We start from the raw sequence: 144,179 nt of genomic DNA on the forward strand, positions 1-144,179 counted from the left end.
TTTTGATCAGATGCGTAGTTCTCGAGATATATCAAGATATTTAACAGTTCCAAAGCCGCAGCAACATAATAGAGATACAGAAACACCGTGGCCCCTCTCTTTGAGATAACTCTGCACTATTGCGAGCTGCAAATGCCACTTCCAGCTTAGCTGTGCAGAAGAAGAACAACAAGAAGAAGAAATATCTAGAAATATGTCCGTCAGGCCCCTTCCCTTGAGATAAATCTGCAAATATCTCGGAAACGAAGCGAGCTATGGCAAAGTGTTTAGAGACCTTTCTTGTAGAGAATTAAGTTTCCTACTTTTTATGTAGTATGATATTTTTTTATCAGATGCGTAGTTCTCGAGATATATCAAGATATTTAAAAGTTCCGAAGCCGCACCAACATAATAGAGATACAGAAACACCGTGGCCCCTCTCTTTGAGATAACTCTGCACTATTGCTAGCCGCAAATGCCACTTCCAGCTTAGCTGTGCAGAAGAAGAACAACAAGAAGAAGAAATATCTCGAAATATGTCCGTCAGGCCCCTTCCCTTGAGATAAATCTGCAAGTATCTCGGAAACGAAGCGAGCTATGGCAAAATGTTTAGAGACCTTTCTTGTAGAGAATTAAGTTTCCTACTTTTTATGTAGTATGATATTTTTTTATCAGATGCGTAGTTCTCGAGATATATCAAGATATTTAAAAGTTCCGAAGCCGCACCAACATAATAGAGATACAGAAACACCGTGGCCCCTCTCTTTGAGATAACTCTGCACTATTGCGAGCCGCAAATCCCACTTCCAGCTTAGCTGTGCAGAAGAAGAACAACAAGAAGAAGAAATATCTCGAAATATGTCCGTCAGGCCCCTTCCCTTGAGATAAATCTGCAAATATCTCGGAAACGAAGCGAGCTATGGCAAAATGTTTAGAGACCTTTCTTGTAGAGAATTAAGTTTCCTACTTTTTATGTTCTATGATATTTTTTGATCAGATCCGTAGTTCCCGAGATATATCAAGATATTTAAAAGTTCCGAAGCCGCACCAACATAATAGAGATACAGAAACACCGTGGCCCCTTTCTTTGAGATAACTCTGCACTATTGCGAGCTGCAAATGCCACTTCCAGCTTAGCTGTGCAGAAGAAGAACAACAAGAAGAAGAAATATCTCGAAATATGTCCGTCAGGCCCCTTCCCTTGAGATAAATCTGCAAATATCTCGGAAACGAAGCGAGCTATGGCAAAATGTTAAGAGACCTTTTTTGTAGAGAATTAAGTTTCCTACTTTTTATGTTCTATGATATTTTCTGATCAGATGCGTAGTTCTCGAGATATATCAAGATATTTAAAAGTTCCGAAGCCGCACCAACATAATAGAGATACAGAAACACCGTGGCCCCTTTCTTTGAGATAACTCTGCACTATTGCGAGCTGCGAATGCCACTTCCAGCTTAGCTGTGCAGAAGAAGAGCAACAAGAAGAAGAAATATCTCTAAATATGTCCGTCAGTCCCCTTCGCTTGAGATAAATCTGCAAATATCTCGGAAACGAAGCGAGCTATGGCAAAGTGTTAAGAGACCTTTTTTGTAGAGAATTAAGTTTCCTACTTTTTATGTTCTATGATATTTTTTGATCAGATGCGTAGTTCTCGAGATATATCAAGATATTTAAAAGTTCCGAACCCGCACCAACATAATAGAGGTACAGAAACACCGTGGCCCCTTTCTTTGAGATAACTCTGCACTATTGCGAGCTGCAAATGCCACTTCCAGCTTCGCTGTGCAGAAGAAGAACAACTAGAAGAAGAAATATCTCGAAATATGTCCGTCAGGCCCCTTCCCCTGAGATAAATCTGCAAATATCTCGGAAACGAAGCGAGCTATGGCAAAGTGTGAAGAGACCTTTTTTGTAGAGAATTAAGTTTCCTACTTTTTATGTTCTATGATATTTTTTGATCAGATGCGTAGTTCTCGAGATATGTCAAGATATTTAAAAGTTCCGAAGCCGCACCAACATAATAGAGATACAGAAAAACCGTGGCCCCTTTCTTTGAGATAACTCTGCACTATTGCGAGCTGCAAATGCCACTTCCAGCTTCGCTGTGCAGAAGAAGAACAACAAGAAGAAGGAATATCTCGAAATATGTCCGTCAGGCCCCTTCCCTTGAGATAAATCTGCAAATATCTCGGAAACGAAGCGAGCTATGGCAAAGTGTTAAGAGACCTTTTTTGTAGAGAATTAAGTTTCCTACTTTTTATGTTCTAGGATATTTTTTGATCAGATGCGTAGTTCTCGAGATATATCAAGATATTTAAAAGTTCCGAAGCCGCACCAACATAATAGAGATACAGAAACACCGTGGCCCCTTTCTTTGAGATAACTCTGCACTATTGCGAGCTGCAAATGCCACTTCCAGCATAGCTGTGCAGAAGAAGAACAACAAGAAGAAGAAATATCTCGAAATATGTCCGTCAGGCCCCTTCCCTTGAGATAAATCTGCAAATATCTCGGAAACGAAGCGAGCTATGGCAAAATGTTAAGAGACCTTTTTTGTAGAGAATTAAGTTTCCTACTTTTTATCTTCTATGGTATTTTTGGTCAGATGCGTAGTTCTCGAGATATATCAAGATATTTAAAAGTTCCGAAGCCGCACCAACATAATAGAGATACAGAAACACCGTGGCCCCTCTCTTTGAGATAACTCTGCACTATTGCGAGCTGGAAATGCCACTTCCAGTTTAGCTGTGCAGAAGAAGAACAACAAGAAGAAGAAATATCTCGAAATATGTCCGTTAGGCCCCTTCCCTTGAGATAAATCTGCAAATATCTCGGAAACGAAGCGAGCTATGGCAAAATGTTAAGAGACCTCTTTTGTAGAGAATTAAGTTTCCTACTTTTTATGTTCTATGATATTTTTTGATCAGATGCGTAGTTCTCGAGATATATCAAGATATTTAAAAGTTCCGAAGCCGCACCAACATTATAGAGATACAGAAACACTGTGGCCCCTTTCCTTGAGATAACTCTGCACTACTGCGAGCTGCAAATGCCACTTCCAGCTTAGCTGTGCAGAAGAAGAACAACAAGAAGAAGAAATATCTCGAAATATGTCCGTCAGGCCCCTTCCCTTGAGATAAATCTGCATATATCTCGGAAACGAAGCGAGCTATGGCAAAATGTTAAGAGACCTTTTTTGTAGAGAATTATGTTTCCTACAATTTATGTTCTATGATATTTTTTGATCAGAAGCGTAGTTTTCGAGATATATCGACATATTTAAAAGTTCCGAAGCCGCACCAACATAATAGAGATACAGAAACACCGTGGCCCCTTTCTTTGAGATAACTCTGCACTATTGCGAGCTGCAAATGCCACTTCCAGCTTAGCAGTGAAGAAGAAGAACAACAAGAAGAAGAAATATCTCGGAATATGTCCGTCAGGCCCCTTCCCTTGAGATAAATCTGCAAATATCTCGGAAACGAAGCGAGCTATGGCAAAATGATAAGAGACCTTTTTTGTAGAGAATTAAGTTTCCTACTTTTTATCTTCTATGAGATTTTTTGATCAGATGCGTAGTTCTCGAGATATATCAAGATATTTAACAGTTCCAAAGCCGCAGCAACATAATAGAGATACAGAAACACCGTGGCCCCTCTCTTTGAGATAACTCTGCACTATTGCGAGCTGCAAATGCCACTTCCAGCTTAGCTGTGCAGAAGAAGAACAACAAGAAGAAGAAATATCTAGAAATATGTCCGTCAGGCCCCTTCCCTTGAGATAAATCTGCAAATATCTCGGAAACGAAGCGAGCTATGGCAAAGTGTTTAGAGACCTTTCTTGTAGAGAATTAAGTTTCCTACTTTTTATGTAGTATGATATTTTTTTATCAGATGCGTAGTTCTCGAGATATATCAAGATATTTAAAAGTTCCGAAGCCGCACCAACATAATAGAGATACAGAAACACCGTGGCCCCTCTCTTTGAGATAACTCTGCACTATTGCTAGCCGCAAATGCCACTTCCAGCTTAGCTGTGCAGAAGAAGAACAACAAGAAGAAGAAATATCTCGAAATATGTCCGTCAGGCCCCTTCCCTTGAGATAAATCTGCAAGTATCTCGGAAACGAAGCGAGCTATGGCAAAATGTTTAGAGACCTTTCTTGTAGAGAATTAAGTTTCCTACTTTTTATGTTCTATGATATTTTTTGATCAGATCCGTAGTTCCCGAGATATATCAAGATATTTAAAAGTTCCGAAGCCGCACCAACATAATAGAGATACAGAAACACCGTGGCCCCTTTCTTTGAGATAACTCTGCACTATTGCGAGCTGCAAATGCCACTTCCAGCTTAGCTGTGCAGAAGAAGAACAACAAGAAGAAGAAATATCTCGAAATATGTCCGTCAGGCCCCTTCCCTTGAGATAAATCTGCAAATATCTCGGAAACGAAGCGAGCTATGGCAAAATGTTAAGAGACCTTTTTTGTAGAGAATTAAGTTTCCTACTTTTTATGTTCTATGATATTTTCTGATCAGATGCGTAGTTCTCGAGATATATCAAGATATTTAAAAGTTCCGAAGCCGCACCAACATAATAGAGATACAGAAACACCGTGGCCCCTTTCTTTGAGATAACTCTGCACTATTGCGAGCTGCGAATGCCACTTCCAGCTTAGCTGTGCAGAAGAAGAGCAACAAGAAGAAGAAATATCTCGAAATATGTCCGTCAGTCCCCTTCGCTTGAGATAAATCTGCAAATATCTCGGAAACGAAGCGAGCTATGGCAAAGTGTTAAGAGACCTTTTTTGTAGAGAATTAAGTTTCCTACTTTTTATGTTCTATGATATTTTTTGATCAGATGCGTAGTTCTCGAGATATATCAAGATATTTAAAAGTTCCGAACCCGCACCAACATAATAGAGGTACAGAAACACCGTGGCCCCTTTCTTTGAGATAACTCTGCACTATTGCGAGCTGCAAATGCCACTTCCAGCTTCGCTGTGCAGAAGAAGAACAACTAGAAGAAGAAATATCTCGAAATATGTCCGTCAGGCCCCTTCCCCTGAGATAAATCTGCAAATATCTCGGAAACGAAGCGAGCTATGGCAAAGTGTTAAGAGACCTTTTTTGTAGAGAATTAAGTTTCCTACTTTTTATGTTCTATGATATTTTTTGATCAGATGCGTAGTTCTCGAGATATGTCAAGATATTTAAAAGTTCCGAAGCCGCACCAACATAATAGAGATACAGAAAAACCGTGGCCCCTTTCTTTGAGATAACTCTGCACTATTGCGAGCTGCAAATGCCACTTCCAGCTTCGCTGTGCAGAAGAAGAACAACAAGAAGAAGGAATATCTCGAAATATGTCCGTCAGGCCCCTTCCCTTGAGATAAATCTGCAAATATCTCGGAAACGAAGCGAGCTATGGCAAAGTGTTAAGAGACCTTTTTTGTAGAGAATTAAGTTTCCTACTTTTTATGTTCTAGGATATTTTTTGATCAGATGCGTAGTTCTCGAGATATATCAAGATATTTAAAAGTTCCGAAGCCGCACCAACATAATAGAGATACAGAAACACCGTGGCCCCTTTCTTTGAGATAACTCTGCACTATTGCGAGCTGCAAATGCCACTTCCAGCATAGCTGTGCAGAAGAAGAACAACAAGAAGAAGAAATATCTCGAAATATGTCCGTCAGGCCCCTTCCCTTGAGATAAATCTGCAAATATCTCGGAAACGAAGCGAGCTATGGCAAAATGTTAAGAGACCTTTTTTGTAGAGAATTAAGTTTCCTACTTTTTATCTTCTATGGTATTTTTGGTCAGATGCGTAGTTCTCGAGATATATCAAGATATTTAAAAGTTCCGAAGCCGCACCAACATAATAGAGATACAGAAACACCGTGGCCCCTCTCTTTGAGATAACTCTGCACTATTGCGAGCTGGAAATGCCACTTCCAGTTTAGCTGTGCAGAAGAAGAACAACAAGAAGAAGAAATATCTCGAAATATGTCCGTTAGGCCCCTTCCCTTGAGATAAATCTGCAAATATCTCGGAAACGAAGCGAGCTATGGCAAAATGTTAAGAGACCTCTTTTGTAGAGAATTAAGTTTCCTACTTTTTATGTTCTATGATATTTTTTGATCAGATGCGTAGTTCTCGAGATATATCAAGATATTTAAAAGTTCCGAAGCCGCACCAACATAATACAGATACAGAAACACCGTGGCCCCTTTCTTTGAGATAACTCTGCACTAGTGCGAGCCGCAAATGCCACTTCCAGCTTAGCTGTGCAGAAGAAGAACAACAAGAAGAAGAAATATCTCGAAATATGTCCGTCAGGCCCCTTCCCTTGAGATAAATCTGCACATATCTCGGAAACGAAGCGAGCTATGGCAAAATGTTAAGAGACCTTTTTTGTAGAGAATTAAGTTTCCTACTTTTTATGTTCTATGATATTTTTTGATCAGATGCGTAGTTCTCGAAATATATCAAGATATTTAAAAGTTCCGAAGCCGCACCAACATAATAGAGATACAGAAACACCGTGGCCCCTTTCTTTGAGATAACTCTGCACTATTGCGAGCTGCAAATGCCACTTCCAGCTTAGCTGTGCAGCGGAAGAACAACAAGAAGAAGAAATATCTCGAAATATGTCCGTCAGGCCAGTTCCTTTGAGCTGAATCTGCAAATATCTCGGAAACGAAGCGAGCTATGGCAAAATGTTAAGAGACGTTTTTTATAGAGAACTATATTTCCTACAATTTATGTTCTACGATATTTTTTGATCAGAAGCGTAGTTTTCGAGATATATCGAGATATTTAAAAGTTCCGAAGCCGCACCAACATAATAGAAATACAGAAACACCGTGGCCCCTTTCTTTGAGATAACTCTGCACTAGTGCGAGCCGCAAATGCCACTTCCAGCTTAGCTGTGCAGAAGAAGAACAACAAGAAGAAGAAATATCTCGAAATATGTCCGTCAGGCCCCTTCCCTTGAGATAAATCTGCAAATATCTCGGAAACGATGCGAGCTATGGCAAAATGTTAACAGCCCTTTTTTGTAGAGAATTAAGTTTCCTACTTTTTATCTTCTATGATATTTTTTGATCAGATGCGTAGTTCTCGAGATATATCAAGATATTTAAAAGTTCCGAAGCCGCACCAACATAATAGAGATACAGAAACACCGTGGCCCCTCTCTTTGAGATAACTCTGCACTATTGCGAGCTGGAAATGCCACTTCCAGTTTAGCTGTGCAGAAGAAGAACAACAAGAAGAAGAAATATCTCGAAATATGTCCGTTAGGCCCCTTCCCTTGAGATAAATCTGCAAATATCTCGGAAACGAAGCGAGCTATGGCAAAATGTTAAGAGACCTTTTTTGTAGAGAATTAAGTTTCCTACTTTTTATGTTCTATGATATTTTTTGATCAGATGCGTAGTTCTCGAGATATATCAAGATATTTAAAAGTTCCGAAGCCGCAGCAACATAATAGAGATACAGAAACACCGTGGCCGCTTTCTTTGAGATAACTCTGCACTATTGCGAGCTGGAAATCCCACTTCCAGTTTAGCTGTGCAGAAGAAGAACAACAAGAAGAAGAAATATCTCGAAATATGTACGTCGGGCCCGTTCCTTTGAGCTGAATCTGCAAATATCTCGGAAACGAAGCGAGCTATGGCAAAATGTTAAGAGACGTTTTTTGTAGAGAATTATGTTTCCTACAATTTATGTTCTATGATATTTTTTGATCAGATGCGTAGTTCTCGAGATATATCAAGATATTTAAAAGTTCCGAAGCCGCACCAACATAATAGAGATACAGAAACACCGTGGCCCCTTTCTTTGAGATAACTCTGCACTATTGCGAGCTGGAAATGCCACTTCCAGTTTAGCTGTGCAGAAGAAGAACAACAAGAAGAAGAAATATCTCGAAATATGTCCGTCAGGCCCCTTCCCTTGAGATAAATCTGCAAATATCTCGGAAACGAAGCGAGCTATGGCAAAATGTTAAGAGACCTTTTTTGTAGAGAATTATGTTTCCTACAATTTATGTTCTATGACATTTTTTGATCAGAAGCGTAGTTTTCGAGATATATCGAGATATTTAAAAGTTCCGAAGCCGCACCAACATAATAGAAATACAGAAACACCGTGGCCCCTTTCTTTGAGATAACTCTGCACTATTGCGAGCTGCAAATGCCACTTCCAGCTTAACTGTGCAGAAGAAGAACAACAAGAAGAAGATATATCTCGAAATATGTCCGTCGGGCCCCTTCCCATGAGATAAATCTGCAAATATCTCGGAAACGAAGCGAGCTATGGCAAAATGTTAAGAGACTTTATTTGTAGGGAATTAAGTTTCCTACTTTTTATGTTGTATAATATTTTTTGATCAGATGCGTAGTTCTCGAGATATATCAAGATATTTAAAAGTTCCGAAGCCGCACCAACATAATAGAGATACAGAAACACCGTGGCCCCTTTCTTTGAGATAACTCTGCACTATTGCGAGCTGGAAATGCCACTTCCAGTTTAGCTGTGCAGAAGAAGAACAACAAGAAGAAGAAATATCTCGAAATATGTCCGTCAGGCCCCTTCCCTTGAGATAAATCTGCAAATATCTCGGAAACGAAGCGAGCTATGGCAAAATGTTAAGAGACCTTTTTTGTAGAGAATTATGTTTCCTACAATTTATGTTCTATGACATTTTTTGATCAGAAGCGTAGTTTTCGAGATATATCGAGATATTTAAAAGTTCCGAAGCCGCACCAACATAATAGAAATACAGAAACACCGTGGCCCCTTTCTTTGAGATAACTCTGCACTATTGCGAGCTGCAAATGCCACTTCCAGCTTAGCTGTGCAGAAGAAGAACAACAAGAAGAAGAAGTATCTCGAAATATGTCCGTCAGGCCCCTTCCCTTGAGATAAATCTGCAAATATCTCGGAAACGAAGCGAGCTATGGCAAAATGTTAAGAGACGTTTTTTGTAGAGAATCATGTTTCCTACAATTTATGCTCTATGATATTTTTTGATCAGAAGCGTAGTTTTCGAGATATATCGAGATATTTAAAAGTTCCGAAGCCGCACCAACATAATAGAGATTCAGAAACACCGTGGCCCCTTTCTTTGAGATAACTCTGCACTATTGCGAGCTGGAAATGCCACTTCCAGTTTAGCTGTGCAGAAGAAGAACAACAAGAAGAAGAAACATCTCGAAATATGTCCGTCAGGCCCCTTCCCTTGAGATAAATCTGCAAATATCTCGGAAAGGAAGCGAGCTATGGCAAAATGTTAAGAGACCTTTTTTGTAGAGAATTATGTTTCCTACAATTTATGTTCTATGATATTTTTTGATCAGAAGCGTAGTTTTCGAGATATATCGAGATATTTAAAAGTTCCGAAGCCGCACCAACATAATAGAGATACAGAAACACCGTGGCCCCTTTCTTTGAGATAACTCTGCACTATTGCGAGCTGGAAATGCCACTTCCAGTTTAGCTGTGCAGAAGAAGAACAACAAGAAGAATTATCTCGAAATATGTCCGTCAGGCCCCTTCCCTTGAGATAGATCTGCAAATATCTCGGAAACGAAGCGAGCTATGGCAAAACGTTAAGAGACCTTTTTTGTAGAGAATTAAGTTTCCTACTTTTGATGTTCTATGATATTTTTTGATCAGATGCGTAGTTCTCGAGATATATCAAGATATTTAAAAGTTCCGAAGCCGCACCAACATAACAGAGATACAGAAACACCGTGGCCCCTTTCTTTGAGATAACTCTGCACTATTGCGAGCTGGAAATGCCACTTCCAGTTTAGCTGTGCAGAAGAAGAACAACAAGAAGAAGAAATATCTCGAAATATGTCCGTCAGGCCCCTTCCCTTGAGATAAATCTGCAAATATCTCGGAAACGAAGCGAGCTATGGCAAAATGTTAAGAGACTTTATTTGTAGAGAATTAAGTTTCCTACTTTTTATGTTCTACGATATTTTTTGATGAGATGCGTAGTTCTCGAGATATATCAAGATATTTAAAAGTTCCGAAGCCGCACCAACATAATAGAGATACAGAAACACCGTGGCCCCTTTCTTTGAGATAACTCTGCACTATTGCGAGCTGGAAATGCCACTTCCAGTTTAGCTGTGCAGAAGAAGAACAACAAGAAGAAGAAATATCTCGAAATATGTCCGTCAGGCCCCTTCCCTTGAGATAAATCTGCAAATATCTCGGAAACGAAGCGAGCTATGGCAAAACGTTAAGAGACCTTTTTTGTAGAGAATTAAGTTTCCTACTTTTTATGTTCTATGATATTTTTTGATCAGATGCGTAGTTCTCGAGATATATCAAGATATTTAAAAGTTCCGAAGCCGCACCAACATAATAGAGATACAGAAACACCGTGGCCCCTTTCTTTGAGATAACTCTGCACTATTGCGAGCTGCAAATGCCACTTCCAGCTTAGCTGTGCAGAAGATGAAATATCTCGAAATATGTCCGTCGGGCCCCTTCCCATGAGATAAATCTGCAAATATCTCGGAAACGAAGCGAGCTATGGCAAAATGTTAAGAGACTTTATTTGTAGAGAATTAAGTTTCCTACTTTTTATGTTCTACGATATTTTTTGATCAGATGCGTAGTTCTCGAGATATATCAAGATATTTAAAAGTTCCGAAGCCACACCAACATAATAGAGATACAGAAACACCGTGGCCCCTTTCTTTGAGATAACTCTGCACTATTGCGAGCTGCAAATGCCACTTCCAGCTTAGCTGTGCAGAAGATGAAATATCTCGAAATATGTCCGTCGGGCACCTTCCCATGAGATAAATCGGCAAATATCTCGGAAACGAAGCGAGCTATGGCAAAATGTTAAGAGACTTTATTTGTAGAGAATTAAGTTTCCTACTTTTTATGTTCTACGATATTTTTTGATCAGATGCGTAGTTCTCGAGATATATCAAGATATTTAAAAGTTCCGAAGCCACACCAACATAATAGAGATACAGAAACACCGTGGCCCCTTTCTTTGAGATAACTCTGCACTATTGCGAGCTGCAAATGCCACTTCCAGCTTAGCTGTGCAGAAGAAGAACAACAAGAAGAAGAAATATCTCGAAATATGTCCGTCAGGCCCCTTCCCTTGAGATAAATCTGCAAATATCGCGGAAACGAAGCGAGCTATGGCAAAATGTTAAGAGACCTTTTTTGTAGAGAATTAAGTATTCTACTTTTTATGTTCCATGATATTTTTTGATCAGATGCGTAGTTCTCGGGATATATCAAGATATTTAAAAGTTCCGAAGCTGCACCAACATAATAGAGATACAGAAACACCGTGGCCCCTTTCTTTGAGATAACTCTGCACTAGTGCGAGCCGCAAATGCCACTTCCAGCTTAGCTGTGCAGAAGAAGAACAACAAGAAGAAGAAATATCTCGAAATATGTCCGTTAGGCCCCTTCCCTTGAGATATATCTGCAAATATCTCGGAAACGAAGCGAGCTATGGCAAAGTGTTAAGAGACCTTTTTTGTAGAGAATTAAGTTTCCTACTTTTTATGTTCTAGGATATTTTTTGATCAGATGCGTAGTTCTCGAGATATATCAAGATATTTAAAAGTTCCGAAGCCGCACCAACATAATAGAGATACAGAAACACCGTGGCCCCTTTCTTTGAGATAACTCTGCACTATTGCGAGCTGCAAATGCCACTTCCAGCATAGCTGTGCAGAAGAAGAACAACAAGAAGAAGAAATATCTCGAAATATGTCCGTCAGGCCCCTTCCCTTGAGATAAATCTGCAAATATCTCGGAAACGAAGCGAGCTATGGCAAAATGTTAAGAGACCTTTTTTGTAGAGAATTAAGTTTCCTACTTTTTATCTTCTATGGTATTTTTGGTCAGATGCGTAGTTCTCGAGATATATCAAGATATTTAAAAGTTCCGAAGCCGCACCAACATAATAGAGATACAGAAACACCGTGGCCCCTCTCTTTGAGATAACTCTGCACTATTGCGAGCTGGAAATGCCACTTCCAGTTTAGCTGTGCAGAAGAAGAACAACAAGAAGAAGAAATATCTCGAAATATGTCCGTTAGGCCCCTTCCCTTGAGATAAATCTGCAAATATCTCGGAAACGAAGCGAGCTATGGCAAAATGTTAAGAGACCTCTTTTGTAGAGAATTAAGTTTCCTACTTTTTATGTTCTATGATATTTTTTGATCAGATGCGTAGTTCTCGAGATATATCAAGATATTTAAAAGTTCCGAAGCCGCACCAACATAATACAGATACAGAAACACCGTGGCCCCTTTCTTTGAGATAACTCTGCACTAGTGCGAGCCGCAAATGCCACTTCCAGCTTAGCTGTGCAGAAGAAGAACAACAAGAAGAAGAAATATCTCGAAATATGTCCGTCAGGCCCCTTCCCTTGAGATAAATCTGCACATATCTCGGAAACGAAGCGAGCTATGGCAAAATGTTAAGAGACCTTTTTTGTAGAGAATTAAGTTTCCTACTTTTTATGTTCTATGATATTTTTTGATCAGATGCGTAGTTCTCGAAATATATCAAGATATTTAAAAGTTCCGAAGCCGCACCAACATAATAGAGATACAGAAACACCGTGGCCCCTTTCTTTGAGATAACTCTGCACTATTGCGAGCTGCAAATGCCACTTCCAGCTTAGCTGTGCAGCGGAAGAACAACAAGAAGAAGAAATATCTCGAAATATGTCCGTCAGGCCAGTTCCTTTGAGCTGAATCTGCAAATATCTCGGAAACGAAGCGAGCTATGGCAAAATGTTAAGAGACGTTTTTTATAGAGAACTATATTTCCTACAATTTATGTTCTACGATATTTTTTGATCAGAAGCGTAGTTTTCGAGATATATCGAGATATTTAAAAGTTCCGAAGCCGCACCAACATAATAGAAATACAGAAACACCGTGGCCCCTTTCTTTGAGATAACTCTGCACTAGTGCGAGCCGCAAATGCCACTTCCAGCTTAGCTGTGCAGAAGAAGAACAACAAGAAGAAGAAATATCTCGAAATATGTCCGTCAGGCCCCTTCCCTTGAGATAAATCTGCAAATATCTCGGAAACGATGCGAGCTATGGCAAAATGTTAACAGCCCTTTTTTGTAGAGAATTAAGTTTCCTACTTTTTATCTTCTATGATATTTTTTGATCAGATGCGTAGTTCTCGAGATATATCAAGATATTTAAAAGTTCCGAAGCCGCACCAACATAATAGAGATACAGAAACACCGTGGCCCCTCTCTTTGAGATAACTCTGCACTATTGCGAGCTGGAAATGCCACTTCCAGTTTAGCTGTGCAGAAGAAGAACAACAAGAAGAAGAAATATCTCGAAATATGTCCGTTAGGCCCCTTCCCTTGAGATAAATCTGCAAATATCTCGGAAACGAAGCGAGCTATGGCAAAATGTTAAGAGACCTTTTTTGTAGAGAATTAAGTTTCCTACTTTTTATGTTCTATGATATTTTTTGATCAGATGCGTAGTTCTCGAGATATATCAAGATATTTAAAAGTTCCGAAGCCGCAGCAACATAATAGAGATACAGAAACACCGTGGCCGCTTTCTTTGAGATAACTCTGCACTATTGCGAGCTGGAAATCCCACTTCCAGTTTAGCTGTGCAGAAGAAGAACAACAAGAAGAAGAAATATCTCGAAATATGTACGTCGGGCCCGTTCCTTTGAGCTGAATCTGCAAATATCTCGGAAACGAAGCGAGCTATGGCAAAATGTTAAGAGACGTTTTTTGTAGAGAATTATGTTTCCTACAATTTATGTTCTATGATATTTTTTGATCAGATGCGTAGTTCTCGAGATATATCAAGATATTTAAAAGTTCCGAAGCCGCACCAACATAATAGAGATACAGAAACACCGTGGCCCCTTTCTTTGAGATAACTCTGCACTATTGCGAGCTGGAAATGCCACTTCCAGTTTAGCTGTGCAGAAGAAGAACAACAAGAAGAAGAAATATCTCGAAATATGTCCGTCAGGCCCCTTCCCTTGAGATAAATCTGCAAATATCTCGGAAACGAAGCGAGCTATGGCAAAATGTTAAGAGACCTTTTTTGTAGAGAATTATGTTTCCTACAATTTATGTTCTATGACATTTTTTGATCAGAAGCGTAGTTTTCGAGATATATCGAGATATTTAAAAGTTCCGAAGCCGCACCAACATAATAGAAATACAGAAACACCGTGGCCCCTTTCTTTGAGATAACTCTGCACTATTGCGAGCTGCAAATGCCACTTCCAGCTTAACTGTGCAGAAGAAGAACAACAAGAAGAAGATATATCTCGAAATATGTCCGTCGGGCCCCTTCCCATGAGATAAATCTGCAAATATCTCGGAAACGAAGCGAGCTATGGCAAAATGTTAAGAGACTTTATTTGTAGGGAATTAAGTTTCCTACTTTTTATGTTGTATAATATTTTTTGATCAGATGCGTAGTTCTCGAGATATATCAAGATATTTAAAAGTTCCGAAGCCGCACCAACATAATAGAGATACAGAAACACCGTGGCCCCTTTCTTTGAGATAACTCTGCACTATTGCGAGCTGGAAATGCCACTTCCAGTTTAGCTGTGCAGAAGAAGAACAACAAGAAGAAGAAATATCTCGAAATATGTCCGTCAGGCCCCTTCCCTTGAGATAAATCTGCAAATATCTCGGAAACGAAGCGAGCTATGGCAAAATGTTAAGAGACCTTTTTTGTAGAGAATTATGTTTCCTACAATTTATGTTCTATGACATTTTTTGATCAGAAGCGTAGTTTTCGAGATATATCGAGATATTTAAAAGTTCCGAAGCCGCACCAACATAATAGAAATACAGAAACACCGTGGCCCCTTTCTTTGAGATAACTCTGCACTATTGCGAGCTGCAAATGCCACTTCCAGCTTAGCTGTGCAGAAGAAGAACAACAAGAAGAAGATATATCTCGAAATATGTCCGTCGGGCCCCTTCCCATGAGATAAATCTGCAAATATCTCGGAAACGAAGCGAGCTATGGCAAAATGTTAAGAGACCTTTTTTGTAGAGAATTATATTTCCTACAATTTATGTTCTACGATATTTTTTGATCAGAAGCGTAGTTTTCGAGATATATCGAGATATTTAAAAGTTCCGAAGCCGCACCAACATAATAGAAATACAGAAACACCGTGGCCCCTTTCTTTGAGATAACTCTGCACTAGTGCGAGCCGCAAATGCCACTTCCAGCTTAGCTGTGCAGAAGAAGAACAACAAGAAGAAGAAATATCTCGAAATATGTCCGTCAGGCCCCTTCCCTTGAGATAAATCTGCAAATATCTCGGAAACGATGCGAGCTATGGCAAAATGTTAACAGCCCTTTTTTGTAGAGAATTAAGTTTCCTACTTTTTATCTTCTATGATATTTTTTGATCAGATGCGTAGTTCTCGAGATATATCAAGATATTTAAAAGTTCCGAAGCCGCACCAACATAATAGAGATACAGAAACACCGTGGCCCCTCTCTTTGAGATAACTCTGCACTATTGCGAGCTGGAAATGCCACTTCCAGTTTAGCTGTGCAGAAGAAGAACAACAAGAAGAAGAAATATCTCGAAATATGTCCGTTAGGCCCCTTCCCTTGAGATAAATCTGCAAATATCTCGGAAACGAAGCGAGCTATGGCAAAATGTTAAGAGACCTTTTTTGTAGAGAATTAAGTTTCCTACTTTTTATGTTCTATGATATTTTTTGATCAGATGCGTAGTTCTCGAGATATATCAAGATATTTAAAAGTTCCGAAGCCGCAGCAACATAATAGAGATACAGAAACACCGTGGCCGCTTTCTTTGAGATAACTCTGCACTATTGCGAGCTGGAAATCCCACTTCCAGTTTAGCTGTGCAGAAGAAGAACAACAAGAAGAAGAAATATCTCGAAATATGTACGTCGGGCCCGTTCCTTTGAGCTGAATCTGCAAATATCTCGGAAACGAAGCGAGCTATGGCAAAATGTTAAGAGACGTTTTTTGTAGAGAATTATGTTTCCTACAATTTATGTTCTATGATATTTTTTGATCAGATGCGTAGTTCTCGAGATATATCAAGATATTTAAAAGTTCCGAAGCCGCACCAACATAATAGAGATACAGAAACACCGTGGCCCCTTTCTTTGAGATAACTCTGCACTATTGCGAGCTGGAAATGCCACTTCCAGTTTAGCTGTGCAGAAGAAGAACAACAAGAAGAAGAAATATCTCGAAATATGTCCGTCAGGCCCCTTCCCTTGAGATAAATCTGCAAATATCTCGGAAACGAAGCGAGCTATGGCAAAATGTTAAGAGACCTTTTTTGTAGAGAATTATGTTTCCTACAATTTATGTTCTATGACATTTTTTGATCAGAAGCGTAGTTTTCGAGATATATCGAGATATTTAAAAGTTCCGAAGCCGCACCAACATAATAGAAATACAGAAACACCGTGGCCCCTTTCTTTGAGATAACTCTGCACTATTGCGAGCTGCAAATGCCACTTCCAGCTTAACTGTGCAGAAGAAGAACAACAAGAAGAAGATATATCTCGAAATATGTCCGTCGGGCCCCTTCCCATGAGATAAATCTGCAAATATCTCGGAAACGAAGCGAGCTATGGCAAAATGTTAAGAGACTTTATTTGTAGGGAATTAAGTTTCCTACTTTTTATGTTGTATAATATTTTTTGATCAGATGCGTAGTTCTCGAGATATATCAAGATATTTAAAAGTTCCGAAGCCGCACCAACATAATAGAGATACAGAAACACCGTGGCCCCTTTCTTTGAGATAACTCTGCACTATTGCGAGCTGGAAATGCCACTTCCAGTTTAGCTGTGCAGAAGAAGAACAACAAGAAGAAGAAATATCTCGAAATATGTCCGTCAGGCCCCTTCCCTTGAGATAAATCTGCAAATATCTCGGAAACCAAGCGAGCTATGGCAAAATGTTAAGAGACCTTTTTTGTAGAGAATTATGTTTTCTACAATTTATGTTTTATGATATTTTTTGATCAGAAGCGTAGTTTTCGAGATATATCGAGATATTTAAAAGTTCCGAAGCCGCACCAACATAATAGAGATACAGAAACACCGTGGCCCCTTTCTTTGAGATAACTCTGCAATAGTGCGAGCCGCAAATGCCACTTCCAGCTTAGCTGTGCAGAAGAAGAACAACAAGAAGAAGAAGTATCTCGAAATATGTCCGTCAGGCCCCTTCCCTTGAGATAAATCTGCAAATATCTCGGAAACGAAGCGAGCTATGGCAAAATGTTAAGAGACGTTTTTTGTAGAGAATCATGTTTCCTACAATTTATGCTCTATGATATTTTTTGATCAGAAGCGTAGTTTTCGAGATATATCGAGATATTTAAAAGTTCCGAAGCCGCACCAACATAATAGAGATTCAGAAACACCGTGGCCCCTTTCTTTGAGATAACTCTGCACTATTGCGAGCTGGAAATGCCACTTCCAGTTTAGCTGTGCAGAAGAAGAACAACAAGAAGAAGAAACATCTCGAAATATGTCCGTCAGGCCCCTTCCCTTGAGATAAATCTGCAAATATCTCGGAAAGGAAGCGAGCTATGGCAAAATGTTAAGAGACCTTTTTTGTAGAGAATTATGTTTCCTACAATTTATGTTCTATGATATTTTTTGATCAGAAGCGTAGTTTTCGAGATATATCGAGATATTTAAAAGTTCCGAAGCCGCACCAACATAATAGAGATACAGAAACACCGTGGCCCCTTTCTTTGAGATAACTCTGCACTATTGCGAGCTGGAAATGCCACTTCCAGTTTAGCTGTGCAGAAGAAGAACAACAAGAAGAATTATCTCGAAATATGTCCGTCAGGCCCCTTCCCTTGAGATAGATCTGCAAATATCTCGGAAACGAAGCGAGCTATGGCAAAACGTTAAGAGACCTTTTTTGTAGAGAATTAAGTTTCCTACTTTTGATGTTCTATGATATTTTTTGATCAGATGCGTAGTTCTCGAGATATATCAAGATATTTAAAAGTTCCGAAGCCGCACCAACATAACAGAGATACAGAAACACCGTGGCCCCTTTCTTTGAGATAACTCTGCACTATTGCGAGCTGGAAATGCCACTTCCAGTTTAGCTGTGCAGAAGAAGAACAACAAGAAGAAGAAATATCTCGAAATATGTCCGTCAGGCCCCTTCCCTTGAGATAAATCTGCAAATATCTCGGAAACGAAGCGAGCTATGGCAAAATGTTAAGAGACTTTATTTGTAGAGAATTAAGTTTCCTACTTTTTATGTTCTACGATATTTTTTGATGAGATGCGTAGTTCTCGAGATATATCAAGATATTTAAAAGTTCCGAAGCCGCACCAACATAATAGAGATACAGAAACACCGTGGCCCCTTTCTTTGAGATAACTCTGCACTATTGCGAGCTGGAAATGCCACTTCCAGTTTAGCTGTGCAGAAGAAGAACAACAAGAAGAAGAAATATCTCGAAATATGTCCGTCAGGCCCCTTCCCTTGAGATAAATCTGCAAATATCTCGGAAACGAAGCGAGCTATGGCAAAACGTTAAGAGACCTTTTTTGTAGAGAATTAAGTTTCCTACTTTTTATGTTCTATGATATTTTTTGATCAGATGCGTAGTTCTCGAGATATATCAAGATATTTAAAAGTTCCGAAGCCGCACCAACATAATAGAGATACAGAAACACCGTGGCCCCTTTCTTTGAGATAACTCTGCACTATTGCGAGCTGCAAATGCCACTTCCAGCTTAGCTGTGCAGAAGATGAAATATCTCGAAATATGTCCGTCGGGCCCCTTCCCATGAGATAAATCTGCAAATATCTCGGAAACGAAGCGAGCTATGGCAAAATGTTAAGAGACTTTATTTGTAGAGAATTAAGTTTCCTACTTTTTATGTTCTACGATATTTTTTGATCAGATGCGTAGTTCTCGAGATATATCAAGATATTTAAAAGTTCCGAAGCCACACCAACATAATAGAGATACAGAAACACCGTGGCCCCTTTCTTTGAGATAACTCTGCACTATTGCGAGCTGCAAATGCCACTTCCAGCTTAGCTGTGCAGAAGATGAAATATCTCGAAATATGTCCGTCGGGCACCTTCCCATGAGATAAATCTGCAAATATCTCGGAAACGAAGCGAGCTATGGCAAAATGTTAAGAGACTTTATTTGTAGAGAATTAAGTTTCCTACTTTTTATGTTCTACGATATTTTTTGATCAGATGCGTAGTTCTCGAGATATATCAAGATATTTAAAAGTTCCGAAGCCACACCAACATAATAGAGATACAGAAACACCGTGGCCCCTTTCTTTGAGATAACTCTGCACTATTGCGAGCTGCAAATGCCACTTCCAGCTTAGCTGTGCAGAAGAAGAACAACAAGAAGAAGAAATATCTCGAAATATGTCCGTCAGGCCCCTTCCCTTGAGATAAATCTGCAAATATCGCGGAAACGAAGCGAGCTATGGCAAAATGTTAAGAGACCTTTTTTGTAGAGAATTAAGTATTCTACTTTTTATGTTCCATGATATTTTTTGATCAGATGCGTAGTTCTCGGGATATATCAAGATATTTAAAAGTTCCGAAGCTGCACCAACATAATAGAGATACAGAAACACCGTGGCCCCTTTCTTTGAGATAACTCTGCACTAGTGCGAGCCGCAAATGCCACTTCCAGCTTAGCTGTGCAGAAGAAGAACAACAAGAAGAAGAAATATCTCGAAATATGTCCGTTAGGCCCCTTCCCTTGAGATATATCTGCAAATATCTCGGAAACGAAGCGAGCTATGGCAAAATGTTAAGAGACGTTTTTTGTAGAGAATTATGTTTCCTACAATTTATGTTCTACGATATTTTTTGATCAGAAGCGTAGTTTTCGAGATATATCGAGATATTTAAAAGTTCCGAAGCCGCACCAACATAATAGAGATACAGAAACACCGTGGCCCCTTTCTTTGAGATAACTCTGCACTATTGCGAGCTGCAAATGCCACTTCCAGCTTAGCTGTGCAGAAGAAGAACAACAAGAAGAAGAAATATCTCGAAATATGTCCGTCAGGCCCCTTCCCTTGAGATAAATCTGCAAATATCTCGGAAACGAAGCGAGCTATGGCAAAATGTTGAGAGACCTTTTTTGTAGAGAATTAAGTTTTCTACTTTCTATGTTCCATGATATTTTTTGATCAGATGCGTAGTTCTCGAGATATATCAAGATATTTAAAAGTTCCGAAGCCGCACCAACATAGTAGAGATACAGAAACACCGTGGCCCCTTTCTTTGAGATAACTCTGCACTATTGCGAGCTGCAAATGCCACTTCCAGCTTAGCTGTGCAGAAGAAGAACAACAAGAAGAAGAAATGTCTCGAAATATGTCCGTCAGGCCCCTTCCCTTGAGATAAATCTGCAAATATCTCGGAAACGAAGCGAGCTATGGCAAAATGTTAAGAGACCTTTTTTGTAGAGAATTATGTTTTCTACAATTTATGTTTTATGATATTTTTTGATCAGAAGCGTAGTTTTCGAGATATATCGAGATATTTAAAAGTTCCGAAGCCGCACCAACATAATAGAAATACAGAAACACGGTGGCCCCTTTCTTTGAGATAACTCTGCACTAGTGCGAGCCGCAAATGCCACTTCCAGCTTAGCTGTGCAGAAGAAGAGCAACAAGAAGAAGAAATATCTCGAAATATGTCCGTCAGGCCCCTTGCCTTGAGATAAATCTGCAAATATCTCGGAAACGAAGCGAGCTATGGCAAAATGTTAAGAGACCTTTTTTGTAGAGAATTAAGTTTCCTACTTTTTATGTTCTATGATATTTTTTGATCAGATGCGTAGTTCTCGAGATATATCAAGATATTTAAAAGTTCCGAAGCCGCCCCAACATAATAGAGATACAGAAACACCGTGGCCCCTTTCTTTGAGATAACTCTGCACTATTGCGAGCTGCAAATGCCACTTCCAGCTTAGCTGTGCAGAAGAAGAACAACCAGGAGAAGAAATATCTCGAAATATGTCCGTCAGGCCCCTTCCCTTGAGATAAATCTGCAAATATCTCGGAAACGAAGCGAGCTATGGCAAAATGTTGAGAGACCTTTTTTGTAGAGAATTATGTTTCCTACAATTTATGTTCTATGATATTTTTTGATCAGAAGCGTAGTTTTCGAGATATATCGAGATATTTAAAAGTTCCGAAGCCGCACCAACATAATAGAGATACAGAAACACCGTGGCCCCTTTCTTTGAGATAACTCTGCACTATTGCGAGCTGCAAATGCCACTTCCAGCTTAGCTGTGCAGAAGAAGAACAACAAGAAGAAGAAATATCTCGAAATATGTCCGTCAGGCCCCTTCCCTTGAGATAAATCTGCAAATATCTCGGAAACGAAGCGAGCTATGGCAAAATGTTAAGAGACCTTTTTTGTAGAGAATTATGTTTTCTACAATTTATGTTTTATGATATTTTTTGATCTGAAGCGTAGTTTTCGAGATATATCGAGATATTTAAAAGTTCCGAAGCCGCACCAACATAATAGAAATACAGAAACACGGTGGCCCCTTTCTTTGAGATAACTCTGCACTAGTGCGAGCCGCAAATGCCACTTCCAGCTTAGCTGTGCAGAAGAAGAGCAACAAGAAGAAGAAATATCTCGAAATATGTCCGTCAGGCCCCTTGCCTTGAGATAAATCTGCAAATATCTCGGAAACGAAGCGAGCTATGGCAAAATGTTAAGAGACCTTTTTTGTAGAGAATTAAGTTTCCTACTTTTTATGTTCTATGATATTTTTTGATCAGATGCGTAGTTCTCGAGATATATCAAGATATTTAAAAGTTCCGAAGCCGCCCCAACATAATAGAGATACAGAAACACCGTGGCCCCTTTCTTTGAGATAACTCTGCACTATTGCGAGCTGCAAATGCCACTTCCAGCTTAGCTGTGCAGAAGAAGAACAACCAGGAGAAGAAATATCTCGAAATATGTCCGTCAGGCCCCTTCCCTTGAGATAAATCTGCAAATATCTCGGAAACGAAGCGAGCTATGGCAAAATGTTGAGAGACCTTTTTTGTAGAGAATTATGTTTCCTACAATTTATGTTCTATGATATTTTTTGATCAGAAGCGTAGTTTTCGAGATATATCGAGATATTTAAAAGTTCCGAAGCCGCACCAACATAATAGAGATACAGAAACACCGTGGCCCCTTTCTTTGAGATAACTCTGCACTATTGCGAGCTGCAAATGCCACTTCCAGCTTAGCTGTGCAGAAGAAGAACAACAAGAAGAAGAAATATCTCGAAATATGTCCGTCAGGCCCCTTCCCTTGAGATATATCTGCAAATATCTCGGAAACGAAGTGAGCTATGGCAAAATGTTAAGAGACCTTTTTTGTAGAGAATTATGTTTCCTACAATTTATGTTCTATGATATTTTTTGATCAGAAGCGTAGTTTTCGAGATATATCGAGATATTTAAAAGTTCCGAAGCCGCACCAACATAATAGAGATACAGAAACACCGTGGCCCCTTTCTTTGAGATAACTCTGCAATAGTGCGAGCCGCAAATGCCACTTCCAGCTTAGCTGTGCAGAAGAAGAACAACAAGAAGAAGAAGTATCTCGAAATATGTCCGTCAGGCCCCTTCCCTTGAGATAAATCTGCAAATATCTCGGAAACGAAGCGAGCTATGGCAAAATGTTAAGAGATGTTTTTTGTAGAGAATCATGTTTCCTACAATTTATGCTGTATGATATTTTTTGATCAGAAGCGTAGTTTTCGAGATATATCGAGATATTTAAAAGTTCCGAAGCCGCACCAACATAATAGAGATTCAGAAACACCGTGGCCCCTTTCTTTGAGATAACTCTGCACTATTGCGAGCTGAAAATGCCACTTCCAGTTTAGCTGTGCAGAAGAAGAACAACAAGAAGAAGAAACATCTCGAAATATGTCCGTCAGGCCCCTTCCCTTGAGATAAATCTGCAAATATCTCGGAAAGGAAGCGAGCTATGGCAAAATGTTAAGAGACCTTTTTTGTAGAGAATTATGTTTCCTACAATTTATGTTCTATGATATTTTTTGATCAGAAGCGTAGTTTTCGAGATATATCGAGATATTTAAAAGTTCCGAAGCCGCACCAACATAATAGAGATACAGAAACACCGTGGCCCCTTTCTTTGAGATAACTCTGCACTATTGCGAGCTGGAAATGCCACTTCCAGTTTAGCTGTGCAGAAGAAGAACAACAAGAAGAATTATCTCGAAATATGTCCGTCAGGCCCCTTCCCTTGAGATAGATCTGCAAATATCTCGGAAACGAAGCGAGCTATGGCAAAACGTTAAGAGACCTTTTTTGTAGAGAATTAAGTTTCCTACTTTTGATGTTCTATGATATTTTTTGATCAGATGCGTAGTTCTCGAGATATATCAAGATATTTAAAAGTTCCGAAGCCGCACCAACATAACAGAGATACAGAAACACCGTGGCCCCTTTCTTTGAGATAACTCTGCACTATTGCGAGCTGGAAATGCCACTTCCAGTTTAGCTGTGCAGAAGAAGAACAACAAGAAGAAGAAATATCTCGAAATATGTCCGTCAGGCCCCTTCCCTTGAGATAAATCTGCAAATATCTCGGAAACGAAGCGAGCTATGGCAAAATGTTAAGAGACTTTATTTGTAGAGAATTAAGTTTCCTACTTTTTATGTTCTACGATATTTTTTGATGAGATGCGTAGTTCTCGAGATATATCAAGATATTTAAAAGTTCCGAAGCCGCACCAACATAATAGAGATACAGAAACACCGTGGCCCCTTTCTTTGAGATAACTCTGCACTATTGCGAGCTGCAAATGCCACTTCCAGCTTAGCTGTGCAGAAGAAGAACAACAAGAAGAAGAAATATCTCGAAATATGTCCGTCAGGCCCCTTCCCTTGAGATAAATCTGCAAATATCGCGGAAACGAAGCGAGCTATGGCAAAATGTTAAGAGACCTTTTTTGTAGAGAATTAAGTATTCTACTTTTTATGTTCCATGATATTTTTTGATCAGATGCGTAGTTCTCGGGATATATCAAGATATTTAAAAGTTCCGAAGCTGCACCAACATAATAGAGATACAGAAACACCGTGGCCCCTTTCTTTGAGATAACTCTGCACTAGTGCGAGCCGCAAATGCCACTTCCAGCTTAGCTGTGCAGAAGAAGAACAACAAGAAGAAGAAATATCTCGAAATATGTCCGTTAGGCCCCTTCCCTTGAGATATATCTGCAAATATCTCGGAAACGAAGCGAGCTATGGCAAAATGTTAAGAGACGTTTTTTGTAGAGAATTATGTTTCCTACAATTTATGTTCTACGATATTTTTTGATCAGAAGCGTAGTTTTCGAGATATATCGAGATATTTAAAAGTTCCGAAGCCGCACCAACATAATAGAGATACAGAAACACCGTGGCCCCTTTCTTTGAGATAACTCTGCACTATTGCGAGCTGCAAATGCCACTTCCAGCTTAGCTGTGCAGAAGAAGAACAACAAGAAGAAGAAATATCTCGAAATATGTCCGTCAGGCCCCTTCCCTTGAGATAAATCTGCAAATATCTCGGAAACGAAGCGAGCTATGGCAAAATGTTGAGAGACCTTTTTTGTAGAGAATTAAGTTTTCTACTTTTTATGTTCCATGATATTTTTTGATCAGATGCGTAGTTCTCGAGATATATCAAGATATTTAAAAGTTCCGAAGCCGCACCAACATAGTAGAGATACAGAAACACCGTGGCCCCTTTCTTTGAGATAACTCTGCACTATTGCGAGCTGCAAATGCCACTTCCAGCTTAGCTGTGCAGAAGAAGAACAACAAGAAGAAGAAATATCTCGAAATATGTCCGTCAGGCCCCTTCCCTTGAGATATATCTGCAAATATCTCGGAAACGAAGCGAGCTATGGCAAAATGTTAAGAGACGTTTTTTGTAGAGAATTATGTTTCCTACAATTTATGTTCTACGATATTTTTTGATCAGAAGCGTAGTTTTCGAGATATATCGAGATATTTAAAAGTTCCGAAGCCGCACCAACATAATAGAGATACAGAAACACCGTGGCCCCTTTCTTTGAGATAACTCTGCACTAGTGCGAGCCGCAAATGCCACCTCCAGCTTAGCTGTGCAGAAGAAGAACAACAAGAAGAAGAAATATCTCGAAATATGTCCGTCAGGCCCCTTCCCTTGAGATATATCTGCAAATATCTCGGAAACGAAGTGAGCTATGGCAAAATGTTAAGAGACCTTTTTTGTAGAGAATTATGTTTCCTACAATTTATGTTCTATGATATTTTTTGATCAGAAGCGTAGTTTTCGAGATATATAGAGATATTTAAAAGTTCCGAAGCCGCACCAACATAATAGAGATACAGAAACACCGTGGCCCCTTTCTTTGAGATAACTCTGCACTATTGCGAGCTGGAAATGCCACTTCCAGTTTAGCTGTGCAGAAGAAGAACAACAAGAAGAAATATCTCGAAATATGTCCGTCAGGCCCCTTCCCATGAGATAAATCTGCAAATATCTCGGAAACGAAGCGAGCTATGGCAAAATGCTAAGAGACTTTATTTGTAGAGAATTAAGTTTCCTACTTTTTATGTTCTACGATATTTTTTGATCAGATGCGTAGTTCTCGAGATATATCAAGATATTTAAAAGTTCCGAAGCCGCACCAACATAATAGAGATACAGAAACACCGTGGCCCCTTTCTTTGAGATAACTCTGCACTATTGCGAGCTGCAAATGCCACTTCCAGCTTAGCTGTGCAGAAGAAGAACAACAAGAAGAATAAATATCTCGAAATATGTCCGTCAGGCCCCTTCCCTTGAGATAAATCTGCAAATATCGCGGAAACGAAGCGAGCTATGGCAAAATGTTAAGAGACCTTTTTTGTAGAGAATTCAGTTTTCTACTTTTTATGTTCCATGATATTTTTTGATCAGATGCGTAGTTTTCGGGATATATCAAGATATTTAAAAGTTCCGAAGCTGCACCAACATAATAGAGATACAGAAACACCGTGGCCCCTTTCTTTGAGATAACTCTGTACTATTGCGAGCTGCAAATGCCACTTCCAGCTTAGCTGTGCAGAAGAAGAACAACAAGAAGAAGAAATATCTCGAAATATGTCCGTCAGGCCCCTTCCCTTGAGATAAATCTGCACATATCTCGGAAACGAAGCGAGCTATGGCAAAATGTTAAGAGACCTTTTTTGTAGAGAATTATGTTTCCTACAATTTATGTTCTCTGATATTTTTTGATCACAAGCGTAGTTTTCGAGATATATCGAGATATTTAAAAGTTCCGAAGCCGCACCAACATAATAGAGATACAGAAACACCGTGGCCCCTTTCTTTGAGATAACTCTGCACTATTGCGAGCTGGAAATGCCACTTCCAGTTTAGCTGTGCAGAAGAAGAACAACAAGAAGACGAAATATCTCGAAATATGTCCGTCAGGCCCCTTCCCTTGAGATAAATCTGCAAATATCTCGGAAACCAAGCGAGCTATGGCAAAATGTTAAGAGACCTTTTTTGTAGAGAATTAAGTTTCCTACTTTTTATGTTCTACGATATTTTTTGATCAGACGCGTAGTTTTCGAGATATATCGAGATATTTAAAAGTTCCGAAGCCGCACTAACATAATAGAGATACAGAAACACCGTGGCCCCTTTCTTTGAGATAACTCTGCACTAGTGCGAGCCGCAAATGCCACTTCCAGCTTAGCTGTGCAGAAGAAGAACAACAAGAAGAAGAAACATCTCGAAATATGTCCGTCAGGCCCCTTCCCTTGAGATAAATCTGCAAATATCTCGGAAACGAAGCGAGTTACGGCAAAATGTTAAGAGACCTTTTTTGTAGAGAATTAAGTTTCCTACTTTTTATGTTGTATGATATTTTTTGATCAGACGCGTAGTTCTCGAGATATATCAAGATATTTAAAAGTTCCGAAGCCGCACCAACATAATAGAGATACAGAAACACCGTGGCCCCTTTCTTTGAGATAACTCTGTACTATTGCGAGCTGCAAATGCCACTTCCAGCTTAGCTGTGCAGAAGAAGAACAACAAGAAGAAGAAATATCTCGAAATATGTCCGTCAGGCCCCTTCCCTTGAGATATATCTGCAAATATCTCGGAAACGAAGCGAGCTATGGCAAAATGTTAAGAGACCTTTTTCGTAGAGAATTATGTTTGCTACAATTTATGTTATACGATATTTTTTGATCAGAAGCGTAGTTTTCGAGATATATCGAGATATTTAAAAGTTCCGAAGCCGCACCAACATAATAGAGACTCAGAAACACCGTGGCCCCTTTCTTTGAGATAACTCTGCACTAGTGCGAGCCGCAAATGCCACTTCCAGCTTAGCTGTGCAGAAGAAGAACAACAAGAAGAAGAAATATCTCGAAATATGTCCGTCAGGCCCCTTCCCTTGAGATAAATCTGCAAATATCTCGGAAACGAAGCGAGCTATGGCAAAATGGTAAGACATCTTTTTTGTAGAGAATTAAGTTTCCTACTTTTTATGTTCTATGATATTTTTTGATCACAAGCGTAGTTTTCGAGATATATCGAGATATTTAAAAGTTCCGAAGCCGCACCAACATAATAGAGATTCAGAAACACCGTGGCCCCTTTCTTTGAGATAACTCTGCACTATTGCGAGCTGCAAATGCCACTTCCAGCATAGCTGTGCAGAAGAAGAACAACAAGAAGAAGAAATATCTCGAAATATGTCCGTCAGGCCCCTTCCCTTGAGATAAATCCGCAAATATCTCGGAAACGAAGCGAGCTATGGCAAAATGTTAAGAGACGTTTTTTGTAGAGAATTATGTTTCCTACAATTTATGTTCTATGATATTTTTTGATCAGAACCGTAGTTTTCGAGATATATCAAGATATTTAAAAATTCCGAAGCGGCACCAACATAATAGAGATACAGAAACACCGTGGCCCCTTTCTTTGAGGTAACTCTGCACTATTGCGAGCTGCAAATGCCGCTTCCAGCTTAGCTGTGCAGAAGAAGAACAACAAGAAGAAGAAATATCTCGAAATATGTCCGTCAGGCCCCTTCCCTTGAGATAAATCTGCAAATATCTCGGAAACGAAGCGAGCTATGGCAAAATGTTAAAAGACCTTTTTTGTAGGGAATTAAGTTTCCCACTTTTTATGTTCTATGATATTTTTTGATCAGATGCGTAGTTCTCGAGATATATCAAGATATTTAAAAGTTCCGAAGCCGCACCAACATAATAGAGATACAGAAACACTGTGGCCCCTTTCCTTGAGATAACTCTGCACTACTGCGAGCTGCAAATGCCACTTCCAGCTTAGCTGTGCAGAAGAAGAACAACAAGAAGAAGAAATATCTCGAAATATGTCCGTCAGGCCCCTTCCCTTGAGATAAATCTGCATATATCTCGGAAACGAAGCGAGCTATGGCAAAATGTTAAGAGACCTTTTTTGTAGAGAATTATGTTTCCTACAATTTATGTTCTATGATATTTTTTGATCAGAAGCGTAGTTTTCGAGATATATCGAGATATTTAAAAGTTCCGAAGCCGCACCAACATAATAGAGATACAGAAACACCGTGGCCCCTTTCTTTGAGATAACTCTGCACTATTGCGAGCTGCAAATGCCACTTCCAGCTTAGCAGTGAAGAAGAAGAACAACAAGAAGAAGAAATATCTCGGAATATGTCCGTCAGGCCCCTTCCCTTGAGATAAATCTGCAAATATCTCGGAAACGAAGCGAGCTATGGCAAAATGATAAGAGACCTTTTTTGTAGAGAATTAAGTTTCCTACTTTTTATCTTCTATGAGATTTTTTGATCAGATGCGTAGTTCTCGAGATATATCAAGATATTTAACAGTTCCAAAGCCGCAGCAACATAATAGAGATACAGAAACACCGTGGCCCCTCTCTTTGAGATAACTCTGCACTATTGCGAGCTGCAAATGCCACTTCCAGCTTAGCTGTGCAGAAGAAGAACAACAAGAAGAAGAAATATCTAGAAATATGTCCGTCAGGCCCCTTCCCTTGAGATAAATCTGCAAATATCTCGGAAACGAAGCGAGCTATGGCAAAGTGTTTAGAGACCTTTCTTGTAGAGAATTAAGTTTCCTACTTTTTATGTAGTATGATATTTTTTTATCAGATGCGTAGTTCTCGAGATATATCAAGATATTTAAAAGTTCCGAAGCCGCACCAACATAATAGAGATACAGAAACACCGTGGCCCCTCTCTTTGAGATAACTCTGCACTATTGCTAGCCGCAAATGCCACTTCCAGCTTAGCTGTGCAGAAGAAGAACAACAAGAAGAAGAAATATCTCGAAATATGTCCGTCAGGCCCCTTCCCTTGAGATAAATCTGCAAGTATCTCGGAAACGAAGCGAGCTATGGCAAAATGTTTAGAGACCTTTCTTGTAGAGAATTAAGTTTCCTACTTTTTATGTAGTATGATATTTTTTTATCAGATGCGTAGTTCTCGAGATATATCAAGATATTTAAAAGTTCCGAAGCCGCACCAACATAATAGAGATACAGAAACACCGTGGCCCCTCTCTTTGAGATAACTCTGCACTATTGCGAGCCGCAAATCCCACTTCCAGCTTAGCTGTGCAGAAGAAGAACAACAAGAAGAAGAAATATCTCGAAATATGTCCGTCAGGCCCCTTCCCTTGAGATAAATCTGCAAATATCTCGGAAACGAAGCGAGCTATGGCAAAATGTTTAGAGACCTTTCTTGTAGAGAATTAAGTTTCCTACTTTTTATGTTCTATGATATTTTTTGATCAGATCCGTAGTTCCCGAGATATATCAAGATATTTAAAAGTTCCGAAGCCGCACCAACATAATAGAGATACAGAAACACCGTGGCCCCTTTCTTTGAGATAACTCTGCACTATTGCGAGCTGCAAATGCCACTTCCAGCTTAGCTGTGCAGAAGAAGAACAACAAGAAGAAGAAATATCTCGAAATATGTCCGTCAGGCCCCTTCCCTTGAGATAAATCTGCAAATATCTCGGAAACGAAGCGAGCTATGGCAAAATGTTAAGAGACCTTTTTTGTAGAGAATTAAGTTTCCTACTTTTTATGTTCTATGATATTTTCTGATCAGATGCGTAGTTCTCGAGATATATCAAGATATTTAAAAGTTCCGAAGCCGCACCAACATAATAGAGATACAGAAACACCGTGGCCCCTTTCTTTGAGATAACTCTGCACTATTGCGAGCTGCGAATGCCACTTCCAGCTTAGCTGTGCAGAAGAAGAGCAACAAGAAGAAGAAATATCTCGAAATATGTCCGTCAGTCCCCTTCGCTTGAGATAAATCTGCAAATATCTCGGAAACGAAGCGAGCTATGGCAAAGTGTTAAGAGACCTTTTTTGTAGAGAATTAAGTTTCCTACTTTTTATGTTCTATGATATTTTTTGATCAGATGCGTAGTTCTCGAGATATATCAAGATATTTAAAAGTTCCGAACCCGCACCAACATAATAGAGGTACAGAAACACCGTGGCCCCTTTCTTTGAGATAACTCTGCACTATTGCGAGCTGCAAATGCCACTTCCAGCTTCGCTGTGCAGAAGAAGAACAACCAGAAGAAGAAATATCTCGAAATATGTCCGTCAGGCCCCTTCCCCTGAGATAAATCTGCAAATATCTCGGAAACGAAGCGAGCTATGGCAAAGTGTTAAGAGACCTTTTTTGTAGAGAATTAAGTTTCCTACTTTTTATGTTCTATGATATTTTTTGATCAGATGCGTAGTTCTCGAGATATGTCAAGATATTTAAAAGTTCCGAAGCCGCACCAACATAATAGAGATACAGAAAAACCGTGGCCCCTTTCTTTGAGATAACTCTGCACTATTGCGAGCTGCAAATGCCACTTCCAGCTTCGCTGTGCAGAAGAAGAACAACAAGAAGAAGGAATATCTCGAAATATGTCCGTCAGGCCCCTTCCCTTGAGATAAATCTGCAAATATCTCGGAAACGAAGCGAGCTATGGCAAAGTGTTAAGAGACCTTTTTTGTAGAGAATTAAGTTTCCTACTTTTTATGTTCTAGGATATTTTTTGATCAGATGCGTAGTTCTCGAGATATATCAAGATATTTAAAAGTTCCGAAGCCGCACCAACATAATAGAGATACAGAAACACCGTGGCCCCTTTCTTTGAGATAACTCTGCACTATTGCGAGCTGCAAATGCCACTTCCAGCATAGCTGTGCAGAAGAAGAACAACAAGAAGAAGAAATATCTCGAAATATGTCCGTCAGGCCCCTTCCCTTGAGATAAATCCGCAAATATCTCGGAAACGAAGCGAGCTATGGCAAAATGTTAAGAGACGTTTTTTGTAGAGAATTATGTTTCCTACAATTTATGTTCTATGATATTTTTTGATCAGAACCGTAGTTTTCGAGATATATCAAGATATTTAAAAATTCCGAAGCGGCACCAACATAATAGAGATACAGAAACACCGTGGCCCCTTTCTTTGAGGTAACTCTGCACTATTGCGAGCTGCAAATGCCGCTTCCAGCTTAGCTGTGCAGAAGAAGAACAACAAGAAGAAGAAATATCTCGAAATATGTCCGTCAGGCCCCTTCCCTTGAGATAAATCTGCAAATATCTCGGAAACGAAGCGAGCTATGGCAAAATGTTAAAAGACCTTTTTTGTAGGGAATTAAGTTTCCCGCTTTTTATGTTCTATGATATTTTTTGATCAGATGCGTAGTTCTCGAGATATATCAAGATATTTAAAAGTTCCGAAGCCGCACCAACATAATAGAGATACAGAAACACTGTGGCCCCTTTCCTTGAGATAACTCTGCACTACTGCGAGCTGCAAATGCCACTTCCAGCTTAGCTGTGCAGAAGAAGAACAACAAGAAGAAGAAATATCTCGAAATATGTCCGTCAGGCCCCTTCCCTTGAGATAAATCTGCATATATCTCGGAAACGAAGCGAGCTATGGCAAAATGTTAAGAGACCTTTTTTGTAGAGAATTATGTTTCCTACAATTTATGTTCTATGATATTTTTTGATCAGAAGCGTAGTTTTCGAGATATATCGAGATATTTAAAGGTTCCGAAGCCGCACCAACATAATAGAGATACAGAAACACCGTGGCCCCTTTCTTTGAGATAACTCTGCACTATTGCGAGCTGCAAATGCCACTTCCAGCTTAGCTGTGCAGAAGAAGAACAACAAGAAGAAGAAATATCTCGGAATATGTCCGTCAGGCCCCTTCCCTTGAGATAAATCTGCAAATATCTCGGAAACGAAGCGAGCTATGGCAAAATGATAAGAGACCTTTTTTGTAGAGAATTAAGTTTCCTACTTTTTATCTTCTATGAGATTTTTTGATCAGATGCGTAGTTCTCGAGATATATCAAGATATTTAACAGTTCCAAAGCCGCAGCAACATAATAGAGATACAGAAACACCGTGGCCCCTCTCTTTGAGATAACTCTGCACTATTGCGAGCTGCAAATGCCACTTCCAGCTTAGCTGTGCAGAAGAAGAACAACAAGAAGAAGAAATATCTAGAAATATGTCCGTCAGGCCCCTTCCCTTGAGATAAATCTGCAAATATCTCGGAAACGAAGCGAGCTATGGCAAAGTGTTTAGAGACCTTTCTTGTAGAGAATTAAGTTTCCTACTTTTTATGTAGTATGATATTTTTTTATCAGATGCGTAGTTCTCGAGATATATCAAGATATTTAAAAGTTCCGAAGCCGCACCAACATAATAGAGATACAGAAACACCGTGGCCCCTCTCTTTGAGATAACTCTGCACTATTGCGAGCCGCAAATGCCACTTCCAGCTTAGCTGTGCAGAAGAAGAACAACAAGAAGAAGAAATATCTCGAAATATGTCCGTCAGGCCCCTTCCCTTGAGATAAATCTGCAAATATCTCGGAAACGAAGCGAGCTATGGCAAAATGTTTAGAGACCTTTCTTGTAGAGAATTAAGTTTCCTACTTTTTATGTTCTATGATATTTTTTGATCAGATCCGTAGTTCCCGAGATATATCAAGATATTTAAAAGTTCCGAAGCCGCACCAACATAATAGAGATACAGAAACACCGTGGCCCCTTTCTTTGAGATAACTCTGCACTATTGCGAGCTGCAAATGCCACTTCCAGCTTAGCTGTGCAGAAGAAGAACAACAAGAAGTAGAAATATCTCGAAATATGTCCGTCAGGCCCCTTCCCTTGAGATAAATCTGCAAATATCTCGGAAACGAAGCGAGCTATGGCAAAATGTTAAGAGACCTTTTTGTAGAGAATTAAGTTTCCTACTTTTTATGTTCTATGATATTTTCTGATCAGATGCGTAGTTCTCGAGATATATCAAGATATTTAAAAGTTCCGAAGCCGCACCAACATAATAGAGATACAGAAACACCGTGGCCCCTTTCTTTGAGATAACTCTGCACTATTGCGAGCTGCGAATGCCACTTCCAGCTTAGCTGTGCAGAAGAAGAGCAACAAGAAGAAGAAATATCTCGAAATATGTCCGTCAGTCCCCTTCGCTTGAGATAAATCTGCAAATATCTCGGAAACGAAGCGAGCTATGGCAAAGTGTTAAGAGACCTTTTTTGTAGAGAATTAAGTTTCCTACTTTTTATGTTCTATGATATTTTTTGATCAGATGCGTAGTTCTCGAGATATATCAAGATATTTAAAAGTTCCGAACCCGCACCAACATAATAGAGGTACAGAAACACCGTGGCCCCTTTCTTTGAGATAACTCTGCACTATTGCGAGCTGCAAATGCCACTTCCAGCTTCGCTGTGCAGAAGAAGAACAACTAGAAGAAGAAATATCTCGAAATATGTCCGTCAGGCCCCTTCCCCTGAGATAAATCTGCAAATATCTCGGAAACGAAGCGAGCTATGGCAAAGTGTTAAGAGACCTTTTTTGTAGAGAATTAAGTTTCCTACTTTTTATGTTCTATGACATTTTTTGATCAGATGCGTAGTTCTCGAGATATGTCAAGATATTTAAAAGTTCCGAAGCCGCACCAACATAATAGAGATACAGAAAAACCGTGGCCCCTTTCTTTGAGATAACTCTGCACTATTGCGAGCTGCAAATGCCACTTCCAGCTTCGCTGTGCAGAAGAAGAACAACAAGAAGAAGGAATATCTCGAAATATGTCCGTCAGGCCCCTTCCCTTGAGATAAATCTGCAAATATCTCGGAAACGAAGCGAGCTATGGCAAAGTGTTAAGAGACCTTTTTTGTAGAGAATTAAGTTTCCTACTTTTTATGTTCTAGGATATTTTTTGATCAGATGCGTAGTTCTCGAGATATATCGAGATATTTAAAAGTTCCGAAGCCGCACCAACATAATAGAGATACAGAAACACCGTGGCCCCTTTCTTTGAGATAACTCTGCACTATTGCGAGCTGCAAATGCCACTTCCAGCTTAGCTGTGCAGAAGAAGAACAACAAGAAGAAGAAATATCTCGAAATATGTCCGTCAGGCCCCTTCCCTTGAGATAAATCTGCAAATATCTCGGAAACGAAGGGAGCTATGGCAAAATGTTTAGAGACCTTTCTTGTAGAGAATTAAGTTTCCTACTTTTTATGTAGTATGATATTTTTTGATCAGTTGCGTAGATCTCGAGATATATCAAGATATTTAAAAGTTCCGAAGCCGCACCAACATAATAGAGATACAGAAACACCGTGGCCCCTTTCTTTGAGATAACTCTGCACTATTGCGAGCTGCAAATGCCACTTCGAGCTTAGCTGTGCAGAAGAAGAACAACAAGAAGTAGAAATATCTCGAAATATGTCCGTCAGACCCCTTCCCTTGAGATAAATCTGCAAATATCTCGGAAACGAAGCGAGCTATGGCAAAACATTAAGAGACCTTTTTTGTAGAGAATTATGTTTCCTACAATTTACCTTCTATGATATTTTTTGATCAGAAGCGTAGTTTTCGAGATATATCGAGATATTTAAAAGTTCCGAAGCCGCACCAACATAATAGAGATACAGAAACACCGTGGCCCCTTTCTTTGAGATAGCTCTGCACTATTGCGAGCTGCAAATGCCACTTCCAGCTTAGCTGTGCAGAAGAAGAACAACAAGAAGAAGAAATATCTCGAAATATGTCCGTCAGACCCCTTCCCTTGAGATAAATCTGCAAATATCTCGGAAACGAAGCGAGCTATGGCAAAATCTTAAGAGACCTTTTTTGTAGAGAATTAAGTTTCCTACTTTTTATGTTCTATAATATTTTTTGATCAGATGCGTAGTTCTCGAGATATATCAAGGTATTTAAAAGTTCCGAAGCCGCACCAACATAATAGAGATACAGAAACACCGTGGCCCCTTTCTTTGAGATAACTCTGCACTAGTGCGAGCCGCAAATGCCACTTCCAGCTTAGCTGTGCAGAAGAAGAACAACAAGAGGAAGAAATATCTCGAAATATGTCCGTTAGGCCCATTCCCTTGAGATAAATGTGCAAATATCTCGGAAACGAAGCGAGCTATGGCAAAATGTTGAGAGACCTTTTTTGTAGAGAATTAAGTTTCCTACTATTTACGTTCTATGATATTTTTTGATCAGATGCGTAGTTCTCGAGATATATCAAGATATCTAAAAGTTCCGAAGCCGCACCAACATAATAGAGATACAGAAACACCGTGGCCCCTTTCTTTGAGATAACTCTGCACTAGTGCGAGCCGCAAATGCCACTTCCAGCTTAGCTGTGCAGAAGAAGAACAACAAGAAGAAGAAATATCTCGAAATATGTCCGTCAGGCCCCTTCCCTTGAGATAAATCTGCAAATATCTCGGAAACGAAGAGAGCTATGGCAAAATGTTAACAGACCTTTTTTGTAGAGAATTAAGTGTCCTACTTTTTATGTTCTATGATATTTTTTGATCAGATCCGTAGTTCCCGAGATATATCAAGATATTTAAAAGTTCCGAAGCCGCACAAACATAATAGAGATACAGAAACACCGTGGCCCCTTTCTTTGAGATAACTCTGCACTATCGCGAGCTGCAAATGCCACTTCGAGCTTAGCTGTGCAGAAGAAGAACAACAAGAAGAAGAAATATCTCGAAATATGTCCGTTAGGCCCATTCCCTTGAGATAAATGTGCAAATATCTCGGAAACGAAGCGAGCTATGGCAAAATGTTGAGAGACCTTTTTTGTAGAGAATTAAGTTTCCTACTATTTACGTTCTATGATATTTTTTGATCAGATGCGTAGTTCTCGAGATATATCAAGATATTTAAAAGTTCCGAAGCCGCACCAACATAATAGAGATACAGAAACACCGTGGCCCCTTTCTTTGAGATAACTCTGCACTAGTGCGAGCCGCAAATGCCACTTCCAGCTTAGCTGTGCAGAAGAAGAACAACAAGAAGAAGAAATATCTCGAAATATGTCCGTCAGGCCCCTTCCCTTGAGATAAATCTGCAAATATCTCGGAAACGAAGAGAGCTATGGCAAAATGTTAACAGACCTTTTTTGTAGAGAATTAAGTTTCCTACTTTTTATGTTCTATGATATTTTTTGATCAGATCCGTAGTTCCCGAGATATATCAAGATATTTAAAAGTTCCGAAGCCGCACCAACATAATAGAGATACAGAAACACCGTGGCCCCTTTCTTTGAGATAACTCTGCACTATTGCGAGCTGCAAATGCCACTTCCAGCTTAGCTGTGCAGAAGAAGAACAACAAGAAGAAGAAATATCTCGAAATATGTCCGTCAGGCCCCGTCCCTTGAGATGTATCTGCAAATATCTCGGAAACGAAGCGAGCTATGGCAAAATGTTAAGAGACCTTTTTTGTAGAGAATTATGTTTCCTACAATTTATGTTCTATGATATTTTTTGATCAGAAGCGTAGTTTTCGAGATATATCGAGATATTTAAAAGTTCCGAAGCCGCACCAACATAATAGAGATACAGAAACACCGTGGCCCCTTTCTTTGAGATAACTCTGCACTAGTGCGAGCCGCAAATGCCACTTCCAGCTTAGCTGTGCAGAAGAAGAACAACAAGAAGAAGAAATATCTCGAAATATGTCCGTCAGGCCCCTTCCCTTGAGATAAATCTGCAAATATCTCGGAAACGAAGAGAGCTATGGCAAAATGTTAAGAGACCTTTTTTATAGAGAATTAAGTTTCCTACTTTTTACGTTCTATGATATTTTTTGATCAGATGCGTAGTTCCCGAGATATATCAAGATATTTAAAAGTTCCGAAGCCGCACCAACATAATAGAGATACAGAAACACCGTGGCCCCTTTCTTTGAGATAACTCTGCACTATTGCGAGCTGGAAATGCCACTTCCAGTTTAGCTGTGCAGAAGAAGAACAACAAGAAGAAGAAATATCTCGAAATATGTCCGTCAGGCCCCTTCCCTTGAGATAAATCTGCAAATATCTCGGAAACGAAGCGAGCTATGGCAAAATGTTAAGAGACCTTTTTTGTAGAGAATTATGTTTGCTACAATTTACCTTCTATAATATTTTTTGATCAGAAGCCTAGTTTTCGAGATATATCGAGATATTTAAAAGTTCCGAAGCCGCACCAACATAATAGAGATACAGAAACACCGTGGCCCCTTTCTTTGAGATAACTCTGCACTATTGCGCGCTGCAAATGCCACTTCCAGCTTAGCTGTGCAGAAGAAGAACAACAAGAAGAAGAAATATCTCGAAATATGTCCGTCAGGCCCCTTCCCTTGAGATAAATCTGCAAATATCTCGGAAACGAAGCGAGCTATGGCAAAATGTTAAGAAACCTTTTTTGTAGAGAATTAAGTTTCCTACTTTTTACGTTCTATGATATTTTTTGATCAGATGCGTAGTTCTCGAGATATATCAAGATATTTAAAAGTTCCGAAGCCGCACCAACATAATAGAGATACAGAAACACCGTGGCCCCTTTCTTTGAGATAGCTCTGCACTATTGCGAGCTGCAAATGCCACTTCCATCTTAGCTGTGCAGAAGAAGAACAACAAGAAGAAGAAATATCTCGAAATATGTCCGTTAGGCCCATTCCCTTGAGATAAATGTGCAAATATCTCGGAAACGAAGCGAGCTATGGCAAAATGTTGAGAGACCTTTTTTGTAGAGAATTAAGTTTCCTACTATTTACGTTCTATGATATTTTTTGATCAGATGCGTAGTTCTCGAGATATATCAAGATATTTAAAAGTTCCGAAGCCGCACCAACATAATAGAGATACAGAAACACCGTGGCCCCTTTCTTTGAGATAACTCTGCACTAGTGCGAGCCGCAAATGCCACTTCCAGCTTAGCTGTGCAGAAGAAGAACAACAAGAAGAAGAAATATCTCGAAATATGTCCGTCAGGCCCCGTCCCTTGAGATGTATCTGCAAATATCTCGGAAACGAAGCGAGCTATGGCAAAATGTTAAGAGACCTTTTTTGTAGAGAATTATGTTTCCTACAATTTATGTTCTATGATATTTTTTGATCAGAAGCGTAGTTTTCGAGATATATCGAGATATTTAAAAGTTCCGAAGCCGCACCAACATAATAGAGATACAGAAACACCGTGGCCCCTTTCTTTGAGATAACTCTGCACTAGTGCGAGCCGCAAATGCCACTTCCAGCTTAGCTATGCAGAAGAAGAACAACAAGAAGAAGAAATATCTCGAAATATGTCCGTCAGGCCCCTTCCCTTGAGATAAATCTGCAAATATCTCGGAAACGAAGAGAGCTATGGCAAAGTGTTAAGAGACCTTTTTTGTAGAGAATTAAGTTTCCTACTTTTTATGTTCTATGATATTTTTTGATCAGATGTTTAGTTCTCGAGATATGTCAAGATACTTAAAAGTTCCGAAGCCGCACCAACATAATAGAGATACAGAAAAACCGTGGCCCCTTTCTTTGAGATAACTCTGCACTATTGCGAGCTGCAAATGCCACATCCAGCTTCGCTGTGCAGAAGAAGAACAACAAGAAGAAGGAATATCTCGAAATATGTCCGTCAGGCCCCTTCCCTTGAGATAAATCTGCAAATATCTCGGAAACGAAGCGAGCTATGGCAAAGTGTTAAGAGACCTTTTTTGTAGAGAATTAAGTTTCCTACTTTTTATGTTCTATGATATTTTTTGATCAGATGCGTAGTTCTCGAGATATATCAAGATATTTAAAAGTTCCGAAGCCGCACCAACATAATAGAGATACAGAAACACCGTGGCCCCTTTCTTTGAGATAACTCTGCACTATTGCGAGCTGCAAATGCCACTTCCAGCATAGCTGTGCAGAAGAAGAACAACAAGAAGAAGAAATATCTCGAAATATGTCCGTCAGGCCCCTTCCCTTGAGATAAATCCGCAAATATCTCGGAAACGAAGCGAGCTATGGCAAAATGTTAAGAGACGTTTTTTGTAGAGAATTATGTTTCCTACAATTTATGCTCTATGATATTTTTTGATCAGAACCGTAGTTTTCGAGATATATCAAGATATTTAAAAGTTCCGAAGCGGCACCAACATAATAGAGATACAGAAACACCGTGGCCCCTTTCTTTGAGGTAACTCTGCACTATTGCGAGCTGCAAATGCCGCTTCCAGCTTAGCTGTGCAGAAGAAGAACAACAAGAAGAAGAAATATCTCGAAATATGTCCGTCAGGCCCCTTCCCTTGAGATAAATCTGCAAATATCTCGGAAACGAAGCGAGCTATGGCAAAATGTTAAAAGACCTTTTTTGTAGGGAATTAAGTTTCCCACTTTTTGTGTTCTATGATATTTTTTGATCAGATGCGTAGTTCTCGAGATATATCAAGATATTTAAAAGTTCCGAAGCCGCACCAACATAATAGAGATACAGAAACACTGTGGCCCCTTTCCTTGAGAATACTCTGCACTACTGCGAGCTGCAAATGCCACTTCCAGCTTAGCTGTGCAGAAGAAGAACAACAAGAAGAAGAAATATCTCGAAATATGTCCGTCAGGCCCCTTCCCTTGAGATAAATCTGCATATATCTCGGAAACGAAGCGAGCTATGGCAAAATGTTAAGAGACCTTTTTTGTAGAGAATTATGTTTCCTACAATTTATGTTCTATGATATTTTTTGATCAGAAGCGTAGTTTTCGAGATATATCGAGATATTTAAAAGCTCCGAAGCCGCACCAACATAATAGAGATACAGAAACACCGTGGCCCCTTTCTTTGAGATAACTCTGCACTACTGCGAGCTGCAAATGCCACTTCCAGCTTAGCTGTGCAGAAGAAGAACAACAAGAAGAAGAAATATCTCGAAATATGTCCGTCAGGCCCCTTCCCTTAAGATAAATCTGCAAATATCTCGGAAACGAAGAGAGCTATGGCAAAATGTTAAGAGACCTTTTTTGTAGAGAATTAAGTTTCCTACTTTTTATGTTCTATGATATTTTTTGATCAGATGCGTAGTTCCCGAGATATATCAAGATATTTAAAAGTTCCGAAGCCGCACCAACATAATAGAGATACAGAAACACCGTGGCCCCTTTCTTTGAGATAACTCTGCACTATTGCGAGCTGGAAATGCCACTTCCAGTTTAGCTGTGCAGAAGAAGAACAACAAGAAGAAGAAATATCTCGAAATATGTCCGTCAGGCCCCTTCCCTTGAGATAAATCTGCAAATATCTCGGAAACGAAGCGAGCTATGGCAAAATGTTAAGAGACCTTTTTTGTAGAGAATTAAGTTTCCTTCTTTTTATGTTCTATGATATTTTCTGATCAGATGCGTAGTTCTCGAGATATATCAAGATATTTAAAAGTTCCGAAGCCGCACCAACATAATAGAGGTACAGAAACACCGTGGCCCCTTTCTTTGAGATAACTCTGCACTATTGCGAGCTGCAAATGCCACTTCCAGCTTCGCTGTGCAGAAGAAGAACAACAAGAAGAAGAAATATCTCGAAATATGTCCGTCAGGCCCCTTCCCTTGAGATAAATCTGCATATATCTCGGAAACGAAGCGAGCTATGGCAAAATGTTAACAGACCTTTTTTGTAGAGAATTAAGTTTCCTACTTTTTATGTTCTATGATATTTTTTGATCAGATGCGTAGTTCTCGAGATATATCAAGATATTTAAAAGTTCCGAAGCCGCACCAACATAATAGAGATACAGAAACACCGTGGCCCCTTTCTTTGAGATAACTCTGCACTATTGCGAGCTGCAAATGCCACTTCCAGCATAGCTGTGCAGAAGAAGAACAACAAGAAGAAGAAATATCTCGAAATATGTCCGTCAGGCCCCTTCCCTTGAGATAAATCCGCAAATATCTCGGAAACGAAGCGAGCTATGGCAAAATGTTAAGAGACGTTTTTTGTAGAGAATTATGTTTCCTACAATTTATGCTCTATGATATTTTTTGATCAGAACCGTAGTTTTCGAGATATATCAAGATATTTAAAAGTTCCGAAGCGGCACCAACATAATAGAGATACAGAAACACCGTGGCCCCTTTCTTTGAGGTAACTCTGCACTATTGCGAGCTGCAAATGCCGCTTCCAGCTTAGCTGTGCAGAAGAAGAACAACAAGAAGAAGAAATATCTCGAAATATGTCCGTCAGGCCCCTTCCCTTGAGATAAATCTGCAAATATCTCGGAAACGAAGCGAGCTATGGCAAAATGTTAAAAGACCTTTTTTGTAGGGAATTAAGTTTCCCACTTTTTGTGTTCTATGATATTTTTTGATCAGATGCGTAGTTCTCGAGATATATCAAGATATTTAAAAGTTCCGAAGCCGCACCAACATAATAGAGATACAGAAACACTGTGGCCCCTTTCCTTGAGAATACTCTGCACTACTGCGAGCTGCAAATGCCACTTCCAGCTTAGCTGTGCAGAAGAAGAACAACAAGAAGAAGAAATATCTCGAAATATGTCCGTCAGGCCCCTTCCCTTGAGATAAATCTGCATATATCTCGGAAACGAAGCGAGCTATGGCAAAATGTTAAGAGACCTTTTTTGTAGAGAATTATGTTTCCTACAATTTATGTTCTATGATATTTTTTGATCAGAAGCGTAGTTTTCGAGATATATCGAGATATTTAAAAGCTCCGAAGCCGCACCAACATAATAGAGATACAGAAACACCGTGGCCCCTTTCTTTGAGATACCTCTGCACTACTGCGAGCTGCAAATGCCACTTCCAGCTTAGCTGTGCAGAAGAAGAACAACAAGAAGAAGAAATATCTCGAAATATGTCCGTCAGTCCCCTTCCCTTGAGATATATCTGCAAATATCTCGGAAACGAAGCGAGCTATGGCAAAATGTTAAGAGACCTTTTTTGTAGAGAATTAAGTTTCCCACTTTTTATGTTCTATGATATTTTTTGATCAGATGCGTAGTTCTCGAGATATATCAAGATATTTAAAAGTTCCGAAGCCGCACCAACATAATAGAGATACAGAAACACTGTGGCCCCTTCCTTTGAGATAACTCTGCACTATTGCGAGATAGAAATGCCACTTCCAGTTTAGCTGTGCAGAAGAAGAACAACAAGAAGAAGAAATATCCCGAAATATGTCCGTCAGGACCCTTCCCTTGAGATAAATCTGCAAATATCTCGGAAACGAAGCGAGCTATGGCAAAATGTTGAGAGACCTTTTTTGTAGAGAATTAAGTTTCCTACTATTTACGTTCTATGATATTTTTTGATCAGATGCGTAGTTCTCGAGATATATCAAGATATTTAAAAGTTCCGAAGCCGCACCAACATAATAGAGATACAGAAACACCGTGGCCCCTTTCTTTGAGATAACTCTGCACTATTGCGAGCTGCAAATGCCACTTCCAGCTTAGCTGTGCAGAAGAAGAACAACAAGAAGAAGAAATATCTCGAAATATGTCCGTCAGGCCCCGTCCCTTGAGATGTATCTGCAAATATCTCGGAAACGAAGCGAGCTATGGCAAAATGTTAAGAGACCTTTTTTGTAGAGAATTATGTTTCCTACAATTTATGTTCTATGATATTTTTTGATCAGAAGCGTAGTTTTCGAGATATATCGAGATATTTAAAAGTTCCGAAGCCGCACCAACATAATAGAGATACAGAAACACCGTGGCCCCTTTCTTTGAGATAACTCTGCACTAGTGCGAGCCGCAAATGCCACTTCCAGCTTAGCTGTGCAGAAGAAGAACAACAAGAAGAAGAAATATCTCGAAATATGTCCGTCAGGCCCCTTCCCTTAAGATAAATCTGCAAATATCTCGGAAACGAAGAGAGCTATGGCAAAATGTTAAGAGACCTTTTTTGTAGAGAATTAAGTTTCCTACTTTTTATGTTCTATGATATTTTTTGATCAGATGCGTAGTTCCCGAGATATATCAAGATATTTAAAAGTTCCGAAGCCGCACCAACATAATAGAGATACAGAAACACCGTGGCCCCTTTCTTTGAGATAACTCTGCACTATTGCGAGCTGGAAATGCCACTTCCAGTTTAGCTGTGCAGAAGAAGAACAACAAGAAGAAGAAATATCTCGAAATATGTCCGTCAGGCCCCTTCCCTTGAGATAAATCTGCAAATATCTCGGAAACGAAGCGAGCTATGGCAAAATGTTAAGAGACCTTTTTTGTAGAGAATTAAGTTTCCTTCTTTTTATGTTCTATGATATTTTCTGATCAGATGCGTAGTTCTCGAGATATATCAAGATATTTAAAAGTTCCGAAGCCGCACCAACATAATAGAGGTACAGAAACACCGTGGCCCCTTTCTTTGAGATAACTCTGCACTATTGCGAGCTGCAAATGCCACTTCCAGCTTCGCTGTGCAGAAGAAGAACAACAAGAAGAAGAAATATCTCGAAATATGTCCGTCAGGCCCCTTCCCTTGAGATAAATCTGCATATATCTCGGAAACGAAGCGAGCTATGGCAAAATGTTAACAGACCTTTTTTGTAGAGAATTAAGTTTCCTACTTTTTATGTTCTATGATATTTTTTGATCAGATGCGTAGTTCTCGAGATATATCAAGATATTTAAAAGTTCCGAAGCCGCACCAACATAATAGAGATACAGAAACACCGTGGCCCCTTTCTTTGAGATAACTCTGCACTATTGCGAGCTGCAAATGCCACTTCCAGCATAGCTGTGCAGAAGAAGAACAACAAGAAGAAGAAATATCTCGAAATATGTCCGTCAGGCCCCTTCCCTTGAGATAAATCCGCAAATATCTCGGAAACGAAGCGAGCTATGGCAAAATGTTAAGAGACGTTTTTTGTAGAGAATTATGTTTCCTACAATTTATGCTCTATGATATTTTTTGATCAGAACCGTAGTTTTCGAGATATATCAAGATATTTAAAAGTTCCGAAGCGGCACCAACATAATAGAGATACAGAAACACCGTGGCCCCTTTCTTTGAGGTAACTCTGCACTATTGCGAGCTGCAAATGCCGCTTCCAGCTTAGCTGTGCAGAAGAAGAACAACAAGAAGAAGAAATATCTCGAAATATGTCCGTCAGGCCCCTTCCCTTGAGATAAATCTGCAAATATCTCGGAAACGAAGCGAGCTATGGCAAAATGTTAAAAGACCTTTTTTGTAGGGAATTAAGTTTCCCACTTTTTGTGTTCTATGATATTTTTTGATCAGATGCGTAGTTCTCGAGATATATCAAGATATTTAAAAGTTCCGAAGCCGCACCAACATAATAGAGATACAGAAACACTGTGGCCCCTTTCCTTGAGAATACTCTGCACTACTGCGAGCTACAAATGCCACTTCCAGCTTAGCTGTGCAGAAGAAGAACAACAAGAAGAAGAAATATCTCGAAATATGTCCGTCAGGCCCCTTCCCTTGAGATAAATCTGCATATATCTCGGAAACGAAGCGAGCTATGGCAAAATGTTAAGAGACCTTTTTTGTAGAGAATTATGTTTCCTACAATTTATGTTCTATGATATTTTTTGATCAGAAGCGTAGTTTTCGAGATATATCGAGATATTTAAAAGCTCCGAAGCCGCACCAACATAATAGAGATACAGAAACACCGTGGCCCCTTTCTTTGAGATAACTCTGCACTACTGCGAGCTGCAAATGCCACTTCCAGCTTAGCTGTGCAGAAGAAGAACAACAAGAAGAAGAAATATCTCGAAATATGTCCGTCAGTCCCCTTCCCTTGAGATATATCTGCAAATATCTCGGAAACGAAGCGAGCTATGGCAAAATGTTAAGAGACCTTTTTTGTAGAGAATTAAGTTTCCCACTTTTTATGTTCTATGATATTTTTTGATCAGATGCGTAGTTCTCGAGATATATCAAGATATTTAAAAGTTCCGAAGCCGCACCAACATAATAGAGATACAGAAACACTGTGGCCCCTTCCTTTGAGATAACTCTGCACTATTGCGAGATAGAAATGCCACTTCCAGTTTAGCTGTGCAGAAGAAGAACAACAAGAAGAAGAAATATCCCGAAATATGTCCGTCAGGACCCTTCCCTTGAGATAAATCTGCAAATATCTCGGAAACGAAGCGAGCTATGGCAAAATGTTGAGAGACCTTTTTTGTAGAGAATTAAGTTTCCTACTATTTACGTTCTATGATATTTTTTGATCAGATGCGTAGTTCTCGAGATATATCAAGATATTTAAAAGTTCCGAAGCCGCACCAACATAATAGAGATACAGAAACACCGTGGCCCCTTTCTTTGAGATAACTCTGCACTATTGCGAGCTGCAAATGCCACTTCCAGCTTAGCTGTGCAGAAGAAGAACAACAAGAAGAAGAAATATCTCGAAATATGTCCGTCAGGCCCCGTCCCTTGAGATGTATCTGCAAATATCTCGGAAACGAAGCGAGCTATGGCAAAATGTTAAGAGACCTTTTTTGTAGAGAATTATGTTTCCTACAATTTATGTTCTATGATATTTTTTGATCAGAAGCGTAGTTTTCGAGATATATCGAGATATTTAAAAGTTCCGAAGCCGCACCAACATAATAGAGATACAGAAACACCGTGGCCCCTTTCTTTGAGATAACTCTGCACTAGTGCGAGCCGCAAATGCCACTTCCAGCTTAGCTGTGCAGAAGAAGAACAACAAGAAGAAGAAATATCTCGAAATATGTCCGTCAGGCCCCTTCCCTTAAGATAAATCTGCAAATATCTCGGAAACGAAGAGAGCTATGGCAAAATGTTAAGAGACCTTTTTTGTAGAGAATTAAGTTTCCTACTTTTTATGTTCTATGATATTTTTTGATCAGATGCGTAGTTCCCGAGATATATCAAGATATTTAAAAGTTCCGAAGCCGCACCAACATAATAGAGATACAGAAACACCGTGGCCCCTTTCTTTGAGATAACTCTGCACTATTGCGAGCTGGAAATGCCACTTCCAGTTTAGCTGTGCAGAAGAAGAACAACAAGAAGAAGAAATATCTCGAAATATGTCCGTCAGGCCCCTTCCCTTGAGATAAATCTGCAAATATCTCGGAAACGAAGCGAGCTATGGCAAAATGTTAAGAGACCTTTTTTGTAGAGAATTAAGTTTCCTTCTTTTTATGTTCTATGATATTTTCTGATCAGATGCGTAGTTCTCGAGATATATCAAGATATTTAAAAGTTCCGAAGCCGCACCAACATAATAGAGGTACAGAAACACCGTGGCCCCTTTCTTTGAGATAACTCTGCACTATTGCGAGCTGCAAATGCCACTTCCAGCTTCGCTGTGCAGAAGAAGAACAACAAGAAGAAGAAATATCTCGAAATATGTCCGTCAGGCCCCTTCCCTTGAGATAAATCTGCATATATCTCGGAAACCAAGCGAGCTATGGCAAAATGTTAACAGACCTTTTTTGTAGAGAATTATGTTTCCTACAATTTATGTTCTATGATATTTTTTGATCAGAAGCGTAGTTTTCGAGATATATCGAGATATTTAAAAGCTCCGAAGCCGCACCAACATAATAGAGATACAGAAACACCGTGGCCCCTTTCTTTGAGATAACTCTGCACTACTGCGAGCTGCAAATGCCACTTCCAGCTTAGCTGTGCAGAAGAAGAACAACAAGAAGAAGAAATATCTCGAAATATGTCCGTCAGTCCCCTTCCCTTGAGATAAATCTCCAAATATCTCGGAAACGAAGCGAGCTATGGCAAAGTGTTAAGAGACCTTTTTTGTAGAGAATTAAGTTTCCTACTTTTTATGTTCTATGATATTTTTTGATCAGATGCGTAGTTCTCGAGATATATCAAGATATTTAAAAGTTCCGAAGCCGCACCAACATAATAGAGATACAGAAACACCGTGGCCCCATTCTTTGAGATAACTCTGCACTATTGCGAGCTGCAAATGCCACTTCCAGCTTAGCTGTGCGGAAGAAGAACAACAAGAAGAAGAAATATCTCGAAATATGTCCGTCAGGCCCCTTCCCTTGAGATAAATCTGCAAATATCTCGGAAACGAAGCGAGCTATGGCAAAATGTTCAGAGACCTTTTTTGTAGAGAATTAAGTTTCCTACTATTTATGTTCCATGATATTTTTTGATCAGATGCGTAGTTCTCGAGATATATCAAGATATTTAAAAGTTCCGAAGCCGCACCAACATAATAGAGGTACAGAAACACCGTGGCCCCTTTCTTTGAGATAACTCTGCACTATTGCGAGCTGCGAATGCCACTTCCAGCTTAGCTGTGCAGAAGAAGAGCAACAAGAAGAAGAAATATCTCGAAATATGTCCGTCAGGCCCCTTCCCCTGAGATAAATTTGCAAATATCTCGGAAACGAAGCGAGCTATGGCAAAGTGTTAAGAGACCTTTTTTGTAGAGAATTAAGTTTCCTACTTTTTATGTTCTATGATATTTCTTGATCAGATGCGTAGTTCTCGAGATATGTCAAGATATTTAAAAGTTCCGAAGCCGCACCAACATAATAGAGATACAGAAACACCGTGGCCCCTTTCTTTGAGATAACTCTGCACTATTGCGAGCTGCAAATGCCACTTCCAGCTTAGCTGTGCAGAAGAAGAACAACAAGAAGAAGAAATATCTCGAAATATGTCCGTCAGGCCCCTTCCCTTGAGATAAATCTGCAAATATCTCGGAAACGAAGCGAGCTATGGCTAAATGTTAAGAGACCTTTTCTGTAGAGAATTAAGTTTCCCACTTTTTATGTTCTATGATATTTTTTGATCAGATGCGTAGTTCTCGAGATATATCAAGATATTTAAAAGTTCCGAAGCCGCACCAACATAATAGAGATACAGAAACACCGTGGCCCCTTTCTTTGAGATAACTATGCACTATTGCGAGCTGCAAATGCCACTTCCAGCATAGCTGTGCAGAAGAAGAACAACAAGAAGAAGAAATATCTCGAAATATGTCCGTCAGGCCCCTTCCCTTGAGATAAATCTGCAAATATCTCGGAAACGAAGCGAGCTATGGCAAAGTGTTAAGAGACCTTTTTTGTAGAGAATTAAGTTTCCTACTTTTTATGTTCTATGATATTTTTTGATCAGAAGCGTAGTTTTCGAGATATATCGAGATATTTAAAAGTTCCGAAGCCGCACCAACATCATAGAGATACAGAAACACCGTGGCCCCTTTCTTTGAGATAACTCTGCACTATTGCGAGCTGTAAATGCCACTTCCAGCTTAGCTGTGCAGAAGAAGAACAACAAGAAGAAGAAATATCTCGAAATATGTCCGTCAGGCCCGTTCCTTTGAGCTGAATCTGCAAATATCTCGGAAACGAAGCGAGCTATGGCAAAATGTTAAGAGACGTTTTTTGTAGACAATTATGTTTCCTACAATTTATGTTCTATGATATTTTTTGATCAGAAGCGTAGTTTTCGAGATATATCGAGATATTTAAAAGTTCCGAAGCCGCACCAACATAATAGAGACTCAGAAACACCGTGGCCCCTTTCTTTGAGATAACTCTGCACTAGTGCGAGCCGCAAATGCCACTTCCAGCTTAGCTGTGCAGAAGAAGAACAACAAGAAGAAGAAATATCTCGAAATATGTCCGTCAGTCCCCTTCCCTTGAGATAAATCTGCAAATATCTCGGAAACAAAGCGAGCTATGGCAAAATGTTAAGAGACCTTTTTTGTAGAGAATTAAGTTTCCTTCTTTTTATGTTCTATGATATTTTTCGATCAGATGCGTAGTTCTCGAGATATATCAAGATATTTAAAAGTACCGAAGCCGCACCAACATAATAGAGATACAGAAACACAGTTGCCCCTTTCTTTGAGATAACTCTGCACTGTTGCGAGCTAGAAATGCCACTTCCAGTTTAGCTGTGCAGAAGAAGAACAACAAGAAGAAGAAATATCCCGAAATATGTCCGTCAGGACCCTTCCCTTGAGATAAATCTGCAAATATCTCAGAAACGAAGCGAGCTATGGCAAAATGGTGAGAGACCTTTTTTGTAGAGAATTATGTTTCCTACAATTTATGTTCTATGATATTTTTTGATCAGAAGCGTAGTTTTCGAGATATATCGAGATATTTAAAAGTTCCGAAGCCGCACAAACATCATAGAGATACAGAAACACCGTGGCCCCTTTCTTTGAGATAACTCTGCACTATTGCGAGCTGCAAATGCCACTTCCAGCTTAGCTGTGCAGAAGAAGAACAACAAGAAGAAGAAATATCCCGAAATATGTCCGTCAGGACCCTTCCCTTGAGATAAATCTGCAAATATCTCAGAAACGAAGCGAGCTATGGCAAAATGGTAAGAGACCTTTTTTGTAGAGAATTATGTTTCCTACAATTTATGTTCTATGATATTTTTTGATCAGAGGCGTAGTTTTCGAGATATATCGAGATATTTAAAAGTTCCGAAGCCGCACCAACATAATAGAGATACAGAAACACCGTGGCCCCTTTCTTTGAGATAACTCTGCACTACTGCGAGCTGCAAATGCCACTTCCAGCTTAGCTGTGCAGAAGAAGAACAACAAGAAGAAGAAATATCTCGAAATATGTCCGTCAGTCCCCTTCCCTTGAGATATATCTGCAAATATCTCGGAAACGAAGCGAGCTATGGCAAAACGTTAAGAGACCTTTTTTGTAGAGAATTGTGTTTCCTACAATTTATGTTGTATGATATTTTTTGATCAGAAGCGTAGTTTTCGAGATATATCGAGATATTTAAAAGTTCCGAAGCCGCACCAACATAATAGAGATACAGAAACACCGTGGCCCCTTTCTTTGAGATAACTCTGCACTATTGCGAGCTGCAAATGCCACTTCCAGCTTAGCTGTGCAGAAGAAGAACAACAAGAAGAAGAAATATCTCGAAATATGTCCGTCAGGCCCCTTCCCTTGAGATAAATCTGCAAATATCTCGGAAACCAAGCGAGCTATGGCAAAATGATAAGAGACCTTTTTTGTAGGGAATTAAGTTTCCCACTTTTTATGTTCTATGATATTTTTTGATCAGATGCGTAGTTCTCGAGATATATCAAGATATTTAAAAGCTCCGAAGCCGCACCAACAAAATAGAGATACAGAGACACCGTGGCCCCTTTCTTTGAGATAACTCTGCACTATTGCGAGCTGCAAATGCCACTTCCAGCTTAGCTGTGCAGAAGAAGAACAACAAGAAGAAGAAGTATCTCGAAATATGTCCGTCAGGCCCCTTCCCTTGAGATAAATCTGCATATATCTCGGAAACGAAGCGAGCTATGGCAAAATGTTAAGAGACCTTGTTTGTAGAGAATTATGTTTCCTACAATTTATGTTCTATGATATTTTTTGATCAGAAGCGTAGTTTTCGAGATATATCGAGATATTTAAAAGCTCCGAAGCCGCACCAAAATAATAGAGATACAGAAACACTGTGGCCCCTTCCTTTGAGATAACTCTGCACTACTGCGAGCTGCGAATGCCACCTCCAGCTTAGCTGTGCAGAAGAAGAACAACAAGAAGAAGAAATATCTCGAAATATGTCCGTCAGGACCCTTCCCTTGAGATAAATCTGCAAATATCTCAGAAACGAAGCGAGCTATGGCAAAATCGTGAGAGACCTATTTTGTAGAGAATTATGTTTCCTACAATTTATGTTCTATGATATTTTTTGATCAGAAGCGTAGTTTTCGAGATATATCGAGATATTTAAAAGTTCCGAAGCCGCACCAACATAATAGAGATACAGAAACACCGTGGCCCCTTTCTTCGGGATAACTCTGCACTATTGCGAGCTGGAAATGCCACTTCCAGGTTAGCTGTGCAGAAGAAGAACAACAAGAAGAAGAAATATCTCGAAATATGTCCGTTAGGACCCTTCCCTTGAGATAAATCTGCAAATATCTCGGAAACGAAGCGAGCTATGGCAAAACGTTAAGAGACCTTTTTTGTAGAGAATTATGTTTCCTACAATTTATGTTCTATGATATTTTTTGATCAGATGCGTAGTTCTCGAGATATATCAAGATATTTAAAAGTTCCGAAGCCGCACCAACATAATAGAGATACAGAAACACAGTGGCCCCTTTCTTTGAGATAACTCTGCACTATTGCGAGCTAGAAATGCCACTTCCAGTTTAGCTGTGCAGAAGAAGAACAACAAGAAGAAGAAATATCCCGAAATATGTCCGTCAGGACCCTTCCCTTGAGATAAATCTGCAAATATCTCAGAAACGAAGCGAGCTATGGCAAAATGGTGAGAGACCTTTTTTGTAGAGAATTATGTTTCCTACAATTTATGTTCTATGATATTTTTTGATCAGAAGCGTAGTTTTCGAGATATATCGAGATATTTAAAAGATCCGAAGCCGCACCAACATAATAGGGATACAGAAACACCGTGGCCCCTTTCTTTGAGATAACTCTGCACTATTGCGAGCTGCAAATGCCACTTCCAGCTTAGCTGTGCAGAAGAAGACCAACAAGAAGAAGAAATATCTCGAAATATGTCCGTCAGTCCCCTTCCCTTGAGATAAATCTGCAAATATCTCGGAAACGAAGCGAGCTATGGCAAAACGTTAAGCGACCATTTTTGTAGAGAATTATGTTTCCTACAATTTATGTTCTATGATATTTTTTGATCAGAAGCGTAGTTTTCGAGATATATCGAGATACTTAAAAGTTCCGAAGCCGCACCAACATAATAGAGATACAGAAACACCGAGGCCCCTTTCTTTGAGATAACTCTGCACTAGTGCGAGCTGCAAATGCCACTTCCAGCTTAGCTGTGCAGAAGAAGAACAACAAGAAGAAGAAATATCTCGAAATATGTCCGTCAGACCCCTTCCCTTGAGATAAATCTGCAAATATCTCGGAAACGAAGCAAGCTATGGCAAAATGTTAAGAGACCTTTTTTGTAGAGAATTATGTTTCCCACAATTTACGTTCTATGATATTTTTTGATCAGATGCGTAGTTCTCGAGATATATCAAGATATTTAAAAGTTCCGAAGCCGCACCAACATAATAGAGATACAGAAACACCGTGGCCCCTTTCTTTGAGATAACTCTGCACTATTGCGAGCTGGAAATGCCACTTCCGGTTTAGCTGTGCAGAAGAAGACCAACAAGAAGAAGAAATATCTCGAAATATGTCCGTCAGGCCCCTTCCCTTGAGATATATCTGCAAATATCTCGGAAACGAAACGAGCTATGGCAAAATCTTAAGAGACCTTTTTTGTAGAGAATTATGTTTCCTACAATTTATGTTCTATGATATTTTTTGATCAGAAGCGTAGTTCTCGAGATATATCAAGATATTTAAAAGTTCCGAAGCCGCACCAACATAATAGAGATACAGAAACACCGTGGCCCCTTTCTTTCAGATAACTCTGCACTATTGCGAGCTGGAAATGCCACTTCCAGTTTAGCTGTGCAGAAGAAGACCAACAAGAAGAAGAAATATCTCGAAATATGTCCGTCAGGCCCCTTCCCTTGAGATATATCTGCAAATATCTCGGAAACGAAACGAGCTATGGCAAAATCTTAAGAGACCTTTTTTGTAGAGAATTATGTTTCCTACAATTTATGTTCTATGATATTTTTTGATCAGAAGCGTAGTTCTCGAGATATATCAAGATATTTAAAAGTTCCGAAGCCGCACCAACATAATAGAGATACAGAAACACCGTGGCCCCTTTCTTTCAGATAACTCTGCACTATTGCGAGCTGGAAATGCCACTTCCAGTTTAGCTGTGCAGAAGAAGAACAACAAGAAGAAGAAATATCTCGAAATATGTCCGTCAGGCCCCTTCCCTTGAGATAAATCTGCATATATCTCGGAAACGAAGCGAGCTATGGCAAAATGTTAAGAGACCTTTTTTGTAGAGAATTATGTTTCCTACAATTTATGTTCTATGATATTATTTGATCAGATGCGTAGTTCTCGAGATATATCAAGATATTTAAAAGTTCCGAAGCCGCACCAACATAATAGAGATACAGAAACACCGTGGCCCCTTTCTTTGAGATAACTCTGCACTATTGCGAGCTGCAAATGCCACTTCCAGCTTAGCTGTGCAGAAGAAGAACAACAAGAAGAAGAAATATCTCGAAATATGTCCGTCAGGCCCCTTCCCTTGAGATAAATCTGCATATATCTCGGAAACGAAGCGAGCTATGGCAAAATGTTAAGAGACCTTTTTTGTAGAGAATTATGTTTCCTACAATTTATGTTCTATGATATTATTTGATCAGATGCGTAGTTCTCGAGATATATCAAGATATTTAAAAGTTCCGAAGCCGCACCAACATAATAGAGATACAGAAACACCGTGGCCCCTTTCTTTGAGATAACTCTGCACTATTGCGAGCTGCAAATGCCACTTCCAGCTTAGCTGTGCAGAAGAAGAACAACAAGAAGAAGAAATATCTCGAAATATGTCCGTCAGGCCCCTTCCCTTGTGATAAATCTGCATATATCTCGGAAACGAAGCGAGCTATGGCAAAATGTTAAGAGACCTTTTTTGTAGAGAATTATGTTTCCTACAATTTATGTTCTATGATATTATTTGATCAGATGCGTAGTTCTTGAGATATATCAAGATATCTAAAAGTTCCGAAGCCGCACCAACATAATAGAGATACAGAAACACCGTGGCCCCTTTCTTTGAGATAACTCTGCACTATTGCGAGCTGCAAATGCCACTTCCAGCTTAGCTGTGCAGAAGAAGAACAACAAGAAGAAGAAATATCTCGAAATATGTCCGTCAGGCCCCTTCCCTTGAGATAAATCTGCATATATCTCGGAAACGAAGCGAGCTATGGCAAAATGTTAAGAGACCTTTTTTGTAGAGAATTATGTTTCCTACAATTTATGTTCTATGATATTTTTTGATCAGAAGCGTAGATTTCGAGATATATCGAGATATTTAAAAGCTCCGAAGCCGCACCAACATAATAGAGATACAGAAACACCGTGGCCCCTTTCTTTGAGATAACTCTGCACTATTGCGAGCTGCAAATGCCACTTCCAGTTTAGCTGTGCAGAAGAAGAACAACAAGAAGAAGAAATATCTCGAAATATGTCCGTCAGGCCCCTTCCCTTGAGATAAATCTGCATATATCTCGGAAACGAAGCGAGCTATGGCAAAATGTTAAGAGACCTTTTTTGTAGAGAATTATGTTTCCTACAATTTATGTTCTATGATATTATTTGATCAGATGCGTAGTTCTCGAGATATATCAAGATATTTAAAAGTTCCGAAGCCGCACCAACATAATAGAGATACAGAAACACCGTGGCCCCTTTCTTTGAGATAACTCTGCACTATTGCGAGCTGCAAATGCCACTTCCAGCTTAGCTGTGCACAAGAAGAACAACAAGAAGAAGAAATATCTCGAAATATGTCCGTCAGGCCCCTTCCCTTGAGATAAATCTGCATATATCTCGGAAACGAAGCGAGCTATGGCAAAATGTTAAGAGACCTTTTTTGTAGAGAATTATGTTTCCTACAATTTATGTTCTATGATATTATTTGATCAGATGCGTAGTTCTCGAGATATATCAAGATATTTAAAAGTTCCGAAGCCCCACCAACATAATAGAGATACAGAAACACCGTGGCCCCTTTCTTTGAGATAACTCTGCACTATTGCGAGCTGCAAATGCCACTTCCAGTTTAGCTGTGCAGAAGAAGAACAACAAGAAGAAGAAATATCTCGAAATATGTCCGTCAGGCCCCTTCCCTTGAGATAAATCTGCATATATCTCGGAAACGAAGCGAGCTATGGCAAAATCTTAAGAGATCTTTTTTGTAGAGAATTATGTTTTCTACAATTTATGTTCTATGATATTTTTTGATCAGAAGCGTAGTTTTCGAGATATATCGAGATATTTAAAAGTTCCGAAGCCGCACCAACATAATAGGGATACAGAAACACCGTGGCCCCTTTCTTTGAGATAACTCTGCACTATTGCGAGCTGCAAATGCCACTTCCAGCTTAGCTGTGCAGAAGAAGAACAACAAGAAGAAGAAATATCTCGAAATATGTCCGTCAGGCCCCTTCCCTTGAGATAAATCTGCATATATCTCGGAAACGAAGCGAGCTATGGCAAAATGTTAAGAGACCTTTTTTGTAGAGAATTATGTTTCCTACAATTTATGTTCTATGATATTATTTGATCAGATGCGCAGTTCTCGAGATATATCGAGATATTTAAAAGCTCCGAAGCCGCACCAACATAATAGAGATACAGAAACACCGTGGCCCCTTTCTTTGAGATAACTCTGCACTATTGCGAGCTGCAAATGCCACTTCCAGCTTAGCTGTGCAGAAGAAGAACAACAAGAAGAAGAAATATCTCGAAATATGTCCGTCAGACCCCTTCCCTTGAGATAAATCTGCAAATATCTCGGAAACGAAGCGAGCTATGGCAGAATGTTAAGAGACCTTTTTTGTAGAGAATTATGTTTCCTACAATTCACGTTCTATGATATTTTTTGATCAGAAGCGTAGTTTTCGAGATATATCGAGATATTTAAAAGTTCCGAAGCCGCACCAACATAATAGAGATACGGAAACACCGTGGCCCCTTTCTTTGAGATAACTCTGCACTATTGCGAGCTGTAAATGCCACGTCCAGCTTAGCTGTGCAGAAGAAGAACAACAAGAAGAAGAAATATCTCGAAATATGTCCGTCAGGCCCCTTCCCGTGAGATAAATCTGCAAATATCTCGGAAACGAAGCGAGCTATGGCAAAATGTTAAGAGACCTTTTTTGTAGAGAATTAAGTTTCCTACTTTTTCTGTTCTATGATATTTTTTGATCAGATGCGTAGTTCTCGAGATATGTCAAGATATCTAAAAGTTCCGAAGCCGCACCAACATAATAGAGATACAGAAACACCGTGGCCCCTTTCTTCGAGATAACTCTGCACTATTGCGAGCTGCAAATGCCACTTCCAGCTTAGCTGTGCAGAAGAAGAACAACAAGAAGAAGAAATATCTAGAAATATGTCCGTCAGGCCCCTTCCCTTGAGATAAATCTGCACATATCTCGGAAACGAAGCGAGCTACGGCAAAATGTTAAGAGACCTTTTTTGTAGAAAATTAGGATTCCTACTTTTTATGTTCTATGATATTTTTTGATCAGATGCGTAGCTCTCGAGATATATCAAGATATTTAAAAGTTCCGAAGCCGCACCAACATAATAGAGATACAGAAACACCGTGGCCCCTTTCTTTGAGATAACTCTGCACTATTGCGCGCTGCAAATGCCACTTCCAGCTTAGCTGTGCAGAAGAAGAACAACAAGAAGAAGAAATATCTCGAAATATGTCCGTCAGGCCCCTTCCCTTGAGATAAATCTGCAAATATCTCGGAAACGAAGCGAGCTATGGCAAAATGTTAAGAGACCTTTTTTGTAGAGAATTAAGTTTCCTACTTTTTATGTTCTATGATATTTTTTGATCAGATGCGTAGTTCTCGAGATATATCAAGATATTTAAAAGTTCCGAAGCCGCACCAACATAATAGAGATACAGAAACACCGTGGCCCCTTTCTTTGAGATAACTCTGCACTACTGCGGGCTGCAAATACCACTTCCAGCTTAGCTGTGCAGAAGAAGAACAACAAGAAGAAGAAATATCTCGAAATATGTCCGTCAGTCCCCTTCCCTTGAGCAAAATCTGCAAATATCTCGGAAACGACGCCAGCTATGGGAAAATGTTAAGAGACCTTTCTTGTAGAGAATTAAGTTTCCTACTTTTTATGTTCTATGATATTTTTTGATCAGATGCGTAGTTCTCGAGATATATCAAGATATTTAAAAGTTCCGAAGCCGCACCAACATAATAGAGATACAGAAACACCGTGGCCCCTTTCTTTGAGATAACTCTGCACTATTGCGCGCTGCAAATGCCACTTCCAGCTTAGCTGTGCAGAAGAAGAACAACAAGAAGAAGAAATATCTCGAAATATGTCCGTCAGGCCCCTTCCCTTGAGATAAATCTGCAAATATCTCGGAAACGAAGCGAGCTATGGCAAAATGTTAAGAGACCTTTTTTGTAGAGAATTAAGTTTCCTACTTTTTACGTTGTATGATATTTTTCGATCAGAGGCGTAGTTCTCGAGATATATCAAGATATTTAAAAGTTCCGAAGCCGCACCAACATAATAGAGATACAGAAACACCGTGGCCCCTTTCTTTGAGATAACTCTGCACGATTGCGAGCTGGAAATGCCACTTCCAGTTTAGCTGTGCAGAAGAAGAACAACAAGAAGAAGAAATATCTCGAAATATGTCCATCAGGACTCTACCCTTGAGATAAATCTGCAAATATCTCGGAAACGAAGCGAGCTATGGCAAAATGTTAACAGACCTTTTTTGTAGAGAATTATGTTTCCTACAATTTATGTTCTATGATATTTTTTGATGAGAAGCGTAGTTTTCGAGATATATCGAGATATTTAAAAGTTCCGAAGCCGCACCAACATAATAGAGATACAGAAACACCGTGGCCCCTTTCTTTGGGATAACTCTGCACTATTGCGAGCTGGAAATGCCACGTCCAGTTTAGCTGTGCAGAAGAAGAACAACAAGAAGAAGAAATATCTCGAAATATGTCCGTTAGGCCCCTTCCCTTGAGATAAATCTGCAAATATCTCGGAAAGGAAGCGAGCTATGGCAAAATGTCAAGAGACGTTTTTTGTACAGAATTATGTTTCCTACAATTTATGTTCTATGATATTTTTTGATCAGAAGCGTAGTTTTCGAGATATATCGAGACATTTAAAAGTTCCGAAGCAGCACCAACATAATAGAGATACAGAAACACCGTGGCCCCTTTCTTTGAGATAACTCTGCACTAGTGCGAGCCGCAAATGCGACTTCCAGCTTAGCTGTGCAGAAGAAGAACAACAAGAAGAAGAAATATCTCGAAATATGTCCGTCAGGCCCCTTCCCTTGAGATAAATCTGCAAATATCTCGGAAACGAAGCGAGCTATGGCAAAATGTTAAGAGACCTTATTTGTAGAGAACTAAGTTTCCTACTTTTTATGTTCTATGATGTTTTTTGATCAGATGCGTAGTTCTCGAGATATATCAAGATATTTAAAAGTTCCGAAGCCGCACCAACATAATAGAGATACAGAAACACCGTGGCCCCTCTCTTTGAGATAACTCTGCACTATTGCGAGCTGGAAATGCCACTTCCAGCTTAGCTGCGCAGAAGAAGAACAACAAGAAGAAGAAATATCTCGAAATATGTCCGTCAGGCCCCTTCCCTTGAGATAAATCTGCAAATATCTCGGAAACGAAGCGAGCTATGGTAAAATGTTAAGAGACCTTATTTGTAGAGAATTAAGTTTCCTACTTTTTATGTTCTATGATATTTTTTGATCAGATGCGTAGTTCTCGAGATATATCAAGATATTTAAAAGTTCCGAAGCCGCACCAACATAATAGAGATACAGAAACACCGTGGCCCCTCTCGTTGAGATAACTCTGCACTATTGCGAGCTGGAAATGCCACTTCCAGCTTAGCTGCGCAGAAGAAGGACAACAAGAAGAAGAAATATCTCGAAATATGTCCGTCAGGCCCCTTCCCTTGAGATAAATCTGCAAATATCTCGGAAACGAAGCGAGCTATGGCAAAATGTTAAGAGACCTTATTTGTAGAGAATTAAGTTTCCTACTTTTTATGTTCTATGATATTTTTTGATCAGATGCGTAGTTCTCGAGATATATCAAGATATTTAAAAGTTCCGAAGCCGCACCAACATAATAGAGATACAGAAACACCGTGGCCCCTCTCTTTGAGATAACTCTGCACTATTGCGAGCTGGAAATGCCACTTCCAGTTTAGCTGTGCAGAAGAAGAACAACAAGAAGAAGAAATATCTCGAAATATGTCCGTTAGGCCCCTTCCCTTGAGATAAATCTGCAAATATCTCGGAAACGAAGCGAGCTATTGCAAAATGTTAAGAGACCTTTTTTGTAGAGAATTGAGTTTCCTACTTTTTATGTTCTATGATATTTTTTGATCAGATGCGTAGTTCTCGAGATATATCAAGATATTTAAAAGTTAAGAAGCCCCACCAACATAATAGAGATACAGAAACACCGTGGCCCCTTTCTTTGAGATAACTCTGCACTAATGCGAGCTGCAAATGCCACTTCCAGCTTAGCTGTGCAGAAGAAGAACAACAAGAAGAAGAAATATCACGAAATATGTCCGTTAGGCCCCTTCCCTTGAGATAAATCTGCAAATATCTCGGAAACGAAGCGAGCTATGGCAAAATGTTAAGAGACCTTTTTTGTAGAGAATTAAGTTTCCTACTTTTTATCTTCTATGATATTTTCTGATCAGATGCGTAGTTCTCGAGATATATCAAGGTATTTAAAAGTTCCGAAGCCGCACCAACATAATAGAGATACAGAAACACCGTGGCCCCTTTCTTTGAGATAACTCTGCACTAGTGCGAGCCGCAAATGCCACTTCCAGCTTAGCTGTGCAGAAGAAGAACAACAAGAAGAAGAAATATCTCGAAATATGTCCGTCAGGCCACTTCCCTTGAGATAAATCTGCAAATATCTCGGAAACGAAGCGAGCTATGGCAAAATGTTAAGAGACCTTTTTTGTAGAGAATTATGTTTCCTACTTTTTATGTTCTATGATATTTTTTGATCAGACGCGTAGCTCTCGAGATATATCAAGATATTTAAAAGTTCCGAAGCCGCACCAACATAATAGAGATACAGAAACAGCGTCGCCCCTTTCTTTGAGATATCTCTGCACTATTGCGAGCTGCAAATGCCACTTCCAGCTTAGCTGCGCAGAAGAAGAACAACAAGAAGAAGAAATATCTCGAAATATGTCCGTCAGGCCCCTTCCCTTGAGATAAATCTGCAAATATCTCGGAAACGAAGCGAGCTATGGCAAAATGTTAAAAGACCTTATTTGTAGAGAATTAAGTTTCCTACTTTTTATGTTCTATGATATTTTTTGATCAGAAGCGTAGTTTTCGAGATATATCGAGATATTTAAAAGTTCCGAAGCCGCACCAACATAATAGAGATACAGAAACACCGTGGCCCCTTTCTTTGAGATAACTCTGCACTAGTGCGAGCTGCAAATGCCACTTCCAGCTTAGCTGTGCAGAAGAAGAACAACAAGAAGAAGAAGTATCTCGAAATATGTCCGTCAGGCCCGTTCCTTTGAGCTGAATCTGCAAATATCTCGGAAACGAAGCGAGCTATGGCAAAATGTTAAGAGACGTTTTTTGTAGAGAATTATGTTTCCTACAATTTATGTTCTATGATATTTTTTGATCAGAAGCGTAGTTTTCGAGATATATCGAGATATTTAAAAGTTCCGAAGCCGCACCAACATAATAGAGATACAGAAAAACCGTGGCCCCTTTCTTTGAGATAACTCTGCACTAGTGCGAGCCGCAAATGCCACTTCCAGCTTAGCTGTGCAGAAGAAGAACAACAAGAAGAAGAAATATCTCGAAATATGTCCGACAGGCCCCTTCCCTTGAGATAAATCTGCAAATATCTCGGAAACGAAGCGAGCTATGGCGAAATGTTAAGAGACCTTTTTTGTAGAGAATTAAGTTTCCTACTTTTTATCTTCTATGATATTTTTTGATCAGATGCGTAGTTCTCGAGATATATCAAGATATTTAAAAGTTCCGAAACCGCACCAACATAATAGAGATACAGAAACACCGTGGCCCCTTTCTTTGAGATAACTCTGCACTATTGCGAGCTGGAAATGCCACTTCCAGTTTAGCTGTGCAGAAGAAGAACAACAAGAAGAAGAAATATCTCGAAATATGTCCGTTAGGCCCCTTCCCTTGAGATATATCTGCAAATATCTCGGAAACGAAGCGAGCTATGGCAAAATGTTAAGAGACCTTTTTTGTAGAGAATTAAGTTTCCTACTTTTTATGTTCTATGATATTTTTCGATCAGAGGCGTAGTTCTCGAGATATATCAAGATATTTAAAAGTTCCGAAGCCGCACCAACATAATAGAGATACAGAAACACCGTGGCCCCTTTCTTTGAGATAACTCTGCACTAGTGCGAGCCGCAAATGCCACTTCCAGCTTAGCTGTGCAGAAGAAGAACAACAAGAAGAAGAAATATCTCGAAATATGTCCATCAGGACCCTTCCCTTGAGATAAATCTGCAAATATCTCGGAAACGAAGCGAGCTATGGCAAAATGTTAAGAGACCTTTTTTGTAGAGAATAACGTTTCCTACAATCTACGTTCTATGATATTTTTTGATCAGAAGCGTAGTTTTCGAGATATATCGAGATATTTAAAAGTTCCGAAGCCGCACCAACATAATAGAGATACAGAAACACCGTGGCCCCTTTCTTTGAGATAACTCTGCACTAGTGCGAGCCGCAAATGCCACTTCCAGCTTAGCTGTGCAGAAGAAGAACAACAAGAAGAAGAAATATCTCGAAATATGTCCATCAGGACCCTTCCCTTGAGATAAATCTGCAAATATCTCGGAAACGAAGCGAGCTATGGCAAAATGTTAAGAGACCTTTTTTGTAGAGAATAATGTTTCCTACAATTTACGTTCTATGATATTTTTTGATCAGAAGCGTAGTTTTCGAGATATATCGAGATATTTAAAAGTTCCGAAGCCGCACCAACATAATAGAGATACAGAAACACCGTGGCCCCTTTCTTTGAGATAACTCTGCACTATTGCGAGCTGCAAATGCCACTTCCAGCTTAGCTGTGCAGAGGAAGAACAACAAGAAGAAGAAGTATCTCGAAATATGTCCGTCAGGCCCGTTCCTTTGAGCTGAATCTGCAAATATCTCGGAAACGAAGCGAGCTATGGGAAAATGTTAAGAGACGTTTTTTGTAGAGAATTATGTTTCCTACAATTTATGTTCTATGATATTTTTTGATCAGAAGCGTAGTTTTCGAGATATATCGAGATATTTAAAAGTTCCGAAGCCGCACCAACATAATAGAGATACAGAAACACCGTGGCCCCTTTCTTTGAGATAACTCTGCACTAGTGCGAGCCGCAAATGCCACTTCCAGCTTAGCTGTGCAGAAGAAGAACAACAAGAAGAAGAAATATCTCGAAATATGTCCATCAGGACCCTTCCCTTGAGATAAATCTGCAAATATCTCGGAAACGAAGCGAGCTATGGCAAAATGTTAAGAGACCTTTTTTGTAGAGAATAACGTTTCCTACAATCTACGTTCTATGATATTTTTTGATCAGAAGCGTAGTTTTCGAGATATATCGAGATATTTAAAAGTTCCGAAGCCGCACCAACATAATAGAGATACAGAAACACCGTGGCCCCTTTCTTTGAGATAACTCTGCACTAGTGCGAGCCGCAAATGCCACTTCCAGCTTAGCTGTGCAGAAGAAGAACAACAAGAAGAAGAAATATCTCGAAATATGTCCATCAGGACCCTTCCCTTGAGATAAATCTGCAAATATCTCGGAAACGAAGCGAGCTATGGCAAAATGTTAAGAGACCTTTTTTGTAGAGAATAATGTTTCCTACAATTTACGTTCTATGATATTTTTTGATCAGAAGCGTAGTTTTCGAGATATATCGAGATATTTAAAAGTTCCGAAGCCGCACCAACATAATAGAGATACAGAAACACCGTGGCCCCTTTCTTTGAGATAACTCTGCACTATTGCGAGCTGCAAATGCCACTTCCAGCTTAGCTGTGCAGAGGAAGAACAACAAGAAGAAGAAGTATCTCGAAATATGTCCGTCAGGCCCGTTCCTTTGAGCTGAATCTGCAAATATCTCGGAAACGAAGCGAGCTATGGCAAAATGTTAAGAGACGTTTTTTGTAGAGAATTATGTTTCCTACAATTTATGTTCTATGATATTTTTTGATCAGAAGCGTAGTTTTCGAGATATATCGAGATATTTAAAAGTTCCGAAGCCGCACCAACATAATAGAGATACAGAAACACCGTGGCCCCTTTCTTTGAGATAACTCTGCACTAGTGCGAGCCGCAAATGCCACTTCCAGCTTAGCTGTGCAGAAGAAGAACAACAAGAAGAAGAAATATCTCGAAATATGTCCGACAGGCCCCTTCCCTTGAGATAAATCTGCAAATATCTCGGAAACGAAGCGAGCTATGGCGAAATGTTAAGAGACCTTTTTTGTAGAGAATTAAGTTTCCTACTTTTTATCGTCTATGATATTTTTCGATCAGAGGCGTAGTTCTCGAGATATATGAAGATATTTAAAAGTTCCGAAGCCGCACCAACATAATAGAGATACAGAAACACCCTGGCCCCTTTCTTTGAGATAACTCTGCACTATTGCGAGCTGTAAATGCCACTTCCAGCTTAGCTGTGCAGAAGAAGAACAACAAGAAGAAGAAATATCTCGAAATATGTCCATCAGGCCCCTTCCCTTGAGATATATCTGCAAATATCTCGGAAACGAAGCGAGCTATGGCAAAATGTTAAGAGACCTTTTTTGTAGAGAATTATGTTTCCTACAATTTATGTTCTATGATATTTTTTGATCAGGAGCGTAGTTTTCGAGATATATCGAGATATTTAAAAGTTCCGAAGCCGCACCAACATAATAGAGATACAGAAACACCGTGGCCCCTTTCTTTGAGATAACTCTGCACTATTGCGAGCTGCAAATGCCACTTCCAGCTTAGCTGTGCAGAGGAAGAACAACAAGAAGAAGAAATATCTCGAAATATGTCCGTCAGGCCAGTTCCCTTGAGATAAATCTGCAAATATCTCGGAAACGAAGCGAGCTATGGCAAAATGTTGAGAGACCGTATTTGTAGAGAATTAAGTTTCCTACTTTTTATGTTCTATGATATTTTCTGATCAGATGCGTAGTTCTCGAGATATATCAAGATATTTAAAAGTTCCGAAACCGCACCAACATAATAGAGATACAGAAACACCGTGGCCCCTTTCTTTGAGATAACTCTGCACTAGTGCGAGCCGCAAATGCCACTTCCAGCTTAGCTGTGCAGAAGAAGAACAACAAGAAGAAGAAATATCTCGAAATATGTCCGTTAGGCCCCTTCCCTTGAGATAAATCTGCAAATATCTCGGAAACGAAGCGAGCTATGGCAAAATGTTAAGAGACCTTTTTTGTAGAGAATTAAGTTTCCTACTTTTTATGTTCTATGATATTTTTTGATCAGATGCGTAGTTCTCGAGATATATTAAGATATTTAAAAGTTCCGAAGCCGCACCAACATAATAGAGATACAGAAACACCGTGGCCCCTTTCTTTGAGATAACTCTGCACTATTGCGAGCTGCAAATGCCACTTCCAGCTTAGCTGTGCAGAAGAAGAACAACAAGAAGAAGAAGTATCTCGAAATATGTCCGTCAGGCCCCTTCCCTTGAGATAAATCTGCAAATATCTCGGAAACGAAGAGAGCTATGGCAAAATGTTGAGAGACCTTTTTTGTAGAGAATTAAGTTTCCTACTTTTTATGTTCTATGATATTTTTTGATCAGAAGCGTAGTTTTCGAGATATATCGAGATATTTAAAAGTTCCGAAGCCGCACCAACATAATAGAGATACAGAAACACCGTGGCCCCTTTCTTTGAGATAACTCTGCACTAGTGCGAGCCGCAAATGCCACTTCCAGCTTAGCTGTGCAGAAGAAGAACAACAAGAAGAAGAAATATCTCGAAATATGTCCGTCAGGCCCCTTCCCTTGAGATAAATCTGCAAATATCTCGGAAACGAAGCGAGCTATGGCAAAATGTTGAGAGACCTTTTTTGTACAGAATTATGTTTCCTACTTTTTATGTTCTATGATATTTTTTGATCAGAAGCGTAGTTTTCGAGATATATCGAGATATTTAAAAGTTCCGAAGCCGCACCAACATAATAGAGATACAGAAACACCGTGGCCCCTTTCTTTGAGATAACTCTGCACTACTGCGAGCTGTAAATGCCACTTCCAGCTTAGCTGTGCAGAAGAAGAACAACAAGAAGAAGAAATATCTCGAAATATGTCCGTCAGGCCCCTGCCCTTGAGATATATCTGCAAATATCTCGGAAACGAAGCGAGCTATGGCAAAATGTTAAGAGACGTTTTTTGTAGAGAATTATGTTTCCTACAATTTATGTTCTATGATATTTTTTGATCAGAAGCGTAGTTTTCGAGATATATCGAGATACTTAAAAGTTCCGAAGCCGCACCAACATAATAGAGATACAGAAACACCGTGGCCCCTTTCTTTGAGATAACTGTGCACTAGTGCGAGCCGCAAATGCCACTTCCAGCTTAGCTGTGCAGAAGAAGAACAACAAGAAGAAGAAATATCTCGAAATATGTCCGTCAGGCCCCTTCCCTTGAGATAAATCTGCAAATATCTCGGAAACGAAGCGAGCTATGGCAAAATGTTGAGAGACCTTTTTTGTACAGAATTATGTTTCCTACTTTTTATGTTCTATGATATTTTTTGATCAGACGCGTAGTTCTCGAGATATATCAAGATATTTAAAAGTTCCGAAGCCGCACCAACATAATAGAGATACAGAAACACCGTGGCCCCTTTCTTTGAGATAACTCTGCACTATTGCGAGCTGCAAATGCCACTTCCAGCTTAGCTGTGCAGAAGAAGAACAACAAGAAGAAGAAGTATCTCGAAATATGTCCGTCAGGCCCCTTCCCTTGAGATAAATCTGCAAATATCTCGGAAACGAAGAGAGCTATGGCAAAATGTTAAGAGACCTTTTTTGTAGACAATTAAGTTTTCTACTTTTTATGTTCTATGATATTTTTTGATCAGATGCGTAGTTCTCGAGATATATCAAGATATTTAAAAGTTCCGAAGCCGCACCAACATAATAGAGATACAGAAACACCGTGGCCCCTTTCTTTGAGATAACTCTGCACTATTGCGAGCTGTAAATGCCACTTCCAGCTTAGCTGTGCAGAAGAAGAACAACAAGAAGAAGAAATACCTCGAAATATGTCCGTTAGGCCCCTGCCCTTGAGATATATCTGCAAATATCTCGGAAACGAAGCGAGCTATGGCAAAATGTTAAGCGACCTTTTTTGTAGAGAATTAAGTTTCCTACTTTCTCCGTTCTATGACATTTTTTGATCCGATGCGTAGTTCTCGAGATATATCAAGATATTTAAAAGTTCCGAAGCCGCACCAACATAATAGAGATACAGAAACACCGTGGCCCCAATCTTTGAGATAACTCTGCACTATTGCGAGCTGCAAATGCCACTTCCAGCTTAGCTGTGCAGAGGAAGAACAACAAGAAGAAGAAATATCTCGAAATATGTCCGTCAGGCCAGTTCCTTTGAGCTGAATCTGCAAATATCACGGAAACGAAGCGAGCTATGGCAAAATGTTAAGAGACCTTTTTTGTAGAGAATTAAGTTTCCTACTTTCTCCGTTCTATGACATTTTTTGATCAGATGCGTAGTTCTCGAGATATATCATGATATTTAAAAGTTCCGAAGCCCCACCAACATAATAGAGATACAGAAACACCGTGGCCCCTTTCTTTGAGATATCTCTGCACTATTGCGAGCTGCAAATGCCACTTCCAGCTTAGCTGTGCAGAAGAAGAACAACAAGAAGAAGAAATATCTCGAAATATGTCCGTCAGGCCCCTTCCCTTGAGATAAATCTGCAAATATCTCGGAAACGAAGCGAGCTATGGCAAAATGTTAAGAGACCTTTTTTGTAGAGAATTAGGTTTCCTACTTTTTATGTTCTATGATATTTTTTGATCAGATGCGTAGTTCTCGAGATATATCAAGATATTTAAAAGTTCCGAAGCCGCACCAACATAATAGAGATACAGAAACACCGTGGCCCCTTTCTTTGAGATAACTCTGCACTAGTGCGATCCGCAAATGCCACTTCCAGCTTAGCTGTGCAGAAGAAGAACAACAAGAAGAAGAAATATCTCGAAATATGTCCGTCAGGCCCCTTCCCTTGAGATAAATCTGCAAATATCTCGCAAACGAAGCAAGCTATGGCAAAATGTTAACAGATCTTTTTTGTAGAGAATTAAGTTTCCTACTTTCTCCGTTCTATGACATTTTTTGATCCGATGCGTAGTTCTCGAGATATATCAAGATATTTAAAAGTTCCGAAGCCGCACCAACATAATAGAGATACAGAAACACCGTGGCCCCAATCTTTGAGATAACTCTGCACTATTGCGAGCTGCAAATGCCACTTCCAGCTTAGCTGTGCAGAGGAAGAACAACAAGAAGAAGAAATATCTCGAAATATGTCCGTCAGGCCAGTTCCTTTGAGCTGAATCTGCAAATATCACGGAAACGAAGCGAGCTATGGCAAAATGTTAAGAGACCTTTTTTGTAGAGAATTAAGTTTCCTACTTTCTCCGTTCTATGACATTTTTTGATCAGATGCGTAGTTCTCGAGATATATCAAGATATTTAAAAGTTCCGAAGCCCCACCAACATAATAGAGATACAGAAACACCGTGGCCCCTTTCTTTGAGATAAATCTGCACTATTGCGAGCTGCAAATGCCACTTCCAGCTTAGCTGTGCAGAGGAAGAACAACAAGAAGAAGAAATATCTCGAAATATGTCCGTCAGGCCAGTTCCTTTGAGCTGAATCTGCAAATATCTCGGAAACGAAGCGAGCTATGGCAAAATGTTAAGAGACGTTTTTTGTAGAGAATTATGTTTCCTACAATTTATGTTCTATAATATTTTTTGATCAGAAGCGTAGTTCTCGAGATATATCGAGATACTTAAAAGTTCCGAAGCCGCACCAACATAGTAGAGATACAGAAACACCGTGGCCCCTTTCCTTGAGATAACTGTGCACTAGTGCGAGCCGCAAATGCCACTTCCAGCTTAGCTGTGCAGAAGAAGAACAACAAGAAGAAGAAATATCTCGAAATATGTCCCTGAGGCCCCTTCCCTTGAGATAAATCTGCAAATATCTCGGAAACGAAGCGAGCTATGGCAAAATGTTAAGAGACCTTTTTTGTAGAGAATTATGTTTCCTACAATTTATGTTCTATGATATTTTTTGATCAGAAGCGTAGTTTTCGAGATATATCGAGATATTTAAAAGTTCCGAAGCCGCACCAACATAATAGAGATACAGAAACACCGTGGCCCCTTTCTTTGAGATAACTCTGCACTACTGCGAGCTGTAAATGCCACTTCCAGCTTAGCTGTGCAGAAGAAGAACAACAAGAAGAAGAAATATCTCGAAATATGTCCGTCAGGCCCCTGCCCTTGAGATATATCTGCAAATATCTCGGAAACGAAGCGAGCTATGGCAAAATGTTAAGAGACGTTTTTTGTAGAGAATTATGTTTGCTACAATTTATGTTCTATGATATTTTTTGATCAGACGCGTAGTTCTCGAGATATATCAAGATATTTAAAAGTTCCGAAGCCGCACCAACATAATAGAGATACAGAAACACCGTGGCCCCTTTCTTTGAGATAACTCTGCACTATTGCGAGCTGCAAATGCCACTTCCAGCTTAGCTGTGCAGAAGAAGAACAACAAGAAGAAGAAGTATCTCGAAATATGTCCGTCAGGCCCCTTCCCTTGAGATAAATCTGCAAATATCTCGGAAACGAAGAGAGCTATGGCAAAATATTAAGAGACCTTTTTTGTAGACAATTAAGTTTCCTACTTTTTATGTTCTATGATATTTTTTGATCAGATGCGTAGTTCTCGAGATATATCAAGATATTTAAAAGTTCCGAAGCCGCACCAACATAATAGAGATACAGAAACACCGTGGCCCCTTTCTTTGAGATAACTCTGCACTATTGCGGGCTGTAAATGCCACTTCCAGCTTAGCTGTGCAGAAGAAGAACAACAAGAAGAAGAAATACCTCGAAATATGTCCGTCAGGCCCCTGCCCTTGAGATATATCTGCAAATATCTCGGAAACGAAGCGAGCTATGGCAAAATGTTAAGCGACCTTTTTTGTAGAGAATTAAGTTTCCTACTTTCTCCGTTCTATGACATTTTTTGATCCGATGCGTAGTTCTCGAGATATATCAAGATATTTAAAAGTTCCGAAGCCGCACCAACATAATAGAGATACAGAAACACCGTGGCCCCAATCTTTGAGATAACTCTGCACTATTGCGAGCTGCAAATGCCACTTCCAGCTTAGCTGTGCAGAGGAAGAACAACAAGAAGAAGAAATATCTCGAAATATGTCCGTCAGGCCAGTTCCTTTGAGCTGAATCTGCAAATATCACGGAAACGAAGCGAGCTATGGCAAAATGTTAAGAGACCTTTTTTGTAGAGAATTAAGTTTCCTACTTTCTCCGTTCTATGACATTTTTTGATCAGATGCGTAGTTCTCGAGATATATCAAGATATTTAAAAGTTCCGAAGCCCCACCAACATAATAGAGATACAGAAACACCGTGGCCCCTTTCTTTGAGATATCTCTGCACTATTGCGAGCTGCAAATGCCACTTCCAGCTTAGCTGTGCAGAAGAAGAACAACAAGAAGAAGAAATATCTCGAAATATGTCCGTCAGGCCCCTTCCCTTGAGATAAATCTGCAAATATCTCGGAAACGAAGCGAGCTATGGCAAAATGTTAAGAGACCTTTTTTGTAGAGAATTAGGTTTCCTACTTTTTATGTTCTATGATATTTTTTGATCAGATGCGTAGTTCTCGAGATATATCAAGATATTTAAAAGTTCCGAAGCCGCACCAACATAATAGAGATACAGAAACACCGTGGCCCCTTTCTTTGAGATAACTCTGCACTAGTGCGAGCCGCAAATGCCACTTCCAGCTTAGCTGTGCAGAAGAAGAACAACAAGAAGAAGAAATATCTCGAAATATGTCCGTCAGGCCCCTTCCCTTGAGATAAATCTGCAAATATCTCGCAAACGAAGCAAGCTATGGCAAAATGTTAACAGATCTTTTTTGTAGAGAATTAAGTTTCCTACTTTCTCCGTTCTATGACATTTTTTGATCCGATGCGTAGTTCTCGAGATATATCAAGATATTTAAAAGTTCCGAAGCCGCACCAACATAATAGAGATACAGAAACACCGTGGCCCCAATCTTTGAGATAACTCTGCACTATTGCGAGCTGCAAATGCCACTTCCAGCTTAGCTGTGCAGAGGAAGAACAACAAGAAGAAGAAATATCTCGAAATATGTCCGTCAGGCCAGTTCCTTTGAGCTGAATCTGCAAATATCACGGAAACGAAGCGAGCTATGGCAAAATGTTAAGAGACCTTTTTTGTAGAGAATTAAGTTTCCTACTTTCTCCGTTCTATGACATTTTTTGATCAGATGCGTAGTTCTCGAGATATATCAAGATATTTAAAAGTTCCGAAGCCCCACCAACATAATAGAGATACAGAAACACCGTGGCCCCTTTCTTTGAGATAAATCTGCACTATTGCGAGCTGCAAATGCCACTTCCAGCTTAGCTGTGCAGAGGAAGAACAACAAGAAGAAGAAATATCTCGAAATATGTCCGTCAGGCCAGTTCCTTTGAGCTGAATCTGCAAATATCTCGGAAACGAAGCGAGCTATGGCAAAATGTTAAGAGACGTTTTTTGTAGAGAATTATGTTTCCTACAATTTATGTTCTATAATATTTTTTGATCAGAAGCGTAGTTCTCGAGATATATCGAGATACTTAAAAGTTCCGAAGCCGCACCAACATAGTAGAGATACAGAAACACCGTGGCCCCTTTCCTTGAGATAACTGTGCACTAGTGCGAGCCGCAAATGCCACTTCCAGCTTAGCTGTGCAGAAGAAGAACAACAAGAAGAAGAAATATCTCGAAATATGTCCCTGAGGCCCCTTCCCTTGAGATAAATCTGCAAATATCTCGGAAACGAAGCGAGCTATGGCAAAATGTTAAGAGACCTTTTTTGTAGAGAATTATGTTTCCTACAATTTATGTTCTATGATATTTTTTGATCAGAAGCGTAGTTTTCGAGATATATCGAGATATTTAAAAGTTCCGAAGCCGCACCAACATAATAGAGATACAGAAACAACGTGGCCCCTTTCTTTGAGATAACTCTGCACTACTGCGAGCTGTAAATGCCACTTCCAGCTTAGCTGTGCAGAAGAAGAACAACAAGAAGAAGAAATATCTCGAAATATGTCCGTCAGGCCCCTGCCCTTGAGATATATCTGCAAATATCTCGGAAACGAAGCGAGCTATGGCAAAATGTTAAGAGACGTTTTTTGTAGAGAATTATGGTTCCTACAATTTATGTTCTATGATATTTTTTGATCAGACGCGTAGTTCTCGAGATATATCAAGATATTTAAAAGTTCCGAAGCCGCACCAACATAATAGAGATACAGAAACACCGTGGCCCCTTTCTTTGAGATAACTCTGCACTATTGCGAGCTGCAAATGCCACTTCCAGCTTAGCTGTGCAGAAGAAGAACAACAAGAAGAAGAAGTATCTCGAAATATGTCCGTCAGGCCCCTTCCCTTGAGATAAATCTGCAAATATCTCGGAAACGAAGAGAGCTATGGCAAAATATTAAGAGACCTTTTTTGTAGACAATTAAGTTTCCTACTTTTTATGTTCTATGATATTTTTTGATCAGATGCGTAGTTCTCGAGATATATCAAGATATTTAAAAGTTCCGAAGCCGCACCAACATAATAGAGATACAGAAACACCGTGGCCCCTTTCTTTGAGATAACTCTGCACTATTGCGGGCTGTAAATGCCACTTCCAGCTTAGCTGTGCAGAAGAAGAACAACAAGAAGAAGAAATACCTCGAAATATGTCCGTCAGGCCCCTGCCCTTGAGATATATCTGCAAATATCTCGGAAACGAAGCGAGCTATGGCAAAATGTTAAGAGACCTTTTTTGTAGAGAATTATGTTTCCTACAATTTATGTTCTATGATATTTTTTGATCAGAAGCGTAGTTTTCGAGATATATCGAGATATTTAAAAGTTCCGAAGCCGCACCAACATAATAGAGATACAGAAACACCGTGGCCCCTTTCTTTGAGATAACTGTGCACTAGTGCGAGCCGCAAATGCCACTTCCAGCTTAGCTGTGCAGAAGAAGAACAACAAGAAGAAGAAATATCTCGAAATATGTCCGTCAGGCCCCTTCCCTTGAGATAAATATGCAAATATCTCGGAAACAAAGCGAGCTATGGCAAAATGTTAAGCGACCTTTTTTGTAGAGAATTAAGTTTCCTACTTTTTATGTTCTATGATATTTTTTGATCAGATACGTAGTTCTCGAGATATATCAAGATATTTAAAAGTTCCGAAGCCCCACCAACATAATAGAGATACAGAAACACCGTGGCCCCTTTCTTTGAGATAAATCTGCACTATTGCGAGCTGCAAATGCCACTTCCAGCTTAGCTGTGCAGAGGAAGAACAACAAGAAGAAGAAATATCTCGAAATATGTCCGTCAGGCCAGTTCCTTTGAGCTGAATCTGCAAATATCTCGGAAACGAAGCGAGCTATGGCAAAATGTTAAGAGACGTTTTTTGTAGAGAATTATGTTTCCTACAATTTATGTTCTATGATATTTTTTGATCAGAAGCGTAGTTTTCGAGATATATCGAGATACTTAAAAGTTCCGAAGCCGCACCAACATAATAGAGATACAGAAACACCGTGGCCCCTTTCTTTGAGATATCTCTGCACTATTGCGAGCTGCAAATGCCACTTCCAGCTTAGCTGTGCAGAAGAAGAACAACAAGAAGAAGAAATATCTCGAAATATGTCCGTCAGGCCCCTGCCCTTGAGATATATCTGCAAATATCTCGGAAACGAAGCGAGCTATGGCAAAATGTTAAGAGACGTTTTTTGTAGAGAATTATGTTTCCTACAATTTATGTTCTATGATATTTTTTGATCAGAAGCGTAGTTTTCGAGATATATCGAGATACTTAAAAGTTCCGAAGCCGCACCAACATAATAGAGATACAGAAACACCGTGGCCCCTTTCTTTGAGATAACTGTGCACTAGTGCGAGCCGCAAATGCCACTTCCAGCTTAGCTGTGCAGAAGAAGAACAACAAGAATAAGAAATATTTCGAAATATGTCCGTCAGGCCCCTTCCCTTGAGATAAATCTGCAAATATCTCGGAAACGAAGCGAGCTACGGCAAAATGTTAAGAGACCTTTTTTGTAGAAAATTAGGTTTCCTACCTTTTATGTTCTATGATATTTTTTGATCAGATGCGTAGTTCTCGAGATATATCAAGATATTTAAAAGTTCCGAAGCCGCACCAACATAATAGAGATACAGAAACACCGTGGCCCCTTTCCGTGAGATAACTCTGCACTATTGCGAGCTGCAAATGCCACTTCCAGCTTAGTTGTGCAGAAGAAGAACAACAAGAAGAAGAAATATCTGGAAATATGTCCGTCAGGCCCCTTCCCTTGATATAAATCTGCAAGTATCTCGGAAACGAAGCGAGCTATGGCAAAATGTTAAGAGACCTTTTTTGTAGAGAATTAAGTTTCCTACTTTTTATGTTCTACGATATTTTTTGATCAGATGCGTAGTTCTCGAGATATATCCAGATATTTAAAAGTTCCGAAGCGGCACCAACATAATAGAGATACAGAAACACCGTGGCCCCTTTCTTTGAGATAACTCTGCACTATTGCGAGCTGCAAATGCCACTTCCAGCTTAGCTGTGCAGAAGAAGAACAACAAGAATAAGAAATATTTCGAAATATGTCCGTCAGGCCCCTTCCCTTGAGATAAATCTGCAAATATCTCGGAAACGAAGCGAGCTACGGCAAAATGTTAAGAGACCTTTTTTGTAGAAAATTAGGTTTCCTACTTTTTATGTTCTATGATATTTTTTGATCAGATGCGTAGTTCTCGAGATATATCAAGATATTTAAAAGTTCCGAAGCCGCACCAACATAATAGAGATACAGAAACACCGAGGCCCCTTTCTTTGAGATAACTCTGCACGATTGCGAGCTGGAAATGCCACTTCCAGTTTAGCTGTGCAGAAGAAGAACAACAAGAAGAAGAAATATCTCGAAATATGTCCATCAGGACCCTTCCCTTGAGATAAATCTGCAAATATCTCGAAAACGAAGCGAGCTATGGCAAAATGTTAAGAGACCTTTTTTGTAGAGAATTAAGTTTCCTACTTTTTACGTTCTATGATATTTTTTGATCAGATGCGTAGTTCTCGAGATATATCAAGATATTTAAAAGCTCCGAAGCTGCACCAACATAATAGAGGTACAGAAACACCGTGGCCGCTTTCTTTGAGATAACTCTGCACTATTGCGAGCTGCAAATGCCACTTCCAGCTTAGCTGTGCAGAAGAAGAACAACAAGAAGAGGAAATATCTCGAAATATGTCCGTCAGGCCCCTTCCCTTGAGATAAATCTGCAAATATCTCGGAAACGAAGCGAGCTATGGCAAAATGATAAGAGACCTTTTTTGTAGAGAATTAAGTTTCCTACTTTTTATGTTCTATGATATTTTTCGATCAGAGGCGTAGTTCTCGAGATACATCAAGATATTTAAAAGTTCCGAAGCCGCACCAACATAATAGAGATACAGAAACACCGAGGCCCCTTTCTTTGAGATAACTCTGCACGATTGCGAGCTGGAAATGCCACTTCCAGTTTAGCTGTGCAGAAGAAGAACAACAAGAAGAAGAAATATCTCGAAATATGTCCATCAGGACCCTTCCCTTGAGATAAATCTGCAAATATCTCGGAAACGAAGCGAGCTATGGCAAAATGTTAGGAGACCTTTTTTGTAGAGAATTATGTTTCCTACAATTTATGTTCTATGATATTTTTTGATCAGAAGCGTAGTTTTCGAGATATATCGAGATATTCAAAAGTTCCGAAGCCGCACCAACATAATAGAGATACAGAAACACCGTGGCCCCTTTCTTTGAGATAACTCTGCACTATTGCGAGCTGCAAATGCCACTTCCAGCTTAGCTGTGCAGAAGAAGAACAACAAGAAGAAGAAATATCTCGAAATATGTCCGTCAGGCCCCTTACCTTGAGATAAATCTGCAAATATCTCGGAAACGAAGCGAGCTATGGCAAAATGTTAAGAGACCTTTTTTGTAGAGAATTAAGTTTCCTACTTTTTATGTTCTATGATATTTTTCGATCAGAGGCGTAGTTCTCGAGATATATCAAGATATTTAAAAGTTCCGAAGCCGCACCAACATAATAGAGATACAGAAACACCGTGGCCCCTTTCTTTGAGATAACTCTGCACTATTGCGAGCTGCAAATGCCACTTCCAGCTTAGCTGTGCAGAAGAAGAACAACAAGAATAAGAAATATTTCGAAATATGTCCGTCAGGCCCCTTCCCCTGAGATAAATCTGCAAATATCTCGGAAACGAAGCGAGCTATGGCAAAATGTTAAGAGACCTTTTTTGTAGAGAATTAAGTTTCCTACATTTTATGTTCTATGATATTTTTTGATCAGATGCGTAGTTCTCGAGATATATCCAGATATTTAAAAGTTCCGAAGCGGCACCAACATAATAGAGATACAGAAACACCGTGGCCCCTTTCTTTGAGGTAACTCTGCACTATTGCGAGCTGCAAATGTCACTTCCAGCTTAGCTGTGCAGAAGAAGAACAACAAGAAGAAGAAATATCTCGAAATATGTCCCTCAGGCCACTTCCCTTGAGATAAATCTGCAAATATCTCGGAAACCAAGCGAGCTATGGCAAAATGTTAAGAGACCTTATTTGTAGAGAATTAAGTTTCCTACTTTTTATGTTCTACGATATTTTTTGATCAGATGCGTAGTTCTCGAGATATATCAAGATATTTAAAAGTTCCGAAGCCGCACCAACATAATAGAGATGCAGAAACACCGTGGCCCCTTTCTTTGAGATAACTCTGCACTATTGCGAGCTGCAAATGCCACTTCCAGCCCAGCTGTGCAGAAGAAGAACAACAAGAAGAAGAAATATCTGGAAATATGTCCGTCAGGCCCCTTCCCTTGAGATAAATCTGCAAATATCTCGGAAACGAAGCGAGCTATGGCAAAATGATAAGAGACCTTTTTTGTAGAGAATTAAGTTTCCTACTTTTTATGTTCTATGATATTTTTCGATCAGAGGCGTAGTTCTCGAGATACATCAAGATATTTAAAAGTTCCGAAGCCGCACCAACATAATAGAGATACAGAAACACCGAGGCCCCTTTCTTTGAGATAACTCTGCACGATTGCGAGCTGGAAATGCCACTTCCAGTTTAGCTGTGCAGAAGAAGAACAACAAGAAGAAGAAATATCTCGAAATATGTCCATCAGGACCCTTCCCTTGAGATAAATCTGCAAATATCTCGGAAACGAAGCGAGCTATGGCAAAATGTTAGGAGACCTTTTTTGTAGAGAATTATGTTTCCTACAATTTATGTTCTATGATATTTTTTGATCAGAAGCGTAGTTTTCGAGATATATCGAGATATTCAAAAGTTCCGAAGCCGCACCAACATAATAGAGATACAGAAACACCGTGGCCCCTTTCTTTGGGATAACTCTGCACTATTGCGAGCTGGAAATGCCACTTCCAGTTTAGCTGTGCAGAAGAAGAACAACAAGAAGAAAAAATATCTCGAAATATGTCCCTCAGGACCCTTCCCTTGAGATAAATCTGCAAATATCTCGGAAACAAAGCGAGCTATTGCAAAATGTTAAGAGACCTTTTTTGTAGAAAATTAGGTTTCCTACCTTTTATGTTCTATGATATTTTTTGATCAGATGCGTAGTTCTCGAGATATATCAAGATATTTAAAAGTTCCGAAGCCGCACCAACATAATAGAGATACAGAAACACCGTGGCCCCTTTCTTTGGGATAACTCTGCACTATTGCGAGCTGGAAATGCTACTTCCAGTTTAGCTGTGCAGAAGAAGAACAACAAGAAGAAAAAATATCTCGAAATATGTCCGTCAGGACCCTTCCCTTGAGATAAATCTGCAAATATCTCGGAAACGAAGCGAGCTATTGCAAAACGTTAAGAGACCTTTTTTGTAGAGAATTAAGTTTCCTACTTTTTATGTTCTATGATATTTTTTGATCAGATGCGTAGTTCTCGAGATATATCAAGATATTTAAAAGCTCCGAAGCTGCACCAACATAATAGAGGTACAGAAACACCGTGGCCCCTTTCTTTGAGATGACTCTGCACTATTGCGAGCTGCAAATGCCACTTCCAGCTTAGCTGTGCAGAAGAAGAACAACAAGAATAAGAAATATTTCGAAATATGTCCGTCAGGCCCCTTCCCTTGAGATAAATCTGCAAATATCTCGGAAACGAAGCGAGCTACGGCAAAATGTTAAGAGACCTTTTTTGTAGAAAATTAGGTTTCCTACCTTTTATGTTCTATGATATTTTTTGATCAGATGCGTAGTTCTCGAGATATATCAAGATATTTAAAAGTTCCGAAGCCGCACCAACATAATAGAGATACAGAAACACCGTGGCCCCTTTCTTTGAGATAACTCTGCACTATTGCGAGCTGCAAATGCCACTTCCAGCTTAGTTGTGCAGAAGAAGAACAACAAGAAGAAGAAATATCTGGAAATATGTCCGTCAGGCCCCTTCCCTTGAGATAAATCTGCAAGTATCTCGGAAACGAAGCGAGCTATGGCAAAATGTTAAGAGACCTTTTTTGTAGAGAATTAAGTTTCCTACTTTTTATGTTCTATGATATTTTTTGATCAGATGCGTAGTTCTCGAGATATATCCAGATATTTAAAAGTTCCGAAGCGGCACCAACATAATAGAGATACAGAAACACCGTGGCCCCTTTCTTTGAGATAACTCTGCACTATTGCGAGCTGCAAATGCCACTTCCAGCTTAGCTGTGCAGAAGAAGAACAACAAGAATAAGAAATATTTCGAAATATGTCCGTCAGGCCCCTTCCCTTGAGATAAATCTGCAAATATCTCGGAAACGAAGCGAGCTACGGCAAAATGTTAAGAGACCTTTTTTGTAGAAAATTAGGTTTCCTACTTTTTATGTTCTATGATATTTTTTGATCAGATGCGTAGTTCTCGAGATATATCAAGATATTTAAAAGTTCCGAAGCCGCACCAACATAATAGAGATACAGAAACACCGTGGCCCCTTTCTTTGCGATAACTCTGCACTATTGCGAGCTGCAAATGCCACTTCCAGCTTAGCTGTGCAGAAGAAGAACAACAAGAAGAAGAAATATCTCGAAATATGTCCGTCAGGCCCCTTCCCTTGAGATAAATCTGCAAATATCTCGGAAACGAAGCGAGCTATGGCAAAATGTTAAGATACCTTTTTTGTAGAGAATTAAGTTTCCTACTTTTTATGTTCTATGATATTTTTCGATCAGAGGCGTAGTTCTCGAGATATATCAAGATATTTAAAAGTTCCGAAGCCGCACCAACATAATAGAGATACAGAAACACCGTGGCCCCTTTCTTTGAGATAACTCTGCACTATTGCGAGCTGCAAATGCCACTTCCAGCTTAGCTGTGCAGAAGAAGAACAACAAGAAGAAGAAATATCTCGAAATATGTCCGTCAGGCCCCTTCCCTTGAGATAAATCTGCAAATATCTCGGAAACGAAGCGAGCTATGGCAAAATGTTAAGAGACCTTTTTTGTAGAGAATTAAGTTTCCTACTTTTTATGTTCTATGATATTTTTCGATCAGAGGCGTAGTTCTCGAGATATATCAAGATATTTAAAAGTTCCGAAGCCGCACCAACATAATAGAGATACAGAAACACCGTGGCCCCTTTCTTTGAGATAACTCTGCACTATTGCGCGCTGCAAATGCCACTTCCAGCTTAGCTGTGCAGAAGAAGAACAACAAGAAGAAGAAATATCTCGAAATATGTCCGTCAGGCCCCTTCCCTTGAGATAAATCTGCAAATATCTCGGAAACGAAGCGAGCTACGGCAAAATGTTAAGAGACCTTTTTTGTAGAAAATTAGGTTTCCTACTTTTTATGTTCTATGATATTTTTTGATCAGATGCGTAGTTCTCGAGATATATCAAGATATTTAAAAGTTCCGAAGCCGCACCAACATAATAGAGATACAGAAACACCGTGGCCCCTTTCTTTGCGATAACTCTGCACTATTGCGAGCTGCAAATGCCACTTCCAGCTTAGCTGTGCAGAAGAAGAACAACAAGAAGAAGAAATATCTCGAAATATGTCCGTCAGGCCCCTTCCCTTGAGATAAATCTGCAAATATCTCGGAAACGAAGCGAGCTATGGCAAAATGTTAAGAGACCTTTTTTGTAGAGAATTATGTTTCCTACAATTTATGTTCTATGATATTTTTTGATCAGATGCGTAGTTCTCGAGATATATCAAGATATTTAAAAGCTCCGAAGCTGCACCAACATAATAGAGGTACAGAAACACCGTGGCCCCTTTCTTTGAGATAACTCTGCACTATTGCGAGCTGCAAATGCCACTTCCAGCTTAGCTGTGCAGAAGAAGAACAACAAGAATAAGAAATATTTCGAAATATGTCCGTCAGGCCCCTTCCCCTGAGATAAATCTGCAAATATCTCGGAAACGAAGCGAGCTATTGCAAAACGTTAAGAGACCTTTTTTGTAGAGAATTAAGTTTCCTACTTTTCATGTTCTATGATATTTTTTGATCAGATGCGTAGTTCTCGAGATATATCAAGATATTTAAAAGCTCCGAAGCTGCACCAACATAATAGAGGTACAGAAACACCGTGGCCCCTTTCTTTGAGATAACTCTGCACTATTGCGAGCTGCAAATGCCACTTCCAGCTTAGCTGTGCAGAAGAAGAACAACAAGAATAAGAAATATTTCGAAATATGTCCGTCAGGCCCCTTCCCTTGAGATAAATCTGCAAATATCTCGGAAACGAAGCGAGCTATGGCAAAATGTTAAGAGACCTTTTTTGTAGAGAATTAAGTTTCCTACTTTTTATGTTCTATGATATTTTTTGATCAGATGCGTAGTTCTCGAGATATATCCAGATATTTAAAAGTTCCGAAGCGGCACCAACATAATAGAGATACAGAAACACCGTGGCCCCTTTCTTTGAGGTAACTCTGCACTATTGCGAGCTGCAAATGTCACTTCCAGCTTAGCTGTGCAGAAGAAGAACAACAAGAAGAAGAAATATCTCGAAATATGTCCCTCAGGCCACTTCCCTTGAGATAAATCTGCAAATATCTCGGAAACCAAGCGAGCTATGGCAAAATGTTAAGAGACCTTATTTGTAGAGAATTAAGTTTCCTACTTTTTATGTTCTACGATATTTTTTGATCAGATGCGTAGTTCTCGAGATATATCAAGATATTTAAAAGTTCCGAAGCCGCACCAACATAATAGAGATGCAGAAACACCGTGGCCCCTTTCTTTCAGATAACTCTGCACTATTGCGAGCTGCAAATGCCACTTCCAGCCTAGCTGTGCAGAAGAAGAACAACAAGAAGAAGAAATATCTGGAAATATGTCCGTCAGGCCCCTTCCCTTGAGATAAATCTGCAAATATCTCGGAAACGAAGCGAGCTATGGCAAAATGTTAAGAGACCTTTTTTGTAGAGAATTATGTTTCCTATAATTTACGTTCTCTGATATTTTTTGATCAGAAGCGTAGTTCTCGAGATATATCGGGATATTTAAAAGTTCCGAAGCCGCACCAACATAATAGAGATACAGAAACACCGTGGCCCCTTTCTTTCAGATAACTATGCACTATTGCGAGCTGCAAATGCCACTTCCAGCTTAGCTGTGCAGAAGAAGAACAACATGAAGAAGAAATATCTCGAAATATGTCCGTCAGGCCCCTTACCTTGAGATAAATCTGCAAATATCTCGGAAACGAAGCGAGCTATGGCAAAATGTTAAGAGACCTTTTTTGTAGAGAATTAAGTTTCCTACTTTTTATCTTGTATGATATTTTCTGATCAGATTCGTAGTTCTCGAGATATATCAAGATATTTAAAAGTTCCGAAGCCGCACCAACATAATAGAGATACAGAAACACCGTGGCCCCTCTCTTTGAGATAACTCTGCACAATTGCGAGCTGCAAATGCCACTTCCAGCTTAGCTGTGCAGAAGAAGAACAAGAAGAAGAAGAAATATCTCGAAATATGTCCGTCAGGCCTCTTCCCTTGAGATAAATCGGCAAGTATCTCGGAAACGAAGCGAGCTATGGCAAAATGTTAAGAGACCTTTTTTGTAGAGAATTACGTTTCCTACAATTTATGTTCTATGATATTTTTTGATCAGATGCGTAGTTCTCGAGATATATCAAGATATTTAAAAGTTCCGAAGCCGCACCAACATAATAGAGATACAGAAACACCGTGGCCCCTCTCTTTGAGATAACTCTGCACTATTGCGAGCTGGAAATGCCACTTCCAGTTTAGCTGTGCAGAAGAAGAACAACAAGAAGAAGAAATATCTCGAAATATGTCCATCAGGACCTTTCCCTTGAGATAAATCTGCAAATATCTCGGAAACGAAGCGAGCTATGGCAAAATGTTAAGAGACCTTTTTTGTAGAGAATTATGTTTCCTACAATTTATGTTCTATGATATTTTTTGATCAGAAGCGTAGTTTTCGAGATATACCGAGATATTTAAAAGTTCCGAAGCCGCACCAACATAATAGAGATACAGAAACACCGTGGCCCCTTTCTTTGGGATAACTCTGCACTATTGCGAGCTGGAAATGCCACTTCCAGTTTAGCTGTGCAGAAGAAGAACAACAAGAAGAAGAAATATCTCGAAATATGTCCGTCAGGACCCTTCCCTTGAGATAAATCTGCAAATATCTCGGAAACGAAGCGAGCTATGGCAAAATGTTAAGAGACCGTTTTTGTAGAGAATTATGTTTCCTACAATTTATGTTCTATGATATTTTTTGATCAGAAGCGTAGTTTTCGAGATATATCGAGATATTTAAAAGTTCCGAAGCCGCACCAACATAATAGAGATACAGGAACACCGTGGCCCCTTTCTTTCAGATAACTATGCACTATTGCGAGCTGCAAATGCCACTTCCAGCTTAGCTGTGCAGAAGAAGAACAACAAGAAGAAGAAATATCTCGAAATATGTCCGTCAGGCCCCTTACCTTGAGATAAATCTGCAAATATCTCGGAAACGAAGCGAGCTATGGCAAAATGTTAAGAGACCTTTTTTGTAGAGAATTAAGTTTCCTACTTTTTATCTTCTATGATATTTTCTGATCAGATTCGTAGTTCTCGAGATATATCAAGATATTTAAAAGTTCCAAAGCCGCACCAACATAATAGAGATACAGAAACTCCGTGGCCCCTCGCTTTGAGATAACTCTGCACAATTGCGAGCTGCAAATGCCACTTCCAGCTTAGCTGTGCAGAAGAAGAACAACAAGAAGAAGAAATATCTCGAAATATGTCCGTCAGGCCCCTTCCCTTGAGATAAATCGGCAAGTATCTCGGAAACGAAGCGAGCTATGGCAAAATGTTAAGAGACCTTTTTTGTAGAGAATTATGTTTCCTACAATTTATCTTCTATGATATTTTTTGACCAGATGCGTAGTTCTCGAGATATATCAAGATATTTAAAAGTTCCGAAGCCGCACCAACATAATAGAGATACAGAAACTCCGTGGCCCCTCTCTTTGAGATAACTCTGCACTATTGCGAGGTGGAAATGCCACTTCCAGTTTAGCTGTGCAGAAGAAGAACAACAAGAAGAAGAAATATCTCGAAATATGTCCATCAGGACCCTTCCCTTGAGATAAATCTGCAAATATCTCGGAAACGAAGCGAGCTATGGCAAAATGTTAAGAGACCGTTTTTGTAGAGAATTATGTTTCCTACAATTTATGTTCTATGATATTTTTTGATCAGAAGCGTAGTTTTCGAGATATATCGAGATATTTAAAAGTTCCGAAGCCGCACCAACATAATAGAGATACAGGAACACAGTGGCCCCTTTCTTTCAGATAACTATGCACTATTGCGAGCTGCAAATGCCACTTCCAGCTTAGCTGTGCAGAAGAAGAACAACAAGAAGAAGAAATATCTCGAAATATGTCCGTCAGGCCCCTTACCTTGAGATAAATCTGCAAATATCTCGGAAACGAAGCGAGCTATGGCAAAATGTTAAGAGACCTTTTTTGTAGAGAATTATGTTTCCTACAATTTATCTTCTATGATATTTTTTGACCAGATGCGTAGTTCTCGAGATATATCAAGATATTTAAAAGTTCCGAAGCCGCACCAACATAATAGAGATACAGAAACACCGTGGCCCCTTTCTTTGAGATAACTCTGCACTATTGCGAGCTGCAAATGCCACTTCCAGCTTAGCTGTGCAGAAGAAGAACAACCAGAAGAAGAAATATCACGAAATATGTCCGTTAGGCCCCTTCCCTTGAGATAAATCTGCAAATATCTCGGAAACGAAGCGAGCTATGGTAAAATGTTAAGAGACCTTTTTTGTAGCGAATTAAGTTTCCTACTTTTTATGTTCTATGATATTTTTTGATCAGATGCGTAGTTCTCGAGATATATCAAGATATTTAAAAGTTCCGAAACCGCACCAACATAATACAGATACAGAAACACCGTGGCCCCTTTCTTTGAGATAACTCTGCACTAGTGCGAGCCGCAAATGCCACTTCCAGCTTAGCTGTGCAGAAGAAGAACAACAAGAAGAAGAAATATCTCGAAATATGTCCGTCAGGCCCCTTCCCTTGAGATATATCTGCAAATATCTCGGAAACGAAGCGAGCTATGGCAAAATCTTAAGAGACCTTTTTTGTAGAGAATTATGTTTCCTACAATTTATGTTCTATGATATTTTTTGATCAGAAGCGTAGTTTTCGAGATATATCGAGATATTTAAAAGTTCCGAAGCCGCACCAACATAATAGAGATACAGAAACACCGTGGCCCCTTTCTTTGAGATAACTCTGCACTAGTGCGAGCCGCAAATGCCACTTCCAGCTTAGCTGTGCAGAAGAACAACAACAAGAAGAAGAAATATCTCGAAATATGTCCGTCAGGCCACTTCCCTTGAGATAAATCTGCAAATATCTCGGAAACGAAGCGAGCTATGGCAAAATGTTCAGAGACCTTTTTTGTAGAGAATTATGTTTCCTACTTTTTATGTTGTATGATATTTTTTGATCAGACGCGTAGTTCTCGAGATATATCAAGATATTTAAAAGTTCCGAAGCCGCACCAACATAATAGAGATACAGAAACACCGTGGCCCCTTTCTTTGAGATATCTCTGCACTATTGCGAGCTGCAAATGCCACTTCCAGCTTAGCTGCGCAGAAGAAGAACAACAAGAAGAAGAAATATCTCGAAATATGTCCGTCAGGCCCCTTACCTTGAGATAAATCTGCAAATATCTCGGAAACGAAGCGAGCTATGGCAAAATGTTAAGAGACCTTTTTTGTAGAGAATTAAGTTTCCTACTTTTTATGTTCTATGATATTTTTCGATCAGAGGCGTAGTTCTCGAGATATATCAAGATATTTAAAAGTTCCGAAGCCGCACCAACATAATAGAGATACAGAAACACCGTGGCCCCTTTCTTTGAGATAACTCTGCACGATTGCGAGCTGTAAATGCCACTTCCAGCTTAGCTGTGCAGAAGAAGAACAACAAGAAGAAGAAATATCTCGAAATATGTCCGTCAGGCCCCTTCCCTTGAGATAAATCTGCAAATATCTCGGAAACGAAGCGAGCTATGGCAAAAAGTTAAGAGACCTTTTTTTTAGAGAATTATGTTTCCTACAATTTATGTTCTATGATATTTTTTGATCAGAAGCGTAGTTTTCGAGATATATCGGGATATTTAAAAGTTCCGAAGCCGCACCAACATAATAGAGATACAGAAACACCGTGGCCCCTTTCTTTCAGATAACTATGCACTATTGCGAGCTGCAAATGCCACTTCCAGCTTAGCTGTGCAGAAGAAGAACAACAAGAAGAAGAAATATCTCGAAATATGTCCGTCAGGCCCCTTACCTTGAGATAAATCTGCAAATATCTCGGAAACGAAGCGAGCTATGGCAAAATGTTAAGAGACCTTTTTTGTAGAGAATTAAGTTTCCTACTTTTTATCTTGTATGATATTTTCTGATCAGATTCGTAGTTCTCGAGATATATCAAGATATTTAAAAGTTCCGAAGCCGCACCAACATAATAGAGATACAGAAACACCGTGGCCCCTCTCTTTGAGATAACTCTGCACAATTGCGAGCTGCAAATGCCACTTCCAGCTTAGCTGTGCAGAAGAAGAACAAGAAGAAGAAGAAATATCTCGAAATATGTCCGTCAGGCCTCTTCCCTTGAGATAAATCGGCAAGTATCTCGGAAACGAAGCGAGCTATGGCAAAATGTTAAGAGACCTTTTTTGTAGAGAATTACGTTTCCTACAATTTATGTTCTATGATATTTTTTGATCAGATGCGTAGTTCTCGAGATATATCAAGATATTTAAAAGTTCCGAAGCCGCACCAACATAATAGAGATACAGAAACACCGTGGCCCCTCTCTTTGAGATAACTCTGCACTATTGCGAGCTGGAAATGCCACTTCCAGTTTAGCTGTGCAGAAGAAGAACAACAAGAAGAAGAAATATCTCGAAATATGTCCATCAGGACCTTTCCCTTGAGATAAATCTGCAAATATCTCGGAAACGAAGCGAGCTATGGCAAAATGTTAAGAGACCTTTTTTGTAGAGAATTATGTTTCCTACAATTTATGTTCTATGATATTTTTTGATCAGAAGCGTAGTTTTCGAGATATACCGAGATATTTAAAAGTTCCGAAGCCGCACCAACATAATAGAGATACAGAAACACCGTGGCCCCTTTCTTTGGGATAACTCTGCACTATTGCGAGCTGGAAATGCCACTTCCAGTTTAGCTGTGCAGAAGAAGAACAACAAGAAGAAGAAATATCTCGAAATATGTCCGTCAGGACCCTTCCCTTGAGATAAATCTGCAAATATCTCGGAAACAAAGCGAGCTATTGCAAAACGTTAAGAGACCTTTTTTGTAGAGAATTAAGTTTCCTACTTTTTATGTTCTATGATATTTTTTGATCAGATGCGTAGTTCTCGAGATATATCAAGATATTTAAAAGTTCCGAAGCTGCACCAACATAATAGAGGTGCAGAAACACCGTGGCCTATTTCTTTGAGATAACTCTGCACTATTGCGAGCTGCAAATGCCACTTCCAGCTTAGCTGTGCAGAAGAGGAACAACAAGAAGAAGAAATATCTCGGAATATGTCCGTCAGGCCCCTTCCCTTGAGATAAATCTGCAAATATCTCGGAAACGATGCCAGCTATGGGAAAATGTTAAGAGACCTTTTTTGTAGAGAATTAAGTTTCCTACTTTTTATCTTCTATGATATTTTTTGATCAGATGCGTAGTTCTCGAGATATATCAAGATATTTAAAAGTTCCGAAGCCGCACCAACATAATAGAGATACAGAAACACCGTGGCCCCTTTCTTTGAGATAACTCTGCGCTATTGCGAGCTGTAAATGCCACTTCCAGCTTAGCTGTGCAGAAGAAGAACAACAAGAAGAAGAAATATCTCGAAATATTTCCGTCAGGCCCCTTCCCTTGAGATATATCTGCAAATATCGCGGAAACGAAGCGAGCTATGGCAAAATGTTAAGAGACCTTTTTTGTAGAGAATTATGTTTCCTACAATTTATGTTCTATGATATTTTTTGATCAGAAGCGTAGTTTTCGAGATATATCGAGATATTTAAAAGTTCCGAAGCCGCACCAACATAATAGAGATACAGAAACACCGTGGCCCCTTTCTTTCAGATAACTATGCACTATTGCGAGCTGCAAATGCCACTTCCAGCTTAGCTGTGCAGAAGAAGAACAACAAGAAGAAGAAATATCTCGAAATATGTCCGTCAGGCCCCTTACCTTGAGATAAATCTGCAAATATCTCGGAAACGAAGCGAGCTATGGCAAAATGTTAAGAGACCTTTTTTGTAGAGAATTAAGTTTTCTACTTTTTATCTTCTATGATATTTTCTGATCAGATTCGTAGTTCTCGAGATATATCAAGATATTTAAAAGTTCCGAAGCCGCACCAACATAATAGAGATACAGAAACACCGTGGCCCCTCTCTTTGAGATAACTCTGCACAATTGCGAGCTGCAAATGCCACTTCCAGCTTAGCTGTGCAGAAGAAGAACAACAAGAAGAAGAAATATCTCGAAATATGTCCGTCAGGCCCCTTCCCTTGAGATAAATCGGCAAGTATCTCGGAAACGAAGCGAGCTATGGCAAAATGTTAAGAGACCTTTTTTGTAGAGAATTATGTTTCCTACAATTTATGTTGTATGATATTTTTTTATCAGATGCGTAGTTCTCGAGATATATCAAGATATTTAAAAGTTCCGAAGCCGCACCAACATAATAGAGATACAGAAACACCGTGGCCCCTCTCTTTGAGATAACTCTGCACTATTGCGAGCTGGAAATGCCACTTCCAGTTTAGCTGTGCAGAAGAAGAACAACAAGAAGAAGAAATATCTCGAAATATGTCCATCAGGACCCTTCCCTTGAGATAAATCTGCAAATATCTCGGAAACGAAGCGAGCTATGGCAAAATGTTAAGAGACCTTTTTTGTAGAGAATTATGTTTCCTACAATTTATGTTCTATGATATTTTTTGATCAGAAGCGTAGTTTTCGAGATATATCGAGATATTTAAAAGTTCCGAAGCCGCACCAACATAATAGAGATACAGGAACACCGTGGCCCCTTTCTTTCAGATAACTATGCACTATTGCGAGCTGCAAATGCCACTTCCAGCTTAGCTGTGCAGAAGAAGAACAACAAGAAGAAGAAATATCTCGAAATATGTCCGTCAGGCCCCTTACCTTGAGATAAATCTGCAAATATCTCGGAAACGAAGCGAGCTATGGCAAAATGTTAAGAGACCTTTTTTGTAGAGAATTAAGTTTCCTACTTTTTATCTTCTATGATATTTTCTGATCAGATTCGTAGTTCTCGAGATATATCAAGATATTTAAAAGTTCCAAAGCCGCACCAACATAATAGAGATACAGAAACACCGTGGCCCCTCGCTTTGAGATAACTCTGCACAATTGCGAGCTGCAAATGCCACTTCCAGCTTAGCTGTGCAGAAGAAGAACAACAAGAAGAAGAAATATCTCGAAATATGTCCGTCAGGCCCCTTCCCTTGAAATAAATCTGCAAATATCTCGGAAACGCAGCGAGCTATGGCAAAATGTTAAGAGACCTTTTCTGTAGAGAATTACGTTTTCTACTTTTTATGTTCCATGATATTTTTTGATCAGATGCGTAGTTCTCGAGATACATCAAGATATTTAAAAGTTCTGAAGCTGCACCAACATAATAGAGATACAGAAACACCGTGGCCCCTTTCTTTGAGATAACTCTGCACTAGTGCGAGCCGCAAATGCCACTTCCAGCTTAGCTGTGCAGAAGAAGAACAACAAGAAGAAGAAATATCTCGAAATATGTCCGTCTGGCCCCTTCCCTTGAGATAAATCTGCAAATATCTCGGAAACGAAGCGAGCTATTGCAAAATGTTAAGAGACCTTTTTTGTAGAGAATTGAGTTTCCTACTTTTTATGTTCTATGATATTTTTTGATCAGATGCGTAGTTCTCGAGATATATCAAGATATTTAAAAGTTAAGAAGCCGCACCAACATAATAGAGATACAGAAACACCGTGGCCCCTTTCTTTGAGATAACTCTGCACTATTGCGAGCTGCAAATGCCACTTCCAGCTTAGCTGTGCAGAAGAAGAACAACCAGAAGAAGAAATATCACGAAATATGTCCGTTAGGCCCCTTCCCTTGAGATAAATCTGCAAATATCTCGGAAACGAAGCGAGCTATGGCAAAATGTTAAGAGACCTTTTCTGTAGAGAATTAAGTTTTCTACTTTTTATGTTCCATGATATTTTTTGATCAGATGCGTAGTTCTCGAGATACATCAAGATATTTAAAAGTTCTGAAGCTGCACCAACATAATAGAGATACAGAAACACCGTGGCCCCTTTCTTTGAGATAACTCTGCACTAGTGCGAGCCGCAAATGCCACTTCCAGCTTAGCTGTGCAGAAGAAGAACAACAAGAAGAAGAAATATCTCGAAATATGTCCGTCTGGCCCCTTCCCTTGAGATACATCTGCAGATATCTCGGAAACGAAGCGAGCTATTGCAAAATGTTAAGAGACCTTTTTTGTAGAGAATTGAGTTTCCTACTTTTTATGTTCTATGATATTTTTTGATCAGATGCGTAGTTCTCGAGATATATCAAGATATTTAAAAGTTAAGAAGCCGCACCAACATAATAGAGATACAGAAACACCGTGGCCCCTTTCTTTGAGATAACTCTGCACTATTGCGAGCTGCAAATGCCACTTCCAGCTTAGCTGTGCAGAAGAAGAACAACCAGAAGAAGAAATATCACGAAATATGTCCGTTAGGCCCCTTCCCTTGAGATAAATCTGCAAATATCTCGGAAACGAAGCGAGCTATGGTAAAATGTTAAGAGACCTTTTTTGTAGCGACTTAAGTTTCCTACTTTTTATGTTCTATGATATTTTTTGATCAGATGCGTAGTTCTCGAGATATATCAAGATATTTAAAAGTTCCGAAACCGCACCAACATAATACAGATACAGAAACACCGTGGCCCCTTTCTTTGAGATAACTCTGCACTAGTGCGAGCCGCAAATGCCACTTCCAGCTTAGCTGTGCAGAAGAAGAACAACAAGAAGAAGAAATATCTCGAAATATGTCCGTCAGGCCCCTTCCCTTGAGATATATCTGCAAATATCTCGGAAACGAAGCGAGCTATGGCAAAATGTTAAGAGACCTTTTTTGTAGAGAATTATGTTTCCTACAATTTATGTTGTATGATTTTTTTGATCAGAAGCGTAGTTTTCGAGATATATCGAGATATTTAAAAGTTCCGAAGCCGCACCAACATAATAGAGATACAGAAACACCGTGGCCCCTTTCTTTGAGATAACTCTGCACTAGTGCGAGCCGCAAATGCCACTTCCAGCTTAGCTGTGCAGAAGAACAACAACAAGAAGAAGAAGTATCTCGAAATATGTCCGTCAGGCCACTTCCCTTGAGATAAATCTGCAAATATCTCGGAAACGAAGCGAGCTATGGCAAAATGTTCAGAGACCTTTTTTGTAGAGAATTATGTTTCCTACTTTTTATGTTGTATGATATTTTTTGATCAGACGCGTAGTTCTCGAGATATATCAAGATATTTAAAAGTTCCGAAGCCGCACCAACATAATAGAGATACAGAAACACCGTGGCCCCTTTCTTTGAGATATCTCTGCACTATTGCGAGCTGCAAATGCCACTTCCAGCTTAGCTGCGCAGAAGAAGAACAACAAGAAGAAGAAATATCTCGAAATATGTCCGTCAGGCCCCTTCCCTTGAGATAAATCTGCAAATCTCTCGGAAACGAAGCGAGCTATGGCAAAATGTTAAGAGACCTTTTTTGTAGAGAATTAAGTTTCCTACTTTTTATCTTCTGTGATATTTTCTGATCAGACGCGTAGTTCTCGAGATATATCAAGATATTTAAAAGTTCCGAAGCCGCACCAACATAATAGAGATACAGAAACACCGTGGCCCCTTTCTTTGATATAACTCTGCACTATTGCGAGCTGCAAATGCCACTTCCAGCTTAGCTGTGCAGAAGAAGAACAACAAGAAGAAGAAATATCTGGAAATATGTCCGTCAGGCCCCTTCCCTTGAGATAAATCTGCAAATATCTCGGAAACGAAGCGAGCTATGGCAAAATGTTGAGAGACCTTTTTTGTAGACAATTAAGTTTCCTACTATTTATGTTCTATGATATTTTTGGATCAGATGCGTAGTTCTCGAGATATATCAAGATATTTAAAAGTTCCGAAGCCGCACCAACATAATAGAGATACAGAAACACCGTGGCCCCTTTCTTTGAGATAACTCTGCACTAGTGCGAGCCGCAAATGCCACTTCCAGCTTAGCTGTGCAGAAGAAGAACATCAAGAAGAAGAAATATCTCGAAATATGTCCGTCAGGCCACTTCCCTTGAGATAAATCTGCAAATATCTCGGAAACGAAGCGAGCTATGGCAAAATGTTAAGAGACCTTTTTTGTAGAGAATTAAGTTTCCTACTTTTTATCTTCTATGATATTTTCTGATCAGATTCGTAGTTCTCGAGATATATCAAGATATTTAAAAGTTCCGAAGCCGCACCAACATAATAGAGATACAGAAACACCGTGGCCCCTCTCTTTGAGATAACTCTGCACAATTGCGAGCTGCAAATGCCACTTCCAGCTTAGCTGTGCAGAAGAAGAACAACAAGAAGAAGAAATATCTCGAAATATGTCCGTCAGGCCCCTTCCCTTGAGATAAATCGGCAAGTATCTCGGAAACGAAGCGAGCTATGGCAAAATGTTAAGAGACCTTTTTTGTAGAGAATTATGTTTCCTACAATTTATCTTCTATGATATTTTTTGATCAGATGCGTAGTTCTCGAGATATATCAAGATATTTAAAAGTTCCGAAGCCGCACCAACATAATAGAGATACAGAAACACCGTGGCCCCTCTCTTTGAGATAACTCTGCACTATTGCGAGCTGGAAATGCCACTTCCAGTTTAGCTGTGCAGAAGAAGAACAACAAGAAGAGGAAATATCTCGAAATATGTCCGTCAGGCCCCTTCCCTTGAAATAAATCTGCAAATATCTCGGAAACGCAGCGAGCTATGCCAAAATGTTAAGAGACCTTTTCTGTAGAGAATTAAGTTTTCTACTTTTTATGTTCCATGATATTTTTTGATCAGATGCGTAGTTCTCGAGATACATAAAGATATTTAAAAGTTCTGAAGCTGCACCAACATAATAGAGATACAGAAACACCGTGGCCCCTTTCTTTGAGATAACTCTGCACTAGTGCGAGCCGCAAATGCCACTTCCAGCTTAGCTGTGCAGAAGAAGAACAACAAGAAGAAGAAATATCTCGAAATATGTCCGTCTGGCCCTTTCCCTTGAGATAAATCTGCAAATATCTCGGAAACGAAGCGAGCTATTGCAAAATGTTAAGAGACCTTTTTTGTAGAGAATTGAGTTTCCTACTTTTTATGTTCTATGATATTTTTTGATCAGATGCGTAGTTCTCGAGATATATCAAGATATTTAAAAGTTAAGAAGCCGCACCAACATAATAGAGATACAGAAACACCGTGGCCCCTTTCTTTGAGATAAGTCTGCACTATTGCGAGCTGCAAATGCCACTTCCAGCTTAGCTGTGCAGAAGAAGAACAACCAGAAGAAGAAATATCACGAAATATGTCCGTTAGGCCCCTTCCCTTGAGATAAATCTGCAAATATCTCGGAAACGAAGCGAGCTATGGTAAAATGTTAAGAGACCTTTTTTGTAGCGAATTAAGTTTCCTACTTTTTATGTTCTATGATATTTTTTGATCAGATGCGTAGTTCTCGAGATATATCAAGATATTTAAAAGTTCCGAAACCGCACCAACATAATACAGATACAGAAACACCGTGGCCCCTTTCTTTGAGATAACTCTGCACTAGTGCGAGCCGCAAATGCCACTTCCAGCTTAGCTGTGCAGAAGAAGAACAACAAGAAGAAGAAATATCTCGAAATATGTCCGTCAGGCCCCTTCGCTTGAGATAAATCTGCAAATATCTCGGAAACGAAGCGAGCTATGGCAAAATGTTAAGAGACCTTTTTTGTAGAGAATTAAGTTTCCTACTTTTTATGTTCTATGATATTTTTTGATCAGACGCGTAGTTCTCGAGATATATCAAGATATTTAAAAGTTCCGAAGCCGCACCAACATAATAGAGATACAGAAACACCGTGGCTCCTTTCTTTGAGATAACTCTGCACTATTGCGACCTGGAAATGCCACTTCCAGTTTAGCTGTGCAGAAGAAGAACAACAAGAAGAAGAAATATCTCGAAATATGTCCGTTAGGCCCCTTCCCTTGAGATAAATCTGCAAATATCTCGGAAACGAAGAGAGCTATCGCAAAATGTTAAGAGACCTTTTTTGTAGAGAATTAAGTTTCCTACTTTTTATGTTCTATGATATTTTTTGATCAGATGCGTAGTTCTCGAGATATACCAAGATATTTAAAAGTTCCGAAGCCGCACCAACATAATAGAGATACAGAAACACCGTGGCCCCTTTCTTTGAGATATCTCTGCACTATTGCGAGCTGCAAATGCCACTTCCAGCTTAGCTGTGCAGAAGAAGAACAACAAGAAGAAGAAATATCTCGAAATATGTCCGTCAGGCCCCTTCCCTTGAGATATATCTGCAAATATCTCGGAAACGAAGCGAGCTATGGCAAAATGTTAAGAGACCTTTTTTGTAGAGAATTATGTTTCCTACAATTTATGTTCTATGATATTTTTTGATCAGAAGCGTAGTTTTCGAGATATATCGAGATATTTAAAAGTTCGGAAGCCGCACCAACATAATAGAGATACAGAAACACCGTGGCCCCTTTCTTTGAGATAACTCTGCACTAGTGCGAGCCGCAAATGTCACTTCCAGCTTAGCTGTGCAGAAGAAGAACAACAAGAAGAAGAAATATCTCGAAATATGTCCGTCAGGCCCCTTCCCTTGAGATAAATATGCAAATATCTCGGAAACGAAGCGAGCTATGGCAAAATGTTGAGCGACCTTTTTTGTAGAGAATTAAGTTTCCTACTTTTTATGTTCTATGATATTTTTTGATCAGATGCGTAGTTCTCGAGATATATCAAGATATTTAAAAGTTCCGAAGCCGCACCAACATAATAGAGATACAGGAACACCGTGGCCCCTTTCTTTCAGATAACTATGCACTATTGCGAGCTGGAAATGCCACTTCCAGCTTAGCTGTGCAGAAGAAGAACAACAAGAAGAAGAAATATCTGGAAATATGTCCGTCAGGCCCCTTCCCTTGAGATAAATCTGCAAATATCTCGGAAACGAAGCGAGCTATGGCAAAATGTTGAGAGACCTTTTTTGTAGACAATTAAGTTTCCTACTATTTATGTTCTATGATATTTTTGGATCAGATGCGTAGTTCTCGAGATATATCAAGATATTTAAAAGTTCCGAAGCCGCACCAACATAATAGAGATACAGAAACACCGTGGCCCCTTTCTTTGAGATAACTCTGCACTATTGCGAGCTGGAAATGCCACTTCCAGCTTAGCTGTGCAGAAGAAGAACAACAAGAAGAAGAAGTATCTGGAAATATGTCCGTCAGGCCCCTTCCCTTGAGATAAATCTGCAAATATCTCGGAAACGAAGCGAGCTATGGCAAAATGTTGAGAGACCTTTTTTGTAGACAATTAAGTTTCCTACTATTTATGTTCTATGATATTTTTGGATCAGATGCGTAGTTCTCGAGATATATCAAGATATTTAAAAGTTCCGAAGCCGCACCAACATAATAGAGATACAGAAACACCGTGGCCCCTTTCTTTGAGATATCTCTGCACTATTGCGAGCTGCAAATGCCACTTCCAGTTTAGCTGTGCAGAAGAAGAACAACAAGAAGAAGAAATATCTCGAAATATGTCCGTTAGGCCCCTTCCCTTGAGATAAATCTGCAAATATCTCGGAAACGAAGAGAGCTATCGCAAAATGTTAAGAGACCTTTTTTGTAGAGAATTAAGTTTCCTACTTTTTATGTTCTATGATATTTTTTGATCAGATGCGTAGTTCTCGAGATATACCAAGATATTTAAAAGTTCCGAAGCCGCACCAACATAATAGAGATACAGAAACACCGTGGCCCCTTTCTTTGAGATATCTCTGCACTATTGCGAGCTGCAAATGCCACTTCCAGCTTAGCTGCGCAGAAGAAGAACAACAAGAAGAAGAAATATCTCGAAATATGTCCGTCAGGCCCCTTCCCTTGAGATAAATCTGCAAATATCTCGGAAACGAAGCGAGCTATGGCAAAATGTTAAGAGACCTTATTTGTAGAGAATTAAGTTTCCTACTTTTTATGTTCTATGATATTTTTTGATCAGATGCGTAGTTCTCGAGATATATCAAGATATTTAAAAGTTCCGAAACCGCACCAACATAATACAGATACAGAAACACCGTGGCCCCTTTCTTTGAGATAACTCTGCACTAGTGCGAGCCGCAAATGCCACTTCCAGCTTAGCTGTGCAGAAGAAGAACAACAAGAAGAAGAAATATCTCGAAATATGTCCGTCAGGCCCCTTCCCTTGAGATATATCTGCAAATATCTCGGAAACGAAGCGAGCTATGGCAAAATGTTAAGAGACCTTTTTTGTAGAGAATTATGTTTCCTACAATTTATGTTCTATGATATTTTTTGATCAGAAGCGTAGTTTTCGAGATATATCGAGATATTTAAAAGTTCCGAAGCCGCACCAACATAATAGAGATACAGAAACACCGTGGCCCCTTTCTTTGAGATAACTCTGCACTAGTGCGAGCCGCAAATGTCACTTCCAGCTTAGCTGTGCAGAAGAAGAACAACAAGAAGAAGAAATATCTCGAAATATGTCCATCAGGCCCCTTCCCTTGAGATAAATATGCAAATATCTCGGAAACGAAGCGAGCTATGGCAAAATGTTAAGAGACCTTTTTTGTAGAGAATTAAGTTTCCACTTTTTATGCTCTATGATACTTTTTGATCAGATGCGTAGTTCTCGAGATATATCAAGATATTTAAAAGTTCCGAAGCCGCACCAACATAATAGAGATACAGAAACACCGTGGCCCCTTTCTTTGAGATAACTCTGCACTAGTGCGAGCCGCAAATGCCACTTCCAGCTTAGCTGTGCAGAAGAAGAACAACAAGAAGAAGAAATATCTCGAAATATGTCCGTCAGGCCCCTTCCCTTGAGATATATCTGCAAATATCTCGGAAACGAAGCGAGCTATGGCAAAATGTTAAGAGACCTGTTTTGTAGAGAATTATGTTTCCTACAATTTATGTTCTATGATATTTTTTGATCAGAAGCGCAGTTTTCGAGATATATCGGGATATTTAAAAGTTCCGAAGCCGCACCAACATAATAGAGATACAGAAACACCGTGGCCCCTTTCTTTGAGATAACTCTGCACTAGTGCGAGCCGCAAATGCCACTTCCAGCTTAGCTGTGCAGAAGAAGAACAACAAGAAGAAGAAATATCTGGAAATATGTCCGTCAGGCCCCTTCCCTTGAGATAAATCTGCAAATATCTCGGAAACGAAGCGAGCTATGGCAAAATGTTGAGAGACCTTTTTTGTAGACAATTAAGTTTCCTACTATTTATGTTCTATGATATTTTTGGATCAGATGCGTAGTTCTCGAGATATATCAAGATATTTAAAAGTTCCGAAGCCGCACCAACATAATAGAGATACAGAAACACCGTGGCCCCTTTCTTTGAGATAACTCTGCACTAGTGCGAGCCGCAAATGCCACTTCCAGCTTAGCTGTGCAGAAGAACAACAACAAGAAGAAGAAATATCTCGAAATATGTCCGTCAGGCCACTTCCCTTGAGATAAATCTGCAAATATCTCGGAAACGAAGCGAGCTATGGCAAAATGTTCAGAGACCTTTTTTGTAGAGAATTATGTTTCCTACTTTTTATGTTGTATGATATTTTTTGATCAGACGCGTAGTTCTCGAGATATATCAAGATATTTAAAAGTTCCGAAGCCGCACCAACATAATAGAGATACAGAAACACCGTGGCCCCTTTCTTTGAGATATCTCTGCACTATTGCGAGCTGCAAATGCCACTTCCAGCTTAGCTGCGCAGAAGAAGAACAACAAGAAGAAGAAATATCTCGAAATATGTCCGTCAGGCCCCTTCCCTTGAGATAAATCTGCAAATATCTCGGAAACAAAGCGAGCTATGGCAAAATGTTAAGAGACCTTATTTGTAGAGAATTAAGTTTCCTACTTTTTACGTTGTATGATATTTTTTGATCAGACGCGTAGTTCTCGAGATATATCAAGATATTTAAAAGTTCCGAAGCCGCACCAACATAATAGAGATACAGAAACACCGTGGCCCCTTTCTTTGAGATATCTCTGCACTATTGCGAGCTGCAAATGCCACTTCCAGCTTAGCTGCGCAGAAGAAGAACAACAAGAAGAAGAAATATCTCGAAATATGTCCGTCAGGCCCCTTCCCTTGAGATAAATCTGCAAATATCTCGGAAACGAAGCGAGCTATGGCAAAATGTTAAGAGACCTTATTTGTAGAGAATTGTGTTTCCTACTTTTTATGTTCTATGATATTTTTTGATCAGATGCGTAGTTCTCGAGATATATCAAGATATTTAAAAGTTCCGAAGCCGCACCAACATAATAGAGATACAGAAACACCGTGGCCCCTTTCTTTGAGATAACTCTGCACTAGTGCGAGCCGCAAATGCCACTTCCAGCTTAGCTGTGCAGAAGAAGAACAACAAGAAGAAGAAATATCTCGAAATATGTCCATCAGGCCCCTTCCCTTGAGATAAATATGCAAATATCTCGGAAACGAAGCGAGCTATGGCAAAATGTTAAGAGACCTTTTTTGTAGAGAATTAAGTTTCCACTTTTTATGTTCTATGATACTTTTTGATCAGATGCGTAGTTCTCGAGATATATGAAGATATTTAAAAGTTCCGAAGCCGCACCAACATAATAGAGATACAGAAACACCGTGGCCCCTTTCTTTGAGATAACTCTGCACTAGTGCGAGCCGCAAATGCCACTTCCAGCTTAGCTGTGCAGAAGAAGAACAACAAGAAGAAGAAATATCTCGAAATATGTCCGTCAGGCCCCTTCCCTTGAGATAAATACGCAAATATCTCGGGAACGAAGCGAGCTATGGCAAAATGTTAAGCGACCTTTTTTGTAGAGAATTAAGTTTCCTACTTTTTATGTTCTATGATATTTTTTGATCAGATGCGTAGTTCTCGAGATATATCAAGATATTTAAAAGTTCCGAAGCCGCACCAACATAATAGAGATACAGAAACACCGTGGCCCCTTTCTTTGAGATAACTCTGCACTATTGCGAGCTGGAAATGCCACTTCCAGCTTAGCTGTGCAGAAGAAGAACAACAAGAAGAAGAAATATCTGGAAATATGTCCGTCAGGCCCCTTCCCTTGAGATAAATCTGCAAATATCTCGGAAACGAAGCGAGCTATGGCAAAATGTTGAGAGACCTTTTTTGTAGACAATTAAGTTTCCTACTACTTATGTTCTATGATATTTTTGGATCAGATGCGTAGTTCTCGAGATATATCAAGATATTTAAAAGTTCCGAAGCCGCACCAACATAATAGAGATACAGAAACACCGTGGCCCCTTTCTTTGAGATAACTCTGCACTAGTGCGAGCCGCAAATGCCACTTCCAGCTTAGCTGTGCAGAAGAACAACAACAAGAAGAAGAAATATCTCGAAATATGTCCGTCAGGCCACTTCCCTTGAGATAAATCTGCAAATATCTCGGAAACGAAGCGAGCTATGGCAAAATGTTGAGAGACCTTTTTTGTAGACAATTAAGTTTCCTACTACTTATGTTCTATGATATTTTTGGATCAGATGCGTAGTTCTCGAGATATATCAAGATATTTAAAAGTTCCGAAGCCGCACCAACATAATAGAGATACAGAAACACCGTGGCCCCTTTCTTTGAGATAACTCTGCACTAGTGCGAGCCGCAAATGCCACTTCCAGCTTAGCTGTGCAGAAGAACAACAACAAGAAGAAGAAATATCTCGAAATATGTCCGTCAGGCCACTTCCCTTGAGATAAATCTGCAAATATCTCGGAAACGAAGCGAGCTATGGCAAAATGTTCAGAGACCTTTTTTGTAGAGAATTATGTTTCCTACTTTTTATGTTGTATGATATTTTTTGATCAGACGCGTAGTTCTCGAGATATATCAAGATATTTAAAAGTTCCGAAGCCGCACCAACATAATAGAGATACAGAAACACCGTGGCCCCTTTCTTTGAGATATCTCTGCACTATTGCGAGCTGCAAATGCCACTTCCAGCTTAGCTGCGCAGAAGAAGAACAACAAGAAGAAGAAATATCTCGAAATATGTCCGTCAGGCCCCTTCCCTTGAGATAAATCTGCAAATATCTCGGAAACAAAGCGAGCTATGGCAAAATGTTAAGAGACCTTATTTGTAGAGAATTAAGTTTCCTACTTTTTACGTTGTATGATATTTTTTTATCAGACGCGTAGTTCTCGAGATATATCAAGATATTTAAAAGTTCCGAAGCCGCACCAACATAATAGAGATACAGAAACACCGTGGCCCCTTTCTTTGAGATATCTCTGCACTATTGCGAGCTGCAAATGCCACTTCCAGCTTAGCTGCGCAGAAGAAGAACAACAAGAAGAAGAAATATCTCGAAATATGTCCGTCAGGCCCCTTCCCTTGAGATAAATCTGCAAATATCTCGGAAACGAAGCGAGCTATGGCAAAATGTTAAGAGACCTTATTTGTAGAGAATTGTGTTTCCTACTTTTTATGTTCTATGATATTTTTTGATCAGATGCGTAGTTCTCGAGATATATCAAGATATTTAAAAGTTCCGAAACCGCACCAACATAATAGAGATACAGAAACACCGTGGCCCCTTTCTTTGAGATAACTCTGCACTAGTGCGAGCCGCAAATGCCACTTCCAGCTTAGCTGTGCAGAAGAAGAACAACAAGAAGAAGAAATATCTCGAAATATGTCCATCAGGCCCCTTCCCTTGAGATAAATATGCAAATATCTCGGAAACGAAGCGAGCTATGGCAAAATGTTAAGAGACCTTTTTTGTAGAGAATTAAGTTTCCACTTTTTATGTTCTATGATACTTTTTGATCAGATGCGTAGTTCTCGAGATATATCAAGATATTTAAAAGTTCCGAAGCCGCACCAACATAATAGAGATACAGAAACACCGTGGCCCCTTTCTTTGAGATAACTCTGCACTAGTGCGAGCCGCAAATGCCACTTCCAGCTTAGCTGTGCAGAAGAAGAACAACAAGAAGAAGAAATATCTCGAAATATGTCCGTCAGGCCCCTTCCCTTGAGATAAATACGCAAATATCTCGGGAACGAAGCGAGCTATGGCAAAATGTTAAGCGACCTTTTTTGTAGAGAATTAAGTTTCCTACTTTTTATGTTCTATGATATTTTTTGATCAGATGCGTAGTTCTCGAGATATATCAAGATATTTAAAAGTTCCGAAGCCGCACCAACATAATAGAGATACAGAAACACCGTGGCCCCTTTCTTTGAGATAACTCTGCACTATTGCGAGCTGGAAATGCCACTTCCAGCTTAGCTGTGCAGAAGAAGAACAACAAGAAGAAGAAATATCTGGAAATATGTCCGTCAGGCCCCTTCCCTTGAGATAAATCTGCAAATATCTCGGAAACGAAGCGAGCTATGGCAAAATGTTGAGAGACCTTTTTTGTAGACAATTAAGTTTCCTACTACTTATGTTCTATGATATTTTTGGATCAGATGCGTAGTTCTCGAGATATATCAAGATATTTAAAAGTTCCGAAGCCGCACCAACATAATAGAGATACAGAAACACCGTGGCCCCTTTCTTTGAGATAACTCTGCACTAGTGCGAGCCGCAAATGCCACTTCCAGCTTAGCTGTGCAGAAGAACAACAACAAGAAGAAGAAATATCTCGAAATATGTCCGTCAGGCCACTTCCCTTGAGATAAATCTGCAAATATCTCGGAAACGAAGCGAGCTATGGCAAAATGTTGAGAGACCTTTTTTGTAGACAATTAAGTTTCCTACTACTTATGTTCTATGATATTTTTGGATCAGATGCGTAGTTCTCGAGATATATCAAGATATTTAAAAGTTCCGAAGCCGCACCAACATAATAGAGATACAGAAACACCGTGGCCCCTTTCTTTGAGATAACTCTGCACTAGTGCGAGCCGCAAATGCCACTTCCAGCTTAGCTGTGCAGAAGAACAACAACAAGAAGAAGAAATATCTCGAAATATGTCCGTCAGGCCACTTCCCTTGAGATAAATCTGCAAATATCTCGGAAACGAAGCGAGCTATGGCAAAATGTTCAGAGACCTTTTTTGTAGAGAATTATGTTTCCTACTTTTTATGTTGTATGATATTTTTTGATCAGACGCGTAGTTCTCGAGATATATCAAGATATTTAAAAGTTCCGAAGCCGCACCAACATAATAGAGATACAGAAACACCGTGGCCCCTTTCTTTGAGATATCTCTGCACTATTGCGAGCTGCAAATGCCACTTCCAGCTTAGCTGCGCAGAAGAAGAACAACAAGAAGAAGAAATATCTCGAAATATGTCCGTCAGGCCCCTTCCCTTGAGATAAATCTGCAAATATCTCGGAAACAAAGCGAGCTATGGCAAAATGTTAAGAGACCTTATTTGTAGAGAATTAAGTTTCCTACTTTTTATGTTCTATGATATTTTTTGATCAGACGCGTAGTTCTCGAGATATATCAAGATATTTAAAAGTTCCGAAGCCGCACCAACATAATAGAGATACAGAAACACCGTGGCCCCTTTCTTTGAGATAACTCTGCACTAGTGCGAGCCGCAAATGCCACTTCCAGCTTAGCTGTGCAGAAGAAGAACAACAAGAAGAAGAAATATCTCGAAATATGTCCGTCAGGCCCCTTCCCTTGAGATAAATCTGCAAATATCTCGGAAACGAAGCGAGCTATGGCAAAATGTTAAGAGACCTTTTTTGTAGAGAATTATGTTTCCTACTTTTTATGTTCTATGATATTTTTTGATCAGATGCGTAGTTCTCGAGATATATCAAGATATTTAAAAGTTCCGAAGCCGCACCAACATAATAGAGATACAGAAACACCGTGGCCCCTTTCTTTGAGATAACTGTGCACTCGTGCGAGCCGCAAATGCCACTTCCAGCTTAGCTGTGCAGAAGAAGAACAACAAGAAGAAGAAATATCACGAAATATATCCGTCAGGCCCCTTCCCTTGAGATAAATCTGCAAATATCTCGGAAACGAAGCGAGCTATGGCAAAATGTTAAGAGACCTTTTTTGTAGAGAATTATGTTTCCTACTTTTTATGTTCTATGATATTTTTTGATCAGACGCGTAGTTCTCGAGATATATCAAGATATTTAAAAGTTCCGAAGCCGCACCAACATAATAGAGATACAGAAACACCGTGGCCCCTTTCTTTGAGATATCTCTGCACTATTGCGAGCTGCAAATGCCACTTCCAGCTTAGCTGTGCAGAAGAAGAACAACAAGAAGAAGAAATATCTCGAAATATGTCCGTCAGGCCCCTTCCCTTGAGATAAATCTGCAAATATCTCGGAAACAAAGCGAGCTATGGCAAAATGTTAAGAGACCTTATTTGTAGAGAATTAAGTTTCCTACTTTTTATGTTCTATGATATTTTTTGATCAGACGCGTAGTTCTCGAGATATATCAAGATATTTAAAAGTTCCGAAGCCGCACCAACATAATAGAGATACAGAAACACCGTGGCCCCTTTCTTTGAGATATCTCTGCACTATTGCGAGCTGCAAATGCCACTTCCAGCTTAGCTGTGCAGAAGAAGAACAACAAGAAGAAGAAATATCTCGAAATATGTCCGTCAGGCCCCTTCCCTTGAGATAAATCTGCAAATATCTCGGAAACGAAGCGAGCTATGGCAAAATGTTAAGAGACCTTTTTTGTAGAGAATTAAGTTTCCTACTTTTTATGTTCTACGATATTTTTTGATCAGATGCGTAGTTCTCGAGATATATCAAGATATTTAAAAGTTCCGAAGCCGCACCAACATAATAGAGATACAGAAACACCGTGGCCCCTTTCTTTGAGATAACTCTGCACTATTGCGAGCTGCAAATGCCACTTCCAGCTTAGCTGTGCAGAAGAAGAACAACAAGAAGAAGAAATATCTCGAAATATGTCCGTCAGGCCCCTTCCTTTGAGATATATCTGCAAATATCTCGGAAACAAAGCGAGCTATGGCAAAATGTTAAGAGACCTCTTTTGTAGAGAATTATGTTTCCTACTTTTTATGTTCTATGATATTTTTTGATCAGACGCGTAGTTCTCGAGATATATCAAGATATTTAAAAGTTCCGAAGCCGCACCAACATAATAGAGATACAGAAACACCGTGGTCCCTTTCTTTGAGATATCTCTGCACTATTGCGAGCTGCAAATGCCACTTCCAGCTTAGCTGTGCAGAAGAAGAACAACAAGCAGAAGAAATATCTCGAAATATGTCCGTCAGGCCCCTTCCCTTGAGATAAATCTGCAAATATCTCGGAAACGAAGCGAGCTATGGCAAAATGTTAAGAGACCTTTTTTGTAGAGAATTAAGTTTCCTACTTTTTATGTTCTACGATATTTTTTGATCAGATGCGTAGTTCTCGAGATATATCAAGATATTTAAAAGTTCCGAAGCCGCACCAACATAATAGAGATACAGAAACACCGTGGCCCGTTTCTTTGAGATAACTCTGCACTATTGCGAGCTGCAAATGCCACTTCCAGCTTAGCTGTGCAGAAGAAGAACAACAAGAAGAAGAAATATCTCGAAATATGTCCGTCAGGGCCCTTCCCTTCAGATAAATCTGCAAATATCTCGGAAACGAAGAGAGCTATGGCAAAATGTTAAGAGACCTTTTTTGTAGAGAATTAAGTTTCCTACTTTTTATGTTCTATGATATTTTTTGATCAGATGCGTAGTTCTCGAGATATATCAAGATATTTAAAAGTTCCGAAGCCGCACCAACATAATAGAGATACAGAAACACCGTGGCCCCTTTCTTTGAGATAACTCTGCACTATTGCGAGCTGTAAATGCCACTTCCAGCTTAGCTGTGCAGAAGAAGAGCAACAAGAAGAAGAAATATCTCGAAATATGTCCGTCAGGCCCCTTCCCTTGAGATATATCTGCAAATATCTCGGAAACAAAGCGAGCTATGGCAAAATGTTAAGAGACCTCTTTTGTAGAGAATTAAGTTTCTTACTTTTTATGTTCTATGATATTTTTTGATCAGATGCGTAGTTTTCGAGATATATCGGGATATTTAAAAGTTCCGAAGCCGCACCAACATAATAGAGATACAGAAACACCGTGGCCCCTTTCTTTGAGATAACTCTGCACTAGTGCGAGCCGCAAATGCTACTTCCAGCTTAGCTGTGCAGAAGAAGAACAACAAGAAGAAGAAATATCTCGAAATATGTCCGTCAGGCCCCTTCCCTTGAGATAAATATGCAAATATCTCGGAAACGAAGCGAGCTATGGCAAAATGTTAAGCGACATTTTTTGTAGAGAATTAAGTTTCCTACTTTTTATGTTCTATGATATTTTTTGATCAGATGCGTAGTTCTCGAGATATATCAAGATATTTAAAAGTTCCGAAGCCGCACCAACATAATAGAGATACAGAAACACCGTGGCCCCTTTCTTTGAGATAACTCTGCACTATTGCGAGCTGCAAATGCCACTTTCAGCTTAGCTGTGCAGAAGAAGAACAACAAGAAGAAGAAATATCTCGAAATATGTCCGTCAGGCCCCTTCCCTTGAGATAAATCTGCAAATATCTCGGAAACGAAGAGAGCTATGGCAAAATGTTAAGAGACCTTTTTTCTAGAGAATTATGTTTCCTACTTTTTATGTTCTATGATATTTTTTGATCAGATGCGTAGTTCTCGAGATATATCAAGATATTTAAAAGTTCCGAAGCCGCACCAACATAATAGAGATACAGAAACACCGTGGCCCCTTTCTTTGAGATAACTCTGCACTATTGCGAGCTGCAAATGCCACTTCCAGCTTAGCTGTGCAGAGGAAGAACAACAAGAAGAAGAAATATCTCGAAATATGTCCGTCAGGCCAGTTCCTTTGAGCTGAATCTGCAAATATCTCGGAAACGAAGCGAGCTATGGCAAAATGTTAAGAGACCTTTTTTGTAGAGAATTATGTTTCCTACTTTTTATGTTCTATGATATTTTTTGATCAGACGCGTAGTTCTCGAGATATATCAAGATATTTAAAAGTTCCGAAGCCGCACCAACATAATAGAGATACAGAAACACCGTGGCCCCTTTCTTTGAGATATCTCTGCACTATTGGGAGCTGCAAATGCCACTTCCAGCTTAGCTGTGCAGAAGAAGAACAACAAGAAGAAGAAATATCTCGAAATATGTCCGTCAGGCCCCTTCCCTTGAGATAAATCTGCAAATATCTCGGAAACGAAGCGAGCTATGGCAAAATGTTAAGAGACCTTTTTTGTAGAGAATTAAGTTTCCTACTTTTTATGTTCTACGATATTTTTTGATCAGATGCGTAGTTCTCGAGATATATCAAGATATTTAAAAGTTCCGAAGCCGCACCAACATAATAGAGATACAGAAACACCGTGGCCCCTTTCTTTGAGATAACTCTGCACTATTGCGAGCTGCAAATGCCACTTCCAGCTTAGCTGTGCAGAAGAAGAACAACAAGAAGAAGAAATATCTCGAAATATGTCCGTCAGGCCCCTTCCTTTGAGATATATCTGCAAATATCTCGGAAACAAAGCGAGCTATGGCAAAATGTTAAGAGACCTCTTTTGTAGAGAATTAAGTTTCTTACTTTTTATGTTCTATGATATTTTTTGATCAGATGCGTAGTTTTCGAGATATATCGGGATATTTAAAAGTTCCGAAGCCGCACCAACATAATAGAGATACAGAAACACCGTGGCCCCTTTCTTTGAGATAACTCTGCACTAGTGCGAGCCGCAAATGCCACTTCCAGCTTAGCTGTGCAGAAGAAGAACAACAAGAAGAAGAAATATCTCGAAATATGTCCGTCAGGCCCCTTCCCTTGATATAAATCTGCAAATATCTCGGAAACGAAGAGAGCTATGGCAAAATGTTAAGAGACCTTTTTTGTAGAGAATTAGGTTTCATACTTTTTATGTTCTATGATATTTTTTGATCAGATGCGTAGTTCTCGAGATATATCAAGATATTTAAAAGTTCCGAAGCCGCACCAACATAATAGCGATACAGAAACACCGTGGCCCCTTTCTTTGAGATAACTCTGCACTATTGCGAGCTGCAAATGCCACTTCCAGCTTAGCTGTGCAGAAGAAGAACAACAAGAAGAAGAAATATCTCGAAATATGTCCGTCAGGCCCCTTCCCTTGAGATAAATCTGCAAATATCTCGGAAACGAAGCGAGCTATGGCAAAATGTTAAGAGACCTTTTTTGTAGAGAATTATGTTTCCTACTTTTTATGTTCTATGATATTTTTTGATCAGATGCGTAGTTCTCGAGATATATCAAGATATTTAAAAGTTCCGAAGCCGCACCAACATAATAGAGATACAGAAACACCGTGGCCCCTTTCTTTGAGATAACTCTGCACTATTGCGAGCTGCAAATGCCACTTCCAGCTTAGCTGTATAGAGGAAGAACAACAAGAAGAAGAAATATCTCGAAATATGTCCGTCAGGCCAGTTCCTTTGAACTGAATCTGCAAATATCTCGGAAACGAAGCGAGCTATGGCAAAATGTTAAGAGACCTTTTTTGTAGAGAATTATGTTTCCTACTTTTTATGTTCTATGATATTTTTTGATCAGACGCGTAGTTCTCGAGATATATCAAGATATTTAAAAGTTCCGAAGCCGCACCAACATAATAGAGATACAGAAACACCGTGGCCCCTTTCTTTGAGATATCTCTGCACTATTGCGAGCTGCAAATGCCACTTCCAGCTTAGCTGTGCAGAAGAAGAACAACAAGAAGAAGAAATATCTCGAAATATGTCCGTCAGGCCCCTTCCCTTGAGATAAATCTGCAAATATCTCGGAAACGAAGCGAGCTATGGCAAAATGTTAAGAGACCTTTTTTGTAGAGAATTAAGTTTCCTACTTTTTATGTTCTACGATATTTTTTGATCAGATGCGTAGTTCTCGAGATATATCAAGATATTTAAAAGTTCCGAAGCCGCACCAACATAATAGAGATACAGAAACACCGTGGCCCCTTTCTTTGAGATAACTCTGCACTATTGCGAGCTGCAAATGCCACTTCCAGCTTAGCTGTGCAGAAGAAGAACAACAAGAAGAAGAAATATCTCGAAATATGTCCGTCAGGCCCCTTCCCTTGAGATAAATCTGCAAATATCTCGGAAACGAAGAGAGCTATGGCAAAATGTTAAGAGAACTTTTTTGTAGAGAATTAAGTTTCCTACTTTTTATGTTCTATGATATTTTTTGATCAGATGCGTAGTTCTCGAGATATATCAAGATATTTAAAAGTTCCGAAGCCGCACCAACATAATAGAGATACAGAAACACCGTGGCCCCTTTCTTTGAGATAACTCTGCACTATTGCGAGCTGTAAATGCCACTTCCAGCTTAGCTGTGCAGAAGAAGAACAACAAGAAGAAGAAATATCTCGAAATATGTCCGTCAGGCCCCTTCCCTTGAGATATATCTGCAAATATCTCGGAAACGAAGCGAGCTATGGCAAAATGTTAAGAGACCTCTTTTGTAGAGAATTAAGTTTCTTACTTTTTATGTTCTATGATATTTTTTGATCAGATGCGTAGTTTTCGAGATATATCGGGATATTTAAAAGTTCCGAAGCCGCACCAACATAATAGAGATACAGAAACACCGTGGCCCCTTTCTTTGAGATAACTCTGCACTATTGCGAGCTGCAAATGCCACTTTCAGCTTAGCTGTGCAGAAGAAGAACAACAAGAAGAAGAAATATCTCGAAATATGTCCGTCAGGCCCCTTCCCTTGAGATAAATCTGCAAATATCTCGGAAACGAAGAGAGGTATGGCAAAATGTTAAGAGACCTTTTTTGTAGAGAATTAGGTTTCATACTTTTTATGTTCTATGATATTTTTTGATCAGATGCGTAGTTCTCGACATATATCAAGATATTTAAAAGTTCCGAAGCCGCACCAACATAATAGCGATACAGAAACACCGTGGCCCCTTTCTTTGAGATAACTCTGCACTATTGCGAGCTGCAAATGCCACTTCCAGCTTAGCTGTGCAGAAGAAGAACAACAAGAAGAAGAAATATCTCGAAATATGTCCGTCAGGCCCCTTCCCTTGAGATAAATCTGCAAATATCTCGGAAACGAAGAGAGCTATGGCAAAATGTTAAGAGACCTTTTTTGTAGAGAATTAGGTTTCCTACTTTTTATGTTCTATGATATTTTTTGATCAGATGCGTAGTTCTCGAGATATATCAAGATATTTAAAAGTTCCGAAGCCGCACCAACATAATAGAGATACAGAAACACCGTGGCCCCTTTCTTTGAGATAACTCTGCACTATTGCGAGCTGCAAATGCCACTTCCAGCTTAGCTGTGCAGAGGAAGAACAACAAGAAGAAGAAATATCTCGAAATATGTCCGTCAGGCCCCTTCCCTTGAGATATATCTGCAAATATCTCGGAAACAAAGCGAGCTATGGCAAAATGTTAAGAGACCTTTTTTGTAGAGAATTATGTTTCCTACAATTTATGTTCTATGATATTTTTTGATCAGAAGCGTAGTTTTCGAGATATATCGAGATATTTAAAAGTTCCGAAGCCGCACCAACATAATAGAGATACAGAAACACCGTGGCCCCTTTCGTTGAGATAACTCTGCACTAGTGCGAGCCGCAAATGCCACTTCCAGCTTAGCTGTGCAGAAGAAGAACAACAAGAAGAAGAAATATCTCGAAATATGTCCGTCAGGCCCCTTCCCTTGAGATAAATCTGCACATATCTCGGAAACGAAGCGAGCTATGGCAAAATGTTAAGAGACCTTTTTTGTAGAGAATTAAGTTTCCTACTTTTTATGTTCTACGATATTTTTTGATCAGATGCGTAGTTCTCGAGATATATCAAGATATTTAAAAGTTCCGAAGCCGCACCAACATAATAGAGATACAGAAACACCGTGGCCCCTTTCTTTGAGATAACTCTGCACTATTGCGAGCTGCAAATGCCACTTCCAGCTTAGCTGTGCAGAAGAAGAACAACAAGAAGAAGAAATATCTCGAAATATGTCCGTCAGGCCCCTTCCCTTGAGATATATCTGCAAATATCTCGGAAACAAAGCGAGCTATGGCAAAATGTTAAGAGACCTCTTTTGTAGAGAATTAAGTTTCTTACTTTTTATGTTCTATGATATTTTTTGATCAGATGCGTAGTTTTCGAGATATATCGGGATATTTAAAAGTTCCGAAGCCGCACCAACATAATAGAGATACAGAAACACCGTGGCCCCTTTCTTTGAGATAACTCTGCACTAGTGCGAGCCGCAAATGCCACTTCCAGCTTAGCTGTGCAGAAGAAGAACAACAAGAAGAAGAAATATCTCGAAATATGTCCGTCAGGCCCCTTCCCTTGATATAAATCTGCAAATATCTCGGAAACGAAGAGAGCTATGGCAAAATGTTAAGAGACCTTTTTTGTAGAGAATTAGGTTTCATACTTTTTATGTTCTATGATATTTTTTGATCAGATGCGTAGTTCTCGAGATATATCAAGATATTTAAAAGTTCCGAAGCCGCACCAACATAATAGCGATACAGAAACACCGTGGCCCCTTTCTTTGAGATAACTCTGCACTATTGCGAGCTGCAAATGCCACTTCCAGCTTAGCTGTGCAGAAGAAGAACAACAAGAAGAAGAAATATCTCGAAATATGTCCGTCAGGCCCCTTCCCTTGAGATAAATCTGCAAATATCTCGGAAACGAAGAGAGCTATGGCAAAATGTTAAGAGACCTTTTTTGTAGAGAATTAAGTTTCCTACTTTTTATGTTCTATGATATTTTTTGATCAGATGCGTAGTTCTCGAGATATATCAAGATATTTAAAAGTTCCGAAGCCGCACCAACATAATAGAGATACAGAAACACCGTGGCCCCTTTCGTTGAGATAACTCTGCACTAGTGCGAGCCGCAAATGCCACTTCCAGCATAGCTGTGCAGAAGAAGAACAACAAGAAGAAGAAATATCTCGAAATATGTCCGTCAGGCCCCTTCCCTTGAGATAAATCTGCACATATCTCGGAAACGAAGCGAGCTATGGCAAAATGTTAAGAGATCTTTTTTGTAGAGAATTAAGTTTCCTACTTTTTATGTTCTATGATATTTTTTGATCAGATGCGTAGTTCTCGAGATATATCAAGATATTTAAAAGTTCCGAAGCCGCACCAACATAATAGCGATACAGAAACACCGTGGCCCCTTTCTTTGAGATAACTCTGCACTATTGCGAGCTGCAAATGCCACTTCCAGCTTAGCTGTGCAGAAGAAGAACAACAAGAAGAAGAAATATCTCGAAATATGTCCGTCAGGCCCCTTCCCTTGAGATATATCTGCAAATATCTCGGAAACGAAGAGAGCTATGGCAAAATGTTAAGAGACCTTTTTTGTAGAGAATTAAGTTTCCTACTTTTTACGTTCTATGATATTTTTTGATCAGATGCGTAGTTCTCGAGATATATCAAGATACTTAAAAGTTCCGAAGCCGCACCAACATAATAGAGATACAGAAACACCGTGGCCCCTTTCTTTGAGATAACTCTGCACTATTGCGAGCTGTAAATGCCACTTCCAGCTTAGCTGTGCAGAAGAAGAACAACAAGAAGAAGAAATATCTCGAAATATGTCCGTCAGGCCCCTTCCCTTGAGATAAATCTGCAAATATCTCGGAAACGAAGCGAGCTATGGCAAAATGTTAAGAGACCTTTTTTGTAGAGAATTATGTTTCCTACTTTTTATGTTCTATGATATTTTTTGATCAGATGCGTAGTTCTCGAGATATATCAAGATATTTAAAAGTTCCGAAGCCGCACCAACATAATAGAGATACAGAAACACCGTGGCCCCTTTCTTTGAGATAACTCTGCACTATTGCGAGCTGCAAATGCCACTTCCAGCTTAGCTGTATAGAGGAAGAACAACAAGAAGAAGAAATATCTCGAAATATGTCCGTCAGGCCAGTTCCTTTGAACTGAATCTGCAAATATCTCGGAAACGAAGCGAGCTATGGCAAAATGTTAAGAGACCTTTTTTGTAGAGAATTATGTTTCCTACTTTTTATGTTCTATGATATTTTTTGATCAGACGCGTAGTTCTCGAGATATATCAAGATATTTAAAAGTTCCGAAGCCGCACCAACATAATAGAGATACAGAAACACCGTGGCCCCTTTCTTTGAGATATCTCTGCACTATTGCGAGCTGCAAATGCCACTTCCAGCTTAGCTGTGCAGAAGAAGAACAACAAGAAGAAGAAATATCTCGAAATATGTCCGTCAGGCCCCTTCCCTTGAGATAAATCTGCAAATATCTCGGAAACGAAGCGAGCTATGGCAAAATGTTAAGAGACCTTTTTTGTAGAGAATTAAGTTTCCTACTTTTTATGTTCTACGATATTTTTTGATCAGATGCGTAGTTCTCGAGATATATCAAGATATTTAAAAGTTCCGAAGCCGCACCAACATAATAGAGATACAGAAACACCGTGGCCCCTTTCTTTGAGATAACTCTGCACTATTGCGAGCTGCAAATGCCACTTCCAGCTTAGCTGTGCAGAAGAAGAACAACAAGAAGAAGAAATATCTCGAAATATGTCCGTCAGGCCCCTTCCCTTGAGATAAATCTGCAAATATCTCGGAAACGAAGAGAGCTATGGCAAAATGTTAAGAGAACTTTTTTGTAGAGAATTAAGTTTCCTACTTTTTATGTTCTATGATATTTTTTGATCAGATGCGTAGTTCTCGAGATATATCAAGATATTTAAAAGTTCCGAAGCCGCACCAACATAATAGAGATACAGAAACACCGTGGCCCCTTTCTTTGAGATAACTCTGCACTATTGCGAGCTGTAAATGCCACTTCCAGCTTAGCTGTGCAGAAGAAGAACAACAAGAAGAAGAAATATCTCGAAATATGTCCGTCAGGCCCCTTCCCTTGAGATATATCTGCAAATATCTCGGAAACGAAGCGAGCTATGGCAAAATGTTAAGAGACCTCTTTTGTAGAGAATTAAGTTTCTTACTTTTTATGTTCTATGATATTTTTTGATCAGATGCGTAGTTTTCGAGATATATCGGGATATTTAAAAGTTCCGAAGCCGCACCAACATAATAGAGATACAGAAACACCGTGGCCCCTTTCTTTGAGATAACTCTGCACTATTGCGAGCTGCAAATGCCACTTTCAGCTTAGCTGTGCAGAAGAAGAACAACAAGAAGAAGAAATATCTCGAAATATGTCCGTCAGGCCCCTTCCCTTGAGATAAATCTGCAAATATCTCGGAAACGAAGAGAGGTATGGCAAAATGTTAAGAGACCTTTTTTGTAGAGAATTAGGTTTCATACTTTTTATGTTCTATGATATTTTTTGATCAGATGCGTAGTTCTCGACATATATCAAGATATTTAAAAGTTCCGAAGCCGCACCAACATAATAGCGATACAGAAACACCGTGGCCCCTTTCTTTGAGATAACTCTGCACTATTGCGAGCTGCAAATGCCACTTCCAGCTTAGCTGTGCAGAAGAAGAACAACAAGAAGAAGAAATATCTCGAAATATGTCCGTCAGGCCCCTTCCCTTGAGATAAATCTGCAAATATCTCGGAAACGAAGAGAGCTATGGCAAAATGTTAAGAGACCTTTTTTGTAGAGAATTAGGTTTCCTACTTTTTATGTTCTATGATATTTTTTGATCAGATGCGTAGTTCTCGAGATATATCAAGATATTTAAAAGTTCCGAAGCCGCACCAACATAATAGAGATACAGAAACACCGTGGCCCCTTTCGTTGAGATAACTCTGCACTAGTGCGAGCCGCAAATGCCACTTCCAGCTTAGCTGTGCAGAAGAAGAACAACAAGAAGAAGAAATATCTCGAAATATGTCCGTCAGGCCCCTTCCCTTGAGATAAATCTGCACATATCTCGGAAACGAAGCGAGCTATGGCAAAATGTTAAGAGACCTTTTTTGTAGAGAATTAAGTTTCCTACTTTTTATGTTCTACGATATTTTTTGATCAGATGCGTAGTTCTCGAGATATATCAAGATATTTAAAAGTTCCGAAGCCGCACCAACATAATAGAGATACAGAAACACCGTGGCCCCTTTCTTTGAGATAACTCTGCACTATTGCGAGCTGCAAATGCCACTTCCAGCTTAGCTGTGCAGAAGAAGAACAACAAGAAGAAGAAATATCTCGGAATATGTCCGTCAGGCCCCTTCCCTTGAGATATATCTGCAAATATCTTGGAAACAAAGCGAGCTATGGCAAAATGTTAAGAGACCTCTTTTGTAGAGAATTAAGTTTCTTACTTTTTATGTTCTATGATATTTTTTGATCAGATGCGTAGTTTTCGAGATATATCGGGATATTTAAAAGTTCCGAAGCCGCACCAACATAATAGAGATACAGAAACACCGTGGCCCCTTTCTTTGAGATAACTCTGCACTAGTGCGAGCCGCAAATGCCACTTCCAGCTTAGCTGTGCAGAAGAAGAACAACAAGAAGAAGAAATATCTCGAAATATGTCCGTCAGGCCCCTTCCCTTGATATAAATCTGCAAATATCTCGGAAACGAAGAGAGCTATGGCAAAATGTTAAGAGACCTTTTTTGTAGAGAATTAGGTTTCATACTTTTTATGTTCTATGATATTTTTTGATCAGATGCGTAGTTCTCGAGATATATCAAGATATTTAAAAGTTCCGAAGCCGCACCAACATAATAGCGATACAGAAACACCGTGGCCCCTTTCTTTGAGATAACTCTGCACTATTGCGAGCTGCAAATGCCACTTCCAGCTTAGCTGTGCAGAAGAAGAACAACAAGAAGAAGAAATATCTCGAAATATGTCCGTCAGGCCCCTTCCCTTGAGATAAATCTGCAAATATCTCGGAAACGAAGAGAGCTATGGCAAAATGTTAAGAGACCTTTTTTGTAGAGAATTAAGTTTCCTACTTTTTATGTTCTATGATATTTTTTGATCAGATGCGTAGTTCTCGAGATATATCAAGATATTTAAAAGTTCCGAAGCCGCACCAACATAATAGAGATACAGAAACACCGTGGCCCCTTTCGTTGAGATAACTCTGCACTAGTGCGAGCCGCAAATGCCACTTCCAGCATAGCTGTGCAGAAGAAGAACAACAAGAAGAAGAAATATCTCGAAATATGTCCGTCAGGCCCCTTCCCTTGAGATAAATCTGCACATATCTCGGAAACGAAGCGAGCTATGGCAAAATGTTAAGAGATCTTTTTTGTAGAGAATTAAGTTTCCTACTTTTTATGTTCTATGATATTTTTTGATCAGATGCGTAGTTCTCGAGATATATCAAGATATTTAAAAGTTCCGAAGCCGCACCAACATAATAGAGATACAGAAACACCGTGGCCCCTTTCTTTGAGATAACTCTGCACTATTGCGAGCTGCACATGCCACTTCCAGCTTAGCTGTGCAGAGGAAGAACAACAAGAAGAAGAAATATCTCGAAATATGTCCGTCAGGCCAGTTCCTTTGAGCTGAATCTGCAAATATCTCGGAAACGAAGCGAGCTATGGCAAAATGTTAAGAGACCTTTTTTGTAGAGAATTATGTTTCCTACAATTTATGTTCTATGATATTTTTTGATCAGACGCGTAGTTCTCGAGATATATCAAGATATTTAAAAGTTCCGAAGCCGCACCAACATAATAGAGATACAGAAACACCGTGGCCCCTTTCTTTGAGATAACTCTGCACTAGTGCGAGCCGCAAATGCCACTTCCAGCTTAGCTGTGCAGAAGAAGAACAACAAGAAGAAGAAATATCTCGAAATATGTCCGTCAGGCCCCTTCCCTTGAGATAAATATGCAAATATCTCGGAAACGAAGCGAGCTATGGCAAAATGTTAAGCGACCTTTTTTGTAGAGAATTAAGTTTCCTACTTTTTATGTTCTATGATATTTTTTGATCAGATGCGTAGTTCTCGAGATATATCAAGATATTTAAAAGTTCCGAAGCCGCACCAACATAATAGAGATACAGAAACACCGTGGCCCCTTTCTTTGAGATAACTCTGCACTATTGCGAGCTGCAAATGCCACTTTCAGCTTAGCTGTGCAGAAGAAGAACAACAAGAAGAAGAAATATCTCGAAATATGTCCGTCAGGCCCCTTCCCTTGAGATAAATCTGCAAATATCTCGGAAACGAAGAGAGCTATGGCAAAATGTTAAGAGACCTTTTTTGTAGAGAATTAGGTTTCATACTTTTTATGTTCTATGATATTTTTTGATCAGATGCGTAGTTCTCGAGATATATCAAGATATTTAAAAGTTCCGAAGCCGCACCAACATAATAGAGATACAGAAACACCGTGGCCCCTTTCTTTGAGATAACTCTGCACTATTGCGAGCTGTAAATGCCACTTCCAGCTTAGCTGTGCAGAAGAAGAACAACAAGAAGAAGAAATATCTCGAAATATGTCCGTCAGGCCCCTTCCCTTGAGATATATCTGCAAATATCTCGGAAACGAAGCGAGCTATGGCAAAATGTTAAGAGACCTCTTTTGTAGAGAATTAAGTTTCTTACTTTTTATGTTCTATGATATTTTTTGATCAGATGCGTAGTTCTCGAGATATATCAAGATATTTAAAAGTTCCGAAGCCGCACCAACATAATAGAGATACAGAAACACCGTGGCCCCTTTCTTTGAGATAACTCTGCACTATTGCGAGCTGTAAATGCCACTTCCAGCTTAGCTGTGCAGAAGAAGAACAACAAGAAGAAGAAATATCTCGAAATATGTCCGTCAGGCCCCTTCCCTTGAGATATATCTGCAAATATCTCGGAAACGAAGCGAGCTATGGCAAAATGTTAAGAGACCTTTTTTGTAGAGAATTATGTTTCCTACAATTTATGTTCTATGATATTTTTTGATCAGATGCGTAGTTTTCGAGATATATCGAGATATTTAAAAGTTCCGAAGCCGCACCAACATAATAGAGATACAGTAACACCGTGGCCCCTTTCTTTGAGATAACTCTGCACTAGTGCGAGCCGCAAATGCCACTTCCAGCTTAGCTGTGCAGAAGAACAACAACAAGAAGAAGAAATATCTCGAAATATGTCCGTCAGGCCACTTCCCTTGAGATAAATCTGCAAATATCTCGGAAACGAAGCGAGCTATGGCAAAATGTTCAGAGACCTTTTTTGTAGAGAATTATGTTTCCTACTTTTTATGTTGTATGATATTTTTTGATCAGACGCGTAGTTCTCGAGATATATCAAGATATTTAAAAGTTCCGAAGCCGCACCAACATAATAGAGATACAGAAACACCGTGGCCCCTTTCTTTGAGATATCTCTGCACTATTGCGAGCTGCAAATGCCACTTCCAGCTTAGCTGCGCAGAAGAAGAACAACAAGAAGAAGAAATATCTCGAAATATGTCCGTCAGGCCCCTTCCCTTGAGATAAATCTGCAAATATCTCGGAAACAAAGCGAGCTATGGCAAAATGTTAAGAGACCTTATTTGTAGAGAATTAAGTTTCCTACTTTTTATGTTCTATGATATTTTTTGATCAGACGCGTAGTTCTCGAGATATATCAAGATATTTAAAAGTTACGAAGCCGCACCAACATAATAGAGATACAGAAACACCGTGGCCCCTTTCTTTGAGATAACTCTGCACTAGTGCGAGCCGCAAATGCCACTTCCAGCTTAGCTGTGCAGAAGAAGAACAACAAGAAGAAGAAATATCTCGAAATATGTCCGTCAGGCCCCTTCCCTTGAGATAAATCTGCAAATATCTCGGAAACGAAGCGAGCTATGGCAAAATGTTAAGAGACCTTTTTTGTAGAGAATTATGTTTCCTACTTTTTATGTTCTATGATATTTTTTGATCAGATGCGTAGTTCTCGAGATATATCAAGATATTTAAAAGTTCCGAAGCCGCACCAACATAATAGAGATACAGAAACACCGTGGCCCCTTTCTTTGAGATAACTGTGCACTCGTGCGAGCCGCAAATGCCACTTCCAGCTTAGCTGTGCAGAAGAAGAACAACAAGAAGAAGAAATATCACGAAATATATCCGTCAGGCCCCTTCCCTTGAGATAAATCTGCAAATATCTCGGAAACGAAGCGAGCTATGGCAAAATGTTAAGAGACCTTTTTTGTAGAGAATTATGTTTCCTACTTTTTATGTTCTATGATATTTTTTGATCAGACGCGTAGTTCTCGAGATATATCAAGATATTTAAAAGTTCCGAAGCCGCACCAACATAATAGAGATACAGAAACACCGTGGCCCCTTTCTTTGAGATATCTCTGCACTATTGCGAGCTGCAAATGCCACTTCCAGCTTAGCTGTGCAGAAGAAGAACAACAAGAAGAAGAAATATCTCGAAATATGTCCGTCAGGCCCCTTCCCTTGAGATAAATCTGCAAATATCTCGGAAACAAAGCGAGCTATGGCAAAATGTTAAGAGACCTTATTTGTAGAGAATTAAGTTTCCTACTTTTTATGTTCTATGATATTTTTTGATCAGACGCGTAGTTCTCGAGATATATCAAGATATTTAAAAGTTCCGAAGCCGCACCAACATAATAGAGATACAGAAACACCGTGGCCCCTTTCTTTGAGATATCTCTGCACTATTGCGAGCTGCAAATGCCACTTCCAGCTTAGCTGCGCAGAAGAAGAACAACAAGAAGAAGAAATATCTCGAAATATGTCCGTCAGGCCCCTTCCCTTGAGATAAATCTGCAAATATCTCGGAAACGAAGCGAGCTATGGCAAAATGTTAAGAGACCTTATTTGTAGAGAATTGTGTTTCCTACTTTTTATGTTCTATGATATTTTTTGATCAGATGCGTAGTTCTCGAGATATATCAAGATATTTAAAAGTTCCGAAACCGCACCAACATAATAGAGATACAGAAACACCGTGGCCCCTTTCTTTGAGATAACTCTGCACTAGTGCGAGCCGCAAATGCCACTTCCAGCTTAGCTGTGCAGAAGAAGAACAACAAGAAGAAGAAATATCTCGAAATATGTCCGTCAGGCCCCTTCCCTTGAGATATATCTGCAAATATCTCGGAAACGAAGCGAGCTATGGCAAAATGTTAACAGACCTTTTTTGTAGAGAATTATGTTTCCTACTTTTTATGTTCCATGATATTTTTTGATCAGACGCGTAGTTCTCGAGATATATCAAGATATTTAAAAGTTCCGAAGCCGCACCAACATAATAGAGATACAGAAACACCGTGGCCCCTTTCTTTGAGATATCTCTGCACTATTGCGAGCTGCAAATGCCACTTCCAGCTTAGCTGTGCAGAAGAAGAACAACAAGAAGAAGAAATATCTCGAAATATGTCCGTCAGGCCCCTTCCCTTGAGATAAATCTGCAAATATCTCGGAAACGAAGCGAGCTATGGCAAAATGTTAAGAGACCTTTTTTGTAGAGAATTAAGTTTCCTACTTTTTATGTTCTACGATATTTTTTGATCAGATGCGTAGTTCTCGAGATATATCAAGATATTTAAAAGTTCCGAAGCCGCACCAACATAATAGAGATACAGAAACACCGTGGCCCCTTTCTTTGAGATAACTCTGCACTATTGCGAGCTGCAAATGCCACTTCCAGCTTAGCTGTGCAGAAGAAGAACAACAAGAAGAAGAAATATCTCGAAATATGTCCGTCAGGCCCCTTCCTTTGAGATATATCTGCAAATATCTCGGAAACAAAGCGAGCTATGGCAAAATGTTAAGAGACCTCTTTTGTAGAGAATTATGTTTCCTACTTTTTATGTTCTATGATATTTTTTGATCAGACGCGTAGTTCTCGAGATATATCAAGATATTTAAAAGTTCCGAAGCCGCACCAACATAATAGAGATACAGAAACACCGTGGTCCCTTTCTTTGAGATATCTCTGCACTATTGCGAGCTGCAAATGCCACTTCCAGCTTAGCTGTGCAGAAGAAGAACAACAAGCAGAAGAAATATCTCGAAATATGTCCGTCAGGCCCCTTCCCTTGAGATAAATCTGCAAATATCTCGGAAACGAAGCGAGCTATGGCAAAATGTTAAGAGACCTTTTTTGTAGAGAATTAAGTTTCCTACTTTTTATGTTCTACGATATTTTTTGATCAGATGCGTAGTTCTCGAGATATATCAAGATATTTAAAAGTTCCGAAGCCGCACCAACATAATAGAGATACAGAAACACCGTGGCCCGTTTCTTTGAGATAACTCTGCACTATTGCGAGCTGCAAATGCCACTTCCAGCTTAGCTGTGCAGAAGAAGAACAACAAGAAGAAGAAATATCTCGAAATATGTCCGTCAGGCCCCTTCCCTTGAGATAAATCTGCAAATATCTCGGAAACGAAGAGAGCTATGGCAAAATGTTAAGAGACCTTTTTTGTAGAGAATTAAGTTTCCTACTTTTTATGTTCTATGATATTTTTTGATCAGATGCGTAGTTCTCGAGATATATCAAGATATTTAAAAGTTCCGAAGCCGCACCAACATAATAGAGATACAGAAACACCGTGGCCCCTTTCTTTGAGATAACTCTGCACTATTGCGAGCTGTAAATGCCACTTCCAGCTTAGCTGTGCAGAAGAAGAGCAACAAGAAGAAGAAATATCTCGAAATATGTCCGTCAGGCCCCTTCCCTTGAGATATATCTGCAAATATCTCGGAAACAAAGCGAGCTATGGCAAAATGTTAAGAGACCTCTTTTGTAGAGAATTAAGTTTCTTACTTTTTATGTTCTATGATATTTTTTGATCAGATGCGTAGTTTTCGAGATATATCGGGATATTTAAAAGTTCCGAAGCCGCACCAACATAATAGAGATACAGAAACACCGTGGCCCCTTTCTTTGAGATAACTCTGCACTAGTGCGAGCCGCAAATGCTACTTCCAGCTTAGCTGTGCAGAAGAAGAACAACAAGAAGAAGAAATATCTCGAAATATGTCCGTCAGGCCCCTTCCCTTGAGATAAATATGCAAATATCTCGGAAACGAAGCGAGCTATGGCAAAATGTTAAGCGACATTTTTTGTAGAGAATTAAGTTTCCTACTTTTTATGTTCTATGATATTTTTTGATCAGATGCGTAGTTCTCGAGATATATCAAGATATTTAAAAGTTCCGAAGCCGCACCAACATAATAGAGATACAGAAACACCGTGGCCCCTTTCTTTGAGATAACTCTGCACTATTGCGAGCTGCAAATGCCACTTTCAGCTTAGCTGTGCAGAAGAAGAACAACAAGAAGAAGAAATATCTCGAAATATGTCCGTCAGGCCCCTTCCCTTGAGATAAATCTGCAAATATCTCGGAAACGAAGAGAGCTATGGCAAAATGTTAAGAGACCTTTTTTCTAGAGAATTATGTTTCCTACTTTTTATGTTCTATGATATTTTTTGATCAGATGCGTAGTTCTCGAGATATATCAAGATATTTAAAAGTTCCGAAGCCGCACCAACATAATAGAGATACAGAAACACCGTGGCCCCTTTCTTTGAGATAACTCTGCACTATTGCGAGCTGCAAATGCCACTTCCAGCTTAGCTGTGCAGAGGAAGAACAACAAGAAGAAGAAATATCTCGAAATATGTCCGTCAGGCCAGTTCCTTTGAGCTGAATCTGCAAATATCTCGGAAACGAAGCGAGCTATGGCAAAATGTTAAGAGACCTTTTTTGTAGAGAATTATGTTTCCTACTTTTTATGTTCTATGATATTTTTTGATCAGACGCGTAGTTCTCGAGATATATCAAGATATTTAAAAGTTCCGAAGCCGCACCAACATAATAGAGATACAGAAACACCGTGGCCCCTTTCTTTGAGATATCTCTGCACTATTGGGAGCTGCAAATGCCACTTCCAGCTTAGCTGTGCAGAAGAAGAACAACAAGAAGAAGAAATATCTCGAAATATGTCCGTCAGGCCCCTTCCCTTGAGATAAATCTGCAAATATCTCGGAAACGAAGCGAGCTATGGCAAAATGTTAAGAGACCTTTTTTGTAGAGAATTAAGTTTCCTACTTTTTATGTTGTACGATATTTTTTGATCAGATGCGTAGTTCTCGAGATATATCAAGATATTTAAAAGTTCCGAAGCCGCACCAACATAATAGAGATACAGAAACACCGTGGCCCCTTTCTTTGAGATAACTCTGCACTATTGCGAGCTGCAAATGCCACTTCCAGCTTAGCTGTGCAGAAGAAGAACAACAAGAAGAAGAAATATCTCGAAATATGTCCGTCAGGCCCCTTCCTTTGAGATATATCTGCAAATATCTCGGAAACAAAGCGAGCTATGGCAAAATGTTAAGAGACCTCTTTTGTAGAGAATTAAGTTTCTTACTTTTTATGTTCTATGATATTTTTTGATCAGATGCGTAGTTTTCGAGATATATCGGGATATTTAAAAGTTCCGAAGCCGCACCAACATAATAGAGATACAGAAACACCGTGGCCCCTTTCTTTGAGATAACTCTGCACTAGTGCGAGCCGCAAATGCCACTTCCAGCTTAGCTGTGCAGAAGAAGAACAACAAGAAGAAGAAATATCTCGAAATATGTCCGTCAGGCCCCTTCCCTTGATATAAATCTGCAAATATCTCGGAAACGAAGAGAGCTATGGCAAAATGTTAAGAGACCTTTTTTGTAGAGAATTAGGTTTCATACTTTTTATGTTCTATGATATTTTTTGATCAGATGCGTAGTTCTCGAGATATATCAAGATATTTAAAAGTTCCGAAGCCGCACCAACATAATAGCGATACAGAAACACCGTGGCCCCTTTCTTTGAGATAACTCTGCACTATTGCGAGCTGCAAATGCCACTTCCAGCTTAGCTGTGCAGAAGAAGAACAACAAGAAGAAGAAATATCTCGAAATATGTCCGTCAGGCCCCTTCCCTTGAGATAAATCTGCAAATATCTCGGAAACGAAGCGAGCTATGGCAAAATGTTAAGAGACCTTTTTTGTAGAGAATTATGTTTCCTACTTTTTATGTTCTATGATATTTTTTGATCAGATGCGTAGTTCTCGAGATATATCAAGATATTTAAAAGTTCCGAAGCCGCACCAACATAATAGAGATACAGAAACACCGTGGCCCCTTTCTTTGAGATAACTCTGCACTATTGCGAGCTGCAAATGCCACTTCCAGCTTAGCTGTATAGAGGAAGAACAACAAGAAGAAGAAATATCTCGAAATATGTCCGTCAGGCCAGTTCCTTTGAACTGAATCTGCAAATATCTCGGAAACGAAGCGAGCTATGGCAAAATGTTAAGAGACCTTTTTTGTAGAGAATTATGTTTCCTACTTTTTATGTTCTATGATATTTTTTGATCAGACGCGTAGTTCTCGAGATATATCAAGATATTTAAAAGTTCCGAAGCCGCACCAACATAATAGAGATACAGAAACACCGTGGCCCCTTTCTTTGAGATATCTCTGCACTATTGCGAGCTGCAAATGCCACTTCCAGCTTAGCTGTGCAGAAGAAGAACAACAAGAAGAAGAAATATCTCGAAATATGTCCGTCAGGCCCCTTCCCTTGAGATAAATCTGCAAATATCTCGGAAACGAAGCGAGCTATGGCAAAATGTTAAGAGACCTTTTTTGTAGAGAATTAAGTTTCCTACTTTTTATGTTCTACGATATTTTTTGATCAGATGCGTAGTTCTCGAGATATATCAAGATATTTAAAAGTTCCGAAGCCGCACCAACATAATAGAGATACAGAAACACCGTGGCCCCTTTCTTTGAGATAACTCTGCACTATTGCGAGCTGCAAATGCCACTTCCAGCTTAGCTGTGCAGAAGAAGAACAACAAGAAGAAGAAATATCTCGAAATATGTCCGTCAGGCCCCTTCCCTTGAGATAAATCTGCAAATATCTCGGAAACGAAGAGAGCTATGGCAAAATGTTAAGAGAACTTTTTTGTAGAGAATTAAGTTTCCTACTTTTTATGTTCTATGATATTTTTTGATCAGATGCGTAGTTCTCGAGATATATCAAGATATTTAAAAGTTCCGAAGCCGCACCAACATAATAGAGATACAGAAACACCGTGGCCCCTTTCTTTGAGATAACTCTGCACTATTGCGAGCTGTAAATGCCACTTCCAGCTTAGCTGTGCAGAAGAAGAACAACAAGAAGAAGAAATATCTCGAAATATGTCCGTCAGGCCCCTTCCCTTGAGATAAATCTGCAAATATCTCGGAAACGAAGAGAGCTATGGCAAAATGTTAAGAGACCTTTTTTGTAGAGAATTAAGTTTCCTACTTTTTATGTTCTATGATATTTTTTGATCAGATGCGTAGTTCTCGAGATATATCAAGATATTTAAAAGTTCCGAAGCCGCACCAACATAATAGAGATACAGAAACACCGTGGCCCCTTTCGTTGAGATAACTCTGCACTAGTGCGAGCCGCAAATGCCACTTCCAGCATAGCTGTGCAGAAGAAGAACAACAAGAAGAAGAAATATCTCGAAATATGTCCGTCAGGCCCCTTCCCTTGAGATAAATCTGCACATATCTCGGAAACGAAGCGAGCTATGGCAAAATGTTAAGAGATCTTTTTTGTAGAGAATTAAGTTTCCTACTTTTTATGTTCTATGATATTTTTTGATCAGATGCGTAGTTCTCGAGATATATCAAGATATTTAAAAGTTCCGAAGCCGCACCAACATAATAGCGATACAGAAACACCGTGGCCCCTTTCTTTGAGATAACTCTGCACTATTGCGAGCTGCAAATGCCACTTCCAGCTTAGCTGTGCAGAAGAAGAACAACAAGAAGAAGAAATATCTCGAAATATGTCCGTCAGGCCCCTTCCCTTGAGATATATCTGCAAATATCTCGGAAACGAAGAGAGCTATGGCAAAATGTTAAGAGACCTTTTTTGTAGAGAATTAAGTTTCCTACTTTTTACGTTCTATGATATTTTTTGATCAGATGCGTAGTTCTCGAGATATATCAAGATATTTAAAAGTTCCGAAGCCGCACCAACATAATAGAGATACAGAAACACCGTGGCCCCTTTCTTTGAGATAACTCTGCACTATTGCGAGCTGTAAATGCCACTTCCAGCTTAGCTGTGCAGAAGAAGAACAACAAGAAGAAGAAATATCTCGAAATATGTCCGTCAGGCCCCTTCCCTTGAGATAAATCTGCAAATATCTCGGAAACGAAGCGAGCTATGGCAAAATGTTAAGAGACCTTTTTTGTAGAGAATTATGTTTCCTACTTTTTATGTTCTATGATATTTTTTGATCAGATGCGTAGTTCTCGAGATATATCAAGATATTTAAAAGTTCCGAAGCCGCACCAACATAATAGAGATACAGAAACACCGTGGCCCCTTTCTTTGAGATAACTCTGCACTATTGCGAGCTGCAAATGCCACTTCCAGCTTAGCTGTATAGAGGAAGAACAACAAGAAGAAGAAATATCTCGAAATATGTCCGTCAGGCCAGTTCCTTTGAACTGAATCTGCAAATATCTCGGAAACGAAGCGAGCTATGGCAAAATGTTAAGAGACCTTTTTTGTAGAGAATTATGTTTCCTACTTTTTATGTTCTATGATATTTTTTGATCAGACGCGTAGTTCTCGAGATATATCAAGATATTTAAAAGTTCCGAAGCCGCACCAACATAATAGAGATACAGAAACACCGTGGCCCCTTTCTTTGAGATATCTCTGCACTATTGCGAGCTGCAAATGCCACTTCCAGCTTAGCTGTGCAGAAGAAGAACAACAAGAAGAAGAAATATCTCGAAATATGTCCGTCAGGCCCCTTCCCTTGAGATAAATCTGCAAATATCTCGGAAACGAAGCGAGCTATGGCAAAATGTTAAGAGACCTTTTTTGTAGAGAATTAAGTTTCCTACTTTTTATGTTCTACGATATTTTTTGATCAGATGCGTAGTTCTCGAGATATATCAAGATATTTAAAAGTTCCGAAGCCGCACCAACATAATAGAGATACAGAAACACCGTGGCCCCTTTCTTTGAGATAACTCTGCACTATTGCGAGCTGCAAATGCCACTTCCAGCTTAGCTGTGCAGAAGAAGAACAACAAGAAGAAGAAATATCTCGAAATATGTCCGTCAGGCCCCTTCCCTTGAGATAAATCTGCAAATATCTCGGAAACGAAGAGAGCTATGGCAAAATGTTAAGAGAACTTTTTTGTAGAGAATTAAGTTTCCTACTTTTTATGTTCTATGATATTTTTTGATCAGATGCGTAGTTCTCGAGATATATCAAGATATTTAAAAGTTCCGAAGCCGCACCAACATAATAGAGATACAGAAACACCGTGGCCCCTTTCTTTGAGATAACTCTGCACTATTGCGAGCTGTAAATGCCACTTCCAGCTTAGCTGTGCAGAAGAAGAACAACAAGAAGAAGAAATATCTCGAAATATGTCCGTCAGGCCCCTTCCCTTGAGATATATCTGCAAATATCTCGGAAACGAAGCGAGCTATGGCAAAATGTTAAGAGACCTCTTTTGTAGAGAATTAAGTTTCTTACTTTTTATGTTCTATGATATTTTTTGATCAGATGCGTAGTTTTCGAGATATATCGGGATATTTAAAAGTTCCGAAGCCGCACCAACATAATAGAGATACAGAAACACCGTGGCCCCTTTCTTTGAGATAACTCTGCACTATTGCGAGCTGCAAATGCCACTTTCAGCTTAGCTGTGCAGAAGAAGAACAACAAGAAGAAGAAATATCTCGAAATATGTCCGTCAGGCCCCTTCCCTTGAGATAAATCTGCAAATATCTCGGAAACGAAGAGAGGTATGGCAAAATGTTAAGAGACCTTTTTTGTAGAGAATTAGGTTTCATACTTTTTATGTTCTATGATATTTTTTGATCAGATGCGTAGTTCTCGACATATATCAAGATATTTAAAAGTTCCGAAGCCGCACCAACATAATAGCGATACAGAAACACCGTGGCCCCTTTCTTTGAGATAACTCTGCACTATTGCGAGCTGCAAATGCCACTTCCAGCTTAGCTGTGCAGAGGAAGAACAACAAGAAGAAGAAATATCTCGAAATATGTCCGTCAGGCCCCTTCCCTTGAGATATATCTGCAAATATCTCGGAAACAAAGCGAGCTATGGCAAAATGTTAAGAGACCTTTTTTGTAGAGAATTATGTTTCCTACAATTTATGTTCTATGATATTTTTTGATCAGAAGCGTAGTTTTCGAGATATATCGAGATATTTAAAAGTTCCGAAGCCGCACCAACATAATAGAGATACAGAAACACCGTGGCCCCTTTCGTTGAGATAACTCTGCACTAGTGCGAGCCGCAAATGCCACTTCCAGCTTAGCTGTGCAGAAGAAGAACAACAAGAAGAAGAAATATCTCGAAATATGTCCGTCAGGCCCCTTCCCTTGAGATAAATCTGCACATATCTCGGAAACGAAGCGAGCTATGGCAAAATGTTAAGAGACCTTTTTTGTAGAGAATTAAGTTTCCTACTTTTTATGTTCTACGATATTTTTTGATCAGATGCGTAGTTCTCGAGATATATCAAGATATTTAAAAGTTCCGAAGCCGCACCAACATAATAGAGATACAGAAACACCGTGGCCCCTTTCTTTGAGATAACTCTGCACTATTGCGAGCTGCAAATGCCACTTCCAGCTTAGCTGTGCAGAAGAAGAACAACAAGAAGAAGAAATATCTCGAAATATGTCCGTCAGGCCCCTTCCCTTGAGATATATCTGCAAATATCTCGGAAACAAAGCGAGCTATGGCAAAATGTTAAGAGACCTCTTTTGTAGAGAATTAAGTTTCTTACTTTTTATGTTCTATGATATTTTTTGATCAGATGCGTAGTTTTCGAGATATATCGGGATATTTAAAAGTTCCGAAGCCGCACCAACATAATAGAGATACAGAAACACCGTGGCCCCTTTCTTTGAGATAACTCTGCACTAGTGCGAGCCGCAAATGCCACTTCCAGCTTAGCTGTGCAGAAGAAGAACAACAAGAAGAAGAAATATCTCGAAATATGTCCGTCAGGCCCCTTCCCTTGATATAAATCTGCAAATATCTCGGAAACGAAGAGAGCTATGGCAAAATGTTAAGAGACCTTTTTTGTAGAGAATTAGGTTTCATACTTTTTATGTTCTATGATATTTTTTGATCAGATGCGTAGTTCTCGAGATATATCAAGATATTTAAAAGTTCCGAAGCCGCACCAACATAATAGCGATACAGAAACACCGTGGCCCCTTTCTTTGAGATAACTCTGCACTATTGCGAGCTGCAAATGCCACTTCCAGCTTAGCTGTGCAGAAGAAGAACAACAAGAAGAAGAAATATCTCGAAATATGTCCGTCAGGCCCCTTCCCTTGAGATAAATCTGCAAATATCTCGGAAACGAAGAGAGCTATGGCAAAATGTTAAGAGACCTTTTTTGTAGAGAATTAAGTTTCCTACTTTTTATGTTCTATGATATTTTTTGATCAGATGCGTAGTTCTCGAGATATATCAAGATATTTAAAAGTTCCGAAGCCGCACCAACATAATAGAGATACAGAAACACCGTGGCCCCTTTCGTTGAGATAACTCTGCACTAGTGCGAGCCGCAAATGCCACTTCCAGCATAGCTGTGCAGAAGAAGAACAACAAGAAGAAGAAATATCTCGAAATATGTCCGTCAGGCCCCTTCCCTTGAGATAAATCTGCACATATCTCGGAAACGAAGCGAGCTATGGCAAAATGTTAAGAGATCTTTTTTGTAGAGAATTAAGTTTCCTACTTTTTATGTTCTATGATATTTTTTGATCAGATGCGTAGTTCTCGAGATATATCAAGATATTTAAAAGTTCCGAAGCCGCACCAACATAATAGCGATACAGAAACACCGTGGCCCCTTTCTTTGAGATAACTCTGCACTATTGCGAGCTGCAAATGCCACTTCCAGCTTAGCTGTGCAGAAGAAGAACAACAAGAAGAAGAAATATCTCGAAATATGTCCGTCAGGCCCCTTCCCTTGAGATATATCTGCAAATATCTCGGAAACGAAGAGAGCTATGGCAAAATGTTAAGAGACCTTTTTTGTAGAGAATTAAGTTTCCTACTTTTTACGTTCTATGATATTTTTTGATCAGATGCGTAGTTCTCGAGATATATCAAGATATTTAAAAGTTCCGAAGCCGCACCAACATAATAGAGATACAGAAACACCGTGGCCCCTTTCTTTGAGATAACTCTGCACTATTGCGAGCTGTAAATGCCACTTCCAGCTTAGCTGTGCAGAAGAAGAACAACAAGAAGAAGAAATATCTCGAAATATGTCCGTCAGGCCCCTTCCCTTGAGATAAATCTGCAAATATCTCGGAAACGAAGCGAGCTATGGCAAAATGTTAAGAGACCTTTTTTGTAGAGAATTATGTTTCCTACTTTTTATGTTCTATGATATTTTTTGATCAGATGCGTAGTTCTCGAGATATATCAAGATATTTAAAAGTTCCGAAGCCGCACCAACATAATAGAGATACAGAAACACCGTGGCCCCTTTCTTTGAGATAACTCTGCACTATTGCGAGCTGCAAATGCCACTTCCAGCTTAGCTGTATAGAGGAAGAACAACAAGAAGAAGAAATATCTCGAAATATGTCCGTCAGGCCAGTTCCTTTGAACTGAATCTGCAAATATCTCGGAAACGAAGCGAGCTATGGCAAAATGTTAAGAGACCTTTTTTGTAGAGAATTATGTTTCCTACTTTTTATGTTCTATGATATTTTTTGATCAGACGCGTAGTTCTCGAGATATATCAAGATATTTAAAAGTTCCGAAGCCGCACCAACATAATAGAGATACAGAAACACCGTGGCCCCTTTCTTTGAGATATCTCTGCACTATTGCGAGCTGCAAATGCCACTTCCAGCTTAGCTGTGCAGAAGAAGAACAACAAGAAGAAGAAATATCTCGAAATATGTCCGTCAGGCCCCTTCCCTTGAGATAAATCTGCAAATATCTCGGAAACGAAGCGAGCTATGGCAAAATGTTAAGAGACCTTTTTTGTAGAGAATTAAGTTTCCTACTTTTTATGTTCTACGATATTTTTTGATCAGATGCGTAGTTCTCGAGATATATCAAGATATTTAAAAGTTCCGAAGCCGCACCAACATAATAGAGATACAGAAACACCGTGGCCCCTTTCTTTGAGATAACTCTGCACTATTGCGAGCTGCAAATGCCACTTCCAGCTTAGCTGTGCAGAAGAAGAACAACAAGAAGAAGAAATATCTCGAAATATGTCCGTCAGGCCCCTTCCCTTGAGATAAATCTGCAAATATCTCGGAAACGAAGAGAGCTATGGCAAAATGTTAAGAGAACTTTTTTGTAGAGAATTAAGTTTCCTACTTTTTATGTTCTATGATATTTTTTGATCAGATGCGTAGTTCTCGAGATATATCAAGATATTTAAAAGTTCCGAAGCCGCACCAACATAATAGAGATACAGAAACACCGTGGCCCCTTTCTTTGAGATAACTCTGCACTATTGCGAGCTGTAAATGCCACTTCCAGCTTAGCTGTGCAGAAGAAGAACAACAAGAAGAAGAAATATCTCGAAATATGTCCGTCAGGCCCCTTCCCTTGAGATATATCTGCAAATATCTCGGAAACGAAGCGAGCTATGGCAAAATGTTAAGAGACCTCTTTTGTAGAGAATTAAGTTTCTTACTTTTTATGTTCTATGATATTTTTTGATCAGATGCGTAGTTTTCGAGATATATCGGGATATTTAAAAGTTCCGAAGCCGCACCAACATAATAGAGATACAGAAACACCGTGGCCCCTTTCTTTGAGATAACTCTGCACTATTGCGAGCTGCAAATGCCACTTTCAGCTTAGCTGTGCAGAAGAAGAACAACAAGAAGAAGAAATATCTCGAAATATGTCCGTCAGGCCCCTTCCCTTGAGATAAATCTGCAAATATCTCGGAAACGAAGAGAGGTATGGCAAAATGTTAAGAGACCTTTTTTGTAGAGAATTAGGTTTCATACTTTTTATGTTCTATGATATTTTTTGATCAGATGCGTAGTTCTCGACATATATCAAGATATTTAAAAGTTCCGAAGCCGCACCAACATAATAGCGATACAGAAACACCGTGGCCCCTTTCTTTGAGATAACTCTGCACTATTGCGAGCTGCAAATGCCACTTCCAGCTTAGCTGTGCAGAAGAAGAACAACAAGAAGAAGAAATATCTCGAAATATGTCCGTCAGGCCCCTTCCCTTGAGATAAATCTGCAAATATCTCGGAAACGAAGAGAGCTATGGCAAAATGTTAAGAGACCTTTTTTGTAGAGAATTAGGTTTCCTACTTTTTATGTTCTATGATATTTTTTGATCAGATGCGTAGTTCTCGAGATATATCAAGATATTTAAAAGTTCCGAAGCCGCACCAACATAATAGAGATACAGAAACACCGTGGCCCCTTTCTTTGAGATAACTCTGCACTATTGCGAGCTGCAAATGCCACTTCCAGCTTAGCTGTGCAGAGGAAGAACAACAAGAAGAAGAAATATCTCGAAATATGTCCGTCAGGCCCCTTCCCTTGAGATATATCTGCAAATATCTCGGAAACAAAGCGAGCTATGGCAAAATGTTAAGAGACCTTTTTTGTAGAGAATTATGTTTCCTACAATTTATGTTCTATGATATTTTTTGATCAGAAGCGTAGTTTTCGAGATATATCGAGATATTTAAAAGTTCCGAAGCCGCACCAACATAATAGAGATACAGAAACACCGTGGCCCCTTTCGTTGAGATAACTCTGCACTAGTGCGAGCCGCAAATGCCACTTCCAGCTTAGCTGTGCAGAAGAAGAACAACAAGAAGAAGAAATATCTCGAAATATGTCCGTCAGGCCCCTTCCCTTGAGATAAATCTGCACATATCTCGGAAACGAAGCGAGCTATGGCAAAATGTTAAGAGACCTTTTTTGTAGAGAATTAAGTTTCCTACTTTTTATGTTCTACGATATTTTTTGATCAGATGCGTAGTTCTCGAGATATATCAAGATATTTAAAAGTTCCGAAGCCGCACCAACATAATAGAGATACAGAAACACCGTGGCCCCTTTCTTTGAGATAACTCTGCACTATTGCGAGCTGCAAATGCCACTTCCAGCTTAGCTGTGCAGAAGAAGAACAACAAGAAGAAGAAATATCTCGAAATATGTCCGTCAGGCCCCTTCCCTTGAGATATATCTGCAAATATCTCGGAAACAAAGCGAGCTATGGCAAAATGTTAAGAGACCTCTTTTGTAGAGAATTAAGTTTCTTACTTTTTATGTTCTATGATATTTTTTGATCAGATGCGTAGTTTTCGAGATATATCGGGATATTTAAAAGTTCCGAAGCCGCACCAACATAATAGAGATACAGAAACACCGTGGCCCCTTTCTTTGAGATAACTCTGCACTAGTGCGAGCCGCAAATGCCACTTCCAGCTTAGCTGTGCAGAAGAAGAACAACAAGAAGAAGAAATATCTCGAAATATGTCCGTCAGGCCCCTTCCCTTGATATAAATCTGCAAATATCTCGGAAACGAAGAGAGCTATGGCAAAATGTTAAGAGACCTTTTTTGTAGAGAATTAGGTTTCATACTTTTTATGTTCTATGATATTTTTTGATCAGATGCGTAGTTCTCGAGATATATCAAGATATTTAAAAGTTCCGAAGCCGCACCAACATAATAGCGATACAGAAACACCGTGGCCCCTTTCTTTGAGATAACTCTGCACTATTGCGAGCTGCAAATGCCACTTCCAGCTTAGCTGTGCAGAAGAAGAACAACAAGAAGAAGAAATATCTCGAAATATGTCCGTCAGGCCCCTTCCCTTGAGATAAATCTGCAAATATCTCGGAAACGAAGAGAGCTATGGCAAAATGTTAAGAGACCTTTTTTGTAGAGAATTAAGTTTCCTACTTTTTATGTTCTATGATATTTTTTGATCAGATGCGTAGTTCTCGAGATATATCAAGATATTTAAAAGTTCCGAAGCCGCACCAACATAATAGAGATACAGAAACACCGTGGCCCCTTTCGTTGAGATAACTCTGCACTAGTGCGAGCCGCAAATGCCACTTCCAGCATAGCTGTGCAGAAGAAGAACAACAAGAAGAAGAAATATCTCGAAATATGTCCGTCAGGCCCCTTCCCTTGAGATAAATCTGCACATATCTCGGAAACGAAGCGAGCTATGGCAAAATGTTAAGAGATCTTTTTTGTAGAGAATTAAGTTTCCTACTTTTTATGTTCTATGATATTTTTTGATCAGATGCGTAGTTCTCGAGATATATCAAGATATTTAAAAGTTCCGAAGCCGCACCAACATAATAGAGATACAGAAACACCGTGGCCCCTTTCTTTGAGATAACTCTGCACTATTGCGAGCTGCACATGCCACTTCCAGCTTAGCTGTGCAGAGGAAGAACAACAAGAAGAAGAAATATCTCGAAATATGTCCGTCAGGCCAGTTCCTTTGAGCTGAATCTGCAAATATCTCGGAAACGAAGCGAGCTATGGCAAAATGTTAAGAGACCTTTTTTGTAGAGAATTATGTTTCCTACAATTTATGTTCTATGATATTTTTTGATCAGACGCGTAGTTCTCGAGATATATCAAGATATTTAAAAGTTCCGAAGCCGCACCAACATAATAGAGATACAGAAACACCGTGGCCCCTTTCTTTGAGATAACTCTGCACTAGTGCGAGCCGCAAATGCCACTTCCAGCTTAGCTGTGCAGAAGAAGAACAACAAGAAGAAGAAATATCTCGAAATATGTCCGTCAGGCCCCTTCCCTTGAGATAAATATGCAAATATCTCGGAAACGAAGCGAGCTATGGCAAAATGTTAAGCGACCTTTTTTGTAGAGAATTAAGTTTCCTACTTTTTATGTTCTATGATATTTTTTGATCAGATGCGTAGTTCTCGAGATATATCAAGATATTTAAAAGTTCCGAAGCCGCACCAACATAATAGAGATACAGAAACACCGTGGCCCCTTTCTTTGAGATAACTCTGCACTATTGCGAGCTGCAAATGCCACTTTCAGCTTAGCTGTGCAGAAGAAGAACAACAAGAAGAAGAAATATCTCGAAATATGTCCGTCAGGCCCCTTCCCTTGAGATAAATCTGCAAATATCTCGGAAACGAAGAGAGCTATGGCAAAATGTTAAGAGACCTTTTTTGTAGAGAATTAGGTTTCATACTTTTTATGTTCTATGATATTTTTTGATCAGATGCGTAGTTCTCGAGATATATCAAGATATTTAAAAGTTCCGAAGCCGCACCAACATAATAGAGATACAGAAACACCGTGGCCCCTTTCTTTGAGATAACTCTGCACTATTGCGAGCTGTAAATGCCACTTCCAGCTTAGCTGTGCAGAAGAAGAACAACAAGAAGAAGAAATATCTCGAAATATGTCCGTCAGGCCCCTTCCCTTGAGATATATCTGCAAATATCTCGGAAACGAAGCGAGCTATGGCAAAATGTTAAGAGACCTTTTTTGTAGAGAATTATGTTTCCTACAATTTATGTTCTATGATATTTTTTGATCAGATGCGTAGTTTTCGAGATATATCGAGATATTTAAAAGTTCCGAAGCCGCACCAACATAATAGAGATACAGTAACACCGTGGCCCCTTTCGTTGAGATAACTCTGCACTAGTGCGAGCCGCAAATGCCACTTCCAGCTTAGCTGTGCAGAAGAAGAAATACAAGAAGAAGAAATATCTCGAAATATGTCCGTCAGGCCCCTTCCCTTGAGATATATCTGCAAATATCTCGGAAACGAAGCGAGCTATGGCAAAATGTTAAGAGACCTTTTTTGTAGAGAATTATGTTTTCTACAATTTATGTTCTATGATATTTTTTGATCAGAAGCGTAGTTTTCGAGATATATCGAGATATTTAAAAGTTCCGAAGCCGCACCAACATAATAGAGATACAGAAACACCGTGGCCCCTTTCGTTGAGATAACTCTGCACTAGTGCGAGCCGCAAATGCCACTTCCAGCTTAGCTGTGCAGAAGAAGAGCAACAAGAAGAAGAAATATCTCGAAATATGTCCGTCAGGCCCCTTCCCTTGAGATAAATCTGCACATATCTCGGAAACGAAGCGAGCTATGGCAAAATGTTAAGAGACCTTTTTTGTAGAGAATTAAGTTTCCTACTTTTTATGTTCTATGATATTTTTTGATCAGATGCGTAGTTCTCTAGATATATCAAGATATTTAAAAGTTCCGAAGCCGCACCAACATAATAGAGATACAGAAACACCGTGGCCCCTTTCGTTGAGATAACTCTGCACTAGTGCGAGCCGCAAATGCCACTTCCAGCTTAGCTGTGCAGAAGAAGAACAACAAGAAGAAGAAATATCTCGAAATATGTCCGTCACGCCCCTTCCCTTGAGATAAATCTGCACATATCTCGGAAACGAAGCGAGCTATGGCAAAATGTTAAGAGATCTTTTTTGTAGAGAATTAAGTTTCCTACTTTTTATGTTCTATGATATTTTTTGATCAGATGCGTAGTTCTCGAGATATATCAAGATATTTAAAAGTTCCGAAGCCGCACCAACATAATAGAGATACAGAAACACCGTGGCCCCTTTCTTTGAGATAACTCTGCACTATTGCGAGCTGCACATGCCACTTCCAGCTTAGCTGTGCAGAGGAAGAACAACAAGAAGAAGAAATATCTCGAAATATGTCCGTCAGGCCAGTTCCTTTGAGCTGAATCTGCAAATATCTCGGAAACGAAGCGAGCTATGGCAAAATGTTAAGAGACCTCTTTTGTAGAGAATTAAGTTTCTTACTTTTTATGTTCTATGATATTTTTTGATCAGATGCGTAGTTCTCGAGATATATCAAGATATTTAAAAGTTCCGAAGCCGCACCAACATAATAGAGATACAGAAACACCGTGGCCCCTTTCTTTGAGATAACTCTGCACTATTGCGAGCTGTAAATGCCACTTCCAGCTTAGCTGTGCAGAAGAAGAACAACAAGAAGAAGAAATATCTCGAAATATGTCCGTCAGGCCCCTTCCCTTGAGATATATCTGCAAATATCTCGGAAACGAAGCGAGCTATGGCAAAATGTTAAGAGACCTTTTTTGTAGAGAATTATGTTTCCTACAATTTATGTTCTATGATATTTTTTGATCAGATGCGTAGTTTTCGAGATATATCGAGATATTTAAAAGTTCCGAAGCCGCACCAACATAATAGAGATACAGTAACACCGTGGCCCCTTTCGTTGAGATAACTCTGCACTAGTGCGAGCCGCAAATGCCACTTCCAGCTTAGCTGTGCAGAAGAAGAAATACAAGAAGAAGAAATATCTCGAAATATGTCCGTCAGGCCCCTTCCCTTGAGATATATCTGCAAATATCTCGGAAACGAAGGGAGCTATGGCAAAATGTTAAGAGACCTTTTTTGTAGAGAATTATGTTTCCTACAATTTATGTTCTATGATATTTTTTGATCAGAAGCGTAGTTTTCGAGATATATCGAGATATTTAAAAGTTCCGAAGCCGCACCAACATAATAGAGATACAGAAACACCGTGGCCCCTTTCTTTGAGATCACTCTGCACTATTGCGAGCTGTAAATGCCACTTCCAGCTTAGCTGTGCAGAAGAAGAACAACAAGAAGAAGAAATATCTCGAAATATGTCCGTCAGGCCCCTTCCCTTGAGATAAATCTGCAAATATCTCGGAAACGAAGCGAGCTATGGCAAAATGTTAAGAGACCTTTTTTGTAGAGAATTAAGTTTCCTACTTTTTATGTTCTATGATATTTTTTGATCAGATGCGTAGTTCTCGAGATATATCAAGATATTTAAAAGTTCCGAAGCCGCACCAACATAATAGAGATACAGAAACACCGTGGCCCCTTTCTTTGAGATAACTCTGCACTATTGCGAGCTGCAAATGCCACTTCCAGCTTAGCTGTGCAGAGGAAGAACAACAAGAAGAAGAAATATCTCGAAATATGTCCGTCAGGCCCCTTCCCTTGAGATAAATCTGCAAATATCTCGGAAACGAAGCGAGCTATGGCAAAATATTTAGAGACCTTTCTTGTAGAGAATTAAGTTTCCTACTTTTTATGTAGTATGATATTTTTTGATCAGATGCGTAGTTCTCGAGATATATCAAGATATTTAAAAGTTCCGAAGCCGCACCAACATAATAGAGATACAGAAACACCGTGGCCCCTTTCTTTGAGATAACTCTGCACTATTGCGCGCTGCAAATGCCACTTCCAGCTTAGCTGGGCAGAAGAAGAACAACAAGAAGAAGAAATATCTCGAAATATGTCCGTCAGGCCCCTTCCCTTGAGATAAATCTGCAAATATCTCGGAAACGAAGCGAGCTATGGCAAAATGTTAAGAGACCTTTTTTGTAGAGAATTAAGATTCCTACTTTTTATGTTCTATGATATTTTTCGATCAGAGGCGTAGTTCTCGAGATATATCAAGATATTTAAAAGTTCCGAAGCCGCACCAACATAATAGAGATACAGAAACACCGTGGCCCCTTTCTTTGAGATAACTCTGCACTATTGCGAGCTGTAAATGCCACTTCCAGCTTAGCTGTGCAGAAGAAGAACAACAAGAAGAAGAAATATCTCGAGATATGTCTGTCAGGCCCCTTCCCTTGAGATATATCTGCAAATATCTCGGAAACGAAGCGAGCTGTGGCAAAATGTTAAGAGACCTTTTTTGTAGAGAATTATGTTTCCTACAATTTATGTTGTATGATCTTTTTTGATCAGAAGCGTAGTTTTCGAGATATATCGAGATATTTAAAGGTTCCGAAGCCGCACCAACATAATAGAGATACAGAAACACCGTGGCCCCTTTCTTTGAGATAACTCTGCACTAGTGCGAGCCGCAAATGCCACTTTCAGCTTAGCTGTGCAGAAGAAGAACAACAAGAAGAAGAAATATCTCGAAATATGTCCGTCGGGCCCCTTCCCTTGAGATAAATCTGCAAATATCTCGGAAAGGAAGCGAGCTATGGCAAAATGTTAAGAGACCTTTTTTGTAGAGAATTAAGTTTCCTACTTTTTATGTTCTATGATATTTTTTGATCAGATGCGTAGTTCTCGAGATATATCAAGATATTTAAAAGTTCCGAAACCGCACCAACATAATAGAGATACAGAAACACCGTGGCCCCTTTCTTTGAGATAACTCTGCACTAGTGCGAGCCGCAAATGCCACTTCCAGCTTAGCTGTGCAGAAGAAGAACAACAAGAAGAAGAAATATCTCGAAATATGTCCGTCAGGCCCCTTCCCTTGAGATAAATCTGCAAATATCTCGGAAACGAAGCGAGCTATGGCAAAATGTTAAGAGACCTTTTTTGTAGAGAATTAAGTTTCCTACTTTTTATGTTCTATGATATTTTTTGATCAGATGCGTAGTTCTCGAGATATATCAAGATATTTAAAAGTTCCGAAGCCGCACCAACATAATAGAGATACAGAAACACCGTGGCCCCTTTCTTTGAGATAACTCTGCACTATTGCGAGCTGCAAATACCACTTCCAGCTTAGCTGTGCAGAGGAAGAACAACAAGAAGAAGAAATATCTCGAAATATGTCCGTCAGGCCCCTTCCCTTGAGATAAATCTGCAAATATCTCGGAAACGAAGCGAGCTATGGCAAAATGTTAAGAGACCTTATTTGTAGAGAATTAAGTTTCCTACTTTTTATGTTCTATGATATTTTTTGATCAGATGCGTAGTTCTCGAGATATATCAAGATATTTAAAAGTTCCGAAACCGCACGCACATAATAGAGATACAGAAACACCGTGGCCCCTTTCTTTGAGATAACTCTGCACTAGTGCGAGCCGCAAATGCCACTTCCAGCTTAGCTGTGCAGAAGAAGAACAACAAGAAGAAGAAATATCTCGAAATATGTCCGTTAGGCCCCTTCCCTTGAGATAAATCTGCAAATATCTCGGAAACGAAGCGAGCTATGGCAAAATGTTAAGAGACCTTTTTTGTAGAGAATTAAGTTTCCTACTTTTTATGTTCTCCGATATTTTTTGATCAGATGCGTAGTTCTCGAGATATATCAAGATATTTAAAAGTTCCGAAGCCGCACCAACATAATAGAGATACAGAAACACCGTGGCCCCTTTCTTTGAGATAACACTGCACTATTGCGAGCTGCAAATGCCACTTCCACCTTAGCTGTGCAGAAGAAGAACAACAAGAAGAAGAAATATCTCGAAATATGTCCGTCAGGCCCCTTCCCTTGAGATATATCTGCAAATATCTCGGAACGAAGCGAGCTATGGCAAAATGTTAAGAGACCTTTTTTGTAGAGAATTATGTTTCCTACAATTTAGGTTCTACGATATTTTTTGATCAGAAGCGTAGTTTTCGAGATATATCGAGATATTTAAAAGTTCCGAAGCCGCACCAACATAGTAGAGATACAGAAACACCGTGGCCCCTTTCTTTGAGATAACTCTGCACTATTGCGAGCTGCAAATGCCACTTCCAGCTTAGCTGTGCAGAGGAAGAACAACAAGAAGAAGAAATATCTCGAAATATGTCCGTCAGGCCCCTTCCCTTGAGATAAATCTGCAAATATCTCGGAAACGAAGCGAGCTATGGCAAAATGTTAAGAGACCTTATTTGTAGAGAATTAAGTTTCCTACTTTTTATGTTCTATGATATTTTTTGATCAGATGCGTAGTTTTCGAGATATATCAAGATATTTAAAAGTTCCGAAACCGCACCAACATAATAGAGATACAGAAACACCGTGGCCCCTTTCTTTGAGATAACTCTGCACTAGTGCGAGCCGCAAATGCCACTTCCAGCTTAGCTGTGCAGAAGAAGAACAACAAGAAGAAGAAATATCTCGAAATATGTCCGTTAGGCCCCTTCCCTTGAGATAAATCTGCAAATATCTCGGAAACGAAGCGAGCTATGGCAAAATGTTAAGAGACCTTTTTTGTAGAGAATTAAGTTTCCTACTTTTTATGTTCTACGATATTTTTTGATCAGATACGTAGTTCTCGAGATATATCAAGATATTTAAAAGTTCCGAAGCCGCACCAACATAATAGAGATACAGAAACACCGTGGCCCCTTTCTTTGAGATAACTCTGCACTATTGCGAGCTGCAAATGCCACTTCCACCTTAGCTGTGCAGAAGAAGAACAACAAGAAGAAGAAATATCTCGAAATATGTCCGTCAGGCCCCTTCCCTTGAGATATATCTGCAAATATCTCGGAAACGAAGCGAGCTATGGCAAAATGTTAAGAGACCTTTTTTGTAGAGAATTATGTTTCCTACAATTTATGTTGTATGATCTTTTTTGATCAGAAGCGTAGTTTTCGAGATATATCGAGATATTTAAAAGTTCCGAAGCCGCACCAACATAATAGAGATACAGAAACACCGTGGCCCCTTTCTTTGAGATAACTCTGCACTAGTGCGAGCCGCAAATGCCACTTCCAGCTTAGCTGTGCAGAAGAAGAACAACAAGAAGAAGAAATATCTCGAAATATGTCCGTCAGGCCCCTTCCCTTGAGATAAATCTGCAAATATCTCGGAAACGAAGCGAGCTATGGCAAAATGTTAAGAGACCTTTTTTGTAGAGAATTAAGTTTCCTACTTTTTATGTTCTATGATATTTTTTGATCAGATGCGTAGTTCTCGAGATATATCAAGATATTTAAAAGTTCCGAAGCCGCACCAACATAATAGAGATACAGAAACACCGTGGCCCCTTTCTTTGAGATAACTCTGCACTATTGCGAGCTGCAAATGCCACTTCCAGCTTAGCTGTGCAGAGGAAGAACAACAAGAAGAAGAAATATCTCGAAATATGTCCGTCAGGCCCCTTCCCTTGAGATAAATATGCAAATATCTCGGAAACGAAGCGAGCTATGGCAAAATGTTAAGAAACCTTTTTTGTAGAGAATTAAGTTTCCTACTTTTTATGTTCTATGATATTTTCTGATCAGATGCGTAGTTCTCGAGATATATCAAGATATTTAAAAGTTCCGATGCCGCACCAACATAATAGAGATACAGAAACACCGTGGCCCCTTTCTTTGAGATAACTCTGCACTATTGCGAGCTGCAAATGCCACTTCCAGCTTAGCTGTGCAGAGGAAGAACAACAAGAAGAAGAAATATCTCGAAATATGTCCGTCAGGCCAGTTCCTTTGAGCTGAATCTGCAAATATCTCGGAAACGAAGCGAGCTATGGAAAAATGTTAAGAGACGTTTTTTGTAGAGAATTATGTTTCCTACTTTTTATGTTCTACGATATTTTTTGATCAGATGCGTAGTTCTCGAGATATATCAAGATATTTAAAAGTTCCGAAGCCGCACCAACATAATAGAGATACAGAAACACCGTGGCCCCTTTCTTTGAGATAACTCTGCACTATTGCGAGCTGCAAATGCCACTTCCAGCTTAGCTGTGCAGAGGAAGAACAACAAGAAGAAGAAATATCTCGAAATATGTCCGTCAGGCCAGTTCCTTTGAGCTGAATCTGCAAATATCTCGGAAACGAAGCGATCTATGGCAAAATGTTAAGAGACGTTTTCTGTAGAGAATTATGTTTCCTACAATTTATGTTCTATGATATTTTTTGATCAGAAGCGTAGTTTTCGAGATATATCGAGATATTTAAAAGTTCCGAAGCCGCACCAACATAATAGGGATACAGAAACACCGTGGCCCCTTTCTTTGAGATAACTCTGCACTATTGCGAGCTGCAAATGCCACTTCCAGCTTAGCTGTGCAGAAGAAGAACAACAAGAAGAAGAAATATCTCGAAATATGTCCGTCAGGCCCCTTCCCTTGAGATAAATATGCAAATATCTCGGAAACGAAGCGAGCTATGGCAAAATGTTAAGAAACCTTTTTTGTAGAGAATTAAGTTTCCTACTTTTTATGTTCTATGATATTTTTTGATCAGATGCGTAGTTCTCGAGATATATCAAGATATTTAAAAGTTCCGATGCCGCACCAACATAATAGAGATACAGAAACACCGTGGCCCCTTTCTTTGAGATAACTCTGCACTATTGCGAGCTGCAAATGCCACTTCCAGCTTAGCTGTGCAGAGGAAGAACAACAAGAAGAAGAAATATCTCGAAATATGTCCGTCAGGCCAGTTCCTTTGAGCTGAATCTGCAAATATCTCGGAAACGAAGCGAGCTATGGAAAAATGTTAAGAGACGTTTTTTGTAGAGAATTATGTTTCCTACAATTTATGTTCTATGATATTTTTTGATCAGAAGGGTAGTTTTCGAGATATATCGAGATACTTAAAAGTTCCGAAGCCGCACCAACATAATAGAGATACAGAAACACCGTGGCCCCTTTCTTTGAGATAACTGTGCACTAGTGCGAGCCGCAAATGCCACTTCCAGCTTAGCTGTGCAGAAGAAGAACAACAAGAAGAAGAAATATCTCGAAATATGTCCGTCAGGCCCCTTCCCTTGAGATAAATCTGCAAATGTCTCGGAAACGAAGCGAGCTATGGCAAAATGTTAAGAGACCTTTTTTGTAGAGAATTATGTTTCCTACTTTTTATGTTCTATGATATTTTTTGATCAGACGCGTAGTTCTCGAGATATATCAAGATATTTAAAAGTTCCGAAGCCGCACCAACATAATAGAGATACAGAAACACCGTGGCCCCTTTCTTTGAGATATCTCTGCACTATTGCGAGCTGTAAATGCCACTTCCAGCTTAGCTGTGCAGAAGAAGAACAACAAGAAGAAGAAATATCTCGAAATATGTCCGTCAGGCCCCTTCCCTTGAGATATATCTGCAAATATCTCGGAAACGAAGCGAGCTATGGCAAAATGTTAAGAGACCTTTTTTGTAGAGAATTATGCTTCCTACAATTTATGTTCTATGATATTTTTTGATCAGAAGCGTAGTTTTCGAGATATATCGAGATATTTAAAAGTTCCGAAGCCGCACCAACATAATAGAGATACAGAAACACCGTGGCCCCTTTCTTTGAGATAACCCTGCACTAGTGCGAGCCGCAAATGCCACTTCCAGCTTAGCTGTGCAGAAGAAGAACAACAAGAAGAAGAAATATCTCGAAATATGTCCGTCAGGCCCCTTCCCTTGAGATAAATCTGCAAATATCTCGGAAACGAAGCGAGCTATGGCAAAATGTCAAGAGACCTTTTTTATAGAGAATTATGTTTCCTACAATTTATGTTCTATGATATTTTTTGATCAGAAGCGTAGTTTCCGAGATATATCGAGATATTTAAAAGTTCCGAAGCCGCACCAACATAATAGAGATACAGAAACACCGTGGCCCCTTTCTTTGATATAACTGTGCACTAGTGTGAGCCGCAAATGCCACTTCCAGCTTAGCTGCGCAGAAGAAGAACAACATGAAGAAGAAATATCTCGAAATATGTCCGTCAGGCCCCTTCCCGTGAGATAAATCTGCAAATATCTCGGAAACGAAGAGAGCTATGGCAAAATGTTAAGAGACCTTTTTTGTAGAGAATTGAGTTTCCTACTTTTCATGTTCTATGATATTTTTTGATCAGATGCGTAGTTCTCGAGATATATCAAGATATTTAAAAGTTCCGAAGCCGCACCAACATAATAGAGATACAGAAACACCGTGGCCCCTTTCTTTGAGATAACTCTGCACTATTGCGAGCTGTAAATGCCACTTCCAGCTTAGCTGTGCAGAAGAAGAACAACAAGAGGAAGAAATATCTCGAAATATGTCCGTCAGGCCCCTTCCCTTGAGATATATCTGCAAATATCTCGGAAACGAAGCGAGCTATGGCAAAATGTTAAGAGACCTTTTTTGTAGAGAATTATGTTTCCTACAATTTATGTTCTATGATATTTTTTGATCAGAAGCGTATTTTTCGAGATGTATCGAGATATTTAAAAGTTCCGAAGCCGCACCAACATAATAGAGATACAGAAACACCGTGGCCCCTTTCTTTGAGATAACTCTGCACTAGTGCGAGCCGCAAATGCCACTTCCAGCTTAGCTGTGCAGAAGAAGAACAACAAGAAGAAGAAATATATCGAAATATGTCCGTCAGGCCCCTTCCCTTGAGATAAATATGCAAATATCTCGGAAACGAAGCGAGCTATGGCAAAATGTTAAGAAACCTTTTTTGTAGAGAATTAAGTTTCCTACTTTTTATGTTCTATGATATTTTTTGATCAGATGCGTAGTTCTCGAGATATATCAAGATATTTAAAAGTTCCGATGCCGCACCAACATAATAGAGATACAGAAACACCGTGGCCCCTTTCTTTGAGATAACTCTGCACTAGTGCGAGCCGCAAATGCCACTTCCAGCTTAGCTGTGCAGAAGAAGAACAACAAGAAGAAGAAATATCTCGAAATATGTCCGTTAGGCCCCTTCCCTTGAGATAAATCTGCAAATATCTCGGAAACGAAGCGAGCTATGGCAAAATGTTAAGAGACCTTTTTTGTAGAGAATTAAGTTTCCTACTTTTTATGTTCTCCGATATTTTTT

The sequence above is a fragment of the Osmia lignaria genome, unplaced genomic scaffold (genome assembly GCF_051020975.1).
Source record: "Osmia lignaria lignaria isolate PbOS001 unplaced genomic scaffold, iyOsmLign1 scaffold0012, whole genome shotgun sequence".
Taxonomy (NCBI): Eukaryota; Metazoa; Arthropoda; class Insecta; order Hymenoptera; family Megachilidae; genus Osmia; species Osmia lignaria.